The sequence below is a fragment of the Pempheris klunzingeri genome, chromosome 24 (assembly GCF_042242105.1).
Source record: "Pempheris klunzingeri isolate RE-2024b chromosome 24, fPemKlu1.hap1, whole genome shotgun sequence".
Lineage (NCBI taxonomy): Eukaryota > Metazoa > Chordata > Actinopteri > Acropomatiformes > Pempheridae > Pempheris > Pempheris klunzingeri.
The window spans coordinates 3277638-3418974 of record NC_092035.1 but is presented as its reverse complement, the minus strand read 5'-3'; the positions used below and the strand labels follow the sequence as shown (position 1 = coordinate 3418974).

Here is a 141337-nt window from a genome sequence, read left to right as displayed (position 1 = left end):
AGGAAGCTCCGTGATTCAATGTGTGTGGGTGCTTTTATAAAACGAATTATTTTGGCTTTTGTTTCACACCAAGTCATTTCATTGGAGCGCTGAAAAAATTCTCCTGCATTGCATTTGATTGGATCAACCATTGGACAGATTTCAAACCAAATCTTTGGATGATCTTGGTGTGAAAACTTGTCCTCAAACTGCAACCCAAGCTACATGAGAGAAATGGATGCATTTTATTTTTTGTATTTTTTTGGGCCTTGGAGATTTATTTCATTTTTTTGCAACTGGCATGCTTGTGCATGCTCATATGAGGTGCACGCCTGCTGTTCGTATGATGAAGACCAATAGGGATAAAAAATAGAGAATTAAATGTAGAAAATAAACAAGTGCCACTCCTCTTTTCCCGCTGGCCAATTACTCTGTATCTCTCCACCAGGGGGAGGCGTTCCTGTGCCTCCCTTGCCCATCCACTGGTATTACATTATGGCCGCCGGGGGCGCCCTCCTTCTCCTGGCGGTGGCCATCTTGGTCAGAGCCCTCTGTTGCTGCCGACAACACCTGGCCACCAAGAAGAGCCAGCTGTCAGTGGCCTATCACAGCTCCTCGCAGTGCTTCCAGTATTCTAACTGGTCCTCCAGTATGGCCGCCCCAGGGGTGGAGCCAGTCCTGACAGTGAGGCTGGACAGCCGGGACCGCCACCGTACCCTCTGCTGAAAAGAAACACTTAGCTGCGTTGTGTTTGGCAGAGCAGGACGCCAACTCGTGATGTCAGTGGCAGCGCGTGTCATGATGCTGCAAGATTGACAGAACATCCACTCGACGAAACCCCTCCCTCATTTAGTTTACAGTTGCAAGGGTGATGATGACACGGACATTGTCCTCGACTGCCAAGCTGGAAATTTGCAAAGAAACACTGTGCTCTCTCTCTCTCTGTCTCCAATGGATGTAGCTTTGGTTGCTGTTTTCTTCTTTGTTCCGTTAAGGAGTTTGTTGTTGACATTTTCACACTATGCTGCTCCTGATGAGAGGACTTAAGTCTGAGTAAGTTATTTATCTGAACAGCTTGTTTCGGACCATTGAGTGCCGTCTGGCTCCTCATAACCCCAGCAGTCCTCCTGAAATGACCCCAGCATGGACATACACACAGACATGTGTGGGCTGGGAAATGGAGGGGGTCGAGCTGTTTCGGCTGCGAGAGCCAGCCAGACCTGCCAAACCACAGGCTAAAACAAGACCCCAGAGACACGAGGAGCTCTGCAGTGCTGAGAGGGAGACGAGGAAAACTGTTAGGCTGAGAGGCATTCAACGTGCTAGCTGTGGAAATGATCTGGCAAGCCCCAGAAAATAAAGCTCTTGGTATCTCTGTAATAACAACACGAGATAGCTGTGATATGAGTTGTACCAATAGTGAGGGTGTTGTAACGGAGGAGGAAAAAATCCCTCCATTGTCTTTTTCAACAGAGCATGTGCACATTTAAAAACAAAGGAATGCAAATCCATCATACTTTAAGTCCTGCATCACAAATGGAGATAACCAGCTCGTTTGATTGAACGTCGTGTCTTCTCCTGATAAAGGCATCAGTCAGTGATGGATGCAGCCGTCTTCAGTGCTTAGTGTTTCATCTTGATTCTCTGGCGTAATAAAGCACGTTGTTCCACTCCCATTTATGCTTCATACCACCCACTCCCATTGTTCCCCATGTCTTTGAGCTGCCCAGATGAAAGCCACGCTGAGCCAAGCCTTGTTGTGTTTTCAGTGGGAATATGTGCTTGTTGTTTTTAGGGTTGTAAATAGACACAGCTGTCTGCCATCACCACTTCTCTCTTGATTTATGCTCCTACAAATCCCACAATGCCGCTGGACCATCTGGAAGCCATAAGTGCAGTGCTTTGCTGTATATGTGTACCCTTGAGAGGGATCCAAGACATTATGAAAACCAGAGCAGAACTCTAGTTATTGATGGTTCCTCTTGTCGTGCCATAAGACGCCATAAATGGCTGTTAACATAATATAAGACATAGCTAATGCACTCCTTGCTAATATTTAACATATCTGGGATCTACAAGCCTATTTTATTTGCGAAATTTCTCAAAATTCTGACTGAGAAAGACAAATCGGCACCAATTTCTCTCTCATCAGTCGGAACAGAGGTGGTGAGATTTGACACAAGCTCAGTTTAGCACCCTGGATTGAATGAAATTGAGGTCTTCACTCTGTGGCTTAATGGCTCTGCTTGCGTGATCTGTCACACCAGCGAAAATCCATCACCTACTAGCCCACAGCTCAGCAGAATGCACCTCGATTTGTCGCCACAATTTAGAGGCTAAACTTTTCCCTCCAGAGTGAAAAAAGGTGTTTTTTGGCACGCTCTCGCTATGTGCTTTTAAATCAACTTGGCGAGGAGGGATTGGACACCCTACTTGGTCCATCTCAAGACCGTTACACTCCAAGCCCCTAATAGTAGTAATTAGTTAATGGACGGATAACATTTATTAAGGCTGCGGTAAGCACTTTTCCCTCCCATCTACCGCGCCTCCGTCGCCCAATCCGCTGCCAATTTCAGTTGCCCTGGAAACAGTATTAATAACGCCATTGGCCATCAAAGACCTCCGAATCTAGACGTGTGCCTTGCCAAGCAGTTACTCCCACTCCTGTGTGCTTGCCAAGAGCAGCAAGCGAAAACACACATTCATGCACATAGACACAAATGCCCCCCCACACACACACAAAAAGTAAAAAGAAAAGTCATCTAAAGTATAAGTACACTTGAGCTATCGGGCTCGACTAAAGTGCCGCAGCCATTGCTAGTTTTACCACACTTGTAATCTTCCAATTCAGACACTCACAGACATACATACCAATGTTCAGTTCGCAGCGTCTGGCAGTGCCCTGAGATTCACAGAATGGAAAGCGAGGAGACACAAGCACTACTTAAATGATGACATTTGTTGCCATTAGTTTTTTTTTTTTTTGTTGTTGATCATCTTATACACCACTCTTAAACTTGACTATAATAGTGTCAATGATTTTAATGGTGATAATGATGGTTGCTGTTAATTATTTGATGATGACATGTTTGCATCTTTATTCACACGGAATGAACAGTCTTATACCATCAGTATGTTATGTGATGACTGTGTGTTTGACAGGAATGTATCATAATGATCTTTCTCTATTAATAAAGTCATATTTTTCTATTATTCCAAGACGTATGTGTGTGTATGTGGACGCCAAATCTCTGAATCATCAAAATGAGCACGCATGAGTAATAATTGAATATTTTCCTGCCAGTGCCACCTGTTATTGCCAATTGTCAGCATTGCAAAAGATATTTAATTGGAACCAGAAACAGCCAAGTGAAGAAAGTCAGACAAAAGTACCAAATATGTTACAACCTGATTGGAATCTGTGAATGGAAGATGAGCCTCTGTGTTACAATAGCTATGTGTAGAATTTGAATGATGCCTAAAGGCCACGTTTCCTGTGCTTCTCTCTGACAGGTAAGAGACCCACTGAATTTGGAGATGGACGGCTTTCCAGTGGCAGAGACCCGCTAGGGGGAGGTAAGGCACAAGGAACTCTCCGTAATACCTTTTGATCAGTAGAGGCAGGCTATTTCAGTATCAAACGCTCCCTTCTGAATATATTTCTTTTAGTCTTTTAGATTTGTATGATCTCCCACTTACAACAACACATTTAGACTAAAGACTTTTCTTTAGTTAATTCAGTTCTGTTAAATTAACTTTTACGCTTTCCTCACTCCTTCCCTTCCTGTCACAGTTCAGCAGTTCCCTGAATACAACACAGCATCCCCGTCATCCGAGCCTCCAGTGACCCGCGTGTCCGAGAAGGACAACTCGTGGCTGTACACCCTGGACCCCATCCTGGTCACCATCATCGTCATGAGCTCCCTGGGCGTCCTGCTCGGGGCCGTCTGCGCCGGCCTCCTCCTGTACTGCACCTGCTCCTACAGCGGCCTGTCGTCCCGTTCGTCCACCACCCTGGAGAACTACAACTTCGAGCTGTACGACGGCCTCAAGCACAAGGTCAAGCTGAACCAACAGCGCTGCTGCACCGAGGCGTGAGGAGGTCGAGAGAGGGAACACAGAAGGACACGGAACGAGAGCGCGAGACGCAGCCATTTCGTGAAAACCTCTCACTATTTTCTTCATTTCCTCCAGTTCACTTTAGTGTCAGTATACTTTCTCAGCGGTGCAGATGCCTGGACACATGAACAATGAGAAAGCCACTTTTTAGCTCAAACGAGAACTTTTTTTCCTGCTTGGAAAAACATGGCACAGTCCGGTGTTGGTATTTTTTGTGGCGAAAGAACCAATGAGAGACAGAGTGGGGTTCCCCAGATGGATTGTTCTACTGCGGGGATGTTAGGCCTCAAAAATAAATATCTACACATATCAACTACAGATTCGTGCTCCACCAAAAGAGAAGTGTTTATAAATGCATCGTAGGTTTGTAAGAGGTCTAGTTTTGAAACTGGATACCGTAAGCTACACATACTGAGTCAGACACATTGTGTTGGAAAGGTGGTAGGTTAGGAACGTGCTTAGGACGCGTCTTTTTTGATCACATGTGAACACAGTGGCCTAGAACTTAGCTCCTTTGTGTGGCCCGTTGGCTTTTTTTGTTCCGTCGTAGACTCTGCTACCTATCAGCCTCAGTTATCCTCTTAGTTCCTGACAGTCTGTGGTATTTTTAGTCACCGACGCCCATCGGGTTTGTCTTTCCTGCTTGGTCACTCTCTTTCTGTTTAATGTTTGCGTTCTGGCCTATTGCCAGTCTGTGATGGCAGATAAGTAGAAAAAAAGAGGCACAGAAAGTGTATGTGTGTGTAGAGGCGGGGAGGGGGGCATTTTACCACGTTCTTTTAACAACGGAGAGAGTTATTGTTAGATTTAGTTGTCGGAGACTGTTGTTACTGGTTCCTGTCAAGGAGAAGGTCATGTTTACATTGTGGTTAATGGCGGAAGGTCAAGGAGCTTTGGTCGGTGCAACCTATGGATTGCTGGAAAGCAGAGACTGAAAACCACTGAAGAAGAAGGAGAAACAAAGAGAGAGAGACTGTGACTGACAGAGCACTACGATCCCCTGCCTCCCCCTCTCACAGGGGGCAACGTGTTTCAGCGAGAACAGAAAACAAATGGGATCAAGAAGAAACGCACAGCCAGAAACAGAATCTTCTCAATCGACTGACTGTGCGCACGGACGCACAACAAGCCTTAAAAGCGAACTGTTGACGGAAATGTTAAAAAAAAGGAACATTGAGGCGACACCAAGACAAGAGAGGAGGTATCCATCCCTCTCTTTTTACATGTGGACCTCAAAAGCCATGATTTAAAGGACCTACTCCCCCCAACTCACACACACACACACACACACATCACAGCACCCCCACCTCAAATTATGTTTTATTCTGAAGTTGCTTTTGTTTCTTTTTCTTTATGTCGGCTCTCGCACAGCAAGGCGGGCATTCTTCGGGATGGTTTAGAACCAATCAGAAAGGCTCTCGTGTTGCACGCTCTGAATGGACTCATAAGCCATGAGAAGGAGAGGGAGGGTGAGACGAAAAGTCTCCCTCCCATGCACATGCACACATTGCTTCACTTGTATATACAGATGTGTATACAGAACGTGAACACACACACACACACACACACACACACACACACACACACACACTGAGAGACACTCAGACCTAAAAATGAAGGGAACACTGAATATATTTGAGCCCACGGAGAACATAAATGCTATGGATTCAATTCACACACAAGCGCTCAACATTTCATCCCATTTACCCTTATCATACACACACACACACACACACACACACACACACACACACACTCCCTCTCCTCTGAGGCCCTCATCTCTGGACCCCACTGACTCTTTTCAAAGTGCCTTGGAGCCTCGGGGATCCAGCTTGCCTTTGGAGCCAGTATCAGATACAGTAATTTGACATTGACAGTGACAGTGACAGTCACAGCGCCCCCTTCTGCCTGGGAGGACCAAACAAACGCTAAAAGGACAGGACCCCCTATTTCGCACTGCTCGGACTGCTGTTGTTGTTGTTTTAAAGGGGTTCTTTGTACAGAAATGCTCTTTTTATGATTGTTATTATAATTATTGTTATGATTATTTAATAAAGGATTTATACCATACTGAAGAAAAAGCTGATTTTCTTACCCTGACATATTTGTGTGAAAAGAAAAGAAATGTTTGATGTTCTCTCAGCATTATTGACACTCCTGCGACAACTTAATACTTCTTGTCCCCTCAAATCTGCCTTAGACTTACAAACTTTTACTTTTAATTGCAAAAAGAATACACACACGCGCGCAAACTCACGTCGTCGCTCGCTTTCTCTGTCACATACACATTTATACATAATGCCGTGTTGTCAGCCTGCTACACTTGGCCTCTAATCTCCCCATGATGTCCCATTAGTCTGGACCTCTGGTGGCCCTCATTTAGGAGCTCCAACATCAAAGCTTTGAAGTGCCCAGAGTCTCAGCCACACACACACACACACACAGACTCATGCAGCACACATGCAATTACCCTGCTTCTCTTTTATACAGCTTGCTGAGTCTCCCACACACGGTTCCATTTATCCACATAAACTTTCCTCACCTAAATGCAAACCCTGTTAGCAAATACAGCACAGTTTCAGATCCAGTATGTGATATGTTTGACTCGTTGGGGTCTCCAGGACGCCTGTAGGGGGTGCTTTTGGTGGGTAACACAGTTGTGGCTTGGAAGATTAATGAGAGTGCCAAAGTTAATGTTGCATTTCTCACAGAAATGTGTTTTTTCCTCGCTGAACTAGGCTGTCATCATAGTTTGTTAATCATAGGAACGTTTAACACAACTTTGAGTTGATATGAAATGGAGCCCGTAGTACAGACACCACGTTATGAGCCGTACAAAGCAGAACGACACGTGTTGTCGCTGCACGGCGGCGATGGCAGTGGCTGTTAGCATGCTCCGGTCCGTGACATAGCGGGCCAATTACCGCCTCTAAAAAAACACCGACAATCCCCAGTCTGCCAGAGGAGTGCAATGCCATCTGCTCACAGGTTTGATTGATCCCGGCAGAACAGTCACGACCACATCACACGAATGAACGCCGACAGGAAATTACCAAAGGAGCCAGATTGTCATTGTTCCATACCGCCTCTTGTTTTCACAACCAAATTATTCTTAATTTTTTTTGTCCCTGTGAGTGTGTGTGTTACCCAAATGTTGTTTTTCTAGGTTTTTTATCAGACTGTAATGGCACACTGCAGGGGCCCTTTCCTTTAGCCGTCAGATCAGAGAGTTCTTTTGCCTCTGAAGCTGAGGCGGCCTTCAAAGAAAAAGCTCTGGCACCCTGTAAGTCGATAGGCCAGATTGCGGAGGGAGCCGATTTGAGGGTCGCGCCACAGGAAGTGACTGAAACACACAGCTAATTAATCTGGGGATTATGTAATCAAGATGGAAGAGAGGGCAAACAGGCAGCACATTAGTCATCACAGTTAGGGAGGAAACTTTGTTTGGTTTTCTAACTTAATCACTTAGTATTTCCTTTATATTATCGCAGAGACTCCTCGCGGGTCCTAGCAAGGTGAAATATGAAGGTACATTGGTGTTAACAGTTGTTAAACATCAGAAATAGCTTATGATACAGCCACAAAGAATATTAATAGAATAGAATCATTCCTTCCCAGGGGAGATTCAGAAATCTTAAATTCAGAAATCCTCCGCTTCGTCAGTAGAAGTCTGAAGAGGAGAACCACCTGGAGACTCAACCTTACATCTCTTTCAACAGCATCCAAAGTGCTGTCACAAACTGCAGCAGCGTTGCATATACGCATGCACGTGCAGAGACAGACAGCACACACACACACACACACACACACACACCACCACGCACCCACATCCCAATGGTCTTCCTGGGAAGGGGGCCCAGATAATCTTGTCGGGCCTGCCAGCGGTTCAAAGCACCTATATGGGTCAGAGAGTGGGAGGGGGTGTGTGTGTCTGTGTAGAGTATGGAGCATGGAAATGGAATCTGCCAGCCAATGACGACAGACCCAATGACAACAAATGCCAAAGTCTTGTATAAACACCAGGCAGACCATCACTTTCCTTCCCCCCGTGACATTATCATCTCCGCACCACCAGAGGATACTGCCTCAGAAAACAAATACATGAAGGAAATGATTGGGATGAGAAAAGCTCCATTCAGAGCTCCAAACTAGGCCAGCTTTCTTGTCATTGTGAAGCAGCTCAGAGGAAATTAACTTGATACAAAGATACTAAGGGTGATTTGATGCCTTCGGACTGAAGCTAATGCCTCATGCTGGTAGAGAGTTCTGGTTTTCATTTCTCAGAAGCATCTCAGCATCGACAAATTTGAGGCCATAACATGGTTTTTAGCAACAGCAACACCCTTACGTTATGCTTTTCGTCATAACTGAACTTTTTTTGTGGACGCGCAACATGACCCATGGTCCTGTGTGGCGGGCCACCTGTCCGCTCCACTTGAGGCTGGTGTGTTTACAGTCACGGTTGCCCTATATAGCGCAAAAAACTTGTTATCAGGCATAGTGGGAGGCCTCTCGCAGTGGGTCCCAACCATCTGTCTGGAGTGTTTGTGGTTTGAGTTTGAGTGAAGGTGTTGCAGTTCAAGTGCTTGTCATCAGAGACCTGTACAATTGTTCCTCTAGTAGAAGCAATGCTTGACAAATTCTTTATTTCAAGAATTGTATTGTTTGGAAGGTGTTTGTAGTCCTATTAGTCTGACCTCAATATTCTTTACTTTGCCAGAGGAAATCTTTTACACCAGTGACACAATGTTTTACTTGATAGAAGCTTCTTTCTTGGCATTTTGTGTGAGTACCCTACTGATTTAGCATCTTCAGACACACAGTAGACTCTTTTTTACGCCATGTATTCTTCCTCCCAGCCCCGGTTACCCATGATACAACTCTGACAGTCCTAATGAAACCTCAAGGCCTCTAGCAGCAAGCAGAGATGAGGAGTGAGTGACAGAGGTCTGATGAGCCTTGTACAATCTTTTTTTACTCAACCCAATTCTAAAAACAGATGAAATAAGTTCTTTGAAACCTTAATCAATATGAAATAATAATATATATAGCAATAAAAATAATAAAAATATACCTGTCAATCACAAGTTAAGTAAAGGAAAGCTGTTAGTGTTGCAATCAAACTTGACAGGTTGTCACGATTCGAATGTTCTGGGACAAAACATCACGCCGCTTCTGTGATAATCTGTTCGATGCTGGCAGAGTAGGCCGTTCTTCACTCCGCATCTGTCAAATGATTTCAGCAGAGTCGAGTTGCCATGCCTGTTTGATTTGAACAAGTGTGTCGATAATAGAATGAAAAACAAAATTGTATTTCATGAAAAGTGGCGATCAATTAACAATGACAAAAGCAACGCGCTTCCAAGAATTCAGCTGGGGCAGATTTCAGAAACAAGCAAATAAACAGCTGCGCTCATCATGATTCACTCTGGCTGCCATTATAGCTGAAGAAAGAAAGAAAATAAGAAATAGAAAATCATCTGAATGCCTGAGTCTGTTGTCGGAGGCTGGTACCCAAGTTTAGCATGTGCAGTAATTGAAATGGCCTTCTCATAACTTTCTCTCCAAATTAGGGCTCTTTCATTATGTATTCCATTGGGGCGATAATCAAATTCAATTGCACTTTGAGACCCATCTGTTCCAAAATAATTGATGATTCTACCCTTCAAAAATAACCACCCGAGCCTCCTCAGCTCTGCACATAAATCTCCTCATCTGAATCAAATTAGCTCCGCAAGTAACGCGTGTTTACGAAGCGGCTTTGTCGCCACACTTCCCCTTTGATGAAGTTGGGCACTGCAGTGTGGTATCGATAGAAATGCAGTAAATAAAAAAGTAACGTAAAGGAAAAGAATGGGATGTTTTTGTTCACACCCTTTATTTCATTTCTACATGCTGATTTCCTGTATGACATTGAATTGTAGCTGTCAGTCAGTGACTTTCTTGTTTTGGTGTTTTCCTTTTCGCTCTCTTTTCAGGATTTGATAATAAGCAGTCTAAGCTGGGAGGAAAAGTGATGTGGCAGAGGGAGATTATGCGCCTGTGAGGCCAATGTGGATGTGAAGCCTCGGGAGAGGAGAGCTCTCTGTGTTTGGTTAATGTGGGATGGAGCTCCATGCCCCGTGCATATCCTCAATCCTCTGAGTGGGCTGCTGTTGATGGTAAGGGTTATATTTCACGATTTGTAGGAGGTACAAAAAGTGTGTGTTTACGCGCGCGCGTGTGCGACAGTAATGTGGTGACATCCGTCTCTCTGTGATAATTCTGTACCATGGCGCTCTGAGTAACTGCACCCAGGAGAAAGAGGATTTACAGCCTCATTCAACTGTGCTGAGCTCCAGTTAAACATCATTCAAACCGCCAACTTCGCAATCCCTCTCTCTTTTTCTCTATCTCACCACACACACACACACACACACACACACAAACTCTTGTTGAATGATGTCATCGAGTGTAGATTCATGGGACAATTGCAGTGTTCCTTCAAGTGTTTTGGAGATTTATCTGTGCACACTCCTCTCATTTTGCTGTGCGGTATTGTTTTTTTTATCGGACTTATTATATCGCAGAGGTGACTCTTATAGTTGCATGGACTTGAAACCGCCATGCTCCCACCAGCTTTAGCACTCACGCTCAGAAAAGAGAGAGAGAGGAGGCAGTAAAAAGGAGAAAATACACTGTGCACGATGAAACAATCGCTCTTCATACAACTAAACAGGGAAGGGAGGAAAGGGGCCTGCTAAATTTGCTTATCAGTCCCTCTCATGCTACAGTTTGGGCCCTTGGAGACACAACTGCATCAGGCCACTGGGGCACAAGCGGGGAGTCGGGTAAACACATCGTAGTAGAATAAGCAAGCTACACAAAAGGCCTTCCTCCCATGACCGAGGCCACACACAGCGACGCAGCGCTGCAGTTTCCATATATACACTGAGAAGAACAACAAACAAGCAGCAAAATCCACAGACAAATACTACTGCAAATATCAAATCAATATCCCGCCGTTATTTGTGAAACTGTTTGGACTTGGCGTCATCGTGGGATTATTTGTATCAGTTAGAACTCTCAGAGGATGGAACCAGGGGAGCGTGCACCACCTGCCTCTCTCCTCTGAACTGGGGAGGGAAAACAACAAGAGCGGATGCATGGATGTGTTGCCGCAGTCTGGGGGGGGTGAAAATACGGCGTGCGTGCTAGTGTGCTTGTTTTACGTGTACTGTGTGTGTGCATGCACAGGTGTAGTCCCCATGTGTCCTCACACCCACTCCAGTTTTTGGTGTCTCCTTCACATTTAGTTGTTATGGAAACAAGAGCGGCTGCAGGCACAGCATTAGCATGGCTGTTGCATGTTAGTCATATAGAGCTAGCATGCTAAACAAGTTCAGCAGGTTAAACTGGACTATCTTTTCTCTCTCTCTCTCTCTGCACCTTGCCAAGAATGAGAAGTGCCTCTGTGTTTGTGCCCCTCTGTATTAAGTGGATTGCCTCCCAGTTTTACAGAGAAGAGAAAAGACGAAAGGTTTTGCAAATTATGCGCATATAAATTCACTTCTGTGCAGCTTTTCACCTGTGTTTTCCAACCATTTGTGTCCAAAATCGGATTTTTTTTTTTAACTTGATATTTTCTGAGAGAATGTGAGCCTTTTGTGCTGCACAGCTATGTCCCCTGCTGAGCTCTGACTGGTGGCACTGTCAAAAAATGTTGCCTTTAAAAACAGCCCCCATAATTCATATATATGAAATAATACTGTGTAAGCAGGCACAGTATGTACTGTACATAAGGGTGCACGTTTCCCAGTGTCTCCACCAATCAGGCTAGTTGCATGACAACATCTGCTGTTAAAAAGGTAGCCTTTGACACAGAACACACACCACCACCGGCAATGCAATGTGTCTGAGAGCATCAGTTCTTCGTCAGCGCGAAGATGCTCCCAGTATTCCCACGACCCCCAACCAAATAAATAACCCGCCCCCGCTTGACACCAGTGAGAGTCCTTGTCTCCAGATGCTCTGCCTGCCTTGCATCTACCCGCAAGGCCTCCTTCCCCCCCCCTGCTTCCATAACCACACTAAAGCCTTGAGGAGAGCAGCACTACCTGCATACAATCAACACGTGCGCATACTGTACACACACATGCAGACCAACGCATGCACGTTGCCATGATGGATGGCCTTTCCCTCTCGGTAATGCACAAAAGCATTATCTGTCACCCTCTAGTCCAGAGGAAAGAGATGCTCTTTTAAAAATTGACGCTCTGCTCCATGGTAGCGTCCCTGGCAAGCCCATGTGGAAGGCTGCTGAGCTGCTCATGCAGGAAGGTGCCTCCTCCTCCTCCTCCTCCTCCTCCTCCTCCTCCCAATCTTTCTTGGGTCGGGGATCACACTATAGCTCTTCCACTTCATTTAATACTTCTCACTTGATACTCCATTATTCAAAGTTGTCAAGGATAAATCACACATAAATGCGAATGTGCAAACCTGACTAATTTGAAATCCTGGGCTCGATAGATTTACCCCAAGGACAATTCACAATTCTCCTGCGGCGCCAGCCTCTGTTTGACTCATATCTCCTGCATATAGGATGCAATGATTTTATGGTTACAGCTTGTTTATGTCTAAAATAAGACAAATATCTTCACTGATTATTACTTTGCTCTGATTTCTGATTTCCTAATAAAAGGCAAGATTACCTTGGATAGAAAAACTTTCTTCATTGCACTGTGTGTGCTAGTGCATTGGATTATTCATGTTTATCTGGTTACTGTGTGATTGACTGGGGCTTATTTACGAACACAACTGTTAAATCTGCTGTGTGGCTTCCTGTCACTTTCTACAACTCATCATTCACAGTTCAACCTGCCTTCAACGTATAATCCTGAGCAGGAATTTCAGTTGTTTTCATCTTCTTTCTTGGCTAATGCGGGAGAATCTTTTTTACACCACCAGTACATTTTAAATTACCTTTCTCCATTAAGATGACAGATTAAAATTAATCTGTCACATATCATTTACAAACATATTTCCAAAGACAAGACAAAATAAACAAATTAAACAAGGATTGCCTCTCTAAATTATTTTATTATTAAATGCTCATACTTCACGCAGACAAGGAAAAGTGACAGCGGATGAATTGGAGGCCGAGAAAGGTCCTCAAACAGGCCACTTCATCATCCAAAGAAGGAGACCCTATGTTTTTCAAACCTGGGTGCTTTTTCTTATGAGTGTCCCCCATGTGAAACACAGCCTGGGCAGGTGGTGGACGTGGAGGCAGTGGAACGTCATGAGGCAACAGATTGGGGTGCTTTAGATCAATGTCATCATAGAGAGAAGGAAACCCTCTGTTTTTCAAATCTGGGTACTTCATCTCATCGGTGTACCCCATGTCCAACGCTGCATCAGCTGGAACTGGAACTGAGCCACTTCATCATCAACTCTGTGTAAGTGTGGGAGCTGCTTCCTATCAGTGTCTCCCATGTTAAGCACGGCCTCCGCAGGAGGAGGGTTTGGAGGCAGTGGAACTTCATGAGGCAGTAGGTTAGTATGCTTTGGATCAATGCTGTCATTCAGAGAAGTGCCCCATGTCCATAACAGCTTCAGGAGGTGGAGGACTTGGAGGCAGTGGAACCTCACAAGCCATTACAATGAGAGGCTGGGACATCAAACAGCCCACTTCATCATCCAGAGGAGGAAACCCAATGTTTCTCAAATCTGGGTATTTCTTCACATGACTGTCTCCCATGTGAAGCACAGCCTCAGCAGGAGGAGGGTCTTGGAGGCAGCAGAATCTCAGCAAGCTGACTGAGGGACAGTTCATCATCAGGAGAAGGCAGTGGAACATCACAAGGCAACCGTTTCGGGATGCTTTGGCTCAATGCCGTCATCTAGAGGAGGTATGTTTTTCAAATCTGGGTATTTCATGTCCATTACAGCTTCTGGAAGTGGAGGGCTTGGAGGCAGAGGTACATTCTCAGACAACAGATTAAGAGGCTTGAACATTAAATGAGCCACTTCATCATCTGGAGAAGCCAACTCTGTGTAAGAAAAGTGTGGGTACTTCTTTTTATGAGTGTCTCTGAGGTGAAGCACAGCATCAGCAGGAGGAGGGCTCGGAGGCAGTGGAAGGAACAGGTTGGGATGTCTTGATCCCATGACCTCATCCAGAGAAGAAAAGCCTGTGTTTTTCAAATGTGGGTACTTCTCAGCAGTGTGCCCCATGTCCAACACAGCCTCAGCAGGAGGAGGGCTTGGAGGCAGTGGAACATCACAAGCCATTATGATGAGAGGCGGGGACATCAAACAGGCCACTTCATCATCAAGAGAAAGAAACCCCACATTTGACAAATCTGGGTATTTCTCCTTTGTCTGCGGTGGAAACAGACTTGGATGCAACGGCACCTCATAGAGCAATGGGCTGAGCGGCAGGCAGGCACTCAGGTCTGCTCCTCAGCAAGAAAGAACACACAGTGGTAGTAATCCCTTGCTGGAGGTGGTTTACTGGCTGCCTCCCTGCAAAAATGGTCAGCAGTTGATTTCAAAGGAATCATTATTAGTGTTGAAATTCAAAAATGTTTTACTGCAACTTATATTATATAAGGAGTCTCAGTGCATCAGCTAACGTAGACCTCAGCAGAGAAGGACAAATGAGGGAGGATCAGGAAAGATGAGATCTGGAGCACATGGTGAGGGTAACAGCTTTTAATAAGGCTCCAGATCTGTCCTGCAGTTGTCCTGTCTGGCTGGAGACCCCTTCGCCTAACTTTTCTCCCCAGATCTTGTATTTGAAGTTATTTGAAGTGTAATCCAAGACATACTTGTCGGTGTTTCCAGCTGCGCCACAGTGCATTTTACTGACATGTGAACCAAAGGCTCTTTGTGGTTGAAGGGGCTGTACCAGGTGATGGCTGTTTGACTGAGACGTGGTTACATATTTGTCGATTAGCTCATTAAGACCTTTGTGTATCACATAATTTAGAGTATAAAAGACTGAGAGAGAGAAGAGAGACTTACTGTTCCTTCAGCCCTTTGTAGGCAAAGATCCATAGTGGATTTGTTTGACAGCCTGTGTTAACTTCTTTTCAGTCCGTGTCTGCAACCAGGCTGCAGTTTTCCTGAAACACCTCTGGGTTTCATGAAGTGACCAACGTTTTGAGTGAAGTCCACCAGCGTAGCAATGTTGTGTCTGTCAGTTGTTGTGCTTTGAGAGAACTGGCTGCAATAATGGAATCACTTCTTAAGTGGCTGACTGTTGTTCTAGAATACAGTGATTTTGTACAATTACAAGTACAATTTTACAAGTTTTTAATAATAACACAACAATCACCAGCAATTTAACACAACTCAGTGCATTAATGCCACAAATTAAGGCCCTGCAAATACTTCAATCAAATACACATTGATGTCATCTTTGCAGAAACAACACATGTTAAGCATTATCAGCAGGGCTGTAATATAACCTTCAAGCATTCAGGTTACTAAACTAATATTTTTGCACATATAAGTACATATAAAATAGATTTAAAATAAAAAGAAATAGATGTGTTTAATACTAGTTTGGAAGTTTTCATCTAGAAGATGATGTGATTTCATCCCTTGAAATTAATTATTCTATGCAAAACCTCCATAATTACATACATTACCTCACTGTGGTGGCACCGACTCCATGGTCTTATGACCGAACATACCCAACAAGCAATTTTATTGACCTATTTCACACTCTCATGAGGATGCAGATCCGTGATGTCCAGAAGCAGCCATGGTCGTGTCGAAGCCACTGCAGCTCACTCCAGGGTGGAGGATTTGGCAGAAGTTGCACTAAAGTATCTGAAGGTTAAATGCATCAACCTCACGACATTTGCAGCAGGCCGTTGGAGGGCATGAGGAGCTGGATTCACTCATCAAAGCCTCCGTCGCTGGTGGAGGAATCGACCCCCACATCCACAAATCTGTGACTGTAAGGAGGGGGCAACAGAAGACTGTTTAACCTGTGCCGTGGAGATTGGACAGCCTCCATCAAATGGCTGAAATTCTTATCGTGGTGCTTCTTCTTCGGTGGCCTCAACGAAGGATTTTGCCTTTTGATGAGATTATCCTGTATTTTTCACCGTGTATTATTCTGAACTGTCTTCAATATTTGGAGCATTCTTTAGGATTTAATAAACAGAAATTCATGAAATTATTATTTATTATTAGATCACAATTCTTTAATCCTCTTTATTCAGAGGATTAAAGAATTATAAAACTGTTTTATATCATGAGTTTTCAGACACCGCTGTGCTCATTAGAATGGTAAAACAGACATCATGAGAGTGCAGGAGAAGCACATTGGTTGTTTTCCACTGCTTAAAGCTCAGACTTAATTCGCTTTAGATATACAGCACTATGGTCTCTGGTGCAGCATAGCAATCACCCTTAACTGCCTCCTAAGTCTTATGCAGCAGTCTGCCTTCAGGTTTTGCACATAAGACACACAGTAACCCATTTTTATTCCACTAATGTTCTGCTTATCTGCATATCACTTGCAGCCACCAGTGTTATGATGTGTGTCTGCCCCCAGAGGTCAAAGCAGGATTTAGTAAGATCCCACTCAGGATGAAACAGGTAAATCATCGCTCTCACACAGAGAAATAAGAGTAACTGGAGTTTGCAGCTCAAAAATCCACTTATTTATATCTCAGCTGTGCAAAGTGTGTGTGTTTCCATGTGTGCGGCATACAGAGAGAAGAGGAAGAGAGAGGCGCTGCTAGTTTTCCAGCCCATTGTGCCTGCAGTGTGTAGATAGGTTAGTTTGGGGCTCTGTGTCTCCTCTAACAATACCTCTCTGCCTCAGCCTATCTGCCTCTGTATCTGTAACAGATTCGGGCACACTGTGACAGCACTGGGGCGTCAATCTGGTCTCTTTAACCTGCGTTATCTTGCACACACACACACACACACACACACACACACACACACAATCTCCCCTACACTGTCTTTCTCTTCCTCCTTCTCGCTCACCTTCTGGATCCCCCCCCTTTCTCTTCTGCCTCTCTATCTGTCTACATATTGAAGACTGTGGTGAGGGTGCAAGTCGGTGGAGATGGACGGAGACCCTTTGTGCTCGTCAAGAGCAGTTTGAGAGGAGATCTTATCCCCCTGCACTGCTCTTTTTACAGTTGGAGAACATGATTAAACTAGTCTCGTTGGGTAGCTAGGGTCGGACAGTTCAAGCTCAAACTCGGAGTACAATGTCAAGCTCAGTGGGCCAAGTGGAAAGGCTGTCCAAGTGAAAAGCTCATCTCTTAAACCGGAGGTCTGAGAAGCCTGCTTAAAGGCTTTGGGTTACATGTATAGAGTATAAAAACACAAGAGAAACTCATCCTTTATTATCCCTGCACAGAAAATCTGTTAGTTGATCATGCCCTCACTCAGCATTAAAACTGTAGGTGGTCCATTCACTCAACCACAATGATGAAACAGGTTGAAAACTCCATGAATGGAGATTTCCTTTTTCCCTCGCAGACAGCCATCAGCGTGAGGGCCAAAGGAAGAGTCTAGACCAGATGTCTAAACCGAGAACTTGGCTCCTGTTTTTTCCAGGAAATTCTGTGTGTGATTTTAACTGTGGGTTGCTCCTGGCAAGATGAGCTCGTCTCTTCAAAAATAGACGTACAGTAGCAGTGAAGGTGAAGCTGTGGCACGAACACGCATGTCGAAATCGCTCAACATATGCCCGAATGCAATGTAGCACCATACTTCCAAATATCTAATTATCAGAAAGAGCTACATTTATTTACTCTTGCTGAAAAATATGATTAATGTGTGCCTTATTAGTCTCTTTTCAGATGGCAAATGAAAGCTGGTGGAGATTCAGCACTACAGCAAAGGTAGACGCTTCCCAGCCCAGATCCTCTATATGAACAGCCTGTCTACCACACAATAGATCATGGGTGATTTGTGAGTATTAAAGGTAGCAAAGGTCATCTGCCAGTGAGTTGGTGGTAAGAACTGAATTCACAAAGCCCGGTCTTTCAGTGAATAGTACATTCAGCAGAACCGAAAGCTTTATTGATCGCCCTTAGTGCTAATGAGATTGGACATAGCATTTCTAACACCACCAATATCCTTTTCTCACTAAATCAAGGGATTAGATTGGCATACACATCCGTCTTATCCCCGGCTGTTACCATCCATATGTGTCAGGCAGCCTCAAGCGAACAAAGACACATAAATGAGAATGAGAGAAAAGGTGGGATTGAATACATGAAAAGACACACCTAAAGGACTTATAAGGCTCCAGCTGAGTCTGTGCGCTGAGGTAGAGACGTCCACAAAAGGGGAGAGAGATGAGGGTTGTGATGGGCAGGCCATCACATCCACTGGGAGACAAAAGAGCAGGGCGACAAGCAGCCAATGGACAGAAGGTCCATTTCCACTCACACAAAAGAGCCGGGGAGATGAAGCAGATTAGCGGCTCTTTATGCCCATTGTGAAGGCTCTAAATGATAAGATTTACCCCTTTTTCCATCCCAGCCTGCGTCTTGTGTGTGCGCATGTGTGGGTGTAGACATCACAAGCTCTTTCTCTTCTTTTTCCTGTTTCTTATGCGCACTCCATCAGGATATCCTTCCCATTTCTTTCCCCCCTCTTTCACACACAGGTACACACACACATACACTCTTTCTTAAGAGCCTTTTATTCATCCCCGTAGGAAGGACAGATGGCTTTTGACTCACTTCCCTTCTTTGTGCTAAACCCTGAATTTACAGTTTGATGGAAAAGCTCTTCACTTAAACCTCCTCTTCCTCGCTCACTGTGTTCTCTTTATGTTCCTTTGACTTGAAAATTACTCTTTTCAGTAGAAAAGGCCCACTTGGGTTTTGTTGCTATAAATTCACTAGCCTGAAAATAGCAATGACATGATGCTGGCAATTAATACCATGCCATTATATTACATTGTTATTATGTTCCACCTCCACAAGTGTATTCTCACCTCTATGGTCATGTAGGTTTTATTAACTATTGTTCATACATGTACAGTGGTTTCCTCTGGTTATACCTTAGTATCTAGCACCATCTACTGACCATCTTGCACCATTGCAAGCTCTCAATCCATCGTATAAAACAGCTCTAAATTGTATGAAATGTAGAGGTTGTGTGTGCAGTATTTGATGCATATGTCATTTAAACTCAAAAGAAGTGGCATTGCCATTGAAAGATAGTGGCTTAATAACAGCATTCAATGCACAATGCTTTGTTCCTTGCAAGTTTGGGGCTGCATTTCTGCAAATGGAGTTGGGGATTTGGTCAGGATTAATGGTGTCCTCCTCAGTGCTGAGCCGTCAGGCAGTACCATCATGGAGGCGTCTCATTGGCCCCAAATTTATTCTGCAGCAGGACAACGACCCCAAACATACAGCCAGTGTCTTTAGGAATTATCTTCAGCGTAAAGAAGAACTAGGAGACCTGGAAGTGATGGTGTGGCCCCCACAGAGCCCTGATCTCAACATAATCAAGTCTGTCTGGGTGTTTTTCATTGAACTATTAATTAAGGGCATTTCATTCACTGTTGTGGAATGTAATTAATTATAAATAAGGTTACTTAAGTTACTTTCCATTTTATCTTGCTTAGCACTCATTCCAGTGGGAAATACTGTACTTTTTGCACTAAATTCATCTGATATGTTTGCATGATTAAAAGTTCTGTATGAGTAACCTGCTTATGTACTTTCAAGAAAAATTCTAAACACAGAAGTTTCACCTGTAAAGGAGTATTTTTATTATTTATTGTTATTCTGTGGTATTTTTTTTACTTGTATCTACATATAATTGTCCACCCACGTTAATACTTCTGTATTTAATAGACAGTATTTCACACCAGTCAAGTCCGTGTTCATCCTGCAGGGGGCGCTGACGTCATTCAGGCCATGTAGTCAAACCCAGTTGCGTAAGAAGCGTCGATTGCCGAGTCACGGATCGATGTTGTTTAACACACACACACACACACGCACACACAAACACACCACAAGGACATCAGCGGCAGCAGCATGAGCACACACAGTCACAGGTAGAAATGACTGGCACCTCACCTTAGCATGCATCTTATACTCCACCTTTACGCCACGTTATAAACTGCTCGTGCTAAAGCTGCGTTTAGCCGACTCGGCTAGCTAATAGCTAATAGTTTGCTAGCTTCTCTGGAGGTACCTTCTGCTACTGACACTTACAAGTGGAGTGCTGCGTTCAGGTACCTGCGAAGTTGACTTCATCCTCCTGGCTAATAAGGTAATGTTAACAATAATGGTAATAACAGTGTGCTACTGTGTGTATAAAGTCTTGAAATTCATGGTAAAACTGTGGAATTTCCTTTTCTGTGTTGTCTTCTTAGTGTGGATGATGGTGGAGGGAGTATAACTACACTGCCCACATAATGTGCTTCTGTAAACCGCTCTGTCCACCCCACCTCATCCCAGTCATGTTTTACTGTCTTTGGGGGTCGTTTTTAAGCAGCAGGTGCAATAGTGAACCATGAGTCAGCAATAATAGATGTCACTGAAGTTCACAGCCTATTATTAGCAGAGCCAAGCAGCCAGCCAAGTTGCTTTGGCCAGACTCTATTTCAGTTTGGTATCGTTTTATTCTAAGGTGTTGCATTTAATCTTTGTACTGCATCCCTAATTAAATCATTTCTGTAGCTGCAGCCATGGTGTTTATGCAGAGCTACTGCGAAGCCAATTCCTCCATCTCCCACACCTGGGTGGATGAAGGTATCTCTCCATGCTTCTACTTCACGCTGGTCCCCACAGTCCTGCTCACCATCGCCTTCTTCCTCGGCACCATCCACTGCATATGCTACCAGAGGTATGGCACAGCAATGGAGCCCAAGTTTATCCCACGCTCCCGCCTCTACGGTCTCCAGCAGGCCATCTCCCTCCTTCTCCTGATCCAGTTTCTGGGTGGGATGGTGTGGCGGGCCGCCAGCGGAGGAGAGCTCCCAGGGTACGTGGTGTTGTACGGATGGTTCTCTGCGCTGGGCTGGGCCTGGGCTGTAGCCCTGCTCAGGTTGGAGAGGCGGAGGGTCCTGGTGATGGACCGGACGAGGGGCCACAGCACGGCCCTGCTGCTGTTCTGGGCTGTGGCCTTCTCAGCTGAGAATTTGGCCTTCGTTTCCTGGTACAGTCCTCACTGGTGGTGGGGCCTGGAGAACAGTAAACAACAGGTGAGGTGATATCAAACATCATCTAAGAGGCATTTTACCCTCTGCATACTGCAATCACATGCATAGCTCCACTGTTGTCCTCTGTATCAGCGTGCAGCTTGTGCCGTGCCGTTATCTCCATTCCTGTTTATTCAGCTTTAAGTTCAGTTGTTTTATTCCTCTAATCTTGATCCAAACATGCAATGAAAGCACATCCACTATAATTTCTATAATGTAGATGATATGTGGTTTAACAGTCCAATGAGCCAAAGGTTAGTTATTTGATAAAGACAGGTGTGTCGTTTGAGTCACCCTGCTCAACGCTATGCTGCCTGGCTTGTTTCAAGCTTAAACTGACCACCCGGGGGGGGGTAGGGCAAAGGGAGTGGTGGTGTGCAAAGAAAAACACGACGCCAGTGTTAGTGAGGACGAAACAGAGCGTGTTTTTGCTGAGTCATTCCCCCGTCTGACTTTCATATCTTGAAATCTACAGTTAACCAATCAAATCATGGGACAAATTCTTTGCCCCTCCCACGCTGAGTCAGTTTCAACTTTGTGCTTGTGTAATTGCAAGCATGACTTTATCTGTACTTATACTTATCTATACTGTAATATGAGTAATCCTCAAACTGTTTATTCTGTGTTTTACTCAATGTGATCCCTCATTTTAAAAGGAATCCTTGGTCATTGTATAATAAATAACACATCTGATGCAGTCATCAGTTTAGCCATTTTCTCATACACAGCTGTCTTTCACTTCTCCACTATCACATGCTGTTTAACTGCAATGTGGTATCCGTATTAATCTGCTTTGAACCGTCTATGGACCCCTCAGGTGCAGTTTGCCCTGTGGCTGATGCGCTACATCGGCACCGGGATGCTCTTCTTCATTGGTCTCAAGGCTCCGGGGTTACCACGGAGACCATACATGCTACTGATAAACGAAGATGAGCGAGACGTAGAGAACAGCGGACAGGTAGTGATGCACAAATAGCACAAGTAGCTGTTTTCCCACTGGTTTAACTCCTGGTGTATCATCTGAGACCTGCACTCTGCTCCACTGTGGGATATGTATTTAATGTGTTTCTCCATCTCAGAGCCTCCTGGGCAGAACAGAAGAGAACCAGTCTACCTGGCAGGGCTTCAGGAAGAAAGTCCGCCTGCTCATTCCCTACATGTGGCCCCGGGGCAACGTCTTCCTCCAGCTACTGGTCCTCTTCTGTTTGTCGCTGCTGGGAATCGAGAGAGCAATTAACGTCTTTGTGCCCATCTACTACAAGAATATTGGTGGGCGAAGTATCTTCTTACTTAACCCTTGTAGACTCAAATGTAGCTGCTTCTCAAGTTGAATCGCTTGTTCCTGCAACAAGCCTGAGCCACAATCTAATGGTGGTTTTATTCATTCAGTCTGTGCCACAGGTTGAAGAGCCACATAGAAACATGTACCCTGATTCCTAATTTTACACGCCTCATTTATCTTCTTGTTTATCTATCGTATCTTCAAGCCTGACCGTTTTTCTTCTTATTCACCTTTATGTGTTTGTCCCTCTCTCAGTGAATGAGCTGACTGATGGCAGCAGCTGGCCCACTCTGGCCACTACAGTGTGTATTTACGTCCTGCTCAAGTTCATGCAGGGCGGCGGTGCAGGTAGGACCAGCTCATTCATGTTCTGGATACCTAACGTAGACTGAGAAAGGCTCTCCTCTCATATCACATTTCACATGACAGTAGTGATAAAGCTCGTCCAGCTCATTCTCCATCGTCTGCTCTTCCCAGGTGCCTCTGGGTTTGTCAGCAACTTGCGCTCTTTCCTTTGGATCCGGGTGCAGCAGTACACCAACCGCGTGGTTCAAGTGCGTCTGTTTTCCCACTTGCACTCCCTCTCCCTGCGCTGGCACCTGGGCCGCAAAACAGGCGAAGTGCTGAGAAGCATCGACCGCGGCACCTCTTCCATTAACAGCCTGCTCAGGTGAGATGGCAGCGGGGGGGATTATAAATGTTGGAGTGATTCCTAACATAACATAACACATCTTCTCTGGGTCCATGTTGTTCCTGAAATTGTATTCTCCTGTTCAAGACACTCAACTCTCCCTCTGTTTTCCCAACAGCTACATAGTGTTCAGCATCTTCCCAACCATCGCTGATATCGTCATTTCTATCATCTACTTCATCACTTATTTCAACGCCTGGTTTGGCCTCATTGTCTTCGTCTGCATGGCCCTGTACCTCAGTAAGTAGCACAAGCTGAGCCACAGCTATCCAGAACTCCATTAACTTAAATCCCTAATATTAAACAAAGGGTGTTTCATTGAACATATCCCCAGATAAAGCATTCATATTTGCCTGCTCTTATTTCTTATTTCCGCCAGCTCTGACCATCATCATCACCGAGTGGAGGACCAAGTACAGACGAGACATGAATCAGCAGGACAACAATGCCAAGTCCAAGGCCGTGGACTCCTTGTTAAACTTTGAGACGGTACATCAAATATTTTGTGGTCCATCTGCCGTTTGGTTCACAAAGAAGTTTCAGGTATTTCAGTTTTCTGAAGTTCAGTTTTCAGTTTTCTGTCTGTTCAATAGGTAAAATACTACAACGCAGAGAACTATGAGGTGGGCCGCTTCGAGGATGCCATCTTAAAATATCAGGTAAGTCAGAGGTATTGAGACATCACTTATAATCATGTAAGATTGTCCAACTCTTTCATTTGCCTGCTATTAGAAAAAAAACTCACTGTGACACAAGACAAAACGAACCTGGAGGAAAACTCAGGCCTGTCTCGTCATCACTGCCTCTGTGATTGCTGAAAGAGCCGAGCCAAACGCAATACTGCTGGATGCAAATCAGCAACTTTGCCCCACAGCAGATGGCCGAACCCTCCAGGAAATCGGATTATTTATGGCAGGTTTAGTTTTGAAACAAGCACAGCAAGAAAAGTAGGACCATGACACAGTTGTTTCCAGCAAGAACACCCACATGAATCCTTCCACAGTCACCCTAGAAGATTTCATGTGCGTTGTTTTTTAAATCCAGAAGGTTATTTTGGTAGGGTTTGGGCTCTCATTAGTATGATTAGTATAATGTATCCATTAATGAAATATGTAACCAGGACATTCAGGCGTATGTCTAATAGTTCTCCTCTTGTTTTAAGGTGTCGGAGTGGAAGACCCAGGCGTCCTTGGCCTTCCTCAACCAAACACAGAACATCACCATTGGAGGAGGCCTGCTGGCCGGCTCCCTGCTCTGTGCCTACTTTGTGACCGAAGGAAGATTTCAGGTACTGATCACTTTGACGTGCCTCTCCGAAAACTCCCAAAGTGACGTTTCATGACGTTCTTTACTATAATATTCTCTACATCATGTCTGGAAATGATTTAAAATGCATTGTATGTTTTGCTGATCACAATGTGAAGAACATCAGTGCTAGTTTGAATTACTCCACTAACTGTGAGAGAAACCCTCTTTTCCTAGGTTGGAGATTTTGTTCTCTTTGGTACCTACATCATCCAACTGTACACCCCCCTCAACTGGTTTGGAACCTACTACAGGTAAGAAGAGGCTTAAAATGCATTGTGGTCGACTGTTGCATAGTAATGACTCATCCGCCTTAAAGGTTCTTACTTGTGGTTTAATAAGAAAACTGAGAGTGAATGTTAAATAGAATAATTATTTTTTGCTGTAGAATGATCCAGAGTTCCTTCATCGACATGGAAAGCATGTTCAAGCTTTTTGAAGAAGAGGAAGAGGTACCTTTTAAAATGGGCCAATATTTGGTCTGAGTTTTCAATTAAAACGCCGTATTATGATCCACTTCTGTATATTTTCATTGTTTGCGTTCTTGTGCAGGTGAAAGATGAAGTGAACGCAGGGAACTTTCTCTTCAAACTGGGCAAAGTGGAGTTCGAGAACGTTTACTTCAGCTACACAAACGGGTTGGTTTACATTTGATTTTATATCCCGGTTAAAAAAAAACTGCAAAAACTAGATAAAGAAGTTTTATTCCCTAGATTTCATTACTGTTTTACAGCAAGGAGATTCTCAGGGATGTTTCCTTCACGGTTCTTCCAGGACAGACAGTTGCACTGGTAAGTCTAAGGAACAACTTCAATTCGAAATAGATTTCCCCCTCTGCTCGTTCATACAGTTTTACTGCCTGTGTTCTGTGAGGACATGCACTTGTAATTTTCTTTTTATCTCTCCAGGTGGGGCCATCCGGTTCTGGGAAGAGCACCATCGTTCGACTCCTCTTTCGTTTCTATGATGTTCACGGAGGCTGTATACGCATCGATGGGCAGGATATATCAAAAGTAAAGAACACACGCAGGGGAATACGACATCATTCAAGTACAATTGAACATACAGCAATAAAAGCACAGCAACGGCATATTTATTGTCACAGTGTGTTTAAGCTGGAGGTCATCAAAACAACCTGATTATGATACAGTAGATTAGCTTGCAGTATATACTACCTTTATGACGTTTATGATGCTTGTAATTCAACTCAATGGAAGGTTCAACAACATGAACTATGGCCATAGAAATGATAGCAGAGTCCACAGAAATGCCTGTGTGATACATGAATTCTATTAAATAACATTTGTATGCTTTACAATATGAGCATAGTGTGATGTAGAGTTTAGCAGCAAGGGTCATTTGCATTTGAAGGCACCGTACATCATCTCAAACAGAGTCATCTAACTGCTATAAGCATTTATGAGCCCCGTGTTATGGTGCTCTTGGGATTACCAAGAGCAATGAAAGCACAAGTCACAATGACTGTAATACGGCTGCACGTAACTGTGTCTGTTTATGCACTCCGGGCCACTAATTACTACGTCTTCATCGTCTTTGCTCAGGTGAAGCAGACATCTCTGCGAGCCCATATTGGCGTCGTTCCCCAGGACACCGTGCTTTTCAACGACACCATCCGGGACAACGTCCGCTACGGCCGCATCACTGCCAGCGATCAGGAGGTGGAGGAGGCTGCCATAGCTGCTGACATCCATGATAAAATCATGACCTTCCCTGAAGGTAATTTATAGATTAACCCTCCTGCGCTGTTCTGAGGTCAGAGAGTTTTTTTGTTCTGTCATTCAACAAATGCATCAAGTGTATATACAGCTTATGGTGGATGTCCACAGTAATCTGCTACTCCCCCTGAGGTCTCTCTTGTTTTTTCTTTGGGAGAGTTTTTACCACCTATCCCTTCTCTGATTCTTCTCTGACAGGTTATGATACGCAGGTGGGTGAAAGAGGTCTGAAGCTGAGTGGAGGAGAGAAGCAAAGGGTCGCTATCGCCAGGACTATCCTCAAAGCACCACAGATCATCCTGCTGGATGAGGTAAGATTACACAAAGGAGAAGTCGAATGATACAGCTGAAGCCTTGGTAAACCACATTTTCGCTCTATTTGCATATTGCTTTATGAATCATTTGCTGCTTAGCTTTTCCTTAACCTAATGAGCTTCCATACCAAATCATTTTACTTTGGATGGCCAAACTTATTAGCGTTATTTCCAGTTTTAACAAACAACTCTCTGCAGGCCACGTCTGCACTGGACACGCAGACAGAGCGCAACATCCAGGCCTCACTGGCCAAAATCTGCACCAATCGCACAACAGTTGTTGTGGCTCACAGGTAAGAGATGCAGGTCATAGTTTTCCCTTTGTTTCAGGAAAGTGATGTGTTTATCTGATGAGCGGTGTGAATCTCTTTTTGTCATATAAAAGGTTGTCTACCATAATCGGAGCAGACCAGATCCTGGTCATCCGTGATGGCCAGATTGCTGAGCGAGGGCGGTAAGTGTGCTCTTAATGTCGTACTGATGACCACTCAGTACATGCCTTCTTTCATTGCACTCCAAGTGACTCACTTTCTCTCCACCCAAGGCACGAGGAACTGCTGCTCAAAGGAGGCTTGTATGCTGACATGTGGTTGAAGCAGCAGCAGGGGCAGGACTCAGATTCCTCGTTGGAGACGGAAGACAAAGATCGCAAGTCCGAGAAACTGCAGCCACCGTCAACCTCATCAGGCCAATGAATGTATTATTTTTTTTGTTTCGTCTCAGTTTTCAAAGAGATTTCTACGTCAATGCAATGGATTTTAACATGAAAGAACACTCGGCGAACATGTTATTTATTTTAATTTTCAAACTGAATGTGCGACGGCAAGCCATGGAGAAAAGGGAGGGTGCTGACAAAACTGAGGAGGCATCAACACTCTAGTAGTGTGCAAATGTGTCAAAAGATATTTGTTTTTATACCCCCTAGGTTTTTATGAAGGGACACATGCAATAAGGTTAAATTGTTACCACATCATAAAAAAAACAGATGCAGGCACTCTTTTAATTTCACACAATAGGAATGCATAGTTACAGTGCAGGTTGTCTCATGTATTCATCCCTGAGAGTTTAAATTTGTCTTTTTGAATGTTGTTTGTCTGCATTTTGTTTCCCCAGTGGAACCTTTAGATAATCTGTGACCTGGCACAAGTTATTTAAAGACACCAAAGGGAGAGTTGCAAGAAATCAGGGGATGAAATTGAGGGGTTAATGATTTTGTTGCCCACTGGATAATATCATATGGATGAATTGGTATACAAAGCTGTCAAGAATTTTTTTTTTGTTGTAGTCTATTTCTGAGCTCTGCTATCATTTCTGCTGCTATTTAAAGTGACACTTTTTAAAAATGTGTAAGCCTCTGTATACGTTTTATCACTAAGGTTAAGCAGGTTGTGTCGCTTGATTATTGTGTATTATTCAGATTAATGAACACATGAAAACCTAATGTGTTTTTTTTTTATGTTTTAGAGAGGCTGATTTATATACAACATTGTACAATCCCTGTCTGCCTGTTAAAGACAATAAACCTTTTTGACTTATTGTGTGATTCTCTGCATTAGCAAGTCAAAATATCTGCCATGCATGTATCATCAGAATCAATAGCTCGAAATAACCACCAGTAATATTCTCATGTAATGTAAAGAGTATATATCAGTCATGTACACAATTCCTAATGTCTAATATCTACCTCAAGAAAGGTACTGATTATAGTTATTATAAGTATTACATTTCATAGCTTTAAATGGGAAAATAAATCATGTCATGATTAACAGTCTGTTAATTATCCATTATGCATTATACAATAATTATTATACCATAAATAACAATAATGCTGTTATAAACAAAGGTTATAGTAGGGACTTTACATCAGTTATGTAACGGCTCCACAGCGCGGCCCCTGTCCGTCAGTCCGTCCGTCCGTCTGTCTGTCTGTGAGACAGGAGGCGTCTCTGTCGTCACAGGTCGTCCCCGGTCTGGGCGTGTTGCTAGCCGAGCTAGCTGAGCACCACTCGGCAGACAGAGTCCAGGCCAGGCGCTCGTCTTTTTTCAACTTTAGGCAAACTAATGTTTAATCTATAGCAGATATGGATTTCGATGCTTTATTTAACGAAAGAACATTTCAGTTTTCGGACTTTCAGGAGTTCACGGTATGTTGTTGAGTTAATGCCACTCTAGGTCAACAACGCTCGGCGCGTTAGCTAAGTTCGTTAGCCTTAGCTGACGTTCACGTCAGCTGGTTAAGTTAACGGTGGGAACCTGCTGACAAAGGACATTACCTAGTGACCACTTAACCTGCTGAAGTTATCTGAATTAATGTTCCCAACTCAGCCTTCACAGTTTGTCCTTTAAATTTTTAAGTTGCAATTACCGCTAGTTTTACCTAGCTAGGTTAGCTAACGCTACTCTTACTTGACACTCAACTAACCATATCCGGGCCTGGCGCTAGCTTAGCTAATGTTAATGTTATGGTAAATTGGTAACAGTTGCTGTAATGTTGGCTTAATCAGTCAATCAACGACAAACTCACGTTATGTCAATAGAAACGTTTATAAAGCTTATTAAAATTAGTGCTTAGCATAATACTTGCAGGTTGTTGCTTGTCAACCAAGCAAAACAAGTTAATCCACTTCCTCAAAACTACAGTTAGCATTGACGGCTAATGTTGTTGTTTCTGCAGTTTCTACCTGCACACCAGAGGCTGACTGAACGAGTGAGAAAACGACTGTATTATGGCCTGGACAAAGACGTTTCTCTTGATGCCCTCTCCTGCCCTGTTACAGGTGAGTTTTATAACAGAGTTAAATAGTACAAAAGCAAAGATCCTCTGCAGGGCTCTGTCATAAGAGTCACTATTAACTTGCATGTTAATTGCTCAAAATTAAGTTTTAAACCTTAATAACTAGATGCTTTCACATGAGCTCACTTTTGTCTTGTGTCTGCTCTTCCAGATATTGCTGTTGAGATCTTCCAGAAGTCTGCCCCAAGCCCAATACGCAAACTCCAGAAGAAGTATGCTGCTCATGTTTCCAGGTTTGTTACACATGTATTCACACGTTACACATTCTTAAAGGAACTAAACCGCTGTCTGTCATACGTTTAACACTCATCTATGTTTGCTGCAGGGAGGCTTGCATCTCTCCGTGTGCCATGATGCTAGCTCTAGTCTACATAGAAAGGCTCCGACATAGAAACCCTGAATACCTACAAAAGATCTCCTCCTCTGACCTCTTCCTGATCTCCATGGTATGTGTGCAGCATTCAAAGGTCATTCTAAATGTGTCACAGTGTTATTCCTCACATGTTGACTGCTCAGACACTAGTTTGATACTTGTGTTCCTGAGCTGTTGGGCTGTATACTTCTGTTTCCTGCAGGTAACAAAGTGAGCATAATGAAATTGCATTCATAAACACACGTCTTTCACTTTGAATCAGATGGTTGCCAGCAAGTACCTGTATGATGAAGGAGAGGAAGAAGAAGTTTTCAATGATGAGTGGGGAGCAGCTGGGAAGCTGGACGTCAAAACTGTCAATAACCTGGAGATGAACTTCTTGAATGCCATTGTAAGTGTGCATGATTTCGCATGAGATGTGTGCTCACATGTATGTCTGGTGCAAGTTCAATATCCCAACCATTGTGTCATGTATTCTAGGAGTGGGGTCTCTTCACGGAGCCAAATGACTTATTTGATATACTAAGTCAACTGGAAACCAGGTTGGTGATCTGTAATGACTAATAATCCCTAAAAACACATCTTAGATTGAATCTTAAGTCTTTTCAAGAGTCAAACAAGCCTACTTACATTCACTATGACACAGAAAAACATGAAAAGCAGGGTGAAAAGTGTTGTTTTTTTTCATCAGCACTATAGTTGCATAACCAGTTTGTTTGAAAAGAGTATTTCTGACTCTGGGCTCTGTATCCCCAGCATCGCTGAGCGGCAGGGGATGAAGCGTGGCTGGTTCACCTACACTGACCTCTGTGTGCTACTGGAGCAATCAGCATGGAGTCAAGCCCTCACATCCATCTATCAGCACTTTACCAAGGTGAGAGGGTGGTTTTGAGCTGGATGGTGCGGTTGAGGTGTATTCAGTCTCCATCTATCATTTAAGACCACAGAAACATTGTAACATTTTTTCCAGGTATCCTGTATGCTTGGCCTCGTCTATCTGACCAGTGTGGCTGGCCTCATTGCCACCAGCGCTGTGCTTCACCAGCTCAGTCTCACCAGAAGCGGCCAGTCCCCACTTTCACCTCCAGCTGAGATTAGCCCAGCCCACCCTCAGACCTCCAACCTAAATACTGAAGCTCCATCTGCAGCCCAGCACTTCCCCTGTTGTGTTCTGGCCAACGAGAGTCTGAACCATCAGACCGGCGCACTTGGAATCGACCAGCAGCAAACACAAAGTCCCCCGTCGGCTTCCTCGCAGACATCAATCTTGTGTCTCTGGGGCTCCCTCCTCGCCTCAATGGGTCACATACATCCTGAAACAGATTCTGAGATGGAAGCCCCCCAGACCTGGTCTCCTGCCTCCTTCTTCTGTCCCGGCTGTCTTGCGACCTTCCCTCCTCTTCAGTGCGGGCTAAGGAACACCTCAACACTCTTCAGTCATGGGCCCCTTGATAACCATAAGCATCACGCACCACGGCTGCCCTCCAGCCTCCTCAGAGGGGTGGAACCAAGTCTGAACTCTCGCCTGGGGGTGTTCCCCCCTGTACAGCTGGGACCCTGCCATCCAAAGTCTATGTTACCTGTCGACAACGCCCAAGCTCTGCTCATGCCCGGTTAGAGACAAACTCCACCGCTGTCAGCCTGTAGTCCCTCACTCTGGAAGTTAAACCAGCATTTTTTTCATGATTCATTAAATACTTCACGTCATGTCTCTGTTTACTTCCCAGATCTAGAATACAGGTGCAGAGGTGAGAGTAAAGCACTTAGACATGATGAGTTTGATAACGCTGCACAGGGTCGAAATTCACTCATAGCTGCAGAACATTTGCCATAAGTAAAATGCCATAGTGTTCAGTTAATGCTCTGCAACTTGTTCTTACTTCACAGAAAACCACAAGTTATTTAAAGGTAATTTGCTATGTTTTTGTTTTTTTTCTTGGCTGCAACCAAACTGTTTTGCTATTCACATGTATCATTGTTTGGAAGTTCTGGCCTGTCAGGTGGAGATGCAGGGCCCTCGTGGTGAATGTGTTTTTAGTTCTTATAGCACAGCTGTCATATTAAAGCTGCTTGGTAGGTTGATGAAAGCGTGTGGAGGTTTCAGCACATCTGGAAGTTGAGTTTCATAGTAAGTTTTTGTTTTTAATGATGGGGCTTTGAGAAGAAGGGACTAAACCAGTTTACTTTGTCGACTAAATTTGGACTCATCCACATTTGCTTGGTGTCACCATATACTTTTCATTTATGCATAAAGAGGTTTACATCATACATATGCAGCAAGCACTGATTTTGTACACCATCTTTTTCAGCAAAGTTTTTGTTGCTGTTCATAAAACAACTCGTCTCCTGGCCTTGTAAACTTCCCCCTGTTTATTCAGTAGAAGGCATCGAAGAACCTGAACAGCTTGAACGCAGACTCCATCTCCATACCTCAGTGTAGCTGCTAAAGTGCTGCTTCAGGCGAGGCTGGAGGAAGTTTTTGGACGATTTTATTACCGGACTTCATGTGGCAGCATAAAGTCACATAGGTTTAAAGCCACTTTTCTGTAACAGGGCAATGTCGAGCCAATTTTAAGAGATTAATCCCAGTTTACGGTTCTCCATGGGGAAGAAGGTCTGCATAAAAAGGGCGATTTCTGATTGGTGTTTTTGAAGTGAATATTTTGAAGATAACATGCTAAAGGCTAACAGCAGTGCTTTTGTTGGCATGGTCTGGAATTTGCACATCTGGCTCCTTTTTCCCTGCAACAGGACACATCGCTCCGATTATCGCCGCACAGTCAAGTATCATTTAAACACCAGAGGAAAACATTGTCCCCTGGATGTGTACTTTGTTATCGAACCTTTGACAAATCGCTCTGAGCATCTGAATTTGATACACTTTGAAGCACAGAGTCCTTTAATTTTGTACATGATGTAAAATGCAAATATTGTACAAATCTGTAGAAAAACCAAGAACTAATAAAGAATGCATTTCTTTGTGACATGTCGACTATCATCTTTATCAACACTAGTGTGACGCCTGGAAGGATCAACTGAAGCACACTTATCAGCCTTCAGTTTCCTTCTCTCTTGCAAAGACCTTCACTGTGTGGCCTTGACATTTACTCTGCGTAGCTCTGACATAGCAGGTGTTATTGTACTTTCCATTTGGCTCTTGATAAATCATGTCAAGTCAAACCTTGAAGCTCCCCCTCGTGTGCCAGTGTTGGAACAGACATCTGGAAAAGCTCATGAATTCCTTCAAGCAACAGCCATGAAGGATGAAGGCGAGGTGATGTTGAGTGTGTTTTACACAGACTGGGAGTAGATGTCTGCTAGTGTCCCTCCCCCTGAGCCTGTGCCAGCTTCTCTTACCCCTCCACCCGTCCGGCCTCACACATACCACTTCAGCGCTCCTAATATAGATCCAACTGCTTTGTAGGAATGGGTAACAAACTGAGTTGAGTCGCCAGTTTGAGTTTGTTGCTTTAAAACAGCTTTTTCATGGACACAACAGAATTATGGAGCCTCCCACACAGGTAAAATATTACTTTGGAATGTATACAAGTCATGTTTGTGGAGTTTTAACTATCATTGGAGGTAAGGAAACAAGTAGCCTGGTGGATGTCAAACTATTCTGACAATGTCATGCGGAGAATGTGTTCTGCTTGCTGTGTTTTAGGTGTTATTCCCAAAAAAGAAGCAGGAAATGCAGAAAGAAGGTAAGATAATCGGCTCACGTGTGCACACACATGGAGGGTTGTTTGCCCAGCTCTGCCGTTAAATGCTTATTTGTGACCATGCACACGCACGACTCTCATGCCAAACCCGTGTCTCTGCCAGGTCTCTGGTCAAGCCGTGTGATCGGCTGTTATAATGTGTGGTGTAATGTGTGACTCCTCACAGAGGCTGACGCCACGGTCTACATGAATTTCATGAAAAGCCACCGCTGCTACGATGCCATTCCAACCAGCTGTAAACTGGTCATATTTGATACCACACTGCAAGTAAGGCTTTTCAGTGCTGAAATACAAAGAATTATCAATATTTTTTTGCCTCTAAATCCTGAATTTATGACTCCCGAAGGTGAAAAAGGCCTTTTTTGCACTGGTGGCAAATGGCTTGAGGGCTGCGCCTTTATGGGACAGCAAGCTGCAGAGATTTGTGGGTAAGAGGAGAGATCCATTCATAGCTATAGTGAAGTGTTGGTGAATGTGAATTATAATAATGGGAGTGTTTCTCTCATAGGCATGCTGACCATCACAGATTTCATCAACATCCTCCATTGCTATTACAAGTCCCCTTTGGTGAGTATGAACACAGATTAGCTCATTTGTGGGGAGTTAGTTTAACCATAGATTACAGATTAACTCCTGCCTTATATTTCCATCTAAAGGTTCAAATGTATGAGCTTGAGAGCCACAAGATTCAGACATGGAGAGGTGACTCATTTCAAAGTAAATAACCAACACGGATCTATTTTATGTCTGCGTACACATCTCTGTGAATGTCCATTAGAGCTCTCTCTCTCTTCCTTCATCTAGATGTCTACTTACAGTGTTCCAATCACTTCCTCATTAGTATTTCCCCAGAGGCCAGGTGAGGGCACACAACACCCTCACATGTGATACTGTTGAATTTATATTCTGGTCGCTATCAGTAAATTCCTCAGTTTTCTCTTCTGTTCTTTCCCCTCAGCCTCTTTGATGCCATCTATTACTTACTTAAATATAAGATCCACAGGCTGCCAGTGATCGATCCAGAGTCTGGGAACGTCTTACACATTCTGACCCACAAAAGAATCCTCAAGTTCCTCCACATATTTGTGAGCGAGCTTTTAAGGCCTTAATCTAACCTGATGTTTCTGCTCGTCATTAACTCTTCTGCTTTGGCGTTTGGATGTTTTCAGGGCAAAAAAGTTCCCAAGCCTGCGTTCATTGGAAGGCCGATCCAGGAGCTTAGGATCGGAACGTTCAGGAACATCGCCACCGTGCAGCAAACAGCGACGCTTTACGACGCCCTCTCCATTTTTGTGGAAAGGCGGGTGTCTGCGCTACCTGTGGTGGACGAACAAGGTATAAGATTACTCTCAGAGTTTAAGGCACCCTATCATGAGAGGTCCAACTCAACTGATGTGACAGCATCCAACAATTTCTCTCCTCAGGCAAAGTGGTGTCACTCTACTCAAGATTTGATGTGATTGTAAGTACTGTAGACACACATGGGCTCGCTCAAGAAATCTAATGTCTTACACAGTGTTTTTCCATTTGTTCATTATGGCACATTATGGTTGTATATCATAGTGTTGTTTGCTGACACCTCCTCACACATGGTGCGTTCGCTATATTGCAGAATCTAGCAGCCCAGAAGATTTACAACAATCTGGACATGACTATGGAGGAGGCTGTTCGCAGGCGCGTGTGTTTGGTTGAGGGAGTAATCAAGTGCTACCCCTATGAAACCTTGGAAACCATCATAGACCGTATAGTCGGAGCTGAGGTACATATTTGCATCTTCGGCAATCAAATCATAAGATCAGAGCGATGCATGGCGTTATTTCCATTATTTCCATGTCACTTTGCTGCCCACCCCAGGTCCATCGGCTGGTCCTGGTGGACAGGACTGACGTGGTGAAGGGCATCATCTCTCTGTCGGACCTGCTGCAGGCCATGGTCTTAACCCCTGCAGGTATTGACGCCCTTTTGTCCTAGCACCAGGGGACAGATGGCCCCCTTCCCTCCTTTACCACCTGTGTAGACATGAGTCCTGGCCGGGTGACCCAGCCAGGTAGGCTCTGGAGCCTTTTTCCCTCCCCATCCCACCAACAGCAACCTCACCCCCACGCTGTTGTTTGGTAACCGGCACCCAGCCCTCATGACCCCACCTGCCATCCTTTAAATGTGTTTCTGCTTTCTCATTGGCTTCACTGTTATGTTGCAGATGACCAAACATGCATGCGCTCTCACTCACGCACCCCCGGGCTGCTTGACTGATGCTTGGCAGGCGAGGATCATCAATATGTTTTGAGGATACTTGTGTACTTGTCTTCCAGAGATCAACCTGTGACCTGAAATGACAGACCGCGAGATGCTGCTGTTTACATGGAGATGTCTTCAACAATCTGTGCGCTGTGTTCAAGTGAAAATGTCCACATTGGCCGCATTTGATCAAATTGACCAATATACTGTATATTTCTGTATTAAACGTTTGTATCGAAGCTTTCTGATGTGTTCACTGGAGCTGGATTATGTGGATTATGACTTAAGTGTGCTTATATAGAAGGGTTTACAAAATAAGAGTACAAATAAAACATATAAGCAATGGTCCAATCATAGTATACATAATAATTAGTAAATAGTGTATGATGGTATAATGGTGCATGATGTGGTTTACCTCTGTAGTAGTGTCCCCAACCACACGGTGGCACCCTTGGGCTCAGTGCCTCAACCCCATTCCCCCTTCAGTAAACAAGGAAACACGTGACTACTTTTTTTCTCGCCCGTGACGGGCCTTGTGATCCGTCCGCCCATCTGTGTCACTGGTCCGACAAGTTACCAGAAATGAGGAAGGACAAGGCCGGAAATCGATATTGCCTTCAACGTGAAATAAGCTTAAAATCTCTCATCATGTTTTTAATGAATTATTAATCATCATACTAAATATGAAGCTATCTGTGAAAAAATATAGATTTTACGTTAGATTCATGGTTAATCTCATTTTTCATAACGTGTGTTTTTAATCAACAAATAAAACTTCTCTGGTGGTAATTTTCGCGCACTTGTTGCTGGAAGGCGATCCGTTTTATTTTGAAAGTCTCCAGCGGAAGCTTTATTTTTTTTTAAGTCCGTCACGCTTGACGCTGATCTTTCCATATACCCCGTGATAGCCAAAACAACATAACAAAGTGGGGGAAACATGGCGAGCGGAGAGGAGGCCAGAAGACGCCCCTCAGTTACCTCCTCTTCGGTCGGCCTGGAGTCTCTGTTCCCCGCCGGGACATCGGAGCAGGTCTGCGGGGAGGTAAACCCGGAGCTCGTCCGCCTGCGGGAGCGTCTTCAGGGTTGGCTATCGCAGTATGAGCCCCTGCTGCTGTGGGTGCAGAGGCTGCTGGTCTGGGAGAGGCCGTTGTACAGCATCTCTGTCGCCCTAACACTCAACACTTTATTCTGGTAACCGTCGAAACCGTGTTTTTAATCACGTTTTCCGCCTTTAGAACAACTCCACGCGCCACTAGCTCGCTGGCTAACGGCAGCGAATGTCAAGATAAGTTACTAGCTAGTTAATCCCACGTCTTTAGCCTAATGCTAACGTAGCTTGCACGCCAGTTTAAACTTCATTCCCAGCGCCGCAAAATGGCGTCAAGCATTAAAAATTACCAGGAGAAACATTATTGCGCTGATAAAACAAACGACTGGAGTTATTTGGAGTTGTTACACCTGTTAGCTTGTGGTCAGTTTAATCCTAGCAAACACTCTTGTCATGCTGAGTGGCCCAGGCCTTGTTAACCAGCTGTCAGTGACAACCAGCCAACAGAGGAGCTGCAACTTGTGTTGTGTTTCTTAAGTCTGATTTCGATTTGTGTGTGTGTTTACTGCACTTCTCTGTCTAAGTGTGGGATATAAGCTAATTGGTGGGCTGTTTATCTGTGTGTCTCCACAGGCTGCTGTCATCCACCTCCCTGCGGCCTCTGTTCATGTTGAGTGTGTCCCTGCTGGGACTCATGCTGCTGGAGAGATGGAAGCCCAAGTTGCCCATCATTACTAGTAAGCGCGGGCTTTAATGTAATTTGATTCTGGTCCTCAGGCTTTGTCACTCATTGCCCACGCAAATGTTCACAGTTGAGCCAATTAAAATCTATATTTGTGGAACACAGTGCCTTCAGTGGATGGAGAAGCCTGCTACGACTGTCTGGGTTTGCACTGTGTGTGTTCATCTGTTTAGGATGCATTTGCAGCACCGTCCTAGTTGGGGTTTTATCTCCAGTAGAGACATCAAACTGAATCCTGATACTATTAAAACCCGAAGCTGCTGACAGATGTTGAATATTCAGCATAAGGAGTTCAGCTTCATTCTAATTATGGGAGATTTTTTTGTGAGATTTTACACGTCTTATTTTCCCTGCTGTGTTTTTGCTTTGTCAAGGTAGGAAATCCTCAAGCTAGCACTCCTTTGCACACCACATATTAAGCAAGTTAAGGTTTTCCCATACATAACTGGTGTGGATAATGATGATGTATTGTATCTTTTAAATCAAATGTGGGGAAAATACACTTTTTTTTTATGTTCCATTCTCACAAGTCCTAAAAACAAAATTTGTAATAGAGCCTTTTCACCCATTGTGTCTCTCTGGTAGTCCTGAAAAACTTGTCATATGATTTGTTTACTAAAACACATTTTTTGTTCGTGATCTGCTGGTAATTGTGTGTTTTCTCCGACTGCAGTTCAACACGCAGAGGCTCACCCTGTACAAAGGTGTGTAGTGTGCACTTGATTAACTTGTAATGCAGTTTTACTTATGACACAACTCTTGTGACTTCAAGTAATTCAAATAAGAACATCTTAAACAGCAGCGTGGATTCTGGCATTATGTTTATGACATTTTCCTCATGTCGCACCATATCAGCAGAACTAATTCTAAGCTACCGGTCTGTGTTCATCTGCGTGTGCCTGCCTCAGCCTGAAGCAGTTTAAGTACAGATTTTTGTTCTTTCCAAATGTTGATTTTGTCACTCTCCTCCTGTGTTTGTTTGTGTGTGTGTTGTTGTTTGCATACAGTGAATCAATGAGCGCGGAGCAGCGTCTGCTCAGTATCCCTGAGCTCAGCCACCACCTGGCGGAGAGCTACCTGACCTGCTGCCTGTACCTGCAGGAGATGCTGCAGTACAAACGACAGAACCATGGCAAGGTGAGGCCCACTGAAAGATATGGAGGGGAATGAACACTGTCACATATTTCAAACAACCTTCCTGCTTGCTGTAATTGTTGGGTTTATACTAAAAGCCTGAAAATCTTTATTTACGTTCAGGCTATGGAGTGTCTTCATTTTTAATCAGCCTTGTGCTGCTTGAAGGTGTAGCAGCCTAATCTCTCTTACTCGCTCTGTTTCCCAGTTCTGTGTGATGATGTGCAGTGGCTGTTTTGTGCTTGCCGTGGTCGGACATTATGTACCAGGAATCATGATCTCCTATATTATAGGTAAGTTACATCTTGCTTAATAGACATGAGACACAGTTATGGATACAGTATAAAGTTTTCACAGCTGTCTCTATGCTCCTGTGCAGTGCTCAGCGTGCTGTTGTGGCCGCTGGTGGTGTACCACGAACTGATCCAGAGGATGTACACAGGACTGGAGCCAATCCTGATGAAACTTGACTACAGCATGAAGGGAGACACCGAGCACCGCAAGCACGACAAGAGGAGTGAGTGCTGCTGTGACTCCTTCAGGCTATTAATATAGGCCTGGGTCGTGTGCATTACGCTGCATTTTAATCCTGCAGCAATTAAGACACGTGCTTGTGTTTATAATATTAATACAGGAGTTAAGAATGAGAAGAGGAAGTGATACACAAGGAGACTGAGTTTTGCATTGTTGTGGATGATCACCTTTCTTTTCCCTCTTTCCAATACCCTCAGACACACACTAGCCATTTGAATACCACCTGTTACATAATTATGTTTGTGTATAATAGTGGACAAAGTGCCTTCAGTTCTCCTTCAGTTGAATCGGTCACTCATGGTTAGTTGTCGCTATTGTGTCATCATATAAAGTTCACATGGATTTCCTTCTCCAGGATGGCATTTTAAAAGTGTGTGTGTGCGCATTTCAACAGAGGTGAAGAAGGAGGTGGAGGATGGGGACGAGCCAAGAGCTGAAACGGAGAGTGAGAGCGAGGAGGAGCTGTCGTGTTTCGCCCCGACGGTATGGACACAGCTGCAAAGTCAGCCCACGTCACACTACCACATACAGTAGACCTTTTATGAGGGTGCAGCATAACATAATAAGAGCAACAGTGGGAGCAGCAGCACTGTGTGGAGAGCAGGGTGTGTGCTGTGCCAAAATATGTTAGCTTTTTTAGAACTGGATAAGGAGTGGAGCTCTGCAGTGTGGTGTAGTAAACGGCTTCAAGCAATATAATTCAAGTACTACCACATTACGTTAGAGCAGCTGCACAATAGTTCCATTCAGTAACTGACAATTGGGATGTTATGTTCGGTATTCAGTAAATGCTGTGTACATGGGATGCACTAAAACCTGCAGAGCAAAGTGCAAACGTAGGAATTTAAAGGTAAATTATAGTAATTTACTGGTTTAAGAGCAACAGCTATGAAAAAGACGATGATGCAGTTGTGTTTTAGCAGTGCCATGACGCTGTGGTTTCATTGGTCAGGTGGATGTGAAGACCACAGCTCTGGCGATGGCCATCACAGACTCGGAGTTGTCAGATGAGGAGGCATCCATCTTGGAGAGCGGAGGGTTTTCAGTGTCCAGAGCCACCACCCCTCAACTCACGGACGTCTCTGAAGGTAAATGACTCGTATCAATGTCACACAACAATGTCCACCAGTACAGAAGTTGTGGTTTAGCTTGGGAGGAAGGTCAAATGTTTGGGCCAGTAGGAACTCACAATATTGTGTTCTTATTTGTAGTCAGACACTTTAGTAAATTACGTTTGGCATAGATGCTTCAGTAGGTTGCGTGAGATTCTTTGCTGTCTCATGTCTGCCACAGACCTCGACCAGCAGAGTTTACACAGTGACCCAGAGGAATCCTACCTGCGGGATCTCCCCGAGTTCCCTTCAGTTGAGGAGTTCCCATCCATTGAGCACAACCTGCTCCACTTCCCTCTGCGAGGCCCCGGCCAGGCCAACGGAGCCCAGGCTGGTGCTCAGTCTGAGGGGGAGCCGTTGAGCCCCGCCAGCCTCCTTATCCAGCACCTAGCGTCTCCCCTCCACTTTGTGAACACACACTTCAACGGACATGGACGACCACCTGGGGGCGAGGAGGGCATGCTGCCTGTGCCTGACACAGGGGAGGAAGCGGGGAGGCAGGGGGGAGAGGAGAAGGAGGCTACGGTAGGCCAGGGTGCACAGCGGTCCTTGGAGGCCCTGAGTGAGGAGATAGTGAGCACAGCCATCTCCACTGTGGTGCAGAACACTCTGTCAGCCCTGCTGCGCTCCAGTGAGGCCAGCGAGGATCCCTCCCTGGCTGAGTTCCTTCCCACTGAAACCCTGCCAGGCGCTCTGGAGACCTCCACCACATCCACCACTGCTAACACTACAGTCGCTACAATAGGGGCGCTGGGGGCCGACGAGGACCCGGACGAGGCGATCACGACGGAAAGCGGCGCCGGCGAGGAGATGCCTGACGACACACTAGTTCCGACCGAGGAAGAGGACTTTGAGCTTCTGGACCAAAGTGAACTGGAGCAGGTGGACGAGGGGCTGGACCTCAGCTCTGACAGACAGGTGGTGGGCGGAGCCTCGGGAGCTCCAGAGACGCCATCCCCTCAGCATCAACCACAGTCATAGCTTCCCTGTTGCCTCCCCCTGCCCCCACCTCCAACTGTTTAGTTTTTATTTGTACGTTAGAAATACATTATATGCATACATACTGCTATATTCAAAACATTTAGCGAAGAGTTTGGCATTTAATGCTGTTGGTTGGTGATTGTGTGGCAGATGTTTGCGATTACTCGGTGCGCTCTGCTTTCATAGCCTCTCTCTAACATCACACGGGTCTGTTCAGCTTCGGTACCTGAGTTGTTTCTGCTCCAGGACCATCACATTGTCGGGATCATCAGCATTCATAGCGGCACCGCTTTGATCTGCACGCTTAAATACACAAACTAGATCAGGAGTCATCAATAATGCATTGACAGTAGAGGTTTTTTTGTGTTGTTGCACTGCCTGCTCGCCTGATAGTATCACGTTCAGCGAGAGCACGTTCAGGCCAGAACCGGCTCGGGTTAACAGTTCTGGAGACGTCATTATTGTCTGGGTTTGCAAGGCATTTTATATCCGATTAGTCTACTGTCCCAATAATGATGCCTTTATTTTCTACCTTGGCTAAGAGCTCAACCTTGTTCTCGATCAGAAGCAGATGATTATCTAGATTGGTGTTTTGAAGAGTTGAAATGTTGGATTATATAACTATTAATATATGCTATAAATTATTTAATTTAACAGTCACTAGATGAAACTTTATTGTTGAGCTGGGGGGGGAGTTAAAAGTAAATGTAATCCCTTCAGTTGCCCAAAATGATTGTATGATGATTGTTTTAACGACGGCACTGTGGACGTCCAGCTTTGAAATGTTGTTACGTATTCCCAGAGTTACATTAGTAAAACCGTAGTATTCTCCTTTATCCATATCTCCAAGGTTACCGGTCTGACAGCAGCAGTCATCAGTGGTCTTTCACTTGTTGCCTGGAAATGGAAACTTAATCTTTGACATTGTTGGATGTTGACAAGTAGTAGATCTTATCCCATACACATAAGTGACTTTGATGTGGCAAGATAAACGAAACGTTCCTGAATTTCCTCTCCGTGTTTGATGCCTCATTTTTATTCATATTTGTAGGGTTTAATTTCACGCATTCATATGCAATTGGCCCATATGTATGCTACTGAATTTGTTCTAGATCTACAACTTTGTTGAACAACGCAGGCTTCTTGTGAGAAAGGCCCGTCCATACCCAACTATTTGTACGTGTTAAGTCATCACTGGGAAATGTATATTTACCAAATAACCTCCTTTGTGCCACGACAAATCCATGCATGCCATGCATCACGCATGTATTTACCATGATCGATATCTGAGGTCAGATTTCAAAAGAGTGTTACTTTTACTGGAGCAGATTGTGTTTCTGTTTTTGGACAGACATAATAGTTGAAATACACATTATGTATTTGGCCGTTGGAAGGGATCTGTGGAAATGTATCGACATGACAAAAAGAAATCTAGCACTATGCTCGACTGTACAAAGAGGCCGGTTTTGCTTTTGTGAACCACTCAGCATCCAAATCTCAGGGGTGGGTTGTACAAATTGAATATAGCATTGCAGAATATGTGTCCATTTCCCGACTTGTAGTAGTGCATTGTATTTGTACTAACCTTTCCTTTTTCCAGTCAATGCCTCCTTGTGTATAGTGTAGAAATGCTAAAAAAAAAAAAGGTGTATATCTGCATGTAAAAACAGCACTCTGTTCAAGTTCTCCTTGTCGACTGACAACGTACTGCACAATTTGTGAGAAAAAAAAAAAATCTATTTGAATGTTTCAGGTTAAAAGAGCCCATTAAATTCAGTTTAATGTTTAATTACAGAAGAGGGGAATGACAGTTTTGACGTTTCCTCATTTTTAAAAGACTACCCAGCTGTAAACGGACATGGGTGGCAACTGATAACATCAGATGTAGAGGAGGATATTAACAGACTAGTTTGTGTATGGTAGTGGTGTGTTATATGCTTAAAATATTGCTTCTTGAAATATAAAAAAAAGCACTTACTGAACTGTACAATTTTAAAAAAAAGGAATATATTTTCTAATTTCTCCTTTTTCCATAAAGTACTCAGTTTGATCTTTTACATCTAAAAATATAATGGTGACGGAGGAGTTTCACAAAGCGGAAAAAGATTTTACTGTCATTAAACTGGTAAAAAAGTGATACAACTGCAACAACACATGTGAAAGTAAGAGAATAAAAGAACAAACTGAAACAAACTTTATCTGGATTGTGTCTTTTGAGCATTTTGATCCGCGTCTTTACTCGTAACTGTGCAACTTTCTGATCCAAGTTCTTTTTCCTGGGAAAGAAAAACAACCGTTCTTAACCGTTTAAGAGCCACACCATGTATTTAAGTGATGACAGCATATTGTAGAAAATGTGTTGTTGACTTTCTGTAACTGGACAGACCTGCCTGAGTTCTCTGGCAGAAAGCTGAAGTCTCTCCGTCAGCTCGTCTGTAAGAGTCACATCAAACAGCAAAGACCATTTGCCGCCTCTAAAGGTTACTGGAAGTGAGAGGACGATGTCATCTGGGAGGTTGTGGTAGCCTGGAAGCAAAGACGGCCACATTTCAGCACTAGTCAGAGCTAAAGTATGGATTTGGATTTCTTTAAATCATTTCTAAATCTTCATCCTTGCACAAACTGCACATTTTGACACATTGTGCTTGGCTGTGTCCTCACCAGAGCAAAGTACACCCATAGAGAAGACCTCATCTGGGCTATAAAAGCCACTCCAAGCTTTTATGATGGTGAGGATCCCATTGGCGACCGACATGGCAGCTGCTCGACATGCCTTAGAAGTCACAGCTGCACGCTGACAGCGTACCAAGTCTTGAAAGTCTGTTCCCATCCATTTCCTGGAAGAGAGGCGGAGATTATTAGCTTGCCTGCGGGGATATATTGTGCAATCAATGGAAGTTATGTAAGACATTAATCAAGTGTAATTATATATTTGTTATTGTGACAAACCTCTCTTGGAGGATCTTTAGGACTGGTTGGGAGAAGGAAGCCGGTCCTTTGATCGCTCCATCATAGTTGAAAACCTTCGCCCTCTGCAGGTCAATGTAGAAACTACCACTGATGTTTCCCCACACAATGACATCTGTAACATCTGGAGGAGGAGAAGGGGGACTGTGATTAGTCTTGCATGAAAAGTGACTCTGTTTTACCACATAAAACCAAGATCTTCCAGTAGCTACCTGAAGTCTGCACTCTCAGCTTCTTTGCAATGACGGCCCTGGCTTCATTCTCCAGCTGAGTTGCCATGGTGACAAACTGGTGGCTGGCAATGGAGCGTGCGTTGTCCAAAAGAAGCGAGCACCTCAGGTTGGCAAATGAGTCACCTGACACAATCACCTTCACCTCCTTGTTGGCCCTTGTGTCCATCAGTTTCCCGTACTCTCTGTACCTGTCACAGATTGCTTGTACCTTTCTCTTCTTCTCCTCCTCCTCCTCCTCCTCCTCCTCCTCATTCTCTGCATCACTGTCATCAGTCCACCTGTCGTCCAGCAGAAGAATGACATCCGCCTCTTGGAAGGCCTTTTCCAGATCTGTGTGAATGGTCACCTGTGAAAAATATACCGAGAGGGTTTTATTGTCCTTTTGAAATGCTCAAAAAAATTAACATTTCTGTAGTGGGTGAATTTTCACCTGGGAGTAAGGGGCTCTAAACCTGTGTGAGACCAACAGTAAATACTTTTTTTTTTTAATAATTAGCAGTTTTCAGTTGCAGTTTGGTTAGGTTTAGGAAAAGATCCTGGTTTGGGTTAAATTAATAAGTCAAATACAAATAAAAAAAGCAGTGAACATTACACACAAAATATCTTTTTGTTGTAGACTACTGACACCCAAATAGCATCAAAAATAAAAATAACACTACTATACTTGATGGAGCAGATGGATTGCCAGGTCCTCTGTCTCCATCTTCAGCTGCTGCAGCCCCTCCTCACTCCCCTCCTGGTCCAGGAGGTGGAGGCTGATGGCAGAAACGTGGGGGAACACCTCAGCGGAGAGCAGATTGGGGATGAGGAAGCAGCAGGATGGGCTGAGAGCGCTGGGAAAAAAGTTCACCCAAATTCCTCAGAGGGAAAGATTTGTTTTTTAGGTTTCCAGTTTGTTTTCCCCCCCACACAAACCCACCTGCTGATCCAGATGTGAAAGGGTTTGATGAGACTGACACGATGCTGCTCCTCCACAACGAGCCTCATCTTGGTTTCCAGGTTCTCTGCTGCAACGCTCAGCATCATGTCTGTAGGCATGTCTGATGTGATGCCGTAGTAGTCCTGTACAACCATTGTTTAAAGAAACTGGCAGGTTTGGATGTTTGGAATTGAGAAAACCTCACCTGTGCCTACCTGACAATGCTCTAGGAAGTCACTGAAGCCCCCCAGGAGCATCCCTTTCCCCCCTTGGGCCACCAGTTCCCTCCAAACCAAAGGGGACTGCTCGTGTTTCCAGCCATTTCTTTTGCAGGTGGCATCCAGCCATTCCTATCAGAGACCAATGAGTAAGTACCACTCTGAATATATTAATGATCTGCAAATCAAAGATAAGAATGTTACCTTCCATTCATCTGGGAGGATGGAGATCTTATGGATCCTGAAGTTTGGCAGAGATCGCTGCAGACGCTCTGCTAATAGTTCCGCTTTGGCATAATGCGGACAGTCTGTTCTGCCTAGAGAGGTTGAAATCGTAGAAATCAGAACTGAAAGGTTTTTTTTTTTATATATATATGTTGTTAAATAAAGTTTTTAAAAGATCAAACTTTACCAGCAAGCACAAATTTTGCCATTTCGAGCGGCGTTGGTTGCTAGGATACTGGGGGTGTTGCGCTTATTTGAGTCCGTGTAGGAAACAACACCAAAAAAATATATATATACATATATGTATATAGTGCCAGCTCTAATTTTTTGCTATAAAGTTCACAGTTGTTAGTAAGTGTAATAAATATTATACTTGAGGTTTTTTTTTTAATGTCAACGATAATCTCATATTTTTTCATAGTCTGACATTTCCGGACACCCAGTTGACAGAGGGACTAAACATGGCTGCGCACACAGCACGAAGCAACGCATGACGGAGCTAGCTAGCTAACGCACTGGACTATTTATTTTTTTTTAGTTTAATGTGTCTCTGTGTCGCTCAACAACTTCTTCGGCCAAGTGTCCCACTATCTAGAAAGTGCCATTTGATAACGTTACCCTGGGACTCTGGGAGTTTGTGTGTGTCCACGGCTGGAGCAGTAAGGTAGAGGACATCACCTAGCTAGCTTTAGCTAATGTTAGCTACGCTAGGTAGTGTTGTCATAATTTGAAGAAGGATTCGTTGACCTTGTCGGCAGCTTAGTCATGGTACCTTGTAATATATCATGTGTACTAAATGCTTCTATATTCTAATAATATAGAGCATATGAATGTAAAAGTAGAAACGGATAATTAACTCATTGATAAATAATTGAGTAACAGAGAAACAAAGAAGTTGACTGTTTCTGTTCCACGCAGGAGCAGTTAAATAGTGTATTATTTCCGTTTCCATCCTATTAAACTCATCAGAGGATCATGTCTGTGTGGTTGACAGAGGAGGTCGTAAAACTGGGCGTGCGCTTTTGCAGCCGCAGGTTTCTATGGCAACAGCGTAGTTTCCTCCTGACAGCGTCAATCAAAGGCCCATCTTTCTCCTGTCAACGCTTATCACACGTTTCGGCCACGAGGAAAAGCCATACATGCCTGAATAGGAGTCCTGCTAGTTCAGTGAGGTTTTACTCGCAGGGTGAGGACTTGGAGGAGAAGGAGCATCTCTCTTCTTCACTGGCAGAGTCTTCGCCGCCCGCTAAGATCCAATCTGATAGGAAGCCCACATGGCAGAGACAGATCAGGAACTATTTCTGGAACCAGCTGCAAAACTGTAGGTCCCCATCAGACGTGCTGGACCTCACCAGTCATTGCGTGCCCTCAGTCCGAGAGGTCAGCAACTGCCTGACCCACATGTGGACCACCACCAAGAAGATGTCGGAGGAGCAGCGGCGGTATGAGCTGCAGCTGATGTTTGAACATCCTGAATTCGACGGGCTACTGGAGAAGGCCATGAAGAATGTGGCGTACATGCGCAATGAGGATTTGGTTTATTCTTTCATAGGTATGGTCAAACTGGGCGTTTCCCAACACAGCCGTGTGGTCCAGACTTTCCTCCGAGTATGCCAGGTGGGCAGTGAAAGATTTTCCTTTAGTGAATTTTCATGTTGGCAATATTTTTGTGCTGTTGTTTATATGCTGTGCTCTTCACTAACAGGAGAAACTGAACGACTTTGATGACAAGGGCCTTTCCATCTTGGCCTCCTGTCTGGAGCACATGCAGGACAGCCCCAACGTTGCTGCACTTAAGGAGGGCATGAGGTCAGAATGATCAAATGATGCATATGGCATAGCACATAATCATAAACCCCTCCCAGCCTCAGAGATATCCAGACATGATCAGACAAAACTGAGGCCTTATTCATGTCCTAAATGGGTATATACATATAAAATCAGAGACCACATTGAATATCTATTTTAACACAAACCTGGAAACACTCAGAAAGACTGAGGATTAGGAACATTTAAAAGCAAAAGATGTTATGACTTTTTCAGATCAATTCTCACTGCTGTTTATTGTGATTCTGTCCCAGGCTGGTAGTTAAGACTCGCCTCCCCAGGATCAAGAACGTAATGTCTCTCCAGATCATGATGCGTCTGTTAGGGAAAGAAGCCCCACTGGAGCTCAAACGGGAACTAGAGGTTGGTTCATTAGTCTTTGATTTCTACCACAATTGGTCTTCTTATCGCTTGTGCCTCACGTGTGCCGTCCGTCCTGCCTTACAGACTACAAGCTAGTCAATCTCACAATGTCTACAACACTGTGGTGACCCCCTAACAAAATGCTTTATTTTATTGGATATCATCACTGTAACATTTAGGTATATTTGAATTATGGGGCATTGACTCTGTGCACTGCTTCCTCCAGAGAAAAGCTTTATCGATGACGGACCAGTTCAGCCTTCCCAACACCCAGTACATGATCTCCACTATGGCCGCTATGGGCTTCTACTCCAAACCACTGCTGAACATCTGCAGTGTGAAGATCAGAGGTAAAACTTTTTCCAAGAGAAAAATTGGTTAAATGCTTTGAATTACTGTATTGTAAAGAAAATATGGGTGCTTCATATGGGAATCAGCTGAAGGAGCCTCAAGTGTTATTCTCATAGTTTTACCAACCAGCTGTTTTTTCTCCACGTCTGACCTCTCTGGTAGAAAACCTCAACGGAATCCCCTTCAACAGACTGTTTACAGTCCTGCTGTCCTGCAAGGAGCTGCACTACAGAGACATAGATCTGCTCACCGCCATTTCAGACTACATCTCCTCTACGATAGACATATGGAACCAGAAGCAGGTGCTGCCAAAGACGACGGTTTTCTAACCCCTTTTGTGAAACGTTCAGCATCACTTTAAGGGCTCGGTTTGTCGTTCATAATCTTATTGTTCTGCTAATGCTGTTGTCTGTCTCTATGTTCAGGTCATCCTCTTCCTCACTGTGTATGAGAGCCTTGCCTTCTGTCCCACTGCCATAATGGAGGTGTTTGCTGAGCGGGTGATTGCCAATCCAGACGCTCTGACACTTAAAGACCTCCTCTCTGTGCTCAAGGTGTACTCCTCTTTTAACTACGATCTGCAGCAACAAAGACAACAGTAGGTCACTCACTCACATGGCAGGCTAACAACCATTTGTAGATGCTGCGTGATTTCAGGCTTAATGTCCTCGTTGGGTTTCATTGTTGCTCCAGATTCCTGGATAGTCTCAGCGGGGTTCTGGACTCCTATCTGCTCAAGATGTCGGGTTTTGAGTTGTTAAAAGCTGTTTACCGTCTGTCCCAACTGGGCCACTTCCCCTCTGCGCCACTTGAACAGCTCCTGGAGAGCAGCACACTGGAGCAGTTTAAGACCGCAAATAAGACAACAAGTAAGACAACGGACTCACTCACTCACTCACGTGCTTCTTATTCTCTGCTTCTCCTCTCTCTTTTTTTGTGAATTTCATCCACCTGAACCACCCCCCTGTTTCTCCTCAGTGCTTAGGTCTCGCCAAATCCAAAGAATGTTTCAGACAGTGCACCTGTGCCTCTGTCTCGACCGTCCCCCGCTCCCCCGGCCCCTGACTGTCCCCCCGTCTGTCCTGGGTGACCCCATCCCCACTTCATCAGCCAACCCGTGGCTGTTGCAAGGCCTGCGCGGCCTGTTGGAAGACCAAGCAGACGCAGTGCTACAGGAAGGGGTGGTAGTGGAGAACTTCTACCTCCTAGGTAACAGCACAGTCATGGAGGAAAGACGTTTCAGGGTGATTTGTGAAATAGAGAATGTTTGTCACAGTTTCAGCTTAGATTTCTTGCTTAATTTGTCTCTTTCCAAAAAATAGCAGGCTAATGATTTTCTGTTCCTGTTATAGAATTGAAGATTAGCACATCAGTCTGCATTTTTTTTTTAACTTAAAGAAAATGGCTACAGAGCAGAATTTCACGGTGCCTGTGTCACTGTGTTTTGACTCTCAGACGGCGTGATAAGCAAAGCTCTGCCGAGCCCAACCTCTGTGGCTGAAGCGAGCGCAGGAGAGGAGTGTTCTCCAGCAGAGAGCAGTCAAAGGTAAGACATCAGCGTCTGTTCGTAGTCGATAACATCACCAGATCTGCTGAGGTGTTTCTCCTGCACATTGTGTTTTTCTTGTAATGTTCTTATGTCACGTTTGGTGAGGTTTGATGACGAGAAAGCAGGCGGAGACGACATGTACCTCAATTTAGCACGCTATAAAGCTCATGCAGTCTGCATGTCAACCTGAAGACTATTAGTTATATAAAGAACTCCTCAGGGCATAAACCAGTCCTCTAAAAGCAGGACTGCCTGTTACACCATAATGTTTACAGTTGCTACAGAGTTTTAAACCCCACTTTGAACTCATTTAAAGGTTTGTGATGTTTTGTTTCGTGGCAAAATGAAGTTTGACTTTCAGTTGCTTTTACCGAGCAACAAGGTTGTAAACAACTAAAGACATGGTGAAAATGTTTCAGTTTGTGAAAAAGTTTACCCACCTGCTTACTATTTTTGATTTTTGCATGCATATATACTTTTTATACACACTTCTTGGTGCCATTTGTATGTATTTTATGTCTCCTAATTAGCCATTTAATTTAACATAGCATGTACACAGTCATCTGTCGTATTCTCTCTTCCTCACTGCTGCGCACAGATCGCTGGTCTGGATTTTGTACATTGTTCTCTTTTAAATCAGTCATTCAGTGCTTTAACTGAATTGATTTCTGTTGTGCCTGCTGGTGCATTTACCTGTGCAAATTCAACCCATAGCTCTGATGGTGTCATATAGATTAGTGGGAATGCATTTTAACAAAATGTGATTTGTTGCTGTTTTTGCTAAATGATTTTTGAAGATGAATTAAAATGAACAACCCCAAACTACAATGATCGTACGGAGGAACGCCCTGGAGTGAAGTGTGTGTCAAAGGAAGTGCTCCAAACACTCTGTGACACTCTGTGTCTGTTTTTCACGATTGAAATATTTGTCTTGATCTCCTAGAATTGCAGTCATTTGCACGACACAGTCTGGCTTTTGTTATGACACGTCCATTCCCCGCGCCTATCTGGCCATGAAGATTCGCCACCTGAAGAACCTGGGATATCACCCTGTCTTGGTGAGACTCACAGCTCTTCATTCTCTAAGAATCCACTACATATTTTGTTGTCATAGCCACTGAAATTAAACGTAGAAATCATGCCTCCTGCCACATGTTCTACATGATCCTAATCCTGTTCTCCAGGTGATGGAGAAGGATCTGCACGCTGTGCCTGAGGAGAAGACGACGGAGTTCCTCAGGGGACTCATTTTTCCAGAACACCACAAACCAGACACGCAACCTGAAACGGAGCGACAGGCATCTTGAGGGCCGGCGTTCAATGGATTCCAAGAACTGCACCTGGTTCACTGGACTTTACCTGTACGCTCAACATGAACACACAGGTTTTATTGTGCTATTCAAAGCTTTGGAAGGAATAAACACATTAAGGTATTGAAAGAAATGCACTCTCTGGACGGACGTGGTTTAAAACCAGCTTTAATAATAATTAAAGATGTAAGAGCCACACACTGAGGAAGGCTGAAAAATGTAAGGATCCTGTCTTGTAATAAAACTTGTACGAGAACAAAATTACAGGCGTTGACATTTACAGCTCATTTAGCAGAGAACTTGAAGTTTCAAAGTGTTAACAGCTGAACAGAAACAATATGTCAGTGCTGCTGATGCTTGTGGTAGTTGATGAGGAAGACGCCGCTGCTGAATTAAACCAATAAAACCAGCGTGCGCGCCTGCAGTAGCTGCACAGAAACTGCAAGGTGAGCAAGGTAAAGGTGGAGTCCCTTTGAAGCAGCTACATCTGCAGAAAGCAAAGGGAGGGGGGGGGTAGAATGAGGAAGACAGGAAACTGCATGTAATTTTTTTGCTTGAAGTGTGCCTCTCCTTGCTCTATATCTGGTTCTCGCCAACCTCTGTGATGCTATCTCTCCGAGAAAACAGACAGATTTCTTAGAAATAAGAGAACTGAGACTGAAAATTCTGACGTAAATCAGTCGCTTGTTAGTTCAGTTTTCAGCACCATAGTTTACGCCTGTAACAGTCTTGTTTTTGGTATTTTGAGATTGTGGTCAGTGAGCCATATGGTATCACACAGGTTTACTACAGAAGGAACCCTCTGAATGTGGTTAAATCCCCTCATTCAGACACCACCTCCTGGTTCAACCACGAAGATGGGGGGGGTTCCAGTTACTGATTTGTGGGTGTGACGGGCAGACAGACAGTTAAACAGGAAGTGAGCGCAAAACCAAAAGTATTGGATAAGTCATGTTTTATTAAGGAAGTGTGAAAGGAACTGCTACTTTTCTGCTTTGTAGGCAAAACAAAACGGACAAAAAAACCATCAACTAAGCAAACTCACACAAAAGACTCCTACAAGCACCCCCGGAGTGTTTACATCTAATGTAAAGGGGTAGACGTACATGTGCAGGCGATCAGAAGTGTCTCGGTAGAGGATTTTGAACCCCTCGGTTCTTCCTGGGTGCTCTGGGTTTGGTGTTCATATAGTCACTCTGGGAATCTGTTCCCCTTAACTTGACCTGTAAGACACAAGACATTTGATCTCAGGACCTGAACCACAGCTCACATGTCAGAATTAAAAAGAAGACACTTTTTAGGCTCTTTTGACTATTTTCAGGCCAAGATAAATTCATAAATGCATGAGATTTTCCTTTATTGGTCCCACAATGTGGAAGTGTAGATAAACAAATGTGCACAGCTACAGTAGAGGAAGTATAAAGAAATAGAAAATATAGTATACTGCTTCAATAGATGCAATTTGCAAAGATGCAAAAGCAATGTTGGTAGAAATCTGGGGCATAAAGTGGCTTTTTGAACAAATGAAAATATGAAAATGGAACAGTTGAGTAAATTAAATGTGGAAAAAATATTACAAATTAAATCAAAATCACACAGCATCACTACATTTTTACTACAGACATCCTGCAAAGTGCATGTTTTACATTTGGTTTGTTTTTTGCCAATCTGAAAATGTAAAATCCGGAAAGTTATTGGATATTTTCTAAATCCTCCTGTTTTCCTGCTGTGGTGTTTGGCTGTGTGTGTTCTTACCCAGCTGACACAGGCCATGATGGTGACAGCCACGCTGTAGATGCTGACGAGCAGCAGAACCCAAACCCAGGGACATGCACCGTGCTGATCTCCAGGCTTAGCCGGCGCTTCATTATTCTTGCAGTGGTGTCCTGGAAGAAGCATTTTCAGGAAGTAGTCAGCATACTGGAGCATATCCACATCAAATGACAGAGCATCTCTGAGGAGTATTTACCTCCTGTCAGTACGAGGATGCCCAAGTCGCCTGGTGCTTTTGTGAATGGAGGGGGGAATATGATGGAGCCGTCACATCTGTAGACACTATAACTACTGGCATTCACTCCGCTCAGCATGAAGGTGGCCGACTTATTCTCTGCGTTTTCATGCAGTTCCGCGACCGCCACTGAGTGCTGCGGGCTGCACCTCAGTGACTTCTTCTCATATTCACACGTTTGCTGAGCAGATCCGTTTATTAAGAGGCTAAACGTGACTCTCTCACCGGTCAGCACCGGGCAGTGCACGGACACGTTCTCTGCAGCGCCCACACAGACGATCTTCACCTGGTCTGGAGAGAGAAAGTAGGATAATGAGATTTATTCTGCTTTCTGCTTTATTCTCAGCTTTGTGTTGCTGCAGATCAAGTCAGGATGCCCGTGTCAACACCAAACACCTCTTTGAAAAGGAAATGACTTCTCACAGCCACAACTTCTCTGCAGAGACAGATGGATTTGCATTTCATTTCCCTAACTGTAATTCAGCTTTTGAAACCTGTCACTCCACCCCCACATGGAATTTGTTCAATAACAGCACATGTAAGCGCGTTCATCACATTTCACATGAAGAAACAGTGGCATGACTGAGTCAGCCACTAAGTCAACTGTACCACTCACGAGCCTGTGGTCCTCATCATGTGGTGGGTTAGTGCTGACACTGATGTCTTCACCTGCGACACGTTACAACTGTAAGAGCCAGTGGCTGAGATTAAATTCTCCACAGAGGACTAAAGGTAGACTAAGAAAAGGTTGGTGCGCACCTTGGGTTTCTTGTGGGCAGGTGCACAGGGAGGAAAGGAAAGAAAACTCCCTGAAGTAGCTACAGTATTATATTTACTGCACTCCTAATGAGGGTGCTAACCTCAGTGTAACTCATCAAACCCACCCTAACCACATTTGCACAGTACCTGAATATTGGGAGATGATAATAGCGATGCAAACTATCTGAATTCAACAACTTACCGTTGCAGGGACCGGTGCTCGGAGACGGACTGGCACGAGATAGTTTGTAGCCCAGGAGGATCACGAACATCCAGTAAGATCTCATCTTGATCACCGACAGCGTGAGCTTTCCTCCAGCAGAATGATGTCCTCCAAGCTCTCCGTCATCACCTAAAACTTCAAGCTCCTCCAACAAACTACACGAAGCGCATGCTGCAGAGAAATCTGATCTCCGATATCATCAAGCCTGGTTCCACGCATATGTTCCTCCGGCTGTGATGTATCATGTCCTCGTTCTACCTCTGATTGAAGCACTCCCACGGTGCAGCACTGACTGAGCCTCACACATCTCTTGAGGGAAAACATCCTGTGGCAGAAACACCTCCTCCTCTGAAGTTTCCACTCTCTCCCAGACTGTGTGACCTTTGATGCTGTAAATATCTTTATCATAAACCTATTATGTGCTCATTTAGACCTAAATGTCTTTGCACGACAGTTCTGCTGCTGTTCCACTGCAGGACGGGTTATTATTATTATTATTATTTCTGGCTGTGCAGCTGTATGATGGAGGCCTGGGTGACCTAAAGTGCGATGACCCAGTGTACCATGTGGAAAGGCTTGTTTACGGAACACATTGAGATCCACCAGACAGCGATGGAACAGGTTTGAGCTGACATGTGTGTGCCATTACCTCCCAAAGGATCAGAGGACATTAGACGTGCACATTTTGCTTTTGGCGCCGTATTCACTGCAGCAACTGTGGTGAAAATGTGAGTTTCTTCGTTTTGTGATTTGTTGAATAGGATTTTTGCACCTGGAGTGACTGATTACTCGATTTAAGGTGTAAATGTTTTGTGGGAGAGAGAAAAAAAACTTCAAATGTACTGACACACGTGTGATTATTACACATCCTACTGTCAAAGGTGCTCAGCTGTTCTGCTCCTTCATAGTTCATTGGCAGAGATAATACATGTCAGTGTACAAAGTAGTACTGTGTTTGTGCTGTTTGGCTAAATCAGCTTCCTTAACACACAGTTTGAATCTTTGATTTATTAAAAACACACAGAATGGGGTTGAGTTTACAGCGCAATTTCGTTTTTGATCCACTAGATGGCGACAAAGCATTTTATTTTGATCAGCATGTTGATAACAGTTTTTTTTTTTCACTCCTTCAAACCAGTCAAACATGCAAAGCCTGCAGTTTTATATTAACTGTAAATATATTTCACTTCACTTCAGGGTATTTTTCCTGTTCTATAAAAGCACGACTGCCTGGAACAGAGATTAGAAACAATTCACTTTGTGTGGCAACACATGGTGACAGATTCATGGGATTGTGAAATTGGGATTATAGCATTTCTAAAATGCTGTCAGTGGTTCTAACTCCGAAAATGGCTGAGGGGGATTGAGGGGTTACTAATGCCGTGTGTCCATATGGATAACACGTAATAATCTCCTAATCTGGAACCAGTCCCTTTTTGTCTGGTGGCTTTAGGTGAGCATTAAGACCCCATGGAGAGCTCCACTGGGGCTGTATGTGAGCATAAAGAGCACACACAATAGAGTTTCCTCTGATTCCTCTCCTATTATTATTATTATCATCATTATTATTGTTATTATCATTATTATTATTATCTACTACCAGTGACTTGGGTGGAATAGCTACTGGATGCTGATGCTGCCTTCAGGTTCCTCCAAAACCTCGTTCATAATGTGTCAAATTAGAAAAATGTTCATGCCGGTGCTTGTGAGATGACCAAATGGACCCTGTACAAGTACAAGAACATGTATTTTCCCATGTGTTTTATGTCAGAATATAATGACCACAGATTGACCTCTCAACGGGAGAAAAAGGCCAAAGAAGGTGCGATTAATATCCAATATCTAAAATCCAGCGATTAATAAAGAGTAAAATGCGCCCATTGGTGAACTCTGCTTGGAGATCATCCATCTCTTTTCCAGTTATACCTGTCTCTAGACCTTATCATTCCTCCTCCATGCGATCATCTCCGCTTCAACGTATAAGATAAGATATTTCCGACAGGCCGTGAAGGCAGCGGAGGCTCCGGGCTGGACAGGAAACGACGGAGCCGCGCAGCGTGTCTCCTCAGTCAGCAGCTCCGGCTCAGAGGAATGGGAGCGGGGCCGGGATTGTGTGTGCAGACGAGCCAAGCGTGAGGAAACATGAGGACAGCGGGCAGTTTTAACTAGATTCCTCTTCTGAAACAGAAACTACACCCATCGTAGCAGGAGTCCTGCCGCTGCTCCCCCCTGAGGGCTGGGGTATTTACTCCCACTGGAGGACGCAGGATTGGAGAGGACCCTCTTTGTGAATCCCATTTGACTGTAAGTGATTTTTTTTTTTCTGTACTATTCCGACATGTTCTTAAGGGCTCAACGCCTTTTTGTCCTCTTTCTTAAAAACACACTCGTGGTGTGAAGCTTGTCAGTGATGAAGAAATGAGTCAGTTTATCATGGCAGCCCATCCTAGACTGGAGGAGAGGAGAGGAGAGGAGAGGAGGGGAGAGGAGGGGAGATACTGTCCGTGTTTACCACACTTTACCACCATGCAGGCTGTGGTTATGCTGTTGTTACCTGTTGGGGTGCAAAAGTGTGCTCTGTTTGGAGGAGGGAGGGGGGTCGTGTGGCCCCTGTGCGGCCATTGAACAATCCCTTTTCTTGGGGGAGAAAGGGCGTGCGGCGTTTGGGCCGACTTGGAAAAGAGCCGCAGCTTTCCTGGGAGGAGGCGAATGAAGGCGAGCCCCATTATTATATTGTATTTGTCAGTTGTGTTGCCAAAGCCGAGCCGTGGGACTAATTATTAAGAGATTTTCAACCTCATTTTCCTCCCCTGCGCTTCCTAGAGGAGAAGTCTCCACCCTGTTCAGCGGGAGGAGGCGACCAGCTCCTGGTAATGGCCGATGCTTTTGTCGCGCTAATGTTTTCTATCTTGCAGGTGGGCTTTTTTTATGCCATAAAACACCAGATTTTCTATCATTAAAACCCTGTTGGCCAAGCGGGAGTGTGTGCTAGTGTTGCCGGGCTGACTTCATTATCAGCTGCATCCCTCACTGCAGCCCGTGAACGCTGCTTTAATTCCCTTTGTTGGATGACGCCGCCGGCCGGCAGCACATTGGATGACATGTAGTTTGACCAGAGCTGTCTGCAGGTTCATGCTGGGCTTTTTTCATAACTAGAGCTTCCTCCCCAGTGTTTCATTCAGACATTAGCACTGCAAAGATAATGACCCCTCACTGACTCCAGGGTTCAAAGGTCAAAGTAGAGGGGCTGCAGGCCGTGCCACTGTCTGGCTGGGTGCCATATGGGCCCAGGTTTCCACCCAGCCAACGCTCCCTGTGTGTTATTTACACTGCCAAGGCCAGGCGAGGACAGCCCTTTAACTATCTCTCCCATTCAGGGGCGAAGACACAAAACAAACTGTATTTGGTCAACAAAAAAAAGCCACTTGGCCCGGCCTTTATTGCCCACAGTGGCATTATAATAGACCGTCTGTGTCCTTAAGGGACGCTTGATTTGCATCCACAAAGCAGTAGACTAGAAGCGCATTACACTGGGCACGGAGACAGTGCAGCAACAATGCGGCCCATTCGCTTACAGTGCAGTTAATGGGTTGAAAATAACTACCGGCCTTCTGGTCCCTTCCCCTCGGGCAGATGTCTTTGAGCTCGTCCTGTTTCGTGCGAGAGGAAAAATGGCAGGAGTTTGGAGTCGGATTTCATTCGGAACAACAAAATGAGTGATGCCACAAGCACATCTGGAAAACCCTGTGATATTTTGTGTTTGTTCCCTCGGCATTGCTGTTGTGTCCGCGTTTCCTGTGCTGTGTCCCATTATGGATGTTTCTTAAGAACTTAGTTATCATCTGGTTATGTTACAAGGAGGGTTTGCAAATATTTCCTCTGCTTTTGATGTTTCGAGGCGACTTTTTGAGGTTAATTTTAGGCTTGTGGCTGAATTGCAACAGCGTAATTGTTCTTGAAGTTGTAGCAATATCGCATAATTCAAATTCAACAAGCCCCCTTTTGTTTTAGTGTTATTTATATCTACTTTATATATGCCGAGAGCAAGATTCTGTGCTGGCATCAGTGCGAACACAAACAACTTAAAGATTGATACAGCACCTCAGGTAATGGGGTCGCACAAGACATTTACTCAGTAGACTTAATAGTCCCGAAGTCGCTGCATTCAGGCGGTATGGTGTACAGCTCAGTCATAAAAAGCTCAGTCATAGATTAAATTTCCAGCCACAGAAGTAAAACACATGTTAGAAGGGAGCGGGTCATTTCACTGCTCCTGTTTTAAAAGCGCATGTAAGGAATTTTTCACTGTCAGCCTTAGGCTATTGAAAAAAGAGAACCCAGGGAGGGAGGGTGTATATTTTGCAAGGAACATCAGCTCAAAATACACAACCAGAGACATGGTTTTCTCATTCATCCACTCTGTCTTGTTTGCCAAAAAAGCAAAGGAAGTAAAAAAGAAACTGATGCTTTCTTCCCTCCATCCCTCTGCTCCCTTCCATCCTTTTTTTGTGTGCTTGATTTCCTTGGGATGTAGTTTATTAGATGAGAAAAACAGTTGTCAAAGAAATTTCGGGCTGGAGGAATGATCCCAAGAGACCACGTGCGTTAGAGAAAGGAGATTTGAAAGCTATTCTTGGTTTGTGTGCGTCTGTGCCGGTCTGTCAGCCTCTGTCGTGCGAGTTGCGAGGGCCACGTCTGACCTGCACCCACCCACCCATGTCCCCGGGCACCAGACTTATCTGCACAAAAGCTCCAGAGACGAGGCCGGGGGTGGCAACGGTGGCCGGTGTAGGTTTACCCAGGTTGTGTTACAGCGGGGGGTGCAGGTGGTTGAAGGAGGGCAGGGTGGGGGTGGGGGGGGGAGGATGGCACTTCAAACGCAGCCTGATGGAGAGCCGGAGGGGAGAGTGAAACCTGATATTTCCACTACCTCGGTTTTTGGTTGTGGAATGGAGAATAGGCTGGAAAAGGCCACCAGCTGCATCGGGGCCTGAGCTCCTCCATGCCAAACAAGACTCCACATTAAGGGTGTGTTGTTTGTGTGTGTGATTGAAAACGAAGGAGAAAGTGTGTGGGTGTGGGTGTCCCCCCCCCCCACTGCTTGGCTCAGGCACGTGACCCCAGCCTCTATAGGGCCTTGTTCTGGTAACATTTTGCTGACCTTTGGTGGCAGCTGCCTCTGCCATTTGGAAGCAAAGACAAATGGCTAACCAGCTCGCCGGTAGCCTGCAAAACCTTTAATATCCCAAATAAAAAGTTGCTCTTCCTGTTGGCCTTTTCATACATGAGTGCCCTCAATGACAGGAAATCAATTGTTTGATACCCACGCTCAGCCTTTTCTGTTGAGATGACTGATTTCTGTTTTTTCTACAAGAACAGTGAGGATAAAACCTTAAAAAACAGTTTCTCCATTGTTTTTAATGCATATACACCAGGAAATGTGAATTTCATACAGACGTGGAGGTGTGTCACATCCTCCTCCTGAGCTAAACCAATGCATGGGTGCTGCAGCCTGTGCTCCGGCTGCACTGATGATTGGAGTAGGCAGAAGGAGGGCACCCTCCTCTCTTGTCAGGGCAGGACATGATCTGGGTCCTCGTTCAGCAGGTGCACTCAAGCGCACGGGCGCATACACACACACACACACACTGCTATATAAAGACAACTCGAGATGCAAACAGCGCTGATTGACCTACAATTGGATGCCTGTTGCCACGGTAGTTCTCATATCTGTGCCATTGGGTGAATATTTTCTCCTCAAGCAGCTTGCAGTATCACGAGTGTCTACATTTTTAGTACAGGTCAGCTCTGGTGGGATTTACTCTCTTAAAGGAAAAGTACCCTTTTATATTATTAATTCTGTGCGTTCCAGGAGATATTTTGTGATCAAATGTTGGAATTTTCCCTCCGACAGACTTGTCTGCACACCTTTTTTCCTCGGATTACCCTTCAACAACCATCGCACAACAGCTGTGCACTTGTTGATCTAGCTGGGGTTTATAATTTGTAGGTGGAGAGAGTGAGTATGAGTTTTCAAGTGGACAGAAACTCAGAGTTGCACCCTTCCCTCAGCACTGCCCTGTTGTGGCTGCGCTTCATTCTGGCTTACTGAGGAAACTGAAAGCTATGCTGCCTTTAGGAAAGATGTCTCCCTGTATAATAGTTAAGCATCAGTAGGACATTATGGGTTTGGAAATAAGCTGTTACTTTTTTGATTCAGAGGCACAGACTTAAGATCAAGACTTAACGGTATCTTTTTGTTTTTTCAGATGTTAATAAGCTGTTGATCCCCCTATTAAACCACATAACCACCATCAGCCAGTCTTTATCTCTACTCCACTTCTTCCATGACCTATTTTGCTGTAATTTATCTGATCTCCTGTGATACACGTCCAGCCTGATGTATTGTTCATTCATTAATTGTCCCTTTTGTTTGCTACCTCTTTCACTGTATATGTTGTTTAAGCGGCTTAGGCAGCTATTAATCAGTGTGACTTTGACAATGTGACAATGGCAGGTGGCTGATTCTCACAGCTGGGCTCCTCATGAGGACCCCCCACCCTCCCGTCCCCTACTGTATTACAGATGGTCTGATCCATGCTCTGATGTAAGGGCTCAGTCTTTGTTAACTTAACAGTACACGTGACAGGAAACGGGACGCCCTGTGAAAATTGGGTCTTTTGTGAAACACGCTGCCTTGATTGAGCCTCTCTGTCACACGGTCAGCATGATCTACACCTGTGACTGCCACGAAGCCTTTTAGTAGTGCTTTTACTCTTTTTGCACCACCTGTCTCCACCTTTAAGTGACGTTACACACAGATCACCTTGTGACTGATCTTAGCATCCAAGGTTGGGTTGCATCAGGTATCAGGGAGTCGAACGCAGAGGGAGGAGAGGAGGAGGTGATTTATGGTATCATCTTTCTTCCTCTACCCCACCTGCCTCAAAACCACCGCAAAGTCCAGTTAAAGCTCCACCGCAGCAGTCACAATATGGCGTGATGGATGAGGCGGCCCGACCGCGTGGATGGACAGCCTGTCGAGCCGGGCCATGGATAATGGCTCTTTGACATGAAGAGAACACAAAATGCTGAAGGCAAGCAGGAGTGATTCAGAGAGTAGCGTTAAGAGCACACAAAGTGCTAACTCAGTGGAAATCTAGTGCATGTGCTGTCTGGCTGCTGTATAGAAAATATGCATTATTGACTGGGTGATGTATGATCTGTCTGTACTTTCTGTATTGCTTTTGCACGTGCCTATTTGGATCGCTAATCACGCTAAAAGAAATGGCCAGTTCTTTACAGTAGATGATGCGATGCGTTACAGCCTGGGATAAACAGCACGGCCAGTTCCTGCGTCCCCTCTGATCTGAGTTCAGCTCGTTCTCACGAAACCATAACAGCAGTTTTGCATGTCTGTGGGGTGTATGTGTGTAGAGGGATGTTGGTGTTTGTTTGCTTTTTCGCAGTCTCTGGTAACACTTCCAATCCATCGTCCAAAGGATTTGAGAATGAGAGACACCACACACACAGTTTCCCCTCACCCCACTGTGAAATGCCTGCCTCTTGGCCCAAAATGTTTAGACAACCTCTGTTTAGATGAGTTTCTGCTTGTACAGTTGCTTTCTAACCACTGGGCCTGATGGGTTACATTCCAGTCAAATCCACTGAGGATTCACTTTTATATACCACTTAAAACAAACAAACAGTGGCATTATAAGTATCAGAGAAAGTCAACTATGCAGTTGCAGTGATTACAGTGTTCTTTTCTGGTGTTTTTTTTAGGTTAGCATCATATTGTTTGGGGGATGTCTTGTTTGTGTGTGTGGTTACAAAAACACGGGCATATGCCTGCATCATTGGAACAAAACAAATATCTTACCATGCATTGGAAATGGATTCCAGACGTGAGTGTGCTCTGGATTGAAGTTGTCATCACTTAAATTGTAGCAGTTGAAGGGATTCTGCTGCACAGCTTAGACGGTGAAAGCAAAAACGGGCTCAGCCTTACATTATTTAAATGTTCCAGCTGTTTCAAGTGTTTCTCTGTTCAGTTCAAGCTAATAACTAGCAAAAAACTGGGGCTGCAATGGCTTGTTTTGCCATTAAATATGCACTGTAGCCTACTTTCCCCCCCATCAGACCTCAAACTACACTTTTCCCATAATCATCAAAGTTACTCCAGCTCATATCTGGTAGAAAGTAGCTGTGCTATCCAGGCAGTATTTAAGCGTGTGGTGAAGCCACAAGGAAGGGAAATGAGAGGGGACTGGAAAGCAGCCTACCCTTGTCACATTGCCCATTCACAAGATCCCAAGCCAAGAGCCACAAGGGTCACCCCACAACACCGTGTCACCACGGACTCCACATCCAAGCTGGCTGCAAACAAGACTCGGGGAAACTGAAGAACACCTGTGAGGAAGAGCGTAAAAATGTGAGATGGTGAGAGGACAGAAGTATCGGGGAGAGACAGGTTTAGGAGAACCAGTAAAATGTTCTTCGGTGCAGCTAATGTCCTGTGAAATATGACAGCTTGGAAACTCTGAGGTCATTCTTCCTTTTCCTGGCGTCCTCTGCCAATGTCTAGAAGTCACAGTTTTTCACAACACTTGGCTTCAAGCTGGAGCTCTGCATTTACTGTACAGACTGATGTTGGCAGGCTGCTCCCTTTTTCTTTTTACATCAGGGTTCATGTAGGACACTGAAGGAATCTCGACTTTCAGTCAGTAACTGCTGTGACCTACAACGCGGCGAGCGCACAAGTGAAAGCCCTGCTGGCCGTCGTAAAAGTGGATTGACACATTTTTTCGCGAGAATCCCTTGACAGTCACTCAAACCTGCAGGCTTAATCTCACAAAATAGCACTGTGTGTGGCTGTCTCTTGCCAAATCTCATTGACTAATACCCTGGCAGCTCTGCGAGGGAGTCCAGGCCTCAGTCTCTGGGTTAAGTTAGTGGCTGAGTAGCTTGCTAATCTCCCTGTGCTCCACTGATCTTCACTCTCTAGTGATTTCTGATTATTTCGGGCCACGTGCCACGAGATCTGCCCCTCAGTTTGCCACCATGACCGGCTCTGAGGCTACGAGGAGGGTCACTGGCATATTTGCGGTCGGTCAGTTTGACCCCTTACTGCTGTTGGTTATCCCCATCGAGAGATTAGCGGAATGAAACAGTGTGAATGAGAGGGGAAGCTGATCAGCTTTGAGTAAGCTGTATTATTGATGAGGTTTGAGAACTAAACATGCTGATTTCTGTTGCAGTTAAATGAACCCAGTGCATACTTGACACAAAGAACAGTTTTGATCCAGCACAAGAGAAGCAGGTCCAAATGTAGACTAACACGAGAGGCATTTAATCATGTAACTCTGTATGTGTGTGTTACATTACCCATAAACCCCTCTGGCAGCCAGCCAGCCAGTGGGACCTCCTTTAGATCCCACTGGCCATCGTGGGAACATTCCTGACGCAGCGTTATTCCATAATTCCCACCATGTGTGTTTTTTCCAGAGCCGAGTGCTTGCTGCACGGACCGTGGCGAATCCCACCGAGGAGAGAAGATCAGCTCCTTGTAATAGCAACCAGACTTGACTGTGTGTGAGGGGGAATTGCAAAAGTATTCTGTAAATGATTGTGGCAGGTCAGTTCAAGAACACCTTCACCAGGGGAGAAAGCTCATATAGTGAGCAGGTTGTGTTTAGGGACGCACTTGTCATGTGACCAGGAGGCACTTGTGGTGCCTACAGACGGTTAGTATGCTGAAAAAAACACCTTGGGTGGTTGTCTCCACATTAGTCATGGATGATTCACGCAAACCGAAAAATCCTGTATTCACCAGCCAGCTCTAAAGACGTCAGTGTCGCACGTTGAAACTGAAAAGGTGACATTGATGGTAAATGATTATGTAGGACTTCACTGTGTAACATATCTTTTGTTCAACACAGTGGCTCTGTGCAATTTCATGTGTTCCAAACCTCGACTGACCTAAAGGCTTTCTTGACATTCACAGCTTTCAAAGTGGTTTTGCTTTGAGCTACCGAAGAGGTCAGACAGTCTACTGCGCATCGATGGAAGCCGTTGCCTCTATGAGCTACATGTTACTTGGTATAAAAGCAACACACTGATCAATACTAATGCACCTTCCCAGTGAGGATCGGCTTTGTAGCGAACCATAAATCAGCTGACTGTTTACCTCAGTGCCCTTACAAGAGCGCTCAGGGTCACTGCTAAGGCCTTGCTCTGTTCTGACACCAGATTAAGGCGCTCCTGAGCGTTTCTGATCAATATCTCTCACCTGGTAGAGCTATTGTTATACAGATCATTGTTGAATTAGAGAGTACCTGTGTGTAAACTGGATTATCAGAATGCTATACAGTTTATTTTTTACTCTTCTGTATGAAATAGAAAACTCAATACAATGCACAGGATGTTTCTGGCATGATGGGAGCATTCATTAAGCATTTTCTGTCTACTGGAGGGAAAACCATGTAAAACCAGCTAACAGATGATTGCAGTATAATCTTTCCTAAATTGAATAAAATAACTGAAAAGCAATACGAGGGGTATCTGCTCTTTGAATGGGGCCAACTCAAGTGCCCGAGGGGAATAATGTACCCTGATCTGCCCATTTAATGTGGTGTACCGTCCTGAGCAACAAAGACACTTGTGTAGTGGCTTGTGTGTCATTTTTGCCCCCCTTTGATGTCAGTTTGGCACCAGTCTGTTGTGTGGTCGCGTAAAACCCATATTACAGTGTGTGTCTCTAATATAGATGATTCATCCAGCACGCTAAACTCTCATCACAGGAAGCTCTCACACTGTGATTAGTAGAAGTCTGATATTGGGGATTTGACAGACGTACAGTACCAGCGTGCATCGTGTGCCTGCTTACTCATTGGCTGTGCTTCCCCTTCAACAATCCTGTCTTTCTTTCCTGCTCTGACATCATCATCTCCCCTGCTCGCTCAGTGCTCTGCCCTGTCTCCCACTTCCTGCCCCGACAGGAAATGAGCTTCCCCAAAGGATCGCTGTTAATAGGGGGAAACGTGGGTGGACAAGGACACACCTGTGTCCACTACATAGGGCCCTGTGTTTCTCCTTGGTCTGTTGTTGAAGTGGGGCACGGATCTGGGCCACATGTAAAGGCTGTTGACACCAAGAGTGAGACACAGGGCACCTTTTTGTATGTTTTCAAGGAGTCGCCTCAGCATTTGGGTGTAAGAGAATATATTGTTTCCAGGGCGTACTGCTCTGTGTAGCACAGGCACGGGCCTGTTCATTTATGCTCCTGATACCCATGTAAGCTGGACACTAGTACTGTAGTGGTGCTGCAGATATCTGCATGTTCCAAGAAACAATAATGCACATGAACAAATGCAACAACATTTTGACTGCATATTTTTTTTACACAATTTAGAGAGGAAACTAAAGAGAAAAGTGTATTTCAAGCCTGAAACTTGATTTGAGTCTGATAGAGTTAAACTCTGTTGCCATCATAAGTTGGTTATGTTTATTCGAGCATGTGACGCGGGGCCTGCCTTTGTTTTCAGCACTGGAGCAGCTGCCTGCCGGCCACAGTGCTGTTGCGACCGGAGCAACTGTGTTCCCTGCAGCTGCACAGATCCATGTGTCACTGCCACACCTGTTCAAAGGCCTTGTGTTGACTGAGCGCTATCACACTTTAACTGTGTGCAAATTACACCAGCGGGGGAGGGAGGGCGGGTTTGACTGGTAATCTGAGCAGACAATTGTGTGTTTTTGACACATCAACGGATGACACACAAAGTCGTAGTCTTCCTCACACTCTCTCCTTATCACAAGAAGTCTGTTTGCTGTGAAAAGAAACACACAAACACTTTTTGCCATGAAAAGGCCACATGCTGTGGCTGAACAACAGTTGGTGTGTAGAAAAACTGATGAACAGCTGAGGCCAGCAGGAATAGCTTCCTAGTAGTGAGCCACAACGTCAGCTGCCTACCTCTTCCTACACACAAAGTAAATGCACGCTGTGGCCAAATCATAACACTGATATTTCCTTGCCAGCTCAGCATGTTGTAACCTACAACCAGCAGACTGTGTGACATGCCCTAATTATATTTTATTACCAGACTGTGATTCAGCATCCAGATTGTTTCAGATAAAATAAGGTGAGGCTGGAGTGAATCAGCACTGTTGTGAATAAGTTGATGATTCGTTGAAATGCTCAACGCCGGTCAGCACTGTTTATACCTGGTGGAGACCGGTGAGTCAGAGTCACCCAAGTTAAAGTTTTGACAAGGTTTGAGTTTCTACTCTGACTCACGTTGTGAAAGTATTAGCCTGTGGTGGTTACCATGCTTATTAAGTTGACTGTGTGTGTTTGCCCGTGTGGGTCTGAAAGGCTTTGTTGTCAAATGAAGAAGGCCACTGCAGCTCAAATGTCACACTATTAATCTCGCAGTAATGATGAGGACGCTTTATGATGAAGGCAGAACTGAGCTTGATTACTTTCACAGCTTTACGATAAGTGTCTTTCTGGCTGTTCGTGTCATTTTTATCTGTGCTTAGTTAAGTCTCTCGCTCAAGCGCCCTCCGTAGTTAATCCTCTGCATTCTTGCGACAATAAAATCGGTCTGCTCTCCTCCAGCTGCCGGTTGCAGAGTCTCTGAATTCTCCTGCAGTGCAGCAAGAAGGAGCGCATGCGATCCATAAGTTTGGTATTTCACTGACTAATGGCCTCGGATGGTGTGACCAAAACAGGGATTGTGTTCTGCCACTACAGTCGCAAAAACGGACACTGAATCATTTTATTCTTCTCGTTTTTCCATTTCCAGGGGATAAAAGCCCAGTCAGAGAGTGTAGTGGTGGTTTCATCTGACCTTTAACCTCACTAGGAAGAAGGGAAAGCCACTTCAGAGGTAAGAGTTCCTGTAAACCGGAGCGAGTACTTTCTGTGGGTGATAAATTCTGAGCAGTGGAAAAACAGTGGTGACGTTGCTGCCGGTAACCATTTGCAAAACTCAGGCATCCTTGCACAGATGCCACAGAGATTGCTATTTTGACATAAGTTGCTGCTGTAACAAGCTGCCACAGAAGTTCTCAGACATGCATGTCTGAGGCGTCATGTGCTCAAACCAGCTATCATCTGTCGTGTTACTGCTGTACATTTTTCAGGATGTGGAATCTCCAGTTGACAGTGTGGATGTATGTGTTTGTTTGTTGTTAAGAGAGGTAGATCCCCCCCCCCTCCCTGCAAAGAAGGCCTTGTAAATCAAAGCCAAATGAAAGAGGAGTCAAGCCTCTGAGGATCTTGTCAGAGGAGGCTCTTCCTCGCTGAAGGAGATAATTCCTGACTAAAGTAGAACCATGTGAGGACAGACCGCTGTGGTCTGTAGCAAAGAGATGCTTCTTACAGTGAGTCTTTATTCTCTCTCTATCACAGATCTGCATTGAATTTGCAACCCAGTGTCTCAGTGTTTCCAAGGGATTTTTTTTTAAAGAGATCAAGTAATTGCATAATGCACTCCTTTTCAGATCAATCACTCAGACGGCCAAGAAACCTATTTTTAGTGCCGTGCGAGGGCTGCGTGACGGTTTTCTAAAAAATGCACACATGACAGAACGCATCAAGCAGCACCTAGATCTTTCCCCCCCCCGGTAATGTTTAGCCTTTTGTCAGTTAACAGTCACTCATATTTGATACCAGTAATTTTATTCTCAACTCACAAATGCCAATATAGAGGAAAAGTGCATTATAATGGCTATAGGGAGTTATGGCTTACATAACTGACCCAGGGCAGAACAACAGAGTACACGAGAATCAGAACGTAAGATCACAGCCGTATAAACAGAAGCAAACCTCAAACTAGATAACACAAACAGAGGCTCAGTGGTTACTCTATTTCCTGGTATTTAGTTTGTTATTGTGTAGGAAAACTAGCTTATTTAAACAGTCAGCTGTAGGCATGTATTCAAGCAATAATAGATTACCCTATTATTTGTCTTAATTTATACTTGGACACAGTGTTGATGGAAAATGAATATAGTTTTGTTATCCAGGTTATAAAAGTTGTAGACCTTGGCTTGTCAGTTGGAAATGAATGTCTGGACAAAGTATTTAAAAAGTATTTAAGAATAAAAACTGTCTAGAAAACACTAGACACTAGGGGAAAAAATGTGAATGGACAAAAGCCCAGACACATAATATTTTATTTTTATCTTGGAAAACGAACCCGTGATGTGTCAAAAGCCCGGCGATGAGGATTTGGAAGGAAGCCGAGTTTAAAAGTGGGACCCCGGCGGTGATGGAGCCCGGGGCTGAGAGGAGGAAGTCTGCTCCCCTTGATTTTAACTGTTCGAGGAAGTAGACGTGCTTATGTGTCAGAGAGGTTTAAAAGCCGAGTGTCCGCTGCTGACTGTGTGTGTCAGTGTCATGTGTATTAAGGCGGGAGTGGTAGTGTGGGGGGGGGGCGGCTGGCATGTGGAGATTACTTTGACACTCGGCTGTCAATGTTATTCAACACGTACATCACACATGCGAGGGACGTGGTTAACTTGTCTTTGTTCTGTGATGCGGTTGGCATGGCAACCATTTCATTCATGCACTGGGCATTCTTAAAACAGACTGACCTTGAAACGATGTCCCACGATCTGCCCGAAGACAAGCAACCACAGAGACCTCTGGGAAATATTGCTTGTGTGTGTGTGTGTGTGTGTGTGTACACGCATTGCTGTGGCAGGAATGCTGGTGGTGCTGTTGCAGGAAACGGACTGGCATTTTTTAAATTTTTTTTGTATCTGTCTTGTCTTGAGATAAAAAAGAAGCTTTTCAGCAGTAGCCAATCACTGGCCAGCTGTAGGGGTTTGTGGGGTGAAGGCCTGAGCAAGGGGGAGATGGGAAACGTAGTAAGCTAAGAGAGGAGGACATTCCCAGCTGCTAGTGGCATGTGTGCAGACGTGTGGGTATTGCCTTTAGGTATAGCACATTGCACACGGCTGGCTTGCTGCAGTAAGAATGTGTTTTTTCACGCACGGGTTGTCCACCCGGCATGTGTTGCCTGTGCAGTATGTTATACCTACTGTGCTTTGTATTCCCTAACAGGTGGCAGATGTAAACCTCCTGTTCCACTAGACCAAGCAAATAAAGGACGGTGAAAAAGAACTGTATCTGTTGGCACCACAATGATTTCATTCAACTATATTAGATGATAACAGAGGACGAGACGACCATGAAAAAAAAAATGTGACTTTAGTTAGACAAGCCTGTGGCATGCTTGAATTATCACTCAAGTGAAAGATGTTTTTAGCCGGAAAGCTCACCCTCTCAAAAACCTTCAAGTGAATGATTTTTCATTGTTTAATTCTTCCGTCTATTTTGTGTGGCTTGTCTGGATACAAGATGCATTTAATTTTTCATCTATAATATCATTAGGAACTATTGTCATATACTGCTGAGAAGTAGCAGAGTAGAGAGTTTGATGTGATGATAAATAATGCTCTTCCATCATGCTTTCTTACTTTTATTGTGGAATTAAAAAGTCCTAAATGTAACGTTAATGATACATTAACTTTATTTCCTTCTCTGCATTCTTTCATTCATCGTTTTACTTTGTTTCACCACACCAATGAACCTCTCATCTCTTGTAAGTAGTGTCAGATTTTAGGGCCTGGCCTGTTCCTCTCAGCAGTCGGCCTCTGTTGCCGCCTGCTGCAGTGCCGCATCATGTTAAAAACTTTGTGTGTGTTTGAGGCCACTGCAGCAGACCACCTGAGCCCCTGTGCGTGTGTATGTGTGTATTTATACGTACGTGTTTGTACGTAACCTGATCTCCCGAGGGCAGGGACAAGACTATTGATTTCACATTTGGACTGCTGCCCTGCAGGGAAGCAGGAAAGCTGACACATCCTCGGTGTGTTAGTGTGCAAAGGGGGGAGAGTCAGAGAGGGAGGCTGACAGTCTCAAACAGGGAGAGACACACACACACACAAGACAAGAACAGAGACTTGTCTGCCTGCTTTTACATTAAAGTCAGCCATTTTATCCAGCACAGGCCTTTTTTTCTTACCATAACATGAAGTATTGGGGAATTATGGAAATCCTGGCAGACGTCCGCTGAATGCTCTGTGGTTATATGAATAAGCAGATGGACACCCTAGAGGCAGGGATGTGGAAACGTCACTTCAATATGTTAGTTATTACTGGGGATGAAGGCCAAGCTCACACAGGCGCCTTGTGATGGCTACATGTCAGTCTGCGGAGCACGTCACCGCGGAGATGTTCGTGTGTGTGTTGCCACGGCAACGCCTGTGCGAGTAGATGCAGGGCAGCTGAAGTTTGGCTCGCTCAGATATTGGTGAGCTGTTGAATCCTCACACTTACCACCCACCAGTATGACCATGCATTTTCACACTCTCGGTTCAGTTTTTCCTGCTCATCCTCTCTCCGTTTCCTCCCCCACCGACTCCCTCTCCATCTGTCTGCCTCTGACACCCTCCTCATCTTTCTCCCCCCACTCTGTCCCCCCATCCCCTTTCTCTGCCCCTCCTTCCTAATTGGCTGTATAAGCCAGAGAGGCTCACTGTGTCACGCTACGCTTCAGTGAGCTCCTATTTGTTTGTGGGTCCATATGTGTGTGTTTGTGTGTGAGTTCCTCCTCTGCTTGCAGGCTGTTGCTTGTGCTTGACTAATGACACCGGAGCCGTTGTTTTGGCCATCAGGCCGTCCCATTTATTCACAGCCTAATCGCCGGCTCCCTCCCTCCATTATTGTACCCATCCATCATTCCCTCCATCACTCCCTTTGCTTCCTTGCCGGCCTGTTTTCCATCTCATCTCTCTCCCCCCATCAGTCCTTCACATTAATGTTCTCTCTCCTCTTTTATGTGACGTGTGTCAGTTTTGTCCACATTGTGTGTTTGAATCATCTCTTATTGCACATTTACATTCGGCTTGCTCTGGGAACAGGGGGGGTGTGATACTGGCTTAGAATAACATCATGATGCTGAAGGGTGTTTTTGATACCAATAGTCACGACAGTGTGATGATATGTTGAGTTAATGTAGGTAGATTTTTGCTTTAAGCTCCTTCCCAAGCCACACTCTTTGTCCCTAATTTAGACCTACGATCTTCCTATGAGTATCTTGTTTGTTTAACCTTTATGGTTGCATCCACCCTACATTTATCACTGATTGAGGAAGCACACACAGTATTAGTGTTATGTATTATGTCACTTTTAGTGTCCGACGTCAGTGTCCACTACAGGTCAGTTGAGGATGACAAGCCAACCCCACCCAGTGGGACTTTGGACAAGAGCCGACCAGCCGCTCCCTTGTTCAAAGAGTTCTCTTACCGGCAGCGCGAGCTCCAGTTTTTAGCCAGTTTCCTTTTTCCACTTTTAACTTGCATAACGTCTGTTTGACACAGCTGGTCTCTGGTCTGCTTTGCTCCTATCCTGGTGGAACGTCTGCACATGGAGGGAGTTGACGAAGAAAAAAGGGCAACGCGATGGAAGAAAGATGGGATGGGAGCGGAAATGAGCAAATAACCACAGACTGCGCTGAAAACACGAGCCTGGAAATAACCATTATTACATGTCCGTACCTTTACAATGAGAGCGTATCTGCTTTATGTCTCAAAGGCAATGAAACATTTGATGGCAGCAATAAAGGCTTTGTTCTTTCCTGACAGACACCTTCTTCTGACTGTCTAGCCACACATAAGATCACAAGATACACTCCTAAGTGTATATTGGCTTTAAACCGCTTCACTACAACACCGGATGTCATTATGATATTGTGACACTTGGCATTTCAGCGTCTGTTTTATGACCTGAGTTTATGGGCCATCCGGGCTATGATGACAATCAGACATGTGTGTGTGTGTAAGAGCTGATTCATGGTCGGTGAGGCCAGAAGCACCATGTGCACCAGACAAAAAACAATATATGAATGAAAAAGTCTTCATTTAACATGTTTTTATTTGAGTTTGAGTCATTACTAGTCTTCCAATTAGCTGCTGTTTTAGGAACAACAAGGTTTACAATTGCTGAATCTTAACAAGGAAGTTAGTCACCAGGGAGTGTCTATGAAAATGTGTTTGTATTTACATCTTTTTAACAGCACTGGGACACACAGCAGCTTAGCTATTAAAAGACATAATGTAGCTGCATGTTTGAAAATTGTCTTTCAAACATGCATGATCACCCCACTTCTTCTCAAAGTTGTGCACAGGCACCAGTCGCTGTCTCTCACACACAATATCCCCAGCACAGGGGGTCACACACTGCAGCCAGGCCGGCCTGCTGGAGCTATTCCTAGCCACAGGCATGCTAAATGTTTTACTTGTTTGAGCTTTGTCTGCATCTGCCCCCGGAGACTCTTGTCAGTGTGAGCGTTTGTGTCCCGCTAAACTCTCCAGAATTCCCACTCTATATTTGCAGCCAAACAGCAGGCCACTCTATTTGTGGTTCATAAGAGTTCACTGAGTTTGTATAATTGCCCTGCTGTTTTCTAGCGCCGTGCCCAGCCCTTTCCGAACTCTTTCTTCCCAATTTTGGCTGACTTTGTTGGGAGGATGTGATGTGTCGTGAATATTTTTAGAAGAGAGGTGCCAGACATTTGTGTAAAGTTATTTTTGTAAAATTGATGGGAGGGAAAAGGAAAATGGCTGCGAGGACAAGGTGGCTTCAGAGGTTTGTCTGTAATTCAGTTTTTCCGAGGTGGAGATGATGGGGACGAAAGCACCGATGCCCGTTTTCATTAACTTTCACAGTCGTCACTGCACACACACACTCACAATATGTGGCTAGGTGGAGTATTTGGTCCAAAAATAGAATTTAGAAGTGTTTAATGGAAACATCTACTCAGGCGTCATCGCAGCAGCAGTATTTGGCCACAATAGTGTTTACACAGCTAAGGTCATATTCCACATCCCAGCCCCCCCACTTCCTGTGTGACTAAAATATGAAAGGATTTTATTGGTAACTCACATGTTAGAAGCAATTCATCATCTGAATGCCAGCCGGGAACAGGGCAGGTGGTGCTGAAGCAGCCAGTGAATGACTTTGGCGTGGTAGAGACCTGTTTTCCTTTCTGTTGTAATATGAGATTGTGTGGGTTCAAGTAGGTGTTTTGTCTATTTTCACAAAAGTGTTTTACTTCAGTCCAATAAACAGGATTTGTACATGTATATTTACAGTATGAAGAGGCACAGAATATACTTTTTTTTTTCATTACCAATGTCTTGTAGCCCTTGAATGGGCTAAATGTCCATAGGAAAAAACATTGAATGGCTCAGAATATTTGTTATTGACAAGTCACTACCCAAACTACCCAAAACAGAAGTACTACTCCTCTAGCTAGCATGGTAAATCTTAGAGGTGGTGCTTGTCCATCCCAGATTCTGCTTAATGTGAACCAAAGGAACAAACGGACGTCTGTTCCCATCATACAAACTGAATTAAGAAGGAGCTAGCCCTGGAGACCTAATTTGACCTATGATGTCATGCTGCACTCTCCCTTTTTCCCTCTGTCACACCCAAACACTTGTGTGTTTTTCTCTTTGGCTGTTTGCCTTACTCCTTCTCTTTTCTTTGTGTATCTTTTTTTTGGGTGAGGTTCAGCACGTTCGCCTGCCAGCCACAAAGTCCAGGGCCCCCAGCGGGATATTTTTCCTCCACTGTCCTTGAAAAAAGCGTTGACCTCATAGCCGAAGTTGATCCTAAATATTTAGGATGGAACAACTGCTGAGGGTGTATATATCCACCCTCCCAAGAATTAACATGCTATAAATTAACTTAAAACACTTCTGTCATCGACTGAAACGTCTGTCTGCATTTTGGAGCACATTTGGTGTGCAAATAGCCCAGAGGCAGCATCAGTCATTCCAAGAAGTGTGACAAAAAGTAAACAGGCCAGTGTTTTCTTTCCTCATGTGACGTGCTGCATGTATTGATCTGCTCTCTGTGACTAATCAACATTATGTACTGTGATTAGTCTACATGATTTTAGGCCTGATGCATCAGTAGCCTCATTTTTATTAATATTCAGTAGCACTTTTTGTCTGAGTTCTTTGTCAGGAACTATGGAAAACTACTCCAGACACACCGGCCTCCTCTTCATACCGCTCCCTTTTCCAATTCTCTTGATGCTCTCTGATACGAACAACTTATTCTAAAGATAGACATGTCGTCCTCCTACTCGTCTAGCTCTTCATTCTTGTCAGCATCGGGTGCTTGCTGTGCTTTCTCTAAGATTTAGAGAGATTCGATTTCCCAGAACACACTTTTCATCTTCCCTTCACTCATAGCTCACTTCAGTCTTCCTCTGCCAGCACTGTAGCACCAGAAGAAGAAGGGAGGGGGGGGGGGGGGGCTGCAGAGAGAGAGGCTCCACTGGGAAGACCTATGGCCTTTAACCTTTCACCCTGAATCCCCATCAGTCACAGGAGGCCGATGAGTGCTGGTCATGCTCGGACAAGAGACGGGGACCAAGCAGTACCAGAAAAGAAAAAAGGCCAGGGCTGCTGTGCACACACACACACACACACACACACACACAGCTTCCTCCCATTAGGTCATGCTCTGTAAGCTTAAAAGCAGGACCTCAGGTGGTAATTCACTTAAACCTGCAGCATCATCTGCCATTGAGGCTATGATTCCATTACAATGACAGCAGCAGAGCTATTTTCAAAATGCTCTTTGTTTTTCTGGTGCATGTGCATCATTTTTATTCTGTCTTTGTTGTTTTGTTGTCTTCTGTCTGTTACATTGAATATGTACCGACAGCATATGTATTTTTCTCTTCGAGTGGATGTGTGATTAACTATTGTGCAGGGTTAGCAGGCTCATTGCTGTTTAAACACAGACGTTAAAAGTGTCCTGCAGTTTGACTCGCTCCATGATTGTGTATTTGCATATAGACGCACCTCAGAGAGTATTGGCACACACAGTGCAAGCTCATTTGATTTTAGCCATTTCCTCTTCTTGTCTGCCTCCCATCAGACATGATGTCATGCTATACAACAAGGACACTCAACCCTTTTCATGCTGGGGAACCCCCAAATAGTAATGTCTGTGAACAAACGGCCCCATGTAGAGCCACACTTGATGGTAACCAAATGATTCTGTGGCGGTGGTGTGGCACCATGTGATTCAGATGGAAAACAGCTGGGTCTTCCTGAAGGATGCTGAGATGGTGGGTGAAGCCGGCCCCCAATAAGTAGCATAAACTGAAGGACAGCTGGAGTTTCCTGCTAAGAAACAGGCCATTAGGGAAATTAGGAATTCTGCACATCCTGGCCATTTCCTGTTCAGACTCCCACGCGTTCATGAGTGCATGGGTATGATTTAACTCACACACACACTTGGTTGACTTGTTTTTGTTTACATACTTAGACTCCGTCTTCTTCGACAAGATGACAAGTCATGTGTTTGATATGTGTGTCAAAACAGGAAACTATCCATCATCGAGGCTCTAATGTACACACTCACACAGCAGTGGCAGCTTCAGCTCCTAACACCAGCTTCAGAGACACAAAGGCTGGCACGGGATGGGACGGGAGAGTGGAGGGAGTATATTTTGGAAATGCTGCACATACAGTGACTTTAAGGAGCAGAACACGTGTGCTGTCTGGAATGTGACTGCTACTTATCTGAAACAACTGCTGTGTGTGTGTGTTTGTCTTCAGCTGAGAGATTTTCAGTGGTGCTGCTATCATATTCCTGTTTGCTTTGCCAAACGCAGTCAGTTTTACTGCCTTTCACCTACTGTCTGTGTTATCACCTTCGTTTATCACCCACTAACAACAAAGAATGACTTTCAGATTCCTATCAAGTATTCTGTGTCACCATAAAGGCTTAGACTCATGATAACACACATACACATTAAGCTACACAAGCACATTTTGCTGGATCAAAGGAACGGGGGTTGTCAGAGGGGTTAATCCTGGTTTGGTACAGTCCCCACTGGTGACTGACACCACACAGTATGGTGACACCCCTGGAAACATCAATGGGATTACCATCTGATTGTACTGTACCAAGACTGAGAAAAACACCTTGTGAACTTGTTAAGTTACTGCGGTGTAACATTTTGCTCTGTATGTGTGTGTATATACGTTTATGCACTCTGCACTTCCTCCTGCATGGAAGCAAGCACCACAGACGTGACTCCTCATGTGTTTGACCATGTTTTCCTTCCACTTGGCAATCCTATCGCCACATTACACAACATTCTTCCTCAGTATATGTTGGCACTCGTGGTGGTTTCTTTTCATTCCCCGGGTTGGGTAATATCAGATTGTCTAAACAGTTGGACTTGCCCAGCTGACCTAGAAATGATATGCAGAAACAGGGAAGGACGTCAGCACACACTAACGCTTCATACACTTTAGAACAGACTTTTCTGTGCACTGGTCTTGAAGTCTTATCTGTAACACTCTGTCTCCTTGATTTTTATGTTTTGAATGAAGTGCTTTGTCTACTGAAAAGTGTCCTTCAGTGGTGGGTGGTTAGCTTTCGTTAGGCCATTTCAGTTTAACTCGGTGTTTAAAGGCTCGACACAGAATTACAGCTACAGTGTCTGTGTTAAATTTGCTAATCTGCCATAGGTTAATTATACTCTCTTTTAGACTCTCTGAGATCTGATGTTTAGTAATTCCTAGCATTCCACATATATCTGTAATATTAATTCTATATAAATTCTTCTGCCTCTACCCATAATAAGATGCTTTCAGAGGCCATCGCCTGTTCTGTTGCACTGCTGGACACGAGCTGCTGGAACACAGTCAACCATCCTGTTCCTCCACTTCTCTTTATTTCCAACAGAGGGAGCTCTTTCCTCACATTAGACAGCCTGGCTCTCATAACCAGCTCGCTACGGCTTCCTTCACTCACATGGCTGTCATAGCCATCAATACCAAAGGCTACTGTAGTTCAGTCCGCTGATTGATATCTCCTCCACGGGTAGGCCACTGGTGTAGTGATTCAGTGCAGGTTTATAGATTCCAAATGCGCCCAGTATGTCAGTTAAGGGGATATTGATTGGTGCGCTGCTCCTCCTGTCTCCCACCAGCGTCCCAATCTTTGGGATTGTAGCTGGAAGTAGAGGTGTTGGGTGTGTCAGCGATGAGCAGCACACATGACAGTACGGGGCATTCCTCCGATCAGACTGCACAGGGTGCCCGCTAGGGGTCCATGAGGGGTTGTCATGGTAACAGGCAGTGAGGTTGGCATGAGTTGAGCTGATGTTTTTTTTTTTTCTCCTTTAGATCATTCCTTCTATGTGAGTTTGATCTGATAGTGTGTGAATTTGTGGAATTGGAACACAATGTCTCATTTATTTCCTCTGTTCCTTTGTGTGTGTGTGTGTGTGTGTGTGTTCATGTGTTTAGATGGAGCAGGTATCAGATGATGAGTTGGACCATGGAGCGGAGGAGGACAGCGATAAGGAGGACCAGGACCTGGACAAGATGTTTGGAGCCTGGCTGGGAGAGTTGGATAAGCTCACTCAGGTTAACACACACACAGACACACACACACACACACACACACACACAAAGAGGGGGTGGTTGGTTACACAAATATGGACTCACACAGGTAGAAAAGCAGTCAGAAAGGAAGGGGCTGTATCCATAGCAACCTTAACACTGCTAATCCTGTCTCCCTATACTGTATCCTAGCAACTCCCCTCCCACCATCATTTTGTATTGTGCAGTTGTGCAGGTCTGTGCGTGTGTAGTCTAGCAGGCAGACAGGCAGATCCTGTGCTTTGACTTTAATGTCAGAATGTGTGTGCAGACTTTGCAGATGTGTGCCTAATATTTTATCTGTGTGTGTGTGTGTGTGTGTGTGTGTGTGTTGATGCTCTGTAGAGTCTGGATGATGGCAGGCCCCAGAAAACACTGCAGAAGCCTCCTCTCAGGCAGGAGACAAACATGGCCAACTTCTCCTACCGCTTCTCAATGTATAACATAAACGGTGAGATCTCACTCAACTCATTCACAGGGTCAGAAAAAGGCCAGATAAAATGAAATAATTCAACCCTCCCCCCTCTGCCGTGCCTTACTCCCTTCTCTCCCTCTGTCTGTTATCTGTGCTCTGTACAGAGGCGTTGAACCAGGGCGACACAGTGGACCTGGATGCCCTGATGGCTGACCTGTGCTCCATCGAACAGGAGCTCAATACCATTTCCAAACCAAACACCTCGTCTCGTGCCCAGAACAAAGGCCAGCAGCGAGCCCCTGGGGGGCGCAGTGCCAGTGCCAAGCACACAGGCACCAGCGGAGGAGGAAGCAGCGGAGGTAGTCCTGCTGAATATTTATAATCGTGCTCCATGTAGTATTTTAACAACATTAGAATATTTATTCTACCTATTCCTATACATTAATATACTAACTGTAATCATCTTTATAGAACCCTCTGTCATGCTCGGTGTTTTGTGTGATGTCCCACATTGTTGGGCTTGGATGTTTGGAATAGCTACAACACAAAGGAGGAATGCTTTACAGAGTAAAACAGGAAGATGTCACTCTTCTGGTGGAAATGGTGTTTCTGGTGGTGTTTGTCCTTTTTATTCAAGCCAAAGCCAAAACAAGGGGGTACAATTAGCAGGGAAATGTAGTCTTTGTGTAATCAATCATAGGCTTGCTGTCTGGGGCTGTTGTATGAGTGACTGGTGGGTCACTGGTATGATTTATTATAAATGCAGCCAGTATTTTGTTAATTGTAATCATAAAGGTGTTTCCTAGCAGCCTCACCTAAAATATGTGATCATACTTATGTTATGCATATACAGATAAAGTGAATTTGCCACACGTAGCACCTGAAATCTAAGTGGAATGTCAAGAAATCCGACATGTAATTTAAAATGCAGTCCGTCTACAAGTATCTTCTGTCTTTAGCTGTGTTTAAACTCTGAACTCCCCAACAGGAAGTGCCAGTAGCAGTACCCGGGCATCGCCTGCCAACACAGTGCGAGGCGGCAGCGTCAACACCCGCCCCGCGGCCTCCAACATCTCCCTGGATGACATCACCTCTCAGCTGGAGAAGGCCTCTCTCAGCATGGATGAAGCCGCACGTCAAACCTCGTCCTCTTCTTCCTCCTCTTCCTCCTCTTTCTCCTCCACCACTCTGCGGCGGCCGTCGTCCGGATCGTCCAGCGGCGGACAGCACCGGAGGACGGGCTCGGTGGGCGCGGTCAGCGAGCAGGAAGCTCCGTCCCAGCGGTCCAGTGTAAATTCAGCATGTGCCTCTGCGTCCAGCATGGACTCCCTGGACATTGACAAAGTGATGACGGGTGGAGAGGTGGAGAGCCAGAGCAGCCCAAGCACGCAAGGACAAAGCCAGACCAGCACAGAGGTATGACTGACATGGAAGTACACACAGAACACAGACAATACACACACCAAGGGCATCCAACAGGTAGACACAGTTTTATCAGCTCCTGAGAAAGTGTGTGTGCGCCACTGTGTGAAAGACTGTGTACATCCACATGTACTGGTAAGTGAAATGTGTGTGAATCAGGTTTGGGGTCAATTCAGGGCAGCACATTTTAGTCATTCAGGTTGTATTGTAAAAAGAGCACGAGCACATTCCAAATCTTGAATACGCTGAATTGACCTCAGTCTGGCTTTGATCCTGCATGTTTAACCACATGGCATGACATTTGGAAGAAACTGCATGCCTGAAGTGCTTTGAGAGTCAATCCACAATACGGCCCGTGTATTGTGCATTGGATGGTGTGTTAAAGAACACATTGTAATCTCCCATAAGGCTCCAATGTGTGAATTACAATGTTGGCATCTGCTATTTCTGAATTTTTCTGCTCACTCACCAACCATCTTGGCTCTCTAACAAAATCAGAATATCCTCTGAAGTATGTTTAAGAAAAGTTTAACCTTTCTCAGGAACAAAGACCTGAGTTACTGAACGTTAACATGCGTATGTTTAGCTGAGAGTAATATCCCCTGTCCCCCTGCATGTGATGTCATATTATCTGTGTTTGCATCCTTTCCCACACCTGTGGCCTCTACCCACACACACCTTGCCTGCACCTCCTGATTTTCCCAGCATGTCACGCTGCGACGGCCCAATGGTAAGGCAGCCAGGCGGCAGCTTGACTTCACCTCACGCGAGGGTGACATGGATCAGGCCACTGTAAGTGCATGTGTGTGAGGTGCATGTGTGCATGCATGCGTTTTTGGCATTAGCCCATGTAAGGCTGCAGGATAATCCTTCCCAGTGTAATCGTATATTGAAATGTTAGTTTCCACAGTCATACAAATGTGAAACATTCCCTATTAATGCTGAAAGACCAACGATAGATGCAACCAATGTTTTATCATTTTAATTGGTGGAATATCAGAATGAACATTTTAGCAATAGTGTGCAGCCTTTGGTTTATGTGTAATGCATGCACATGTAACCATAAGCATAAAAGTGTGTATGGCATGGAAGACTGGTTGTGTGTGTGTTTGTGAAAGTAGCTGTAGGTTTTTTAGCTAGCAGGAAAGCACAGTATACAAAGTATTCACATGCTCATTTGATACAGTCATGTTTGCTGTGTTGCTACAGTACTTCTCTCAATCATTGCTTCTTTACCCACAGCTGCAGCTAATGACAACCACAACTGCTGAGCGCTCCATTTATGGACCCTTCTCTCGCTTCCACGCTTTTTTTATACAAAAAAAGATCAAAACACCTGCAATTAATAAGCCTCCAGGAATCATCTGGCACTGACTTTTCTATATTTTGTCTGTTCCTCCGCTCACTTTTTGATCCCCCCCTCTGTTTTCACCCAAGCACTCCTATCTGGACCGAGAAACCTCGCTCATTCTGAAAAGCATAGCTGGAAAGCCTTCTCACCTCCTGACCAAGGTGACTTCCTCATACACTTGCCTCTACTGTTTTTCTCTTGTGTGTGTGTGTGTGTGTGTGTGTGTGTGTGTGTGTGCTTACCCTTTCTGCTTTGCATGTCTTTAAATGGAAAAAATCCATGCTGCTGGAAAACCAGACTGAAAGATTGAAAAACAAAACAAGGCAGACATAACAGCTTCTCAGCTGGAGAATCAGTCTGACTGTCTCCGACGGAGTCAGGCTGATTCTGTGAAGGCTGTCGAGTTGTATCCTTTGAAATTTAGGGATGTACAAATGAAGAGACGTACATAAGGCAAGTTGAGAGAAATTGGGCACACCAAAAATGAACCAGTATGATGAATCAAATATTCAGATATCTAATAGGGAATCAGAATGGATTTTTCCCTTACATCATTTTTCAGCATTCACCATGCACACACTGTACCATGCTTACAGATTTAATACACTTGATTGTTTTTTCCTACTTGCTCCCTCATTTATCCTTCACTGGTAGGTTTTGTTCTATGGTTCTCTGTTTTCATTCCTTTTTTTTCTCCTTCTCCACGTCGCTGGCTTTTAGTTTGCACTCTACCTTCATTAAGAAAGGGGGGGGCAGCAGCTTAGAGCTGCAACCATTAGAAGTTAGCTCATGCAGTTGGTCAACAGAATGTAAAAATTGTCTGATAATTGGTGAGTTGTTGAAGTCGTTTATTTGTCAGAAACAGATTTTTCTGGTTTTCCAATTAGAAGATCTGCTAATTTTCTTGGTTTTATGTCAGAAATATGACAGAAAATGTCAATGAGATTGCAATTGCATCTCACAGCCTTCATCAGTATTTTATTTATTCATTTATTTTTACCATTTTCTGACATTATATACATCAAATATTTAATCAGTAATCAAACTAATCATTAGTTTGCACCCTTATATGTTTTCTCAGTCGTGTTTGTGTACCATGCTTTAATTTGTCCTGAACTGAGAATATCTAGTTGATGTTAAAGAGGTTGCCATTTAGGTTAATTGAGAATAACTTGCTTTGCCCTCACATACACTAGATGTATACGCATGAACTGAACAATGCTCATGCAAACACAAAGATCTGGTGGATGTGAATATACAGTATCTTTCACATCATGTGTTGGTCCTCCTAACTAACCTTTCTCAGCACTCTGACTGCTGACAAGAGGTTTACAGCAAAGCAACTTCCCCAGCAAACATATTGGTTGCAGTCTTTAGCTCCAGCGCGACGCTTATGCGCATCAGATGTGTGCACATTTGTGTTTCAAAGTTGGCCTCCGTTGATTGTGATTTATCGTACCATCGCTACTCGACACACAGCCAAGTGCAAAGCAGGGGATTCCAAGAGAGGCAGAAGATGCACGCCAGAGTTACTTAAATCCTATTAACAACCCGATGGCATTTGCTGAATGACACAAACCACAAATTATGTTAATTGTTGACAGTATAAGGGTCCTTTAATGGGTCTGGAAAATTCTGTAGATTTTGATTATTTTCAGGACTCTTGAGGTCTCCATCTTTTTAAAGACTTCAAAACAAAAGACAGCCTTGTACTATTCATGTAAGGGTATACTGAAAGATCCCCATTAGTGGTCCCTGGCATTGGATTGCAGATATCTTTCCAAAATCCCTCTCTCCATTTATTTGAATATAATGGATGCCAACAGTGAAGTTGGCTGACTGTCACAGTAATATCCACACTATTCATCTGCCCTCAAACTTTACAGTCACAATATTGGAAGGTCAGTTACTTACTTTTTCTCTCTTTATTACAAAACAGTGGAATTAATTCAATGTTTCAAGGCTATTGGTTTCTGGCATGTCTGCGCTCAGCCTGTCTGTGAATGCACAGAGCATTTGAATGGTTTTTAAAAGCCCGCGGCGAACAGGCTGTGAGGGAGTTTATGTGTTAGCGTTACACGTTTGAGCAGAGAGTGTGGGAGAGGGAGCCGTGATCACCCCTGGACTCGCAAATTCTCTGCCTCTCCTCGCTGGCAAATCAGAATATTGAATGAGCGCGGGATGTTTGGGAACAAGCGAGTAGAGAGAGAGAGAGAGAGAGAGAGTGGAGAGACATCAAAGGGAGAGGGTGCCAAGATTTTTTTCTTCCAGGCCAGGCAGAAGAGCTTTTTGAAATTGGCTCTGGTGTGGCTGGAGTGTGAAAGTGGAGGGGAAAACGCCTGTGGAATAGGAATCAGACTAATGTCTAATAAAAAGCAGGGTGTAGGTGTCATGTGGAGAGGGAATAATCGGGGTTGGGGGAGCTGTGGAGGGGTTACGCTGACAATTATGGGGCTAAACGTACAGTGTGACTCAGATTGACTCTGGACTATAATCTGAACAGCCCCCGTGACCTCTCTTTACACACGCTCTCACATCACTGACTAAAAGCCTGCCAAACAGAGTGTGTGTTGGCCAAACAGAGTGTTTGCTTTATTGCATTAATGTGCATGTGCCCTGAGCTGGTCATGTGGAAAAGGTAGTCTGGGTCAAGGAGAGGGGGTTCTTGAGATAAGAGGCTTGAGGAGCGGTTGCTAATGCCCCTCACCCCTTCTCTTTCAACGCACATGCCTGGATATACACCGCCGACTTCAAATATTCAGCACCTCAGCTTCTCATTCACCCACATTCTGCTCTCCGTCCTTGTCACTGTAGTTTAGCTCCAGGGCCAATGTCGGTCACGCTTTCTCCCCTCATCCTGACTGGCTAAAGGGTAGAAGGTCTTGCAGTGGGGGCTCTCTGGCTGGCAGACCCCTCGTTCTACTATTTTTGTGGGGATTATGCTCCATCGATTGGGCACGCTCCCAAACCCCTGCATGTGTTGTGGAGAGAAAGAGAGTGATGGAGATGAGAAAGAGAGAAAGAGAGAGCGAGAGGGGAGGAAGCAGGAAGAGAGGGTGGGAGGGTTGAAGGGGGGAGGGGCATGGTCCTTCCTACTGTCTCACTTAGGGTTTTTTAGTCAAGTTGTGCTCATCTCGGGCGCACATGTGTGCATGTCAGTGAACCTGCGCTGTCACAAAGTCTCTGCTCAGCACAGTCTCAGCTCGCTTATCTGCTGTCGTGTCAGACTGATGGAAGATGTGGATGCCCTGCTGAATTTCACCCACTGAGGATCATTGTGGAATAACTTTACACGCCAGTAGCTCACTGCAAACGGCGGCAAGCGGACAGGAATATTTTTTTCGCAATGTAAAAGCAATTGAAAAAGGAACCGTTTTTGTCCTTTTTATTCATTAATTATGGACGAATCTGGATATTTCTTTTCATTTTTGCCCTTGAGATCTGAATATGATCTTTGCAGGGGATCATAGTGCCTTTTGAGGCTTTCTGAACTGATCCTACACATCTGCAGCCTCTCGCCCTTTGGGGATCTTCTACTATTGTTTCCCTTCTGCTGTACAGCAAGATCAAAGGAAACTGGCTGCAGCTCCATATGAATCCAATATGGAACCATAGACGGCAAATGGAGCGCCATATTTGAGGCAACGTCAGACCAATGTCACAGTAACGGCGGTTTAGCACCACTGTGTTTATTTGGGTTTTATCGAATATTCACACGAGTGATAAAACACACCCTCTCAGACACGTAAAAACATACACGACCTACGGAATGGAGGTGATGGCATCTTGTTGGAGGGGGCAGGTAAGCAACCCAAAGCATGGAAAAACTGTCTTTCATTTCGCACATGACACCATGCGCCATCGCGCCTGAGGCTTGTGCATTTAAATGGTTTAAAGGGCTGCTTAGTATTTAATGAAGTTGTGTGTGCATGATGTCTTACTCCTGCCAGAGAACAATGAAAGACATGCGTGAAGAGGAAGAGGCAAGGTTACGAAATCAAAACCCCGTTTGGTTTTTGTGGAGGTTTTCTGAGTGGTTCGGTTATTGTGTGAATGTTAACTATGCTAACCAGGCTCCTGTGTCTTCATCCAGGAGGAGCAAGCTGCCAAACTGAAGGCAGAGAAGATCCGAGTCGCCCTGGAAAAAATCAAGGAGGCACAGGTCAAAAAGGTAGGACCACTCTTCCCTTTGTGCACACTCTCACTTACTGACTCGGTTTCTCTTTTAAACGGCCATTCTGACTCATAATAATTGCTGTCTTGTCATATCCACTGCACGCTGCATTTCTTTGTGAACTTCATTCACAGCCAGGCGATGAAGCGCAGAGAAAATAGGTCATTGCAGTGTTTGATTATGTGTGTGTATCTGCCGGGGAGGGAGCAAGAAATCCGAAAGAGGCTTCAGAAAAAGAGCGCTGCGAGACAATGCGGACACATTCCGCACAAAACATCGTTTTTACGCCATCCGACCAAACAAGCGTTGATTTTACGGTGAACAACTGGGGTGCCTTGCTCCATTGAAAGCCATGGCATGTGGGTGTCTCTGCTGGGAAGTCGGACAGGCAGGAACTCCACAGGCAGGCCATTTTTGCCAATGTTTCCACCACTGAATGAACAGTCTCTCTGAATGAGAGCAACAGAATGGTGTCTCTTTATGTGCCATGAATAGTTGAGACCCAGTGGTGTTTGAGCAAACAGGGCCAGACTTCTCTTGGCCAAATGAATACAGTAATGACAATAAGAGTGCTGTAACAGGCAGCACATTTAAAAAAAAAAAAAAACTCTCAGTGAAAGACTGATGTGCTAAATTATTAGTTCTGCAGTTGTCAGCAGTCTACACAGCCAGATACACTTCACAATTTACTGTATCTTAGATTCATGTTGAAGCAGTTTGATTGTGTTTGGATAGAAGATTAAAAATGTATGTAGCTGTGGGATTTTTTTTTTTTTTTTTGTGGGATTTTTTTCCCCTCTGCCAGACTAGAGGGTTTTAGGGGTCTCTCCTGTGAGAAATGTAGGTCAGACTCCACACGTCTTAGTCTCACAGCTCTCCCGCTGTTCTCATTGGTCTGGGTCTCTCTTCAATCAACTGTACCCACACCCTCATTGGATGGCGGGGTCCCGGTGGGAGGGGACAAGCTGGGGGTCAAGGAATTTGAGGGCTTTATTTGGTTTCACACCAGGACAAGTCTTATGTAGGCTGCAATTGTGTGAGGCTGGATTTGGCACGTGTGTGTTTGTCTTATCCAGATTAGTTTAAGCTTGCTTGTTATGGGGGATTTTTGGTCGCCTATGGATGTAAAACTTTGGCCAGATTATTGGATTTTAGCGTGCAGTGGTTGCATATGTGACACCATGACTGTAGTGACCCCACAAATAGTTTGACATATTTGAAACACATTTCACCCTGCAGCCATCTATCCCCAACCTGATTCTGTGACTTTATTTGAGATGGAATATTGTCTTGAAATATGTTCACATAAAAATAATTTATTGCAAATTGTTCCAAAATAATTGTGCCCCAGAGGCCTTTAAGGAAACTCATGAAAGTTTGGGGTTATTGTCTCTTTGGCAATAGAGGATATAGAGGAAAATAGCCTGAAATAGTCCAAGAAATAAACTTAAAACTTAAGTGCATACATAGAGATTAGACTCTTTCTCTTTTGCCCGAACCTTTTTTTTAAAAAAATAAGTTAAACAAAGTTTAAAACCCATCCTTTTCTTCCTCCACCTCTCCATCAGCTGGTGATCAGGGTCCACATGTCGGACGAGAGCTCCAAGACCATGATGGTGGATGAGCGGCAGACGGTCAGGCAGGTGCTGGACAGCCTGCTGGATAAGTCCCACTGTGGCTACAGCCCTGACTGGTCTCTTGTGGAAACCATCACGGAGCTACAGATGGGTAAGTGTCCTCCACACCTGAGTCAAATAAACACTGTTTATGGTTCGCTTTAGTCTGCACTGTCGGCATACTCGAGGGGTTTGTTTGCACATGGCGTGATGCACAAAGCGTGGGGGGGGGGGGCCGTGTAAATGACGTAGGAGCCAAACATGTAATGCATCACAGATATCTGTGATCTAAGAATAGTCACTGTTTGTGTCTCCAGGCTAATTGTTAGGTTTACACTTAAAAGTTCTGCCCCACCCAAACACAGAGGTCCCTGGAGGGGGAAATTAAAGTGCGTATTTGCCGGTCAGCAAAAAAACTGCATGTCTTGCATCTTATCTTCATCGCTCCCTCTTCTCTCTCTGTCTCTCTCTCAGAGCGTATTTTTGAGGATCATGAGAACTTGGTGGAGAATCTGTTGAACTGGACCCGGGACAGCCACAACAAGCTTATGTTCATCGAACGCATCGAGAAATATGCTCTTTTCAAGAACCCTCAGGTGACTGTCTATTACACTTCAACGCAATTACACAGGAGAGCGAGGACAGATCGTCTTCTTAATACCCTCCGTAGCCGCTCTGCGTTCGGAGTATAAACGCTGAAAGCATATGCTATACACACAAACACATTGTTTATGCATGCTTAGTGCCTGCACAGCCCAGAGTGAACAAGGGAGTGTGTTTGTGTTGGAGAGCTGGAAGTAGGTCAAAGCTCTAAAGCGAGTAAAGGTGAATAATTTATTTAACATAAGACGAGACCCTCACTCCCCTCACTGTCCTCTATGTACTCCACTGTTCCTCTCAATCATCTCCAGAACTATTTGTTGGGGCGGAAGGAGACATCCGAGATGGCCGACAGGAATAAAGAGGCGTTATTAGAGGTGAGATTACGCACAAGCACAAACTACTTGACAGATCAGCACCCACGAGATAAAGTTTGACATCATTTTCTGGGCATGTGTCTACCAGGAGTGTTTCTGTGGCGGCTCGGTGTCGGTGCCAGAGATTGAAGGCATCCTGTGGCTGAAGGAGGATGGGAAGAAGTCGTGGAAGAAACGTTACTTCCTCCTCAGAGCTTCAGGGATCTACTACGTCCCAAAAGGCAAAGCCAAGGTCAGCGAGACTCAGGATGGTAGACTTCAGGCACACAGTCACGCCACTCAGGCAAAATGAAGATGCAGAGCAGAAATGTGGATTCGGCTTATTAGAACCAGACTGACAGTCTGTGGCATTTCCTGCTTGATGCCTGATCACTGTGAGAACAGCGGGAAGATTTGTTGAGCACATAGTCTTGCCTTTTTAAATCCTGCAATCTTGTGAGAGCTGTGAGAGTCCTACAATAATTTATGGTGTTACTCAAGCATTGAATTAAGCACTGTACATTTAATTTAGATCTGTGTATTTACCCCCAAAAACATGTCCACGCAAGACGTGGGACTACAGTGGGACTTAAATCCTCTTAGCATAATTATTTAAAGCCCATTTAGAGCAACTTCACTCAGGCACGGAAACAGCATGTGCTCCAAAAATACTTGTAAACCATTAATGTGTAATTTAGACATTTCCCTTGCATGTTTCCGTACATCTAGTCAGTCCAACCTGTCACCAGAAATGTAAGATGTACCTGTAGAGAAGCCTTCTCTTCCCGCACAGAGCAGCTTCACTCAGCATCAGTCCCTTGTCAGAGTCATCCATGCGTTCATCCATCCTCCTCTGTCTCCCTCTCTACAGGCATCCAGAGATCTTGTATGCTTCCTGCAGTTGGACCATGTCAACGTGTATTACGGTCAAGACTACCGCAGCAAATACAAGGCTCCCACTGACTACTGCCTGGCCCTGAAGGTGAAGCCCTGTTCCTAAATCTTCCACCAAAACAGTCTGCAAATATCATGGAATGCACTCGGGACAACGGATTTTTAGCATGTTAAAAGGAACCTGACATTGTGAATTTCTTTCCCCACCTAAGCATTAAACATGGAGCCGTTGTCATGTGACATCGTTCTTATGGTCCCCAGAGACTCAATAGAGCTTCTCTCTTACACTGAGATAAGCATTTACTGCCATTAGCCTTCCATTAGAGAATACTTGTTTCTATTTAAAGCAACCTGCAATGTGCCTTAAAACAGGTCAGTTGGAATTGTTTAATTTGATTTGAGATCCATTTAATAAATGGCTGAAATGTTATTACTCGCATTTTATCTCAAATATGCTTTAAAGCCAAAAGACTTGCAGTCGATTATGTATCGTACATAATCCTTTCACAGTGAATGATTTCTCTCAGTGGACGCGTGATGCACTGGTGTATCGACAAACGCATAATTACTTCTTTTTGCAGCATCCACAAATCCAGAAGAAGTCGCAGTACATCAAGTATCTGTGCTGTGATGATGTCAGGACCCTGCACCAATGGGTGAATGGAATTCGCATTGCCAAGGTGAGTGTCTGCTACGGTTGTTTAGTTATCTAAGACTTTTATAGGACATAATGCTAATTAATTCTATGTCCCTGGGTTATCTTAACATTGCGTGTGTGTGTTTTTGTGTGTGTAGTATGGGAAACAACTATATGTGAACTACCAGGAGGCGATGAAGAGGACTGAGGCAGCCTACGATTGGTCCTCTCTCTCTACCTCCAGCATCCGATCAGGCTCCAGTTCTGCCAGCATACCTGGTTAGTTCACTGTCTGTCACTATACTAGGCTGCAAATGGAGCATCTAGTTGAGGATCATTGACATTTTAAAGGGATACTACAGCAATTTGATATTCCATGAAGTTGAAAGGCTATGGGATGTATTGCTTTAATCCAGTTGAAGTATGATCTGTGTTAAGTATGACACTGTATTAATTATACACTTCCCACAGAAAGTCTTATTGCTATGTGTGTGTGCTTCCAGAGTCTCAGTCTAATCACTCAGGACATTCAGACAGTGGGGTGGACACTGGCTCCTCCCATGGCCGGTCCCAGAGTGTGGTGAGCTCCATTTTCTCTGAGGCCTGGAAGAGAGGCACCCAGATCGAGGAGAGCACCAAGGTATGGCTTTCTTTCAAACATGGCTAGGAGTGTCACGTGGATTTAGAAGAACAGTAAGCTAACACGCACTCTCTTTTTAGCACATGAGAATGGAGGCATCCAGAGGAGCCACCCTGCCGCATGCGTCCCACAGTCACCGGCACCACAGCCAGCATTCAGTTGACCACCCAGCCCCAACGCCCCCTCCCCAACCTCAGATGCAGCCTCAGCCCCAGCCCCACCAACAGCTGCCACCACCACAGCCCCAGCACCCACCAGTGCACCTCCAGACACCGACCCAGCCACAATACCAGCACCTGCCTCCCCAGACTCCGTCTCCTCAACAGGCCCCGCAGACGCCACCGCCGCAGATCCCTCAGCTCCCTCAGCTCCCTCAGCAGTCACCACAGTCTCCAGTACAGCAGCAGCAGCCACAGACCATCAACAACTACAACTACATGCCCCCACAGCAGCAACAGCTGGCTCCTCCACCCCCACCACCTCCTCCTCCGCCGCCTCCTCCCCCACCCCCAGTCCAAATGGTGTCACACCACTCACCGGCTCCCACCATGTACAAGTACAGCACGATCACCAGGCTGCAGAACCAGAAGGCCTCCCAGGCTGCCAACCACAGGTTGCCCAGTCACCTCCAAGCAATAGCTCACCAAGTTCTTCCCTCAGGTCCAGCACCGCCTGCAGCAAAGCCCAATGTGAATCACATCGCAGCAAGGACTAATGTCCCGCCTCCCCCTCCACCTCCTCCTCCGCCTCCACCCTCTATGCCAACCCCTGGGTCAGCCATGGCTGTGTTGAGGCTGGGCCCTCCCAGCCCAGCTACCCCACCTGCCTTCATTCCTCCACCCCCAATACCTCCACCTGCCTCACAGACCAATGGAGTAGCATTCCCCCCTCCTCCTTCTCCTCCCCCACCACCGTCTGCACCTGCTCCCATGAGCCAGCCGGTTTACCCCAACGGGCTGAAGCAGACACTGAAGGAAAGGTTTCCCAGCCCACCGCGGGACCTCCTCTCTCCTCATGAAGGCCTCGAGGAGTCCCCGCCGCCTGCCCCTGCTCCACCGCCCCCGCCTCCTCCACCTCCTCCTCCGCCACCACCTCCTCCTCCTCCCCAGCAGTTCCCAGTGCCAGCCCAGTTCCCACCTCCTCCTGCACCGCCTCCAGCGCCACCCAAAACCTTCACCCCGGGCTTTGTTCCTCATGCTGCCCCCAAACCTGTATCACCCGTCTCCCCATTCCCTCCCGCCCCACCTCCAGCTACGCTTGGTGGCCCGACCCCGCCACCACCTCCACCCCCTCCTCCAGCTGCCCCCCTCAAGAAGCAGTTCAGCCTCCAGCCAGGCCACGCCTCCAGCCACCCCCCTCCAACTCTGCCCAAGCAGCACAGCCTGTCTAAGCCAGTGTCCATTTCCACTGGAGCTCCACCTACAATGTCATTGGTGAAACAACTAGCAAGCCAGTTTCCAGGGGCCTGTCACTCAGAGAGCCCCAAAGCCCCCCTCTCCCCACCTGCAGTCAAGACCAAACCAAAATGGCAGCCAGGAGGTGGCCAGCAGCTTCAGTCTCCCGAGTTCCCTCCTCCTCCTCCAGACAGCAACGCTGGCTTCCCTGCCCCTCCTCCTCCTCCGCCACCCCCCCCAGCTCCCGTCACTGGCCCGACTCCACCTCCTCCTCCCCTCCCTCCTGGAAACCTTGGCTCACCCATGAGGAGGTCGCCCTCTGGCTCCTTCAATGCAGGAGGCAAGAAACCTCCTCCCACCCCGCAGAGGAACTCCAGCGTCAAGTTCAACTCCTCCGCTTCGTATGAGGAATCAAGGAGAAACTTACTCAGCAAGTTTGCTCCCCAGAGCAACAACCTTCCCTCCTCCCCTTGTCCTGCCTCCTCCTCCATCGGATCCCCTTCCAAGGACCCCTCAACTGGACCACCTGCTCCCCCGAAACCAGGCAAGCTCAACCTGGCCAACCTGCCCTTGGCACTCCAGGCCAAAGTGAGCCAGGTAAAGCAGTCCAGTGGCGACTTCCCTTCTCCCCCACCTGAGTGCGCCTATTTCCCACCTCCTCCCCCAGCCTCTGAGCTCTTCCCGCCTCCTCCACCTCCTGGTAGTGACGCCCATAGCGGCGGACCTCCCAGGGTAGCTGTGGTCAACCCACAGCCCCAGGCTCCCCCTCCTCCTCCACCCGTCTCCCTAGTCAGCAACTCATCATGGGGGAAGAGCTCACTGAAAAAGACTCCTCCACCCACACTTGTGCGACGCAGTAACACCACCCCGGAGCCCCCTCCCCTCTCACCACCTCCACCCACCTCTCCAAAGGGCAGCTCAGGCCAGCCCAATTTCCTGGATGATCTCCACCGGACACTGAAGCGAAAGTCAGTGGGTCGCCAAGGTTCCCTCAACTCAGCCGGACTCGCGGGCAAGTTGGAACCTGCGGGGACTATGGACGACATGGCTCTGCCTCCTCCTCCACCCGAGCTGCTCCTGGACCAAGGAAAGCAAAGCAACGGAGGAAACGGTAGCTACATGTCCGGAAACATCTCAGGCTATGCAACACTACGACGAGGACCCCCACCCGCACCGCCCAAACGCGGAGACACCACCAAACTTACTGGAGAGTGTTGAACTTGGAGATCAAGACACAATAAAGACGGATGAATAGACAATGAAAGAATATATGGAAGTGAAGTGGGAGCAAATATCTGAATTCCTTCTGCACTCTCGGCATCACAGGAGATAAATGGATGACTGTGTAAATACTAAAACCCAAACCAGACCGTGGTCAATTAGTGTTTGCTAATTATTGCATTTTTTAACATGTTTGGCATTCTGGATTAGTGGGGTTTACAATATTGAGACTATTAAAACTGGAGCGGGTAAGTTTGAGGTCACAGAAAAATATAACAGTCTCCTGATTGTTTTTCTCTGACCGTCTAAACTCTCTGGAAGACATTGCATCGCCTTGTATGGTAAACCCCACCCATCTGGTACACCAAGCAGACTGACGTAAACACTAATAAGAATTGTGCAAATATTACTGGATCCAGGTCTGAGCCAAATCATGTATCCGCTTCTTTGCCATAAGTTTGTGCCACGTACCGGAGACAAAAAAAAAAAAAAAGAACACATCAGGATGTTTCTGCTTCGGTACTGCATGGACCTCATGTAAGAACAAGCTGTAAACCAGGAAGCCGTTCTGGTGTGTGCGCATGAGTGAGACAGAGGACTGAGACGGAGTATGCATACATGCACTGTGATGTATGTGTGACTATATGGTGGTGAAGTAGTTAACCGTTAGGGAAGGCCTTCATGAAGTGGGGATGGGGAGGTTTGCTTTTATATAAAATTATTTAATTGATAAATCAAAGGATTTTTTTTTTTTTTTATAAGTCTGTCTTTTAATAGCTGGTCAACATAGTCTAGAGAGGAACAACCATTAGGGCGCTATGGAATGTACACGGGAAGGCGTATTTGGAAACATTATGAATTACACACATGAAGGCAGTGATTCTCTGTACTGATCTCACTCAACACTCAAAAACTGCTTACACTTTAACAAATAGACCACGTGTCAAATGCAAATCAGAAGGAAGCCTTATTCCCAAAGTCTTGCACAGAGGTAAAAGCAGAAAGGAGATTTCTTCCAAAGGTCCAGCAGAGTCTGGACTGTGCATCTGGAGAAAAAATACTTTGTTTTTTATTATTTAATGGACTTGTGTAAACGGAGGGAAAGGCCTGTGACGGTGTATCTTCGTGGACTGTGCGAGCTCCCCCGTGCGTTGGCTTGGTTTTGGACCTCATCCTTCAGTTTGTATCTGTACAGTCGCAGCTGCTACTCCCGTTACCGTTGGTCTCCGCCGCCTTCAAATGTCATACGGTTTCACAATCCAGGAAGCAGAATGTACAGATTGGTTTGTCATGTGACGTCTACTCATCTTAAGGTGACCCGGTTGAAAAGGAAACATTCGTCTGGTTAATGTACAGAGCATTAAATCATATAGTCAATAACAGAAACCACCTGACTGGCTTTAGACTGACTGTTGCTTTCAACTGTGCGTGTCTGTTGTATCTTGTTTCTTCATGGTGCCATTACTGCTTCAACCCTCGGTGCACATGAACTAAGGTTCTGTTTTCTACCTGCAGGATCATGAAAGGTTTTAATTTCTAGCCTTCATTTTTTAGGGTGCTAATGCTGTCCTTCAAGGAACTCAATCTCAACACATCCTTGTGGGTCAGGATCACATATCATTAATTTTTCAGTGCATTTCAGCTGACTTCAGTGTGGAAACGCGTGCTAGTGACCAGTGAGCTTATCATGAGGATGGTGGTCGTTTCCACACGAGCCCTGCTCGTCCTACTCTGTCACAGCGGTTTGGTCGCCACTTGAAGGCAGCGCACCATTTCTTATAATTAAATATCATTGTCCTCAGCAGGATGTTTGCTACAGTACAGTATGTAAGTTATTGATGTGCTGACGTGAACATGTGGGGCCAAGTGAAATGAAGAAAAGTGATTGCAGATAGAGTAAATGTGTCCTCTTGCATTTAAACTGAAAATCTCAATATAAATGTTCAAACCAGACCTCAATCTGTCTCAGAGTCCTCATTTGCTTGGAAGATTGTCGATGAGGTGTAGCTGTTAATCAGTTAATGTGATGCATTCAAGCGCCTCTGTTTGTTTGGTCAGTGAACCTTACACTCCCTCTAGTGGTCTTTTCCTGGCTTACACTCAGAATAACACCATTTAGCAGTCTTTCACAGCCATGTAGAGTCATTTAAATCAGGAGGTGCAGAACAAGCTGGGGCTGTTTGAATAAAAATGATAATTGCCCCGTCACTGGCTATACTGTACCATCAGTAGTTATGTGTTTACCTCTGTTTGCAAACGGGATATTGAACTGGTGTCTCCCTGTTGATTCTTTGCATCATTCACTTGCATTTCATAGTTCAGGAAATTCATTATACCTTTTTATTCAGCCTATGACCCCAAACAGAAAATGAGCTTGGGAAATTAGAAACCTAACATAAATATATAAAGAAGGATTTGTTCCAGCTGTTTTAGTTGTTATGATCACAGGTCGCTGCCCTGTGGCATCATGGCGGAGCAGACACACTCTGTCCTAGTAAATTCATGCCAATGCAAACAGTGGGCTGTGTGTTCTGTCAGCACATGTCCTCCACAGAACTGACTGTCAAAGTGCAGTGAAGTATTTAACAATCAGCAGCTTTTGTTACAGGTTGTTTTGTGAGCTGGAGGCTATGGCAAACCAGGCTTGAAGCATCTCTGGCACAGGTCAGCTCAGTGTCCTTCTCCAGAAGAGACCTGGCTTCTTTGTGCTGAGACATTTTATGTCATCAGCTGACAGCACAGGCAGACAGGAGGAACTTAGTGGCTTCTGTGACAGTGACTGCAGAGGGAGACGAGCTTTAATGGCAAAGTCTCCAAAACACAGGAAATGACGTCAGGACACTTCCGCAGCAGCAGATGACGTCGGAGCCTGAGCGGATCGCCGGAGCGTTTTTTGCGGCTCGATTTTCTGCTTAAAAAAGATGTTTGGAGGAGGAGAAGAAAACTGGAAAACTACGGGAGGAAAACACCATGAAGACACTGAGTTGGCTTTGGTTAATGAGGTCAGTCTGAGGCTGAGTGGCCGAACACAAACACAAACAAAAAACATGGTGGTCAGAAGCTAAGTAAGTAGCTAACGCTAGCTAACCATGCTAGCATGTAAACAGCTGTAATATTTTAACAATAATAATAATCATTTATTGATTCAGGTGTTGCAGCAGCCCAATGTACTACATTAAAGTACAAAATTAAAATGCGCAATAGAAAAACACGCGATTTATGACTGACATCACATACACTGCTCACTAAAAGTTAGGGATATTCAGCTTTCAGGTGAAATTTCAGGATGAACCTAAAATACATTCTAACCTTTCCAGGTGAACTTAATGTGACCTTCTCTAAACCTTTGAATGCACATGTCCAACTGTTCAGTGTTTCAGTACTTTCTGCACCAGCTGCTGTTCTCTAACAAGAAGCTTAACAGCAACATTCACAACAGGTTTGATCCATGAATCCACCAATACATTTCCTGCTTCAGTTAGAATTGGTATTTAAACAGTCCTCCTCATCCTGCTGTTCACATTCTGACATCATGAGACCAAGACGACACCTAACAGTTGATCAGCAGCACCTCAACACTGGAGGCTTCAAACAGGAAGTCCTCAGACGGAGGTGTTCACTGAGCTTAGAGGGTCACAGAGTGTCATCAGGAGGTTGGAACAGTGATACAGAGACTGGAAGAGTCACAGAAAGGAGAGGAGTGGACGTCCTTTGGCCACGTCCCAATTTATTGAGACACTGAAATGTTTTGTTGTGGTATACCTACCACTGTTGTTAGCTTTTCTTTCAATAAATAGTTTAAAATGAAGAAATTGCCAGTGCATGCTTCTACTTAAATGCCCTACTTTCATGATATAATATCACTGTAGCATTCACTCTTTACATTTTCCATATATTTCACCTGAAAGTCGAATATCCCTAACTTTTTGTGAGTAGTGTATAATTAGCAGCAGGTGTGAGAATAGTGCAGATGTGAAGGCCTGATGTGTTGCTGTTTGGTATGATAGTATAATATGGGAGTGGGGGGGTCAGCTTGATGGCAGACTGAGTTCTCCACTGCTGTTAAACAGTCGATGGCAGTGGGCACTTATGAGCGTCTGAAGCGCTCCGTCTTGGTCCTGGGTGGGATGAGCCACAAAGTGATTATAGGAGGTGACTTTAATATTCATGTGGACGATGATAACAATGGTCTCAGCACTGGTTTTGTCTCACTATTGGACTCAATTGGCTTCTCTCAGAGTGTAAATGAACCCACTCGCTGTTTTAACTGGTGAACCTGTTTGGTCTCAAACTGATGTCATTATTTAGGTCATCGGTGCAGATTGGAGGTCTGAGTGTGTCCAAATATTCCAGAGTTTATCCACATCCACTCCTCTCCAGTAATCCCCTCCATCACTCCTGGGACAACATGTTTAGTGAGTATTTGTCTTTATTCATGAAACATTTCACAGGCTACAGCTAGTGTCAGAGCATCTGTTCCTGTCGGATACAACTGTCCAGTCTGACTGTTATTGTAGGCAGACTTCTGATGATGATCACCTTTAGGATCAGAAATAGATCATTCAGTGTTTCCTTAAGCTCATTTACATTGAAATGTCAGTAATCATCATTAATGTCAAAATATTTAGTTGGTGAAGTTTAACAGCAAGTTTGAAAATGTATCTCAACAGTGTAAATGTAAAGGGAATGAAATGAGAGAAAAGTCATCGGTGTAAATATCCACTTTGTTTATTTCATCCATCAAATGTGTGCAGCCTTGTTCAACATGAAGGTGATCCAGCTGTAACTTGTGATCACTTATTGATTCATTCTTTTTCCTTTCATGCTTCAGGTGGGCTGGTGTTCACTGCTGAGGAGCTGAGGAAGATTCTTCAGGTTCGTCCACATCCTCATTACTTCTTATTCATCAGCATCCTGCAGTTCTCCACTTTCCAGCGTTGCTGCTGACTGTAAACACAACTTGTATAAAATGTAATTGTTGTACCATTTTCTCCCACTTGCAGATGTGCGGACTGAAGCGACGACACGTTTGAAGAAGAGGAGCGTTCTGCAGCCACTGAGGGAACACGTGCTCTGTGCTGAAGCTCTCAGGTAGATTTGTTGTCAGTGTTACCAGCAGCTCTGTTAAATGCTGAGAGAACATTGAAAACACTCAGGATATTTTCAACGTATTGATTTCTTGCTTAAGAAAAAGACTTAATAGCTCAAATGGTTGTGTAGTTTATTTCCTGTGTGTGGTTGCTGCCTGGACCCTCTGCCCCTCGGCTGTGTTGTGTGTTTTAAAGCTGAAAAGCCGTCAGTGGAGCAGCAACATGGTTCACGCCATGGAGAGCAGCAGCAGCCCTGGTTGGATGTCCATAGTACCCCGACTGATTTATTTATTTATTATTATTCTTCTTCCTTGCAGGTGTGTCACAGCACAACGCTCCATGAAAAGAGCTGCATGTGAGCAGAGTGACAGCAGATGAGCAGCAGCTCATTGATGTTTGAGCCACCAGAGGGCAGCGTTCACACTGCAATGTCTTCAGGAACTGGAATTTTTCTAGTTAGTAGAGTTTGACTGTGGTGACTTGCAGAACAAAGTGCTGCACACAGGTGAGCTATTTTTCAGTCTTGGTACGATTTGAGATATTTTTAATATACAAATTAAAAATATAAATTGTTGGAGCTAGCTTGTGATTCCATGACCTGATTAACATCTTTTAAAATCTTGTTTTTTCTCCCAAATGAAGATGATCAATGCGGCCCAAGACCTTCTTCTAGTGCGACAGGGCTTGTGGCGTGGTCGGTTAAGTAGCAGCCATAAGAGGCACTGAGCATCAGGTGTCTGGTTCGATCCTCACTTACAGCATGGGTACATGGAGCGTAAAGGAAGGTGGTCTATCTCCCCAGCGTTTCCAAAGGGTGAAGTAAGGAGTTATGCAGCTCATTATTGAAAACCCACAAAACACTCTAGAAAAATTAGGCAGCCATTTTGCTCATTATGCACTTGATTTAGAGGGAAACATGTGTTTTTGCCCACTTTGAGGCTCCAACCAGGTAGAAGTTACTTTTGTCTAAGTATTTTCTACCTGCTTACAGTCCCAAAGTGGGCTTTTTAGGGTTAAACTCACCTTGTTGGAATAAATCACTAAAGAGTATAAATGATCAATTTCACATTACACTGAATCCAGGACCAGTAAAACAGGAATCTGTTCCAAAATAAAATGGGGTCATCCCTCACTCAGGAGGTCAGTGTGTGAATGAGGAGGTCATGTGAAGGTGCTTTACAAATACTGACCATAGGTGGATCCACAGCTTTACCTTTTCAGCAGTGTAGTTCAGCAAATGTAAAATCACTCACAATATAAAAGACATAGGAAACAAGATTTAGACAAAACCACTTTTTATTTAAGATTTAAGACACAGTGAAGGTGCTGCTTCACTCACTGGACATCCAGCAGGAACATGGAGGCAGATCCTGTCAGGAAGACTGATGAAGACCAATACAAACATGTCAGGAGCTGCTGGTCTACTTACCTCAAATCAGTTTGACGATCAACTCTTTCCATAAAGAGCAGCAGAAGAAGAGTAAAAAAACAAGACAACTTTCACTACTTTTTATGTCTTTATTTAGAAATCAGTGCTAAACTGAGGCTCTCATACAAACAGTTCTGTTTGGATCCACGGCTGCTTCAGGTTCTCCTGCTGCTCCTGGGAAAACACAAACAGTTTTTATCAAAGAGTGACCAGACAGAAGGTTAAACTTGTCATCTGTTCATGATCATTTGGAAATTGTTCTCTTCATTTTAAATAAAGTTTGACGTGACGACATCCTGTGTTGATATTTACTGATTCCTGATACTTTTACTTTAGATTCTACCTTTACAAACAAGCACCAAGAGAGACAATTATCTACTGCAAGAGTTTACAAGTCTTCAATGTTTATTTAGAAATCAGAGTTTGAGTTGGATGAAAATGATTAGTTTGCTCTGAGGAGAAAATAAAAGCTCACATTTCATGTCTAAACACATTCATCTGATGTTGGAGGTAAAGTTGAGCGTTTTTACACAACCACTGATATTAATACTTAGCTTTTGGTCTTTAAACTAATTTAAGAGAGTCTGAAGTTTCATTAGAGCAAAAGTCCACTTTGTTGGACAGGAAACAAACAAACTTTGTCCCTGAACTGCACCAAGTTATGATTTACCTCAAAGGGTGCAGTGGAGCAGACACACCTGAGCTCCAGGTGACACCGCAGGGACCAATGCTACATGCTAACACTAGCCAGCATGTTAGCCACTGATTAGCCACATGGTGGAAGTGATCAGTGATTATTGATCCTGTAGTCCAGTCATTAGCAGCAAACTCACTGCAGACACACTTACATTCAGTTAGACTGGACTTGAAATTAACATTACACTAAGTCTGAGCTTTAACTCTCCTGCTGCTGCAGCTGATTAAACAGAGTAAAACTGCTGTGCTGTTATTAGCATATACAAAGATAAAAACATGTGTTTGTGTGGCCATTGAGCCTCAGACTGACCTCATTAACCAAAGCCAACTCACATCTCCTTGGTGTTTTCCTCCTCTCATCCTCCAAAGACCTCATGAAGCAGAAAGAGGAGCCCAAATGAAACTTCCCAGTCTTTATAGAGTTGGATCGTACCATTATGTGAAAGTAGGAGGGGAGACGCTCTGAAGACAGGTGGGTGAGGTGGTACAGTCCAGGTACAGAGGACATAGTGATGGCTGATGGAGGCTTTGTTGCTTTTCATGCAACCAGACGTGCCAAATAAGACACCATGAGTTCATGTTTCTTCTATGTTTCATTGTGTCGGCTTGAAACCATACAACCATGTAGTGTAGTGGAACAGGAATGATGGAGAATCAAATCCCAAACAGTCCATGAACCAAGAAATGACACGTCTCCATTGCACTTCATCTTATTGACCACTAGATGTCCTACTGGAGCTCTGTGTCATTGAAGCCTCCAGTCATGAACCATTTTTTGAATCAAGTGTCGAAGCTTCAACAAAGCCTCCATCAGCCATCACTATGTCCTCTGTACCTGGACTGTACCACCTCACCCACCTGCCTTCGGAGCGTCTCCCCTCCTACTTTCACATAATGGTACGATCCAACTCTATAAAGAGTGGGAAGCTTCACTTGGGCTCCTCTTTCTGCTTCATGAGGTCGAGATGTGAGTTGGCTTTGGTTAATGAGGTCAGTCTGAGGCTCAATGGCCACACAAACACGTTTTTATCTTTGTATATGCTAATAACAGCACAGCAGTTTTACTCTGTGATTTTTGGATCTATTGGTGGTTTCATTGTGGCTGGTGAACCTGTTTAGGAACAAAAGTACCAGATTACTGTTGTAATAAACACTGATGGTTCTAATATTCTCTGTTTGCACTAGAACCAACAGACGTTCCTCATCAGGCCTCGTTGATCTTTGCAGCTGTTTGCTGTTAATCAGCTGCTGCAGCAGGAGAGTTAAAGCTCAGACTTAGTGTAATGTTAGTTAAAGTTCAGTTTCTTTAGTGTCTGCAGTGAGTTTGCTGCTAATGACTGGACTACAGGATCAATAATCACTGATCACTTCCACCATGTGGCTAATCAGTGGCTAACATGCTGGCTAGTGTTAGCATGTAGCATTGGTCCCTGCGGTGTCACCTGGAGCTCAGGTGTGTCTGCTCCACTGCACCCTTTGAGGTAAATCATCACTTGGTGCAGTTCAGGGACAAAGTTTATTTGTTTCCTGTCCAACAAAGTGGACTTTTGCCTTAATGAAACTTCAGACTCTGTTAAATTAGTTTAAAGACCAGAAGCTAAATATTTCTAAATAAACATTGAAGACTTGTAAACTCTTGCAGTAGATAATTGTCTCTGTTGGTGCTTGTTTGTAAAGGTAGAATCTAAAGTAAAAGTATCCAGGAATCAGTAAATATCAACACAGGATGTCGTCACGTCAAACTTTATTTAAAATGAAGAGAACAATTTCCAAATGATCCATGAACAGATGACAAGTTTAACCTTCTGTCTGGCCACTCTTTGATTAAAGCTGTGTTTGTGTTTTCCCAGGAGCAGCAGGAGAACCTGAATCAGCCGTGGATCCAAACAGAACTGTTTGTATGAGAGCCTCAGTTTGGCACTGATTTCTAAATAAAGACATATCAAAAGTAATGCAAGTTGTTGTGTCTTTTTTTACTCTTCTGCTGCTGCTCTTATGGAAAAAGTTGATAATTGTCAAACTGATTTGTGGTAAAAGTAGACCAGCAGCTCATCTGACATGTTTGTATTGGTCTTCATCAGTCTTCCTGACAGGATCTGCCTCCATGTTCCTGCTGGATGTCCAGTGAGCGAAGCAGCTCCTTCACTGTCTTCTATCTTAAATAAAAAGAGGTTTTGTCTAAATCTTGTTTCCTATGTCTTTTATATTGAGTGATTTTTGCATTGGCTTAGCTCTTGATCCCCCTATGGTCAGTATTTGTATAGCTCATTTACATCACCTTCTGATTCACACACTGACCCATAGGAGCTGGGGATTAAACCTCCAACCTTCTGATTGAGGGATGAGCCACAGCTGGCCCCAATTTATTTTGGAGCAGTAATGTGAAACTGGTAATTTTAGAACCACCAGCAATGGTGTGTGATCCCAACAAGGTGAAACTTAACTGTAGAGAAAAGGCCCTGGTTGGAGCCTGAAAGTGGGCCAAAACATTTCGCTTTAAATGAAGTGCATAATGAGCAAAATGGCTGCCTAAAGTTTTTGTAGAATGCTTTTGTGGGTTTTGAATAAAATGAGCTGCAATAACCCCTTACTGGGGAGAAAAGCTTCCTTCCTGCTGCAGGTAGCAGCCACACACTGGGATTGATCCTGGCACGTCAGATCCTCATTGCCTCTTCAGGCTGCGACGTAACCCACTACACCACAAGCCCTGTCACACCTGAAAATGATCTCGGGTTGCATTTAACATCTTCATTTGGGAAAATCATCTGAAAAAAAAAAAAAAAAGCACAACATTGTGAAGGTGAAAGATGTTAATCGGGTTATGGAATCACTTATTTTTGAAAGGTGCTATATAAATGTAAGCTATTATTATTAACAATAATTTACAGTATATCAAATAGTACAATGATGCCGATGAATAGGAAGTAATGAGGGTGTGGACGAACCTGAAGAATCTTCCTCGGCTCCTCAGCAGTGAACACCAGCCCACCTGAAGCATGAAAGGAGAAAGAATGAATCAATAAGTGATCACAAGTTACAGCTGGATCACCTTCATGTTGAACAAGGCTGCACACATTTGATGGATGAAATAAAAAAGTGGATATTTGCACTGATGACTTTTCTCTCATTTCATTCCCTTTACATTTACACTGTTGAGATACATTTTCAAACTTGCTGTTAAACTTCAGTAACTCAATATTTAGACATTAATGATGATTACTGACATTTCAATATAAATGAGCTTAAGGAAACACTGAATGATCTATTTCTGATCCTAAAGGTGGTAAAAATCCAGCCCAAACTTGAAACACTGCTGCTGTGTAACAGCAAGCAGCTTGGTTATTTAAATAAACATCATCCACGGAGTTACAAACTAGAAATAATAGTGAGTTCAGTGTTTAATGTCTGTTGCTGGGCTTTTCTTTCCTCATGTTTGTCACTGTAGTGAAGCTAATCCACAGGTGCTGCTGATTTCCTCTGATAGTAACAGTGTGAAGTATAAAACATGTTCCTTCTCATAATGAGCTACATTTAGTCATCATTCTGGTGAACTTGGCCGCTGGCTGATTTGTTTATCCGCCTCAAAAAGCAGCAAAATGTTCACGTGTTAGCATGGTTAGCATGGTTAGCTAGCGCTAGCTAGTTAGCTAGCTGTGTGTTGTGTATGTTTGTTTGTGTTTGTGTTCGGCCACTCAGCCTCAGACTGACCTCATTAACCAAAGACAACTCCGTGTCTTCATGCTGTTTTCCTCCGGTAGTTTTCCAGTTTTCTTCTCTTCCTCCAAACATCTTTTTTAAGCAGAAAAACGAGCCGCAAAAAAACGCTCCAACAATCCGCTCAGGCTCCGACGTCATCTGCTGCTGCGGAAGTGTCCTGACGTCATTTCCTGTGTTGCTAACTTGTTGACTTTCACTAAATCTGGAGACTTTTCCGGTGTTTTGGAGACTCTGCAGAGTGATACCTGCTTTCACATCAGTCACTGTCCTCACCTGGCAGCAGGTGTTGCCGTTAGCCCCGCCCCCTCCCGAAGCTCTCACAGGAGCTGCGCAGCCGCAGAGAGGACAGAGCCACTCGTGCACGCTGCTCATGAATCGCGCACGCGCAGAGCCGCCACATTTGAGCCACAGAGCCTCAGTCACTTCCTCACCTGGTCCACTGTGTGTGTGCCTCTCTGTGACAGAAGCTAATCTAGCTAGCTGGCTCATCATGTGTCGGTCTACAGTGTTCGATCAAAAACAGAGAAAGGAGTGGGAATCTGGTTGAAGCCGTTTATTGGAGACGATACACGAGCACGCTGCCTGGACTGTAAGGATGATTTCTAGTCCAAACTTTGATATAAAAAAAAACATGGCAACTCAAAAACATAGTGAAAAGACAAAGCCTTCCAACAGTTCCACCCAAAGCAAGCTGCCATTAATGAGGAAAACACTGAGTGGAGCCACCGTGACATTAGCTGAACACTGTTCCATGCTGTCATGTTGACCCATAGGAGCTGGGCATCAAACCCCCGACCTTCTGACTGAGGGAGGACCCACTCTACCACTGATCCACAGCTGCTTCCTCAGAATCCACTGCCGCTCCTCACTTCAAAATGCTCAGGACAAAGTGCACGGAAATGATGAATGGTGTTCTAGCACCAGACTTTCTAAAAAAGATGGTCCAGATGTGGGTGAGCAGCGTTTCAGCCTCCTCCTCCTCCATGAGTCCACAGATGGAGGTGTTTCTAAGGACCTGGGGGTTGTGATGAGGTACTTTAGTGACACCAAACACACAATAGTCTCAATATTTCTGGGGCTTGTTGAGTTGGAGGGAGGAGATGCCAGATCTATAGCCCGAGCTGTTGTGGCTTTCCTGGAGAAGTGTTGTCTTGAAAAAGACAAACTCCTGGGGACAGGGACTGACAATGCCTCCGTCATGACGGGGATTAACAATGGGCTCCATAAAGTGCTGAAGGAGGAGTGTGGCCTCAAAGATGTGGTTCTGATTCGCTGTGTGTGTCACTCTCTGCAGCTGGCTGTAAGTCATGCTTCCAATGACACCACCCCCATAGTGTGGAGCACTTGGTACAGGAGACTTAGAGCTGGTTTTAGTGACTTCAGGTGCAGGGAGGCCTACAAAGACACATATGAGAGCATCAACTGTGGGGAGAGGCAGGGTCACCCTGAAGTGGTCACCAGGCAATCACAGGGCCACATACAGAGACAGACACACACTCACTCTCACACTCACACTATGGCCAATTTAGAGTCACCAATTAACCCAGCTTACATGTCTGTTGGATTGTGGGAGGAAGCCAGAGTACCTGGAGAGAAGCCACGCTGGCATGAAAAACTCCACACAGAAAGATTTCAGGTTCAAACCTGGAACCTTCTTGCTGTGAGGCAACAGTGCTGACCACAGCACCACCATGCTGACCACAGCACCACCATGCTGACCACAGCACCACCGTGCTGCCCCCTTTTCCATGTACAGTGATCCTCAAAGCTTGTGAGGGAGAGCAGGTAGATCCTCTTCAGCTTCTTGACAGCTTGGTTAGCCTGATAGAGTCTGTGAGTAGCAGGGTGCTGAATCCACTGGCAAACACTGATGTACTCAAAGAGCCAACTGATGGATCCATCAGTCCCAAACCGTACCCTGGTTACCTTCTTGAGTCAAAGGCAGCTGAGCTCCACTTTGCGCCTGAGGAGAAGAACAATGTGAGAAAGCGGTGTGTAGCCTTCAGCATCTCCCTCACTGATGAGCTGAGGGTGAGACTGACAGACAACACTGAAGCATTGCAGCACATGTCAGTTTTCAATGTAGAGGAAACTCTAAAGCACAATAAGAGCCTGGGAGAAACAGAAAGTTAGCCAAGCTCCTGGGCTACTGTCCTGCAGAGAGAGACAAGATTGTCCAGCAATGGTTTGAGATCTGGAAGTTCAGGGATGCAGCTGATATCAAGTTTCAGGAACTTGCCATGGCTGCTGCGTCTGTGTTGTCCTTGCCACACTCCAATGCTGAAGTGGAGAGATTATTCAGCCAGATGAGGGTGGTAAGAAGCAAACTTCAGACCCTTAAGTCCATCCTGAAGTTGTCTGCTGAGGCTTGCTATGAGCACAAGCTGCCTGATAATGTTTTTCTCGTTGAAGTCAGCTCCCTCAGCTGATGAACCTGCCATAGAAAGCCTTGACCAAAGAGAAGATGACCTGCTCTTTCTGTGAGCCAGCACAGTGTGTGTGTGTGGAGGGGAAACAACCAAACACTGAACCTGAATCAGGGCCAGACTGGTTGGCATCACTTTCTCACATTGCCATCAACAGTTTTTTCTATTGTCTGTTTTTGGTCGGTTTATCGGTTGTTAATGTTGTCAAGTTAAAACCGTCTTTACAAAAAATTGTTATAATTATAGCTACTTTCCTTCCTGAGGAGTCGGCAGCACTGGTCATTTCCTCGACCTGAGAAACGTTGCAGCGTAGTGACACATGCAGGAAAGTTTAGCAATAACTGTATAGATCCAGTAACTACGGGTGTTAATCGTTCACAGAAAAATGTAATCAATTATTTTCAGATAGTTCATTCCACATTTTCTTTATTATATCTTTATATATCTTTACTTTTCATGAGTCATTCAGTGATGTGTGTTAGCACTGATCATGTGGGATAAATAAAAACAGTGTGAAGTGTGTGTACCTGCCCGTCGTGCTCTTTTCTGTCCAGGGAGCCTCATCTGGACAGTTTTCATGAGCCAGAGCCCGTCTGCCCTGAGCCACGGCTCTGTGGACAAATCTGGCAGTTTGAAAAGAAATGACACAGTTAGATTAAATCCACATGCAAATGACTTCAGACTGTTGATCCATCACTTTGAGCTGTTTCATTATTTCACTATGTCAGACACTTTTAGTTGCCCATTTCAACCTCTTTGCTCGCTAACTAGTGTTCAGTCTTTAATACCCCTGCCAGGAGTGACTGGTTTAAATTGGTGACTTGTTCATTAATACAGGTGAATCTCAAAAAATTAGAATATCGTGAAAAAGTTCATTCATTTCTGTAATTCAATTCAAAAAGTGAAACTCATATACTATATAGATTCATTACACACAAAATGAAATATTTCACGCCTTTATTTGTTTAAAGAATATAAAGATGAAGAAAGAAACTCATCTGACCATGATTAAATCCTCCCCAACTGGACAGAAACAGTCATCCTACAGCAAATGAAGTCAGGACGCTCGTGACAGGAAGTCCGGCTCTTTACAAAGATTCAGCTCTGACGGCTCCTAAAACTCAAGTGTTCACTCTTCCCCAACGCGCCTGCGTTTAAGTCCTGCGGCTCTGTACCTGGACTGTACCACTACTAGCTGTCTTCAGAGGGTCTCCATTAGTACTTCCACATAATGGTACGATCCAACTCTGTCCTCGCTTGTGATTGGCCGCACGGTGTGTCCATCTCTATAAAGGCTGAAGGTTCACAGCTCCAGGTGCCAGACGGCTTTTCTCCTTCAGGTACGAAGAACCGGACGGTTTGCTTCTGCTTCATGAAGTCTTTGGAGGGAGAGAAGAGGAAAACACCAAGGAGACGAGGAGTTGTCTTTGGTTAATGAGGTCAGTCTGAGGATCAATGGCTGAACAAAGGCAAACAAATCTGTGTTCAGTAGCAAGCTAACTAGCTAATGCTAGCTAACATGCTAATGTGGACAGCTGATACATTTCACTGCTGTCTGAGGAGGATTTATGCTAATATAGATCTGTATATGCTAATAACGGCACAGCAGTCTTACTCTGTGATTTTTGGATCTATTGGTGGTTTCATTGTGGCTGGTGAACCTGTTTAGGAACAAAAGTACCAGATTACTGTTGTAATAAACACTGATGGTTCTAATGTTCTCTGTTTGCACTAGAACCAACAGAAGTTCCTCATCAGGCCTCGTTGATCTTTGCAGCTGTTTGCTGTTAATCAGCTGCTGCAGCAGGAGAGTTAAAGCTCAGACTTAGTGTAATGTTAGTTAAAGTTCAGTTTCTTTAGTGTCTGCAGTGAGTTTGCTGCTAATGACTGGACTACAGGATCAATAATCACTGATCACTTCCACCATGTGGCTAATCAGTGGCTACCATGCTGGCTAGTGTTAGCGTGTAGCATTAGCATGCGGTTGTTTATAACTGGATGTTCTTCAGGAGCAGAACCACAAAGTTTAACCAGCAGCTTTGAAGTGAGGAATCACAAACTTTATCACATTTAGTCTGTTTGCAGGTGAACTTAACCTATAATGTCATTTCCTTTTTACTTGAGTAAAGAGCTGTAGTTTTATTGTGAAAATCTCTTCTGTTGCAGGTGGTGTTTCCTGTCTGGACTGAAGAACCTGTGACAGGAACAGCTTTTGGTAAGAACGCTCAACTTTACCTCCAACATCAGATGAATGTGTTTAGACATGATATGTGAGCTTTTATTTTCTCCTCACATATTGTCTCTCTTGGTGCTTGTTTGTAAAGGTAGAATCTAAAGTATCAGTAAATAACAACACAGGATGTCATCATGTCAAACTTTATTTAAAATGAAGAACAATTTTGTTTTTTAAAACTTGTCTTCCTCTGTCTGACAGGATCTGCCTCCATGTTCCTGCTGGATGTCCAGTGAGCAAAGCAGCATCTTCACTGTCTTAAATAAAAATAGAAAAAAAAAAACTGGTTTTGTTGGAATCTTGTGTCTTTTATATTTTGAGTGATTTTTAACTAGTCTAACTCTTGTTTCCTCCTTGTTTTTCTAACTCTGTCTTTTATTTTTAAATTGTGATTTTGCCAAAAAGTCTCTCTCTCTCTCTCTCTCTCTCTCTCTCCTCTCTCTCTCTCTCTCTCTCTCTCTCTCTCTCTCTCTCTCTCTCTCTCTCTCTCTCTCTCTCTCTCTCTCTCTCTCTCTCTCTCTCTCTCTCTCTCTCTCTCTCTCTCTCTCTCTCTCTCTCTCTCTCTCTCTCTCTCTCTCTCTCTCTCTCTCTCTCTCTCTCTCTCTCTCTCTCTCTCTCTCTCTCTCTCTCTCTCTCTCTCTCTCTCTCTCTCTCTCTCTCTCTCTCTCTCTCTCTCTCATATATATTTATATATATGCGCGCACTACATGGGAACACAGGATATAAACCAACTTTATTTTGGGTACAAAAAATAAAGCACAATACTATTAAAGTGAAATATGTTATCAGGTCATAAACTCATCTAAAAAAAAAAAAAGCCCAACATTTTAAAGGTGAAAGATGTTATTCAGGTTGTGGAATATTTTTTTTGAAAGGTGCTATATAAATGTAAGCTATTATTAACAATAATTTACAATATATCAAATAGTACAATGATGCTGATGAATAAGAAGTTATGAGGATGTGGACGAACCTGAAGAATCTTCCTCAGCAGTGAACACCAGCCCACCTGAAGCATGAAAGGAAAAAGAATGAATCAATAAGTGATCACAAGTTACAGCTGGATCACCTTCATGTTGAACAAGGCTGCACACATTTGATGGATGAAATAAAAAAGTGGATATTTGCACTGATGACTTTTCTCTCATTTCATTCCCTTTACATTTACACTGTTGAGATACATTTTCAAACTTGCTGTTAAACTTCAGTAACTCAATATTTTGACATTAATGGTGATTACTGACATTTCAATGTAAATGAGCTTAAGGAAACACTGAATGATCTATTTCTGTTCCTAAAGGTGGTAAAAATACAGCCAAAACTAGAAACACTGCTGCTGTGTAACAGCAAGCAGCTTGGTTATTTAAATAAACATCATCCACCGAGTTACAAACTAGAAATAATAGTGAGTTCAGTGTTTAATGTCTGTTGCTGGGCTTTTCTTTCCTCATGTTTGTCACTGTAGTGAAGCTAATCCACAGGTGCTGCTGATTTCCTCTGATAGTAACAGTGTGAAGTATAAAACATGTTCCTTCTCATAATGAGCTACATTTAGTCATCATTCTGGTGAACTTGACCGCTGGCTGGTTTCTTTATCCGCCTCAAAAAGCAGTCAAATGTGGCAGCCACGTGTTAGCATGGTTAGCATGGTTAGCTCGTTAGCTAGCTGTGTGTGTGTGTGTGTGTTGGTGTTCGTGTGTCCACTCAGCCTCAGACTGACCTCTTTAAACAAAGACAACTCGGTGTCTTCGTGGTGTTTTCCTCGAGTCCTTCTCCGCTTTTCCTTTCGTCCTCCAAACATCTTTCTCAAGCAGAAAAACGCTCAACGATCCGCTCAGGTTCAACCTCACCTGTTGTGACGTCACTTCCTCAAGCCGAGCACCGTCGCAGCGGCAGTGACGTAAACAGCAGGAACGTTTAGCAGCAGCTCTGTAGATCTAGAAACTACGGGAGTTAATCATTCACAGAAACATCTAATACATTATTTTCAGGGAGTTAAATGGTAAATGATCAATGTTCTGTATTTGTCTCGCGCCTTTCTACTTATTTCAACTACTCAAAGCGCTTTTACATCACATCCTCATTCACCCATTCACACATCATTCATCCAGGAGGGTCTGATGTGGAGGACATTGTTCCTTCATGCTCATTCCCACAAATGCAAAAATGCACCTGTACATTGGGGTTCAGCGTCTTGCCCGAGGACACTTGGACACGTTGACCCATCGGAGCTGGTGATTGAACCCCCGACCTGCTGATGGAGGGACGACCCACTCTACCACTGACCCACAGCCGAGCTCACTCCACAGAGCAGGTACAAGTTTGGCTTCACGTGTTTTGCATCTGTGAGGACACAGCGCCCTCTTGTGTCCTGTAGGAGGAACTATTTATCTCTGTTCCTCCACTCCTTTTCTCTTTTCCACTGGTTTGTCTTTTCATTTATTAGATCTTTATGTCATCTCTTTACTTTCCACTCTGGATTTTACTGCCTACACATTTATTATAGGAGGTATAATGGAGCTCCTTGTGCCACAGGTGCTGTTATTAAACACACGACAACATTTTGTGCTCCGAAATGATAAAAACCGACAAAAATTGGTCATTGTCATACACCAAGTCTATGATGGGACAGTGAGGGGCAAGTAGCGCTGGGAGTGACCGCTGACCCTCCTTTTCTCTCACCTCTAGGCTCAAACTAACTCCGGTGTCGCCTCCAGACTTGTGATGAAGCTCTCACAGTGGACCCTCACCTGCAGACTGAGGTTAGTGGCCTTTCTCAGCACACACTTGCAAAGGAGAGCGGCCCCAGAGGGCAGCGAGCACATGAGCCAGAGCCCGTCTGCCCTGAGCCACGGCTCTGTGGACAAATCTGGCAGTTTGAAAAGAAATGACACAGTTAGATTAAATCCACATGCAAATGACTTCAGACTGTTGATCCATCACTTTGAGCTGTTTCATTATTTCACTATGTCAGACACTTTTAGTTGCCCATTTCAACCTCTTTGCTTGCTAACTAGTGTTCAGTCTTTAATACCCCTGCCAGGAGTGACTGGTTTAAATTGGTGACTTGTTCACTAATAGAGAGATAGAAATACTTTATTGATCCCTGGGGGGAAATTCTGGTGTGACAGCAGTAAAGGAGTAAAAGTGAGTCAAAGTGACCACCACCATGAATACAGACAAATAAATAAGCAGATAAAAAGATAAAAATGTGCAGATTAAAACTGAAGTGTGATTAAATAAAACTTTAGTGCAAGTTGAAGAACAGAAGCACATATTAGTGTTAAACAGCAGAGGGAGCTGAAAGCTCTCTGCCAGCCAGAGATGGTAACTGTGATAGATAGATAGAAATACTTTATTGATCCCTGAGGGGAAATTAATACAGGTGCATCTCAAAAAGAGAAACTCATATACTATATAGATTCATTCCACACAAAATGAAATACACTACTCACTAAAAGTTAGGGATATTCGACTTTCAGGTGAAATTTCTGGAAAATGTAAAAAGTGAATGCTACAGTGATATTATATCATGAAAGTAGGGCATTTAAGTAGAAGCATGCAATGGTGATCTCTTCATTTTAAACTATTTATTGAAAGAAAAGCTAACAACAGTGGTAGGTATACCACAGCAAAACATTTCAGTGTCTCAATAAATTGGGACGTGGCCAAAGGACGTCCACTCCTCTCCTTTCTGTGACTCTTCCAGTCTCTGTATCACTGTTCCAACCTCCTGATGACACTCTGTGACCCTCTAAGCTCAGTGAACACCTCCGTCTGAGGACTTCCTGTTTGAAGCCTCCAGTGTTGAGGTGCTGCTGATCAACTGTTAGGTGTCGTCTTGGTCTCATGATGTCAGAATGTGAACAGCAGGATGAGGAGGACTGTTTAAATACCAATTCTAACTGAAGCAGGAAATGTATTGGTGGATTCATGGATCAAACCTGTTGTGAATGTTGCTGTTAAGCTTCTTGTCAGAGAAAAGCAGCTGGTGCAGAAAGTACTGAGACACTGAACAGTTGGACATGTGCATTCAAAGGTTTAGAGAAGGTCACATTAAGTTCACCTGGAAAGGTTAGAATGCATTTTAGGTTCATCCTGAAACTTCACCTGAAAGCTGAATATCCCTAACTTTTAGTGAGGAGTGTGTTTCAAGGCTTTGTTGAAGCTTCGACACTTGATTCCAAAAATGGTTCATGACTGGAGGCTTCAATGACACAGAGCTCCAGTAGGACATCTAGTGGTCAATAAGATGAAGTGCAATGGAGACGTGTCATTTCTTGGTTCATGGACTGTTTGGGATTTGATTCTCCATCATTCCTGTTCCACTACACTACATGGTTGTGTGGTTTCAAGCTGACACAATGGAACATAGAAGAAACATGAACTCATGGTGTCTTATTTGGCACGTCTGGTTGCATGAATGAATGAATTCAGTGCAAAAAGTGAAACTCATAGATTCATTCAGATTGTAGCCCATGTCCAGGACACGTCATACTGAGCCTGTTGAACAGCACTGAAACCTCTCACGGTCCTGTGGTGGATTATTTTCTAAAGTGGTGCCAGGGTTCGTCTTTATCTCTGAATGGATCAAAAACAAAGGACGTGTGTATTGATTTTAGACGCTCGCAGCCTCCTGACAGCACAGTGATTGATGGGCAGGATGTAGAAATTGTAGAGTCCTATAAGCATTTAGGAACTATAATAGACAACAAACTGACATTAGTGAGTAACACCAACACAATTTACAAGAAAAGTCAGCAGCGTCTATTTTGTCTAAGGAAACTCTCAAAAGTCCAGGTTGATTGATCCCTGATGACCGTGTTCTATGGGTCTTTTATTGAGTCTGTGCTGACCTCTTCTTTCATCTGTTGGTCCTCGTCACTTAAGGTAAAGCAGAAAAATGTCCTGAACAAGGTGGTTAATGTCTGCAGTAAAATAAGTGGCACTGCTCTAGAAACCCTGCAGGATCTGTAGAACAAACAGCTTTAGAAGAAACTAAATCTCTCCTGTCTGACTGTTCTCGTCCTTCACAGCAACAGTTTCACTTTCTTCCATCCGCTTCACTGTTCAGACGTCCACGAGCTAAAACCAGCAGATACAAACATTCCTTTGTACCTTCTGCCATTTCCTTCAGCTCCAGGAGGAAAAGGTAGCTTGCCTGCAGTGTTTTGATTGATTTGATTTTCTATTTATTCTATAGTTTTTTCTTTTGTTTCTATTTTGATTTTAAGGTATTCATGCTATTGGATGTTTAGTATTTATTCGCTGTGTTTTTCAAGTGTACATGTATTTTATGTTTTGCTTCCACTGCTGCACAACTAATTCTCTCATTTGGGGACAAATAAAGTGATTGATTGATTGATTGACCTTTTCCGACCACACTTCCTCTGAATGTGCTTGGATTCAGCACTCTGGGAACACTTTCCCTCTGATTGTGTCGCCTAGTGAACCAGACTGAGAGAAACTTCTGCAGGTGTTTTCAATTAATTAGCTGATTACAGTGAGACACTGTGAGTCTACCATACTGAACTTTTTGCACTTTGACATTTGTACCTACAAATGTAAAGAAATAAAATGATTATTATTATTTTTCACAATATTCTAAACTTCTGAGATACTGAATTTGGGGTTTTCATGAGCTGTGAGCCACAATCATCACAATTAAAACAAATGAAGGCTTGAAATATTTCATTTTGTGTGGAATGAATCTATATAGTATATGAGTTTCTCTTTTTGAGATGAGCTGTATTAATTTCCCCTCAGGGATCAATAAAGTATTTCTATCTATCTATCACAGTTACCATCTCTGGCTGGCAGAGAGCTTTCAGCTCCCTCTGCTGTTTAACACCAATATGTGCTTCTGTTCTTCAACTTGCACTAAAGTTTTATTTCATCGCACTTCGGTTTTAATCTGCACATTTCTATCTTTTATATAATATATTTTATATATATATTTTTATCCATATAGTATAAGAGTTTCACTTTTTGAATTGAATTACAGAAATGATTAACATTTTCATGATATTCTAATATTTTGAGATGCACCTACCTGAACATACGTGTCACCATCTCCATCTCCGTGGTCAGCAGCTCAGGGGAAACTCCTCCGACTCTCTTCACCTCTCGCTGTATTTGATTTTGACCCCGGCGGTCGGAGCCACTCGTCCCTGCAGAGCTGGGTGCTGCAGGAGAAGCAGGGGGGAGCAGATCTGTGGTGTTGGAGTTTACTGGCACAGAAGGGGCCAGCAGACGAGGACTCAGATCACTGGCAGACGGTTTAGCAGATTTAAATGGATGAACCGTGTTGTTGTCGTCCCACGAGGAGTTCCATTTCTAAAAGAGAGTCATTAATCAGTGATTTCTTTCAAAAATGTGAGCATAGCTTGGGGTATTTGAACAAGTACAACCATATGTGGAGCCTGGAGTCATATCAGTGGACGGAGGTTTAACTTTTTCCTCATCATGAAAGAACTCAAAGTTTGTCCAACCTCATAAAGAAAACTAAATAGATGATCAAATGTATGAAGACATAGAGCTTTAACCCTTTTTTAATCATTTAACATACAAAACACTAATAATGGAGTTGGAAATCCAAACCCTACAATAAATGATATATAAGATATGTAAGTAGTATTAAACTTTTCTCATTCACGTGTTTGTCCAAATACCTCCGTAGGTCTCTGTGTGACTAACCTGGAGCTTCATCAGCAGCAGCTCTTTCACCGTCTTCTTCTTGTGCACAGCTTTGGTGGATTCTGGGATCAGTGTTCAGAAAGCCTGAGAAGGAGAAAAGCACAGAGACAGCAATAAATACAAAGCACATAGGTGGAGGCGACATTACATAAAGTCTGCAGGAAGGAAAGCTGTCGTCAGTCTGGATAAGATCTCCATCAGTTAGTAAAGTACTTGGCAAACAAACTGTCAAAACAAATTATACTTCATTAAAAGTAGAGATCAGGTAAATATGCTTAAAGTATCAAAAAGAGTTCATTCAGTAATAACTGACATTATTAGATTAGATTCTGCTTCACCACTTTAATTCTTTGTTTTGCACTTTTCTCCACTCTTGACTTTTGTTGTAGAAAAACAGGATCATTTCTGGATAGTTGTTTTGAATCTAAATCTTCTTGACCAGAAGAGTAACTCCACCTGTCAGATAAAAGAAGTGGAGTAACAGACACAACATTCCCCTGAAACATAGCACATCGAAACTGGACAAAAGAAAGAGCACAATGATCGACCCAAATATCATTATATGTTTGAGGACATGAGTCACAGGACAGAAGACAAATCTAAAAAATGCTCCAACATGTCAGGACGACCTTAAGATGTAAAAAGGTTCCTTTCAAGAGCCTTTGTGTTTACAGACTAGACTGCTCTTCTTAGTATATATATATTTCTACTTTCTTTTCTTTGTATATATATTTCTACTTTCTCTTCTGATCACATTACACATCCCTGCTATAATTAAGGCCCTTATTTTGAAGGTGACAACCGGAAGTGCAGTGCTTCTCCTCGCTAACTTAATGGCGCTAATGAGGGATTTAGGAACGTGGACACCAGCGGCTACGTCACCCTCAACCCACCTGGGCTCCCGTCGTCAGAAACCTGCTTTAAAGCTATGAATTAGTTTCACTAAGTCTCCGGTCCAGGACCAACTAGTCCGAGGGGGTTGAAGGGATCCACTTCAGACTTGGTCCGCTGCTAGAAAAGACATGAACGATGAAAAGTTCTTCAAAGTCTCCACCAAACGTTCACGCTGGGGGCGTGGCCAGCTGTCAAGAGCAACATGAAGGCTGCAGCCAACACCTTGAACTTAAGGCGGTGTAAATGCACCGCACTCTGCCTGGATGTTGTTGTGGAGAAGAACACTGAAGCCGCTCCTGGCCTTCATGAAGTCAGAGCTGTGAGCAGGAAGATGGTGGTGTGTTTCAGAACAAGCACTGCTGCAAAACACAGGCTGAGACAAATGCAGCAGCAACGTGAAGAAGCTCAGACTGGAGGTGGACACAGGATGGAACAGCAGCCTGGAGATGCTTCAACGCCTCCATGAGGAAAGAGATGCAGCGGCAGCAGCTCTAGAGGAGCTGTCCGAGGAGAAGAGAGCTTCAGCATCAAAGGTCGTCCCCCTCTGCAGAGTGTTGCCACATACAACAGGACAGTTGTATCCACAGCTCACCACCCCCATGGCACAACACCTGGCACAGAAGCTCACCAGATGCTTGGCAGACAGACTGCAGGACAAGGAAGAAGAGAGTTCACTGGCAGTCGCTCCACTATTGGAGCCACGCTTCAAAACCTTTGGATTCACCAGTCAGAGAAAGACTGTCTGATAACAGAATGTACAGAAATAATCAATATAAACAAGCAGCACCAGCAGCAGCACCACCAGCACCACCAGCATCACCACCACCAGCAGCACCACCAGCAGCACCACCAGCACCACCAGCACCAGCACCACCAGCACCACCAGCACCACCAGCACCAGCACCACCAGCACCACCAGCAGCACCACCAGCACCAGCACCACCAGCACCACCACCATCACCACCAGCAGCAGCAGCATCACCAGCAGCAGCACCAGCATCACCACCAGCAGCACCACCAGCAGCAGCAGCAACATCACCACCAGCAGCAGCACCAGCATCACCACCACCAGCAGCAGCAGCAACATCACCAGCAGCAGCAGCAACATCACCACCACCAGCAGCATCACCACCAGCAGCAGCACCAGCATCACCACCAGCAGCAGCATCACCACCACCAGCAGCATCACCACCAGCAGCAGCAGCATCACCACCACCAGCAGCACCAGCATCACCACCAGCAGCAGCATCACCACCACCAGCAGCAGCATCACCACCACCAGCAGCATCACCACCAGCAGCAGCAGCAACATCACCACCACCAGCAGCACCACCACCACCAGCAGCATCACCACCACCAGCAGCACCAGCATCACCACCAGCAGCAGCATCACCACCACCAGCAGCAGCATCACCACCACCAGCAGCATCACCACCAGCAGCAGCAGCAACATCACCACCACCAGCAGCAGCAGCAGCAACATCACCACCACCAGCAGCACCAGCATCACCACCACCAGCAGCATCACCACCAGCAGCAGCAGCATCACCACCACCAGCAGCATCACCACCAGCAGCAGCAGCAACATCACCACCACCAGCAGCAACATCACCACCACCAGCAGCAGCACCAGCAGCACCACCACCAGCAGCAGCACCACCACCAGCAGCACCAGCAGCAGCATCACCACCAGCAGCACCAGCAGCAGCACCACCACCAGCAGCACCAGCAGCAGCATCACCACCAGCAGCAGCAGCAGCAGCACCAGCAGCAGCAGCAGCAGCAGCAGCACCAGCATCACCACCAGCAGCAGCACCAGCACCACCAGCAGCACCAGCATCACCAGCAGCAGCAGCAGCAACATCACCACCAGCAGCAGCACCAGCAGCACCAGCATCACCACCAGCAGCACCAGCATCACCACCAGCAGCACCAGCATCACCACCACCAGCAGCACCAGCAGCACCAGCATCACCACCAGCAGCACCAGCATCACCACCACCAGCAGCACCAGCTGCACCAGCATCACCACCAGCAGCAGCACCAGCAGCAGCAGCATCACCACCAGCAGCAGCAGCAGCAGCAGCAGCAGCAGCAGCAGCATCACCACCAGCAGCAGCACCAGCAGCAGCAGCATCACCACCAGCAGCAGCACCAGCAGCAGCACCAGCAGCAGCAGCAGCAGCAGCAGCATCACCACCAGCAGCAGCACCAGCAGCAGCAGCAGCAGCATCACCACCAGCAGCACCACCAGCATCACCACCACCAGCATCACCACCAGCAGCAGCAGCAGCAGCAGCAGCATCACCACCACCACCACCATCACCAGCAGCAGCATCACCACCACCATCACCAGCAGCACCAGCATCACCACCACCAGCAGCACCAGCATCACCACCACCAGCACCAGCAGCAGCAGCACCAGCAGCACCACCAGCAGCACCACCACTTCAGCCTCGTCCTCCAGCATGAGCAGCAGCCTCCACAGGTGTTTCTTTTTGATTTGATTATGAACAAGGAATGACTAATGACATTTCTGGTGATGATGATCTTCAGGAGTTTTTCAGGAGTTGACCTGTGGAGGCTTTTGGATGAAGATGCCAGCAGAGCCAGGCAAATGCAAAGCGCCACTGCGAATGCATTAGTGGAAGTGACCCGGTACCTGTCTGATCCTCCCCTGGAAAGAACTGAGGACCCCCTCACATACTGGGGCACCCACAGAACTGTGCACCCAAACCTGTACAAAGCAGCAAAGCACTTCCTGTGTAGCCCAGCCTCACCTGTGCCGGGGGAACGGGTTTTTTCCAAGGCTGGGGAAATAGTCAGTAAAACTATTTCTTAATAAAAACTCATCAACAGTTACACAAGCACCCTCTGCCCTGTTCTTCAAGCACCCCCACTCTACTAAAACTAATTAAACATTTGAAATGAGATCACATTTGCCAGCTGGCCTGCTGAACGCCCACTATTCAACTATTCAAAAAGTTAGCTATGCTCACATTTGTGAAAGAAATCACTGATTAATGACTCTCTTTTAGAAATGGAACTCCTCGTGGGACGACAACAACACGGTTCATCCATTTAAATCTGCTAAAACGTCTGCCAGTGATCTGAGTCCTCGTCTGCTGGCCCCTTCTGTGCCAGTAAACTCCAACACCACAGATCTGCTCCCCCCTGCTTCTCCTGCAGCACCCAGCTCTGCAGGGACGAGTGGCTCCGACCGCCGGGGTCAAAATCAAATACAGCGAGAGGTGAAGAGAGTCGGAGGAGTTTCCCCTGAGCTGCTGACCACGGAGATGGAGATGGTGACACGTATGTTCAGGTAGGTGCATCTCAAAATATTAGAATATCATGAAAATGTTCATTCATTTCTGTAATTCAATTCAAAAAAGTGAAACTCTTATACTATGTGGATAAAAAAAATATATAAAATATATTATATAAAAGATAGAAATGTGCAGATTAAAACTGAAGTGTGATTAAATAAAACTTTAGTGCAAGTTGAAGAACAGAAGCACATATTGGTGTTAAACAGCAGAGGGAGCTGAAAGCTCTCTGCCAGCCAGAGATGGTAACTGTGATAGATAGATAGAAATACTTTATTGATCCCTGAGGGGAAATTAATACAGGTGCATCTCAAAAAATTAGAATATCATGAAAAAGTGAATTCATTTCTGTAATTCAATTCAAAAAGTGAAACTCTTGGTCTCATGATGTCAGAATGTGAACAGCAGGATGAGGAGGACTGTTTAAATACCAATTCTAACTGAAGCAGGAAATGTATTGGTGGATTCATGGATCAAACCTGTTGTGAATGTTGCTGTTAAGCTTCTTGTTAGAGAACAGCAGCTGGTGCAGAAAGTACTGAGACACTGAACAGTTGGACATGTGCATTCAAAGGTTTAGAGAAGGTCACATTAAGTTCACCTGGAAAGGTTAGAATGCATTTTAGGTTCATCCTGAAACTTCACCTGAAAGCCGAATATCCCTAACTTTTAGTGAGGAGTGTGTTTCAAGGCTTTGTTGAAGCTTCGACACTTGATTCCAAAAATGGTTCATGACTGGAGGCTTCAATGACACAGAGCTCCAGTAGGACATCTAGTGGTCAATAAGATGAAGTGCAATGGAGACGTGTCATTTCTTGGTTCATGGACTGTTTGGGATTTGATTCTCCATCATTCCTGTTCCACTACACTACATGGTGAATCCACCAATCCATTTCCTGCTTCAGGTAGAATTGGTATTTAAACAGTCCTCCTCATCCTGCTGTTCACATTCTGACATCATGAGACCAAGACGACACCTAACAGTTGATCAGCAGCACCTCAACACTGGAGGCTTCAAACAGGAAGTCCTCAGACGGAGGTGTTCACTGAGCTTAGAGGGTCACAGAGTGTCATCAGGAGGTTGGAACAGTGATACAGAGACTGGAAGAGTCACAGAAAGGAGAGGAGTGGACGTCCTTTGGCCACATCCCAATTTACTGAGACATTGAAATGTTTTACTGTGGTTTACCCTCCACTGTTGTTAGCTTTTCTTCAAATACATTGTTTAAAATGAAGAGATCACCGGTGCATGCTTCTACTTAAATGCCCTACTTTCATGATATAATATCACTGCAGCATTCACTTTTTACATTTTCCAGAAATTTCACCTGAAAGTCGAATATCCCTAACTTTTAGTGAGTAGTGTATTTCATTTTGTGTGGAATGAATCTATATAGTATATGAGTTTCACTTTTTGAGATGCACCTGTATTAATTTCCCCTCAGGGATCAATAAAGTATTTCTATCTATCTATCACAGTTACCATCTCTGGCTGGCAGAGAGCTTTCAGCTCCCTCTGCTGTTTAACACTAATATGTGCTTCTGTTCTTCAACTTGCACTAAAGTTTTATTTAATCACACTTCAGTTTTAATCTGCACATTTTTATCTTTTTATCTGCTTATTTATTTGTCTGTATTCATGGTGGTGGTCACTTTGACTCACTTTTACTCCTTTACTGCTGTCACACCAGAATTTCCCCCCAGGGATCAATAAAGTATTTCTATCTCTCTATTAGTGAACAAGTCACCAGTTTAAACCAGTCACTCCTGGCAGGGGTATTAAAGACTGAACACTAGTTAGCAAGCAAAGAGGTTGAAATGGGCAACTAAAAGTGTCTGACATAGTGAAATAATGAAACAGCTCAAAGTGATGGATCAACAGTCTGAAGTCATTTGCATGTGGATTTAATCTAACTGTGTCATTTCTTTTCAAACTGCCAGATTTGTCCACAGAGCCGTGGCTCAGGGCAGACGGGCTCTGGCTCATGTGCTCGCTGCCCTCTGGGGCCGCTCTCCTTTGCAAGTGTGTGCTGAGAAAGGCCACTAACCTCAGTCTGCAGGTGAGGGTCCACTGTGAAAGCTTCATCACAAGTCTGGAGGCGACACCGGAGTTAGTTTGAGCCTAGAGGTTAGAGAAAAGGAGGGTCAGCGGTCACTCCCAGCGCTACTTGCCCCTCACTGTCCCATCATAGACTTGGTGTATGCACAAAATGTTGTCGTGTGTTTAATAACAGCACCTGTGGCACAAGGAGCTCCATTATACCTCCTATAATAAATGTGTAGGCAGTAAAATCCAGAGTGGAAAGTAAAGAGATGACATAAAGATCTAATAAATGAAAAGACAAACCAGTGGAAAAGAGAAAAGGAGTGGAGGAACAGAGATAAATAGTTCCTCCTACAGGACACAAGAGGGCGCTGTGTCCTCACAGATGCAAAACACGTGAAGCCAAACTTGTACCTGCTCTGTGGAGTGAGCTCGGCTGTGGGTCAGTGGTAGAGTGGGTCGTCCCTCCATCAGCAGGTCGGGGGTTCAATCACCAGCTCCGATGGGTCAACGTGTCCAAGTGTCCTCGGGCAAGACGCTGAACCCCAATGTGCAGGTGCGTTTTTGCATTTGTGGGAATGAGCATGAAGGAAGAGTGTCCTCCACATCAGACCCTCCTGGATGAATGATGTGTGAATGGGTGAATGAGGATGTGATGTAAAAGCGCTTTGAGTAGTTGAAATAAGTAGAAAGGCGCGAGACAAATACAGAACATTGATCATTTACCATTTAACTCCCTGAAAATAATGTATTAGATGTTTCTGTGAATGATTAACACCCGTAGTTTCTAGATCTACAGAGCTGCTGCTAAACGTTCCTGCTGTTTACGTCACTGCCGCTGCGACGGTGCTCGGCTTGAGGAAGTGACGTCACAACAGGTGAGGTTGAACCTGAGCGGATCGTTGAGCGTTTTTCTGCTTGAGAAAGATGTTTGGAGGACGAAAGGAAAAGCGGAGAAGGACTCGAGGAAAACACCACGAAGACACCGAGTTGTCTTTGTTTAAAGAGGTCAGTCTGAGGCTGAGTGGACACACGAACACCAACACACACACACACACACAGCACACAGCTAGCTAACGAGCTAACGCTAGCTAACCATGCTAACACGTGGCTGCCACATTTGACTGCTTTTTGAGGCGGATAAAGAAACCAGCCAGCGGCCAAGTTCACCAGAATGATGACTAAATGTAGCTCATTATGAGAAGGAACATGTTTTATACTTCACACTGTTACTATCAGAGGAAATCAGCAGCACCTGTGGATTAGCTTCACTACAGTGACAAACATGAGGAAAGAAAAGCCCAGCAACAGACATTAAACACTGAACTCACTATTATTTCTAGTTTGTAACTCGGTGGATGATGTTTATTTAAATAACCAAGCTGCTTGCTGTTACACAGCAGCAGTGTTTCTAGTTTTGGCTGGATTTTTACCACCTTTAGGAACAGAAATAGATCATTCAGTGTTTCCTTAAGTACATTTTCATTGAAATGTCAGTAATCACCATTAATGTCTAAATATTGAGTTAGTGAAGTTTAACAGCAAGTTTGAAAATGTATCTCAACAGTGTAAATGTAAAGGGAATGAAATGAGAGAAAAGTCATCAGTGTAAATATCCACTTTTTTTTATTTCATCCATCAAATGTGTGCAGCCTTGTTCAACATGAAGGTGATCCAGCTGTAACTTGTGATCGCTTATTGATTCATTGTTTTTCCTTTCATGCTTCAGGTGTTCACTGCTGAGGAGCCGAGGAAGATTCTTCAGGTTCGTCCACATCCTCATAACTTCTTATTCATCAGCATCATTGTACTATTTGATATATTGTAAATTATTGTTAATAATAGCTTACATTTATATAGCACCTTTCAAAAAAAGTGATTCCACAACCTGAATAACATCTTTCACCTTCAAAATGTTGTGCTTTTTTTTTTTTAGATGATTTTCCAAAATGCAACCTGAGATCATGTTCTAGTGTGACAGGGCTTGTGTTCACTGCTGAGGAAGATTCTTCAGGTTTGTCCAAAGGCTCATTATTGTTTGAGCTTATGACCTGATAAAATATTTCACTTTAATAGTATTGTGCTTTATTTTTTTGTCCACCAAAATAAAGTTGGTTTATCTCCGAGAGCGAGAGAGAGAGCGAGAGCGAGAGAGCGAGAGAGCGAGAGAGCGAGAGAGAGAGAGAGAGACTTTTTGGCAAAATCACAATTTAAAAATAAAAGACAGAGTTAGAAAAACAAGGAGGAAACAAGAGTTAGACTAGTTAAAAATCACTCAAAATATAAAAGACACAAGATTCCAACAAAACCAGTTTTTTTTTTTCTATTTTTATTTAAGACAGTGAAGATGCTGCTTTGCTCACTGGACATCCAGCAGGAACATGGAGGCAGATCCTGTCAGACAGAGGAAGACAAGTTTTAAAAAACAAAATTGTTCTTCATTTTAAATAAAGTTTGACATGATGACATCCTGTGTTGTTATTTACTGATACTTTAGATTCTACCTTTACAAACAAGCACCAAGAGAGACAACATGTGAGGAGAAAATAAAAGCTCACATATCATGTCTAAACACATTCATCTGATGTTGGAGGTAAAGTTGAGCGTTCTTACCAAAAGCTGTTCCTGTCACAGGTTCTTCAGTCCAGACAGGAAACACCACCTGCAACAGAAGAGATTTTCACAATAAAACTACAGCTCTTTACTCAAGTAAAAAGGAAATGACATTATAGGTTAAGTTCACCTGCAAACAGACTAAATGTGATAAAGTTTGTGATTCCTCACTTCAAAGCTGCTGGTTAAACTTTGTGGTTCTGCTCCTGAAGAACATCCCGTTATAAACAACTACATGCTAATGCTACATGCTAACACTAGCCAGCATGGTAGCCACTGATTAGCCACATGGTGGAAGTGATCAGTGATTATTGATCCTGTAGTCCAGTCATTAGCAGCAAACTCACTGCAGACACTAAAGAAACTGAACTTTAACTAACATTACACTAAGTCTGAGCTTTAACTCTCCTGCTGCAGCAGCTGATTAACAGCAAACAGCTGCAAAGATCAACGAGGCCTGATGAGGAACTTCTGTTGGTTCTAGTGCAAACAGAGAACATTAGAACCATCAGTGTTTATTACAACAGTAATCTGGTACTTTTGTTCCTAAACAGGTTCACCAGCCACAATGAAACCACCAATAGATCCAAAAATCACAGAGTAAGACTGCTGTGCCGTTATTAGCATATACAGATCTATATTAGCATAAATCCTCCTCAGACAGCAGTGAAATGTATCAGCCGTCCACATTAGCATGTTAGCTAGCATTAGCTAATTAGCTAGCATTAGCTAATTAGCTTGCTACTGAACACAGATTTGTTTGCCTTTGTTCAGCCATTGATCCTCAGACTGACCTCGTTAACCAAAGACAACTCCTCGTCTCCTTGGTGTTTTCCTCTTCTCTCCCTCCAAAGACTTCATGAAGCAGAAGCAAACCGTCCGGTTCTTTGTACCTGAAGGAGAAAAGCCGTCTGGCACCTGGAGCTGTGAACCTTCAGCCTTTATAGAGATGGACACACCGTGCGGCCAATCACAAGCGAGGACAGAGTTGGATCATACCATTATGCGGAAGTACTAATGGAGACCCTCTGAAGACAGCTAGTAGTGGTACAGTCCAGGTACAGAGCCGCAGGACTTAAACGCAGGCGCGTTGGGGAAGAGTGAACACTTGAGTTTTAGGAGCCGTCAGAGCTGAATCTTTGTAAAGAGCCGGACTTCCTGTCACGAGCGTCCTGACTTCATTTGCTGTAGGATGACTGTTTCTGTCCAGTTGGGGAGGATTTAATCATGGTCAGATGAGTTTCTTTCTTAATCTTTATATTCTTTAAACAAATAAAGGCGTGAAATATTTCATTTTGTGTGTAATGAATCTATATAGTATATGAGTTTCACTTTTTGAATTGAATTACAGAAATGAATCAACTTTTTCACGATATTCTAATTTTTTGAGATGCACCTGTATTAATGAACACAGTCACCAATTTAAACCAGTCACTCCTGGCAGGGGTATTAAAGACTGAACACTAGTTAGCAAGCAAAGAGGTTGAAATGGGCAACTAAAAGTGTCTGACATAGTGAAATAATGAAACAGCTCAAAGTGATGGATCAACAGTCTGAAGTCATTTGCATGTGGATTTAATCTAACTGTGTCATTTCTTTTCAAACTGCCAGATTTGTCCACAGAGCCGTGGCTCAGGGCAGACGGGCTCTGGCTCATGAAAACTGGCCAGATGAGGCTCCCTGGACAGAAAAGAGCACGACGGGCAGGTACACACACTTCACACTGTTTTTATTTATCCCACATGATCAGTGCTAACACACATCACTGAATGACTCGTGAAAAGTAAAGATATATAAAGAAATAATATATGAAAAGAAAATGTGGAATGAACTATCTGAAAATAATTGATTACATTTTTCTGTGAACGATTAACACCCGTAGTTACTGGATCTATACAGTTATTGCTAAACTTTCCTGCATGAATCGCTACGCTGCGACGTTTCTCAGGTCGAGGAAATGACCAGTGCTGCCGACTCCTCAGGAAGGAAAGTAGCTATAATTATAACAATTTTTTGTAAAGACGGTTTTAACTTGACAACATTCACAACCGATAAACCGACCAAAAACAGACAATAGAAAAAACTGTCGATGGCAATGTGAGAAAGTGATGCCAACCAGTCTGGCCCTGATTCAGGCTCAGTGTTTGGTTGTTTCCCCTCCACACACACACACTGTGCTGGCTCACAGAAAGAGCAGGTCATCTTCTCTTTGGTCAAGGCTTTCTATGGCAGGTTCATCAGCTGAGGGAGCTGACTTCAACGAGAAAAACATTATCGGGCAGCTTGTGCTCATAGCAAGCCTCAGCAGACAACTTCAGGATGGAGTTAAGGGTCTGAAGTTTGCTTCTTACCACCCTCATCTGGCTGAATAATCTCTCCACTTCAGCATTGGAGTGTGGCAAGGACAACACAGACGCAGCAGCCATGGCAAGTTCCTGAAACTTGATATCAGCTGCATCCCTGAACTTCCAGATCTCAAACCATTGCTGGACAATCTTGTCTCTCTCTGCAGGACAGTAGCCAAGGAGCTTGGCTAACTTTCTGTTTCTCCCAGGCTCTTATTGTGCTTTAGAGTTTCCTCTACACTGAAAACTGACATGTGCTGCAATGCTTCAGTGTTGTCTGTCAGTCTCACCCTCAGCTCATCAGTGAGGGAGATGCTGAAGGTGACACACCGCTTTCTCACATTGTTCTTCTCCTCAGGCGCAAAGTGGAGCTCAGCTGCCTTTGACTCAAGAAGGTAACCAGGGTACGGTTTGGGACTGATGGATCCATCAGTTGGCTCTTTGAGTACATCAGTGTTTGCCAGTGGATTCAGCACCCTGCTACTCACAGACTCCATCAGGCTAACCAAGCTGTCAAGAAGCTGGAGAGGATCTACCTGCTCTCCCTCACAAGCCCTGATGGCCAACTGTACCTCATCCAGCACTGAAAAAAGTCAGACACAAGATGTTTTGAGGATCACTGTACATGGAAAAGGGGGCAGCACGGTGGTGCCGTGGTCAGAACGGTGGTGCTGTGGTCAGCACGGTGGTGCTGTGGTCAGCACGGTGATGCTGTGGTCAGAACGGAGGTGCTGTGGTTAGCACGGTGGTGCTGTGGTCAGCACGGAGGTGCTGTGGTTAGCACGGTGGTGCTGTGGTTAGCACGGTGGTGCTGTGGTCAGCATGGTGGTGCTGTGGTTAGCACGGTGGTGCTGTGGTCAGCATGGTGGTGCTGTGGTCAGCACGGTGGTGCTGTGGTCAGAACGGAGGTGCTGTGGTTAGCACGGTGGTGCTGTGGTCAGCATGGTGGTGCTGTGGTTAGCACGGTGGTGCTGTGGTCAGCATGGTGGTGCTGTGGTCAGCATGGTGGTGCTGTGGTGGTCAGCATGGTGGTGCCACGGTGAGCATGGTGGTGCTGTGGTGGTCAGCATGGTGGTGCTGTGGTCAGCACTGTTGCCTCACAGCAAGAAGGTTCTAGGTTTGAACCTGAAATCTTTCTGTGTGGAGTTTTTCATGCCAGCGTGGCTTCTCTCCAGGTACTCTGGCTTCCTCCCACAATCCCAAAGACATGCAAGCTGGGTTCATTGGTGACTCTAAATTGGCCGTAGTGTGAGTGTGAGAGTGAGTGTGTGTCTGTCTCTGTATGTGGCCCTGTGATTGGCTGGTGACCACTTCAGGGTGACCCTGCCTCTCCCCACAGTTGATGCTCTCATATGTGTCTTTGTAGGCCTCCCTGCGCCTGAAGTCACTAAAACCAGCTCTAAGTCTCCTGTACCAAGTGCTCCACACTACGGGGTGGTGTCATTGGAAGCATGACTTACAGCCAGCTGCAGAGAGTGACACACACAGTGAATCAGAACCACATCTTTGAGGCCACACTCCTCCTTCAGCACTTTATGGAGCCCATTGTTAATCCCCGTCATGACGGAGGCATTGTCAGTCCCTGTCCCCAGGAGTTTGTCTTTTTCAAGACAACACTTCTCCAGGAAAGCCACAACAGCTCGGGCTATAGATCTGGCATCTCCTCCCTCCAACTCAACAAGCCCCAGAAATGTTGAGACTATTGTGTGTTTGGTGTCACTAAAGTACCTCATCACAACCCCCAGGTCCTTAGAAACACCTCCATCAGTGGACTCATGGAGGAGGAGGAGGCTGAAACGCTGCTCACCCACATCTGGACCATCTTTTTTAGAAAGTCTGGTGCTAGAACACCATTCATCATTTCCGTGCACTTTGTCCTGAGCATTTTGAAGTGAGGAGCGGCAGTGGAGTCTGAGGAAGCAGCTGTGGATCAGTGGTAGAGTGGGTCCTCCCTCAGTCAGAAGGTCGGGGGTTTGATGCCCAGCTCCTATGGGTCAACATGACAGCATGGAACAGTGTTCAGCAATAGCTAATGTCACGGTGGCTCCGCTCAGTGTTTTCCTCATTAATGGCAGCTTGCTTTGGGTGGAACTGTTGGAAGGCTTTGTCTTTTCACTATGTTTTTGAGTTGTCATGTTTTTTTTTAGATCAAAGTTTGGACTAGAAATCATCCTTACAATCCAGGCAGCGTGCTCGTGTATCGTCTCCAATAAACGGCTTCAACCAGATTCCCACTCCTTTCTCTGTTTTTGATCGAACACTGTAGACCGACACATGATGAGCCAGCTAGCTAGATTAGCTTCTGTCACAGAGAGGCACACACACAGTGGACCAGGTGAGGAAGTGACTGAGGCTCTGTGGCTCAAATGTGGCGGCTCTGCGCGTGCGCGATTCATGAGCAGCGTGCACGCGGAGTGGCTCTGTCCTCTCTGCGGCTGCGCAGCTCCTGTGAGAGCTTAGGGAGGGGGCGGGGCTAACGGCAACACCTGCTGCCCGGTGAGGACAGTGACTGATGTGAAAGCAGGTATCACTCTGCAGAGTCTCCAAAACACCGGAAAAGTCTCCAGATTTAGTGAAAGTCAACAAGTTAGCAACACAGGAAATGACGTCAGGACACTTCCGCAGCAGCAGATGACGTCGGAGCCTGAGCGGATTGTTGGAGCGTTTTTTTGCGGCTCGTTTTTCTGCTTAAAAAAGATGTTTGGAGGAAGAGAAGAAAACTGGAAAACTACCGGAGGAAAACACCATGAAGACACTGAGTTGTCTTTGGTTAATGAGGTCAGTCTGAGGCTGAGTGGTCGAACACAAACACAAACAAACATACACAGCACACAGCTAGCTAACGAGCTAACGCTAGCTAACCATGCTAACACGTGAACATTTTGCTGCTTTTTGAGGCGGATAAACAAATCAGCCAGCGGCCAAGTTCACCAGAATGATGACTAAATGTAGCTCATTATGAGAAGGAACATGTTTTATATTTCACACTGTTACTATCAGAGGAAATCAGCAGCACCTGTGGATTAGCTTCGCTACAGTGACAAACATGAGGAAAGAAAAGCCCAGCAACAGACATTAAACACTGGACTCACTATTATTTCTAGTTTGTAACTCTGTGGATGATGTTTATTTAAATAACCAAGCTGCTTGCTGTTACACAGCAGCAGTGTTTCTAGTTTTGGCTGGATTTTTACCACCTTTAGGAACAGAAATAGATAATTTGGTGTTTCCATAAGCACATTTACATTGAAATGTCAGTAATCACCATTAATGACAAAATATTGAGTTACTGAAGTTTAACAGCAAGTTTGAAAATGTATCTCAACAGTGTAAATGTAAAGGGAATGAAATGAGAGAAAAGTCATCAGTGCAAATATCCACTTTGTTTATTTCATCCATCAAATGTGTGCAGCCTTGTTCAACATGAAGGTGATCCAGCTGTAACTTGTGATCACTTATTGATTCATTCTTTTTCCTTTCATGCTTCAGGTGGGCTGGTGTTCACTGCTGAGGAGCCGAGGAAGATTCTTCAGGTTCGTCCACATCCTCATTACTTCTTATTCATCGGCATCATTGTACTATTTGATATACTGTAAATTATTGTTAATAATAATAGCTTACATTTATATAGCACCTTTCAAAAAAAAAAAAAAATAAGTGATTCCATAACCTGATTAACATCTTTCACCTTCAAAATGTTGTGCTTCTTTTTTTTTTTAGATGATTTTCCCAAATGAAGATGCTAAATGCAACCCGAGATCATCTTCTAGTGTGACAGGGCTTGTGGTGTAGTGGGTTACGTCGCAGCCTGAAGAGGCAGTGAGGCTCTGACGTGCCAGGTTCAATCCCAGCGTGTGGCTGCTACCTGCAGCAGGAAGGAAGCTTTTCTCCCCAGTAAGGGGTTATTGCAGTTCATGTTATTCAAAACCCACAAAAGCATTCTACAAAAACTTTAGGCAGCCATTTTGCTCATTATGCGCTTCATTTAAAGCGAAATGTTTAGGCCCACTTTCAGGCTCCAACCAGGGCCTTTTCTCTACAGTTAAATTTCACCTTGTTGGGATCACACACCATTGCTGGTGGTTCTAAAATTACCAGTTTCACATTATACTCAGGATTCTGCACCAAAACAAATTGGGGCCAGCTGTGGCTCATCCCTCAATCAGAAGGTTGGGGGTTTAATCCCCAGCTCCTATGGGTCAGTGTGTGAATCAGGAGGTCATGTAAAGGCGCTATACAAATACTGACCATAGGGGGATCAAGAGCTAAGCCAATGCAAAAATCACTCACAATATAAAAGACAAAGAAAACAAGATTTAGACAAAATCTTTTTATTTAATATAGAAGACATAGTGAAGGAGCTGCTTTGCTCACTGGACATCCAGCAGGAACATGGAGGCAGATCCTGTCAGGAAGACTGATGAAGACCAATACAAACATGTCAGATGAGCTGCTGGTCTACTTTTACCACAAATCAGTTTGACAATTATCAACTCTTTGCATAAGAGCAGCAGCAGAAGAGTAAAAAAAAGACACAACAACTTGCATTACTTTTGATATGTCTTTATTTAGAAATCAGTGCCAAACTGAGGCTCTCATACAAACAGTTCTGTTTGGATCCACGGCTGATTCAGGTTCTCCTGCTGCTCCTGGGAAAACACAAACACGCACAGCTTTTAGCAAAGAGTGACCAGACAGAAGGTTAAACTTGTCATCTGTTCATGGATCATTTGGAAATTGTTCTCTTCATTTTAAATAAAGTTTGACGTGACGACATCCTGTGTTGATATTTACTGATTCCTGGATACTTTTACTTTAGATTCTACCTTTACAAACAAGCACCAACAGAGACAATTATCGACTGCAAGAGTTTACAAGTCTTCAATGTTTATTTAGAAATATTTAGCTTTTGGTCTTTAAAACTAATTTAAGAGAGTCTGAAGTTTCATTAAGGCAAAAGTCCACTTTGTTGGACAGGAAACAAACAAACTTTGTCCCTGAACTGCACCAACTGATGATTTACCTCAAAGGGTGCAGTGGAGCAGACACACCTGAGCTCCAGGTGACACCGCAGGGACCAATGCTACATGCTAACACTAGCCAGCATGTTAGCCACTGATTAGCCACATGGTGGAAGTGATCAGTGATTATTGATCCTGTAGTCCAGTCATTAGCAGCAAACTCACTGCAGACACTTACATTCAGTGAGACTGGACTTGAAATTAACATTACACTAAGTCTGAGCTTTAACTCTCCTGCTGCAGCAGCTGATTAAACAGAGTAAAACTGCTGTGCTGTTATTAGCATATACAAAGATAAAAACATGTGTTTGTGTGGCCATTGAGCCTCAGACTGACCTCATTAACCAAAGCCAACTCACATCTCCTTGGTGTTTTCCTCCTCTCATCCTCCAAAGACCTCATGAAGCAGAAAGAGGAGCCCGAATGAAACTTCCCACTCTTTATAGAGTTGGATCGTACCATTATGTGAAAGTAGGAGGGGAGACGCTCTGAAGACAGGTGGGTGAGGTGGTACAGTCCAGGTACAGAGGACATAGTGATGGCTGATGGAGGCTTTGTTGCTTTTCATGCAACCAGACGTGCCAAATAAGACACCATGAGTTCATGTTTCTTCTATGTTTCATTGTGTCGGCTTGAAACCATACAGCCATGTAGTGTAGTGGAACAGGAATGATGGAGAATCAAATCCCAAACAGTCCATGAACCAAGAAATGACACGTCTCCATTTCACTTCATCTTATTGACCACTAGATGTCCTACTGGAGCTCTGTGTCATTGAAGCCTCCAGTCATGAACCATTTTTTTTTTTTTTTTTTTAACTTTTTTTTTATTCAATTATTTGAAATATAAAAACAAAGAACGTGAGGTCATCATGGGTGTTACATTTAAAATCTCAACACATTTTTCTTCATACATCATGTCATACTATTCTGAACAGTGCATACACAATCCATTTTTCCCATTGTTCTCATGAACCATTTTTTGAATCAAGTGTCGAAGCTTCAACAAAGCCTCCATCAGCCATCACTATGTCCTCTGTACCTGGACTGTACCACCTCACCCACCTGTCTTCGGAGCGTCTCCCCTCCTACTTTCACATAATGGTACGATCCAACTCTATAAAGAGTGGGAAGCTTCACTTTGGGTCCTCTTTCTGCTTCATGAGGTCTTTGGAGGATGAGAGGAGGAAAACACCAAGGAGATGTGAGTTGGCTTTGGTTAATGAGGTCAGTCTGAGGCTCAATGGCCGCACAAACACATGTTTTTATCTTTGTATATGCTAATAACAGCACAGCAGTTTTACTCTGTTTAATCAGCTGCTGCAGCAGGAGAGTTAAAGCTCAGACTTAGTGTAATGTTAATTTCAAGTCCAGTCTCACTGAATGTAAGTGTCTGCAGTGAGTTTGCTGCTAATGACTGGACTACAGGATCAATAATCACTGATCACTTCCACCATGTGGCTAATCAGTGGCTAACATGCTGGCTAGTGTTAGCATGTAGCATTGGTCCCTGCGGTGTCACCTGGAGCTCAGGTGTGTCTGCTCCACTGCACCCTTTGAGGTAAATCATCAGTTGGTGCAGTTCAGGGACAAAGTTTGTTTGTTTCCTGTCCAACAAAGTGGACTTTTGCCTTAATGAAACTTCAGACTCTCTTAAATTAGTTTTAAAGACCAAAAGCTAAATATTTCTAAATAAACATTGAAGACTTGTAAACTCTTGCAGTAGATAATTGTCTCTGTTGGTGCTTGTTTGTAAAGGTAGAATCTAAAGTAAAAGTATCCAGGAATCAGTAAATATCAACACAGGATGTCGTCACGTCAAACTTTATTTAAAATGAAGAGAACAATTTCCAAATGATCCATGAACAGATGACAAGTTTAACCTTCTGTCTGGTCACTCTTTGCTAAAAGCTGTGCGTGTTTGTGTTTTCCCAGGAGCAGCAGGAGAACCTGAATCAGCCGTGGATCCAAACAGAACTGTTTGTATGAGAGCCTCAGTTTAGCACTGATTTCTAAATAAAGACATATCAAAAGTAATGCAAGTTGTTGTGTCTTTTTTTTACTCTTCTGCTGCTGCTCTTATGCAAAGAGTTGATAATTGTCAAACTGATTTGTGGTAAAAGTAGACCAGCAGCTCATCTGACATGTTTGTATTGGTCTTCATCAGTCTTCCTGACAGGATCTGCCTCCATGTTCCTGCTGGATGTCCAGTGAGCAAAGCGGCTCCTTCACTATGTCTTCTATCTTAAATAAAAAGATTTTGTCTAAATCTTGTTTTCTATGTCTTTTATACTGTGAGTGATTTTTGCATTGGCTTAGCTCTTGATCCCCCTATGGTCAGTATTTGTATAGCTCATTTACATGACCTCCTGATTCACACACTGACCCATAGGAGCTGGGGATTAAACCTCCAACCTTCTGATTGAGGGATGAGCCACAGCTGGCCCCAATTTGTTTTGGTGCAGAATCCTGAGTATAATGTGAAACTGGTAATTTTAGAACCACCAGCAATGGTGTGTGATCCCAACTAGGTTAAACTTAACTGTAGAGAAAAGGCCCTGGTTGGAGCCTGAAAGTGGGCCAAAACATTTAGCTTTAAATGAAGCGCATAATGAGCAAAATGGCTGCCTAAAGTTTTTGTAGAATGCTTTTGTGGGTTTTGAATAAAATGAACTGCAATAACCCCTTACTGGGGAGAAAAGCTTCCTTCCTACTGCAGGTAGCAGCCACACACTGGGATTGAACCTGGCGCGTCAGATCCTCACTGCCTCTTCAGGCTGCGACGTAACCCACTACACCACAAGCCCTGTCACACTAGAAGATGATCTCGGGTTGCATTTAGCATCTTCATTTGGGAAAATCATCTAAAAAAAAAAAGAAAAAGCACAACATTTTGAAGGTGAAAGATGTTAATCAGGTTATGGAATCACTTTTTTTTTTTTTGAAAGGCACTATATAAATGTAAGCTATTATTATTATTAACAATAATTTACAGTATATCAAATAGTACAATGATGCCGATGAATAAGAAGTAATGAGGATGTGGACGAACCTGAAGAATCTTCCTCGGCTCCTCAGCAGTGAACACCAGCCCACCTGAAGCATGAAAGGAAAAAGAATGAATCAATAAGTGATCACAAGTTACAGCTGGATCACCTTCATGTTGAACAAGGCTGCACACATTTGATGGATGAAATAAAAAAGTGGATATTTGCACTGATGACTTTTCTGTCATTTCATTCCCTTTACATTTACACTGTTGAGATACATTTTCAAACTTGCTGTTAAACTTCAGTAACTCAATATTTAGACATTAATGGTGATTACTGACATTTCAATGTAAATGTGCTTATGGAAACACCGAATTATCTATTTCTGTTCCTAAAGGTGGTAAAAATCCAGCCAAAACTAGAAACACTGCTGCTGTGTAACAGCAAGCAGCTTGGTTATTTAAATAAACATCATCCACCGAGTTACAAACTAGAAATAATAGTGAGTTTAGTGTTTAATGTCTGTTGCTGGGCTTTTCTTTCCTCATGTTTGTCACTGTAGCGAAGCTAATCCACAGGTGCTGCTGATTTCCTCTGATAGTAACAGTGTGAAGTATAAAACATGTTCCTTCTCATAATGAGCTACATTTAGTCATCATTCTGGTGAACTTGGCCGCTGGCTGGTTTCTTTATCCGCCTCAAAAAGCAGCAAAATGTTCACGTGTTAGCATGGTTAGCATGGTTAGCTAGCGTTAGCTAGTTAGCTAGCTGTGTGCTGTGTATGTTTGTTTGTGTTTGTGTTCGGCCACTCAGCCTCAGACTGACCTCATTAACCAAAGACAACTACGTGTCTTCATGGTGTTTTCCTCCGGTAGTTTTCCAGTTTTCTTCTCCTCCTCCAAACATCTTTTTTAAGCAGAAAAACGAGCCGCAAAAAAACGCTCCAACAATCCGCTCAGGCTCCGACGTCATCTGCTGCTGCGGAAGTGTCCTGACGTCATTTCCTGTGTTGCTAACTTGTTGACTTTCACTAAATCTGGAGACTTTTCCGGTGTTTTGGAGACTCTGCAGAGTGATACCTGCTTTCACATCAGTCACTGTCCTCACCGGGCAGCAGGTGTTGCCGTTAGCCCCGCCCCCTCCCTGAGCTCTCACAGGAGCTGCGCAGCCGCAGAGAGGACAGAGCCACTCCGCGTGCACGCTGCTCATGAATCGCGCACGCGCAGAGCCGCCACATTTGAGCCACAGAGCCTCAGTCACTTCCTCACCTGGTCCACTGTGTGTGTGCCTCTCTGGGACAGAAGCTAATCTAGCTAGCTGGCTCATCATGTGTCGGTCTACAGTGTTCGATCAAAAACAGAGAAAGGAGTGGGAATCTGGCTGAAGCCGTTTATTGGAGACGATACACGAGCACGCTGCCTGGACTGTAAGGATGATTTCTAGTCCAAACTTTGATATAAAAAAAAACATGGCAACTCAAAAACATAGTGAAAAGACAAAGTCTTCCAACAGTTCCACCCAAAGCAAGCTGCCCTTAATGATGAAAACACTGAGTGGAGCCACAGTGACATTAGCTGAACACTGTTCCATGCTGTCATGTTGACCCATAGGAGCTGGGCATCAAACCCCCGACCTTCTGACTGAGGGAGGACCCACTCTACCACTGATCCACAGCTGCTTCCTCAGAATCCACTGCCGCTCCTCACTTCAAAATGCTCAGGACAAAGTGCACGGAAATGATGAATGGTGTTCTAGCACCAGACTTTCTAAAAAAGATGGTCCAGATGTGGGTGAGCAGCGTTTCAGCCTCCTCCTCCTCCATGAGTCCACAGATGGAGGTGTTTCTAAGGACATGGAGGTTGTGATGAGGTACTTTAGTGACACCAAACACACAATAGTCTCAATATTTCTGGGGCTTGTTGAGTTGGAGGGAGGAGATGCCAGATCTATAGCCCGAGCTGTTGTGGCTTTCCTGGAGAAGTGTTGTCTTGAAAAAGACAAACTCCTGAGGACAGGGACTGACAATGCCTCCGTCATGACGGGGATTAACAATGGGCTCCATAAAGTGCTGAAGGAGGAGTGTGGCCTCAAAGATGTGGTTCTGATTCACTGTGTGTGTCACTCTCTGCAGCTGGCTGTAAGTCATGCTTCCAATGACACCACCCCGTAGTGTGGAGCACTTGGTACAGGAGACTTAGAGCTGGTTTTAGTGACTTCAGGTGCAGGGAGGCCTACAAAGACACATATGAGAGCATCAACTGTGGGGAGAGGCAGGGTCACCCTGAAGTGGTCACCAGGCAATCACAGGGCCACATACAGAGACAGACACACACTCACTCTCACACTCACACTACGGCCAATTTAGAGTCACCAATTAACCCAGCTTGCATGTCTGTTGGATTGTGGGAGGAAGCCAGAGTACCTGGAGAGAAGCCACGCTGGCATGAAAAACTCCACACAGAAAGATTTCAGGTTCAAACCTAGAACCTTCTTGCTGTGAGGCAACAGTGCTGACCACAGCACCACCGTGCTGACCACCACAGCACCACCATGCTGCCCCCTTTTCCATGTACAGTGATCCTCAAAACATCTTGTGTCTGACTTTTTTGAAGTCAGTGCTGGATGAGGTACCGTTGGCCATCAGGGCTTGTGAGGGAGAGCAGGTAGATCCTCTCCAGCTTCTTGACAGCTTGGTTAGCCTGATAGAGTCTGTGAGTAGCAGGGTGCTGAATCCACTGGCAAACACTGATGTACTCAAAGAGCCAACTGATGGATCCATCAGTCCCAAACCGTACCCTGGTTACCTTCTTGAGTCAAAGGCAGCTGAGCTCCACTTTGCGCCTGAGGAGAAGAACAATGTGAGAAAGCGGTGTGTAGCCTTCAGCATCTCCCTCACTGATGAGCTGAGGGTGAGACTGACAGACAACACTGAAGCATTGCAGCACATGTCAGTTTTCAATGTAGAGGAAACTCTAAAGCACAATAAGAGCCTGGGAGAAACAGAAAGTTAGCCAAGCTCCTTGGCTACTGTCCTGCAGAGAGAGACAAGATTGTCCAGCAATGGTTTGAGATCTGGAAGTTCAGGGATGCAGCTGATATCAAGTTTCAGGAACTTGCCATGGCTGCTGCGTCTGTGTTGTCCTTGCCACACTCCAATGCTGAAGTGGAGAGATTATTCAGCCAGATGAGGGTGGTAAGAAGCAAACTTCAGACCCTTAAGTCCATCCTGAAGTTGTCTGCTGAGGCTTGCTATGAGCACAAGCTGCCTGATAATGTTTTTCTCATTGAAGTCAGCTCCCTCAGCTGATGAACCTGCCATAGAAAGCCTTGACCAAAGAGAAGATGACCTGCTCTTTCTGTGAGCCAGCACAGTGTGTGTGTGTGGAGGGGAAACAACCAAACACTGAACCTGAATCAGGGCCAGACTGGTTGGCATCACTTTCTCACATTGCCATCGACAGTTTTTTCTATTGTCTGTTTTTGGTCAGTTTATCGGTTGTTAATGTTGTCAAGTTAAAACCGTCTTTACAAAGAATTGTTATAATTATAGCTACTTTCCTCACTGAGGAGTCGGCAGCACTGGTCATTTCCTCGACCTGAGAAACGTTGCAGCGTAGTGACACATGCAGGAAAGTTTAGCAATAACTGTATAGATCCAGTAACTACGGGTGTTAATCGTTCACAGAAAAATGTAATCAATTATTTTCAGATAGTTCATTCCACATTTTCTTTTCATTTATTATATCTTTATATATCTTTACTTTTCATGAGTCATTCAGTGATGTGTGTTAGCACTGATCATGTGGGATAAATAAAAACAGTGTGAAGTGTGTGTACCTGCCCGTCGTGCTCTTTTCTGTCCAGGGAGCCTCATCTGGCCAGTTTTCATGAGCCAGAGCCCGTCTGCCCTGAGCCACGGCTCTGTGCAGAAATCTGGCAGTTTGAAAAGAAATGACACAGTTAGATTAAATCCACATGCAAATGACTTCAGACTGTTGATCCATCACTTTGAGCTGTTTCATTATTTCACTATGTCAGACACTTTTAGTTGCCCATTTCAACCTCTTTGCTTGCTAACTAGTGTTCAGTCTTTAAAACCCCTGCCAGGAGTGACTGGTTTAAATTGGTGACTTGTTCATTAATACAGGTGCATCTCAAAAAATTAGAATATCGTGAAAAAGTTGATTCATTTCTGTAATTCAATTCAAAAAGTGAAACTCATATACTATATAGATTCATTACACACAAAATGAAATATTTCAAGCCTTTATTTGTTTAAAGAATATAAAGATGAAGAAAGAAACTCATCTGACCATGATTAAATCCTCCCCAACTGGACAGAAACAGTCATCCTACAGCAAATGAAGTCAGGACGCTCGTGACAGGAAGTCCGGCTCTTTACAAAGATTCAGCTCTGACGGCTCCTAAAACTCAAGTGTTCACTCTTCCCCAACGCGCCTGCGTTTAAGTCCTGCGGCTCTGTACCTGGACTGTACCACTACTAGCTGTCTTCAGAGGGTCTCCATTAGTACTTCCACATAATGGTACGATCCAACTCTGTCCTCGCTTGTGATTGGCCGCACGGTGTGTCCATCTCTATAAAGGCTGAAGGTTCACAGCTCCAGGTGCCAGACGGCTTTTCTCCTTCAGGTACGAGGAACCGGACGGTTTGCTTCTGCTTCATGAAGTCTTTGGAGGGAGAGAAGAGGAAAACACCAAGGAGACGAGGAGTTGTCTTTGGTTAATGAGGTCAGTCTGAGGATCAATGGCTGAACAAAGGCAAACAAATCTGTGTTCAGTAGCAAGCTAACTAGCTAATGCTAGCTAACATGCTAATGTGGACGGCTGATACATTTCACTGCTGTCTGAGGAGGATTTATGCTAATATAGATCTGTATATGCTAATAACAGCACAGCAGTCTTACTCTGTGATTTTTGGATCTATTGGTGGTTTCATTGTGGCTGGTGAACCTGTTTAGGAACAAAAGTACCAGATTACTGTTGTAATAAACACTGGTGGTTCTAATGTTCTCTGTTTGCACTAGAACCAACAGAAGTTCCTCATCAGGCCTCGTTGATCTTTGCAGCTGTTTGCTGTTAATCAGCTGCTGCAGCAGGAGAGTTAAAGCTCAGACTTAGTGTAATGTTAGTTAAAGTTCAGTTTCTTTAGTGTCTGCAGTGAGTTTGCTGCTAATGACTGGACTACAGGATCAGTAATCACTGATCACTTCCACCATGTGGCTAATCAGTGGCTACCATGCTGGCTAGTGTTAGCATGTAGCATTAGCATGTGGTTGTTTATAACGGGATGTTCTTCAGGAGCAGAACCACAAAGTTTAACCAGCAGCTTTGAAGTGAGGAATCACAAACTTTATCACATTTAGTCTGTTTGCAGGTGAACTTAACCTATAATGTCACTTCCTTTTTACTTGAGTAAAGAGCTGTAGTTTTATTGTGAAAATGTCTTCTGTTGCAGGTGGTGTTTCCTGTCTGGACTGAAGAACCTGTGACAGGAACAGCTTTTGGTAAGAACGCTCAACTTTACCTCCAACATCAGATGAATGTGTTTAGACATGAAATGTGAGCTTTTATTTTCTCCTCACATGTTGTCTCTCTTGGTGCTTGTTTGTAAAGGTAGAATCTAAAGTATCAGTAAATAACAACACAGGATGTCATCATGTCAAACTTTATTTAAAATGAAGAACAATTTTGTTTTTTAAAACTTGTCTTCCTCTGTCTGACAGGATCTGCCTCCATGTTCCTGCTGGATGTCCAGTGAGAGAAGCAGCATCTTCACTGTGTCTTAAATAAAAAAAAAAAACTGGTTTTGTTGAAATCTTGTGTTTTTTATATTTTGAGTGATTTTTGCATTTGCTTAACTACACTGTCTAAATCTTGTTTCTTTTCTATTGTGTTCAACAATTCTCTCTCTCTCTCTCTCTCTCTCTCTCTCTCTCTCTCTCTCTCTCTCTCTCTCTCTCTCTCTCTCTCTCTCTCTCTCTCTCTCTCTCTCTCTCTCTCTCTCTCTCTCTCTCTCTCTCTCTCTCTCTCTCTCTCTCTCTCTCTCTCTCTCTCTCTCTCTCTCTCTCTCTCTCTCTCTCTCTCTCTCTCTCTCTCTCTCTCATATATATATATATATGGGAACACAGGATATAAACCAACTTTATTTTGGGGAAAAAAAAGCACAATACTATTAAAGTGAAATATGTTATCAGGTCATAAGCTCAAACAATAATGAGCCTTTGGGCAAACCTGAAGAATCTTCCTCAGCAGTGAACACAAGCCCTGTCACACTAGAACATGATCTCAGGTTGCATTTTGGAAAATCATCTAAAAAAAAAAAGCACAACATTTTGAAGGTGAAAGATGTTATTCAGGTTGTGGAATCACTTTTTTTGAAAGGTGCTATATAAATGTAAGCTATTATTAACAATAATTTACAATATATCAAATAGTACAATGATGCTGATGAATAAGAAGTAATGAGGATGTGGACGAACCTGAAGAATCTTCCATGAATCAATAAGCAATCACAAGTTACAGCTGGATCACCTTCATGTTGAACAAGGCTGCACACATTTGATGGATGAAATAAAAAAAGTGGATATTTGCACTGATGACTTTTCTCTCATTTCATTCCCTTTACATTTACACTGTTGAGATACATTTTCAAACTTGCTGTTAAACTTCACTAACTCAATATTTAGACATTAATGGTGATTACTGACATTTCAATGAAAATGTACTTAAGGAAACACTGAATGATCTATTTCTGTTCCTAAAGGTGGTAAAAATCCAGCCAAAACTAGAAACACTGCTGCTGTGTAACAGCAAGCAGCTTGGTTATTTCAATAAACATCATCCACCAAGTTACAAACTAGAAATAATAGTGAGTTCAGTGTTTAATGTCTGTTGCTGGGCTTTTCTTTCCTCATGTTTGTCACTGTAGTGAAGCTGATCCACAGGTGCTGCTGATTTCCTCTGATAGTAACAGTGTGAAATATAAAACATGTTCCTTCTCATAATGAGCTACATTTAGTCATCATTCTGGTGAACTTGGCCGCTGGCTGGTTTCTTTATCCGCCTCAAAAGGCAGTCAAATGTGGCAGCCACGTGTTAGCATGGTTAGCTAGCGTTAGCTCGTTAGCTAGCTGTGTGCTGTGTGTGTGTGTGTGTGTTGGTGTTCGTGTGTCCACTCAGCCTCAGACTGACCTCTTTAAACAAAGACAACTCGGTGTCTTCGTGGTGTTTTCCTCGAGTCCTTCTCCGCTTTTCCTTTCGTCCTCCAAACATCTTTCTCAAGCACTAAAACGCTCCAACGATCCGCTCAGGTTAAACCTCACCTGTTGTGA

General features: G+C 44.5%; 9 protein-coding genes and 1 long non-coding RNA gene across 16 annotated transcripts in view; 8 read left to right on the top strand and 2 right to left on the bottom strand.

Moving 5' to 3' along the window:
* nrp2a (neuropilin 2a) overlaps positions 1–6168 on the top strand; it is a 62856-nt gene extending 56688 nt beyond the window's left edge. For 3 of the 5 annotated variants that reach the window (XM_070855398.1, XM_070855397.1, XM_070855396.1), the window contains 2 exons: positions 3493–3555; positions 3773–6168. In XM_070855398.1, coding sequence (XP_070711499.1) covers positions 3493–3555; positions 3773–4077 — 368 coding nt within the window. In that variant the 3' untranslated portion in view covers positions 4078–6168. Of the gene's footprint in view, positions 1–427; positions 898–3492; positions 3556–3772 lie in introns of those variants that run through there. The other 2 variants (XM_070855400.1, XM_070855399.1) reach the window with 2 other exon arrangements.
* A 14105-nt stretch (positions 6169–20273) lies between these two features.
* abcb6a (ATP binding cassette subfamily B member 6 (LAN blood group) a) lies at positions 20274–28054 on the top strand. Its single transcript, XM_070855889.1, has 20 exons — positions 20274–20358; positions 20769–21292; positions 22107–22247; positions 22369–22558; positions 22827–22919; positions 23049–23241; positions 23381–23502; positions 23642–23751; positions 23856–23921; positions 24425–24550; positions 24745–24821; positions 24956–25019; positions 25120–25205; positions 25301–25358; positions 25476–25580; positions 26130–26304; positions 26502–26614; positions 26816–26910; positions 27003–27071; positions 27162–28054. Exons 2-20 carry the CDS (start codon positions 20777–20779, stop codon positions 27310–27312), a joined length of 2550 nt encoding a protein of 849 aa, XP_070711990.1. The 5' UTR covers positions 20274–20358; positions 20769–20776; the 3' UTR covers positions 27313–28054.
* Positions 28055–28591: 537 nt separating this feature from the next.
* On the top strand, positions 28592–32768 carry cnppd1 (cyclin Pas1/PHO80 domain containing 1). Its single transcript, XM_070855890.1, has 8 exons — positions 28592–28761; positions 29292–29394; positions 29563–29644; positions 29737–29857; positions 30047–30175; positions 30265–30326; positions 30541–30658; positions 30755–32768. The coding sequence occupies exons 1-8, from the start codon at positions 28699–28701 to the stop codon at positions 31400–31402; spliced, it is 1326 nt and encodes a 441-aa protein (XP_070711991.1). The 5' UTR covers positions 28592–28698; the 3' UTR covers positions 31403–32768.
* A 419-nt stretch (positions 32769–33187) lies between these two features.
* On the top strand, positions 33188–35937 carry prkag3a (protein kinase, AMP-activated, gamma 3a non-catalytic subunit). Of its 2 annotated transcripts, none has more exons than XM_070855894.1 (13): positions 33188–33305; positions 33449–33488; positions 33673–33773; positions 33853–33934; positions 34015–34073; positions 34163–34208; positions 34311–34365; positions 34465–34591; positions 34676–34841; positions 34931–34968; positions 35119–35265; positions 35361–35553; positions 35819–35937. In XM_070855894.1, the coding sequence occupies exons 1-12, from the start codon at positions 33288–33290 to the stop codon at positions 35475–35477; spliced, it is 996 nt and encodes a 331-aa protein (XP_070711995.1). In that variant the 5' UTR covers positions 33188–33287; the 3' UTR covers positions 35478–35553; positions 35819–35937. The 2 variants fall into 2 exon arrangements, with proteins under 2 accessions (XP_070711995.1, XP_070711994.1); XM_070855893.1 differs by having other exon boundaries at positions 34163–34223.
* Positions 35938–36623: 686 nt separating this feature from the next.
* On the top strand, positions 36624–43486 carry retreg2 (reticulophagy regulator family member 2). Its single transcript, XM_070855629.1, has 9 exons — positions 36624–36935; positions 37426–37529; positions 38208–38238; positions 38542–38671; positions 38877–38961; positions 39048–39185; positions 39597–39685; positions 40155–40290; positions 40496–43486. Exons 1-9 carry the CDS (start codon positions 36682–36684, stop codon positions 41293–41295), a joined length of 1767 nt encoding a protein of 588 aa, XP_070711730.1. The 5' UTR covers positions 36624–36681; the 3' UTR covers positions 41296–43486.
* Positions 43487–43490: 4 nt separating this feature from the next.
* Positions 43491–46066, bottom strand: mdh1b (malate dehydrogenase 1B, NAD (soluble)). Its single transcript, XM_070855940.1, has 10 exons — positions 46045–46066; positions 45837–45949; positions 45630–45764; positions 45415–45557; positions 45160–45328; positions 44475–44841; positions 44245–44386; positions 43957–44132; positions 43682–43821; positions 43491–43571 (listed from the first exon to the last, which is right to left on the bottom strand). Exons 1-10 carry the CDS (start codon positions 46064–46066, stop codon positions 43491–43493), a joined length of 1488 nt encoding a protein of 495 aa, XP_070712041.1.
* A 265-nt stretch (positions 46067–46331) lies between these two features.
* Positions 46332–51536, top strand: fastkd2 (FAST kinase domains 2). Its single transcript, XM_070855955.1, has 11 exons — positions 46332–47474; positions 47563–47666; positions 47939–48047; positions 48274–48397; positions 48561–48700; positions 48824–48996; positions 49092–49267; positions 49377–49607; positions 49854–49944; positions 50891–51005; positions 51132–51536. Exons 1-11 carry the CDS (start codon positions 46833–46835, stop codon positions 51252–51254), a joined length of 2028 nt encoding a protein of 675 aa, XP_070712056.1. The 5' UTR covers positions 46332–46832; the 3' UTR covers positions 51255–51536.
* Positions 51537–51556: 20 nt separating this feature from the next.
* On the bottom strand, positions 51557–54620 carry LOC139223956 (T-cell-specific surface glycoprotein CD28). Of its 2 annotated transcripts, XM_070855958.1 has the most exons (5): positions 54227–54620; positions 53227–53556; positions 53013–53143; positions 52364–52480; positions 51557–51744 (listed from the first exon to the last, which is right to left on the bottom strand). In XM_070855958.1, the coding sequence occupies exons 1-4, from the start codon at positions 54309–54311 to the stop codon at positions 52376–52378; spliced, it is 651 nt and encodes a 216-aa protein (XP_070712059.1). In that variant the 5' UTR covers positions 54312–54620; the 3' UTR covers positions 51557–51744; positions 52364–52375. The 2 variants fall into 2 exon arrangements, with proteins under 2 accessions (XP_070712059.1, XP_070712058.1); XM_070855957.1 differs by lacking the exon at positions 51557–51744 and having other exon boundaries at positions 52196–52480.
* A 1833-nt stretch (positions 54621–56453) lies between these two features.
* LOC139223957 (ras-associated and pleckstrin homology domains-containing protein 1-like) lies at positions 56454–94480 on the top strand. The gene is made up of 18 exons (XM_070855959.1): positions 56454–56551; positions 67057–67140; positions 77612–77731; positions 78092–78197; positions 78326–78520; positions 79150–79577; positions 80289–80375; positions 81021–81095; positions 85028–85105; positions 86677–86836; positions 87199–87320; positions 87636–87701; positions 87790–87933; positions 88552–88662; positions 89156–89254; positions 89370–89490; positions 89715–89851; positions 89932–94480. Exons 3-18 carry the CDS (start codon positions 77612–77614, stop codon positions 92461–92463), a joined length of 4581 nt encoding a protein of 1526 aa, XP_070712060.1. The 5' UTR covers positions 56454–56551; positions 67057–67140; the 3' UTR covers positions 92464–94480.
* Positions 94481–122945: 28465 nt separating this feature from the next.
* Positions 122946–123483, top strand: LOC139223897 (uncharacterized). The gene is made up of 2 exons (XR_011586051.1): positions 122946–123031; positions 123356–123483. It is a non-coding gene; the product is annotated as an uncharacterized lncRNA (long non-coding RNA).
* The last annotated feature ends 17854 nt before the right edge of the window (positions 123484–141337 follow it).

Bases quoted from the DNA above. Each gene is read 5' to 3' on its own strand.
- retreg2 (XM_070855629.1), top strand. From the start codon at position 36,682: ATGGCGAGCGGAGAGGAGGCCAGAAGACGCCCCTCAGTTACCTCCTCT. The intron at 38,962-39,047 runs GTAAGTTACATC...GCTCCTGTGCAG, and splicing joins CATGATCTCCTATATTATAG to TGCTCAGCGTGCTGTTGTGG. The intron at 39,186-39,596 runs GTGAGTGCTGCT...GCATTTCAACAG, and splicing joins CCGCAAGCACGACAAGAGGA to AGGTGAAGAAGGAGGTGGAG.
- mdh1b (XM_070855940.1), bottom strand. From the start codon at position 46,066: ATGGCAAAATTTGTGCTTGCTG. The intron at 44,387-44,474 runs GTAGCTACTGGA...CTCCTCCTCCAG, and splicing joins GCTGAGAGTGCAGACTTCAG to ATGTTACAGATGTCATTGTG. The intron at 43,572-43,681 runs GTCTGTCCAGTT...TTTCTTTCCCAG, and splicing joins CTGCCAGAGAACTCAGGCAG to GAAAAAGAACTTGGATCAGA.
- LOC139223957 (XM_070855959.1), top strand. From the start codon at position 77,612: ATGGAGCAGGTATCAGATGATGAGTTGGACCATGGAGCGGAGGAGGAC. The intron at 77,732-78,091 runs GTTAACACACAC...GATGCTCTGTAG, and splicing joins AGTTGGATAAGCTCACTCAG to AGTCTGGATGATGGCAGGCC. The intron at 85,106-86,676 runs GTAGGACCACTC...CCTCTCCATCAG, and splicing joins AGGAGGCACAGGTCAAAAAG to CTGGTGATCAGGGTCCACAT.
- LOC139223956 (XM_070855958.1), bottom strand. From the start codon at position 54,311: ATGAGATCTTACTGGATGTTCGTGATCCTCCTGGGCTACAAACTATCT. The intron at 53,557-54,226 runs GTAAGTTGTTGA...TTCTCTCTCCAG, and splicing joins GAGCACCGGTCCCTGCAACG to ACCAGGTGAAGATCGTCTGT. The intron at 53,144-53,226 runs GTAAATACTCCT...TGCTTCTTCCAG, and splicing joins CATCCTCGTACTGACAGGAG to GACACCACTGCAAGAATAAT.
- abcb6a (XM_070855889.1), top strand. From the start codon at position 20,777: ATGGTGTTTATGCAGAGCTACTGCGAAGCCAATTCCTCCATCTCCCAC. The intron at 23,242-23,380 runs GTGAGATGGCAG...TTTTCCCAACAG, and splicing joins TCCATTAACAGCCTGCTCAG to CTACATAGTGTTCAGCATCT. The intron at 26,911-27,002 runs GTAAGAGATGCA...GTCATATAAAAG, and splicing joins ACAGTTGTTGTGGCTCACAG to GTTGTCTACCATAATCGGAG.
- cnppd1 (XM_070855890.1), top strand. From the start codon at position 28,699: ATGGATTTCGATGCTTTATTTAACGAAAGAACATTTCAGTTTTCGGAC. The intron at 29,858-30,046 runs GTATGTGTGCAG...ACTTTGAATCAG, and splicing joins ACCTCTTCCTGATCTCCATG to ATGGTTGCCAGCAAGTACCT. The intron at 30,659-30,754 runs GTGAGAGGGTGG...CATTTTTTCCAG, and splicing joins TCTATCAGCACTTTACCAAG to GTATCCTGTATGCTTGGCCT.
- prkag3a (XM_070855893.1), top strand. The intron at 33,935-34,014 runs GTAAGAGGAGAG...TTTCTCTCATAG, and splicing joins CAAGCTGCAGAGATTTGTGG to GCATGCTGACCATCACAGAT. The intron at 34,074-34,162 runs GTGAGTATGAAC...TTCCATCTAAAG, and splicing joins GCTATTACAAGTCCCCTTTG to GTTCAAATGTATGAGCTTGA.
- fastkd2 (XM_070855955.1), top strand. From the start codon at position 46,833: ATGTCTGTGTGGTTGACAGAGGAGGTCGTAAAACTGGGCGTGCGCTTT. The intron at 47,667-47,938 runs GTCAGAATGATC...ATTCTGTCCCAG, and splicing joins GCACTTAAGGAGGGCATGAG to GCTGGTAGTTAAGACTCGCC. The intron at 48,997-49,091 runs GTAGGTCACTCA...TTGTTGCTCCAG, and splicing joins CTGCAGCAACAAAGACAACA to ATTCCTGGATAGTCTCAGCG.